The sequence below is a fragment of the Ranitomeya variabilis genome, chromosome 5 (genome assembly GCF_051348905.1).
Source record: "Ranitomeya variabilis isolate aRanVar5 chromosome 5, aRanVar5.hap1, whole genome shotgun sequence".
Classification (NCBI taxonomy): domain Eukaryota; kingdom Metazoa; phylum Chordata; class Amphibia; order Anura; family Dendrobatidae; genus Ranitomeya; species Ranitomeya variabilis.
The window spans coordinates 423,823,758-423,967,936 of record NC_135236.1 but is presented as its reverse complement, the minus strand read 5'-3'; the positions used below and the strand labels follow the sequence as shown (position 1 = coordinate 423,967,936).

The 144,179-nt window shown below is 43.1% G+C and overlaps 1 protein-coding gene across 2 annotated transcripts; it reads right to left on the bottom strand.

Moving 5' to 3' along the window:
- Window positions 1–39,908: 39,908 nt before the first annotated feature.
- CNOT2 (CCR4-NOT transcription complex subunit 2) lies at window positions 39,909–142,630 on the bottom strand. Of its 2 annotated transcripts, XM_077265274.1 has the most exons (16): window positions 142,244–142,481; window positions 103,243–103,378; window positions 79,488–79,610; window positions 77,297–77,369; window positions 70,977–71,124; window positions 70,601–70,783; window positions 67,413–67,492; window positions 66,298–66,423; window positions 63,625–63,749; window positions 62,082–62,202; window positions 58,091–58,247; window positions 54,030–54,091; window positions 53,824–53,873; window positions 48,702–48,802; window positions 47,810–47,954; window positions 39,909–41,160 (listed from the first exon to the last, which is right to left on the bottom strand). In XM_077265274.1, exons 3-16 carry the CDS (start codon window positions 79,596–79,598, stop codon window positions 41,074–41,076), a joined length of 1,569 nt encoding a protein of 522 aa, XP_077121389.1. In that variant the 5' UTR covers window positions 79,599–79,610; window positions 103,243–103,378; window positions 142,244–142,481; the 3' UTR covers window positions 39,909–41,073. The 2 variants fall into 2 exon arrangements, with proteins under 2 accessions (XP_077121389.1, XP_077121388.1); XM_077265273.1 differs by lacking the exon at window positions 103,243–103,378 and having other exon boundaries at window positions 142,244–142,630.
- Window positions 142,631–144,179: the final 1,549 nt, after the last annotated feature.

Genomic DNA, 144,179 nt, shown 5'->3' with positions numbered 1-144,179 from the left:
ATACCCTATACTCTTTGGTCTATCTATCCCAGTGGATGCCTACTCCTGTCTATCTTACAGACATAACACTCCTCCCATATGCTCCTCCCATTCCAAGTCCCCTCCCGCCTCCGAGAAATAACTATACTTCTTTCATAGAAACATACACTACACATGCCCGCAGCCACAATTTCATTTACAATGTGCCCACACATATTAAATATACTTTTTCAGAGGGCAACGCTACAGCGTTGTTACAGTGGAACGCATATCCACCAGGTGAAACGCACGGCCATGCACTTCTGCCCTGTCCCGACGCTAGAACGTCACATCCGGTCTCGGCGCCTAAACACGGCGCATGAGCGGTACTTAAATAGCGCGGACTCCACAGACATTACAGACTAGCGGTGGACACCGCGTCTGAGAGGGTAACAAACACACACGTCCAGGCGGCTTCCCTCCAGGTATGTTCTGACACGCTCAGGCGCTACATGTGTACCTGGCTTTATTGAGACTGATGGATTTTATTACGTTCCCCTTTAGCCCCCACTTCTATGCTGGCAGCTCCCCTCCAGGTATGACCTGACACACTGAAACACAGCATTTGTAAGTAGTTTCATATATATAGATAATCCTCTTTGTTACATTCCTCATAGCGTCTACCTTAGTGCTGGCCCTCCCCATTGAGGCCATTTCCTCTAACAACATATATGACATATATGAGGTAAATAACTTTTAGAAGGGGTGATGACTGAATATAGACCCAATACAATATATTATAAGCCTTCATGAACCTCTCTCCTCCTTTGTTATTTTCAATTCACAGCTCCTATGCATTTTGCATACCATTAATATACACCACGTTATCTAAAGGCAACCATCTACTGTGAGTATTCACTCCATTCTGTTTGGGTTACAACACCTACAGCCCCTGCTATACTATGACACTATTCTGTCCTCTTCTTATGCTACATTAGGCACAATACATGATCTGCATTCTAACTAAAGATATGGTTGACACACACTAAAAGGCACAGCACGGTATGTGTATTCTTTGAGTTAATAAAGTATCGGGCTAGTATGTATATGCGCATACCCACTGCAATACTATATCAATGATGTTTTTTGCATATTTGGCTACTGTTGGATCCTACGAAATTATGTATATACTTTTGTTTCTTTATGTATAATTTTGGTTTACACACTGTATATTTTATTTTATTTTGAATATTGTAGTGACTGATGAAAGCTCAATAAGGGCTGAAACGTTTCCAGTGCTACTCCAATACCATTAAATCTATCAATCTAAAAGATTTAAGTTGAGTGCAAGACTTCTTCATTATTTACTGTATGGTTTGGGAACCTAGTCTCTGCACCGATAATACAGCTGTGCACACGGCGTTTATATATATAAATAGTAAAATCTTGGTCACACAGGGTTAATAGCGGCGGTAACGGAGTGCGTTACCCGCGGCATAACGCGGTCCGTTACCGCCGGCATTAACTCTGTGTGAGCGGTGACCGGAGGGGTGTATGCGGGCGCCAGGCACTGAGGGCGGGGAGTAAGGAGCGGCCATTTTCTTCCGGATTGTGCACGTCGCTGATTGGTCGTGGCAATGGTCGTTTTGCCACGACCAATCAGCGACTTGGATTCCATGACAGACAGAGGCCACGACCAATGAATATCCGTGACAGACAGACAGACAGAAAGACGGAAGTGACCCTTAGACAATTATATAGTAGATCAGTAAGTACATAAGATTCATAAAGAGCATAAAAACAGAGGTGCCTCTAATGGAGTTACAACGGAAAAAAGCCGTCCCATCTCCTAAATTATTTATTGTGCTTCCCAGTCACCATATAATTTCCATATGTGCGCATAGCAATTGCTCCGAAAAAACCCAACTCAGCAATATAATGTTGATACACGTTGTGATTTATAGATTATGTCAGTGTGACCCTAACACCAAGTGTGTGTGCTCCCTTAATAATAATAATAAATAAAAAATATATTTTATTAATTCTGATACATTAGCATTGAAATTAATGTGTCCTTTTGGATGGTCTACAGGATTCTGGTAATTGGAGCTTCTATTGCACAGTTGCATTTGCAGTTTTTGGTGGGGAAGTTGATCATTTCAGTGATTGAGAGGTCCACATGTGAAGTCATCTGGAAGAAACTCCAACAACCTGTGATGCCAAAGCCTACCAACCAACACTGGCAGCAAATTGCAGGGGATTTTGCCAGAAATAGTTTGTTTACCAACTGTATTGGGGCCCTAGATGGCACAAATATTGGTATGAAGAAGCCACCGCAATCAGGGTCTCGATACAATTATAAACAGTACTTTTCTGTAGTGCTTTTGACCTCGGCCGACAGAAACTACAAGTTTATAGTTGTAGATATCGGGGCCTATGGAAGAACTGGAGAGTCAAGAATCTTCAGAAGAAGCCATTCTTCCATAATGGGTCAGTGGCTTCTGAGCAATCAAATGCGGGTGCCACCACTAGAGATCCTGCCTGACTCCAACATGGAACCTGCACCATTTGTCGGGGCAGCACATGAGGCCTTTGGACTTTCCACCAATGTTCTGCAGCCATATCCATGAAGAGGGATAGATAATTGTCAACACATTTTAATTACTGACTACTGGAGTCCTGTAGATTGATAGAATGCACCTTTGGAATTCTGTGTGCTGAATGGAGGATCCTCATGAGTGCCATACAATTGAGTGAAGCAAATGTTAATGCCATGATCAAAACTTGTATGATGCTCCAGAATGAAAAACACAGATATAATACACCTGTGGATGTGGCAAATGATGCACATGAGGTCCCAAATCCAGCCTATGTTCACAATGTGCTGCAAAACTTGCCGCGCCTGTTCGGGACTCCGTGCACGAGTAATTTGCAAACTAATGACGCCTGTCAGACTTACTCCATGGCTACAGAGTTATGAGCACACTTGTGTTTTTTTCCTGTGATTTATAACAATATTTCCATTCAGATATGTATCTTGGGTAAATCATTACATTCAAAACTTGACTATCCAGTAGAATAATTCGACACACATTGGTAATGATTAGAACAAATGTTTTACTTTTTGCTATACAAATCATTAAAACTGTTTATACCGTACACCGGTCAAAAGTTTTTTGGGGTAGAAGAAAAATTTGAGTCAGAATTCCCAACAACACATAAAACAGTCAGAAAATTATCATAAATAAAAATAAAAGAATTACACAATCAAAGCACATTACAAATGATAAAATTAAGTGGGAGATCTAAGAGAAGATGGTACATGGCTGGGGGAATCCTGATATTTGTGACGTTGGCAGAGGTGGCCGCAAATCGCCTGAAGAAGGAAGAAGAAAGAATAGTGTTGTAGGAAAGGTTAGATGGTGGGGCTGGTTGAACAGAATTATATGTATAGCAAAAATGTGAACTAGGATAGGTTTGTTCAGGCTGATATCCACGATAAAATGAATGTCGATTTGCTTGGACATAATAGCTCTGTAAGGCCCATATGGGTCAGAATAGCCATTTAATAAAGGTCAGGAGAAGGTCCAAAGCTGGCTCAACATCTCCTATGTTGGTTTCGGACCTGAAATGGGAGACCAAAAGGGTGTGCAACCAAATATTAAAGGGAACCTGTCACCTGAATTTGGCGGGACCTTTTTTCTGTCCGATGGGCGGTGTTTTCGGGTGTTTTATTCACCCCTTCCTTTCCCGCTGTCCGCACGCTGGCTGCAATATTGCCTTGAAGTTGATTTGCTTTCCTCCGTAGAACACGCCTGCGCAAGGCAATCTTGCCTTGCGCACGCACAGTATGCTTTCCCAACTGCGGGCAAATCCGAAAAGAATTAGTGCGCATGTGCCGGCGCACTATGTCCCGGAACACAGCGAAATACTTCCGAGACATAGTGCGCCGACGTATGCGCACTAATTCTTTTCGGCTTTCCCCGCAGTTGGGAAAGCATACTGTGCGTGCGCAAGGCAAGATTGCCTTGCGCAGGCGTGTTCTAGAGGAAAGCGAATCAACTTCAAGGCAATATTGCAGCCAGCGTGTGGCCAGCGGGAAAGGAAGGGGTGAATAAAACACCCGAAAACACTGCCCATCGGACAGAAAAAAGGTCCCGTCAAATTCAGGTGACAAGTTCCCTTTAACCCCTTCATGACCGTGGGATTTTTCGTTTTTCGGTGTTCGTTTTTCACTCCCCTCCTTCCCAGAGCCATAACTTTTTTATTTTTCCGTCAATTTGGCCATGTGAGGGCTTATTTTTTGCGGGACGAGTTGTACTTTTGAACGACATCATTGGTTTTACCATGTCATGTACTAGAAAACGGGAAAAAAATTCCAAGTGCGGTGAAATTGCAAAAAAAGTGCAATCCCACACTTGTTTTTTGCTTGGCTTTTTTGCTAGGTTCACTAAATGCTAAAACTGACCTGCCATTATGATTCTCCAGGTCATTACGAGTTCATAGACACCTAACATGACTAGGTTATTTTTTACCTAAGTGGTGAAAAAAAATTCCAAACTTTGCTATAAAAAAAAATAAAATAAAAATTGCGCCATTTTCCGATACTCGTAGCGTCTCCATTTTTCATGATCTGGGGTCGGTTGAGGGCTTATTTTTTGCGTGCCTAGCTGGCGTTGTTAATGATTCCAATTCGGTGCAGATACGATCTTTTGATCGCCCGTTATTGCATTTTAATGCAATGTCGCGGCGACCAAAAAAACGTAATTCTGGCGTTTCGATTTTTTTCTCGTTACGCCGTTTAGCAATCAGGATAATGCTTTTTTTTATTGATAGATCGGGCGATTCTGAACGTGGCGATACCAAATATGTGTAGATTTGATTTTTTTTTTTATTGATTTATTTTGATTGGGGCGAAAGGGGGGTGATTTAAACTTTTATATTTTTTTTATTTTTTCACATTTTTTTAACTTTTTTTTTTTTTTTAACTTTTGTTATGCTTCAATAGCGTCCATGGGAGGCTAGAAGCAGGCACCACTCGATCGGCTCTGCTACATAGCAGCGATCATCAGATCGCTGCTATGCTGCAGAAATGCAGGTGTGCTGTGAGCGCCGACCACAGGGTGGCGCTCACAGCTGCCGGAGATCAGTAACCATAGAGGTCTCAAGGACCTCTATGGTTACCATTCTGAAGCATCGCCGACCTCCGATCATGTGACGGGGGTCGGCGATGATGTCATTTCCGGCTGCCCGGCCGGATGCGGTAGTTAAATGCCGCTGTCTGCATTTGACAGCGGCATTTAACTAGTTAATAGCGGCGGGTGAATCGCGATTTCACCTGCCGCTATTGCGGGCACATGTCAGCTGTTCAAAACAGCTGACATGTCCCGGCTTTGATGCGGGCTCACCGCGGAGCCCTGCATCAAAGCAGGGGAGCTGACATCGGACGTACTATTCCGTCCGATGTCAGTAAGGGGTTAAGTTGAGGGTGCCAAGAATTTTGTCCTGACCATTTTTGGCGTTGTGTGAAATCATGTTGTTTCCCTTTTTTCCCTCAATTTTTGTGTTGTTCCAATACACACAAATTAAATAAAAGTGTATAACAAAACGTGTAATTTCATAATTCTCTGGGAGAAATACTGTATATTGCGGATTATAAGATGCACCGGATTATAAGACGCACCCAAATTTTGGAGACTAAAATAGGATTTTTATTTTATTTTTTTAATGGTGGTGTGTCTTATAGTCTGCATGTACAGTAACTTACCTGGGGTCCAGTAGAGCAGGGTCCTAGGAGGCAGGCTCACAGCTGCAGGAAGCTGATGGCGACAGGAGTGGGGCAATGCTGCAGGCCCCAGGCTGGTAGGAAAGGGGTGTTCAGCGGTGCGGGGACTCTGCTGACATTTTGAAAAAGCCTGGAGCCCCCGCACTTTCCATGGCTTTTAATGCAGTGGACTTAGGGGTCAATGCACAGATTAAGATCTCTGCAGACTGAAGTCGCCATCGGTCACAGTTGCTGGGTTCTCACGCTGTCACACAGAGGACAGCATGTGAACTAGTGGCTGTGACTGGCGGTGACAAGGTTACTGCCGGTTAATCATCAGCTGATGACTACTGTGAATGAATGTGGATTACTTTGTGGGATCATTTTATTAATAAATTGGTGAACGAGTGCTAGTGTGGGGGAGTTTTTATTCAAATACTTTTTTTTCTGTGTTCTTTATTTATTGTTACTACTGTGTTAGTATTGGGGGTGTCTAACTGACCTCTCCATTACTAACACCAAAACCAATTATCCTGATTGCCACGGCACCAGAGCAATCGGGAAGAGCTGAGGCCAAGCGTCAGAATATGATGCACCACTTCTGGGGCACTGCAAGCTGATATTTGTAGGTTAGGAATGACCCAAAACCATGGGCATTCTGAGCATATTAATATCAGGCACATAGCTGTCTGCTTTCCCTTAGCTGGCTATTAAAAATAGGGGGGACCCCACATTATTTTTTAGGGTCCCTCAATTTTTAATAACCAAAGGCAAAGAAGACCGCTGGGGGCCGATATTAATAGATTGGGAAGGTCCATGGATATTGGTCTCTTCCCAGCATAACACCTGCTCACAGCTGTCTGTTTTTCCTTCGCTAATTATTAAAAATAGAGGAGACCTCATGTCATTTTTTTTCCATTTATTAGTATTTTCCATGTATTAGTAATAAATAAAATGAAAAAAAAAAAAACAAAAACCTGGCATGGGTCCCCCCCCCCTATTTTTAATAACCAGATAAGGGAAAGCAAACAACTGTTGGCTGATATTAATAGGCTCGGAATGCCCATGCCCAGCTGGGAGCTGATATTAGTAGACTGGGAATGTTCATGTATATCCCCAATCTAAAAATAGCAGCCCAAAGCCGCCCCAGAAATGGCACATTCATTAGATGCACCAATTCTGGTGCTTAGTCATGGCTCTTCCCAATTGCCCTTGTGCGGTGGCAATCGGTGTAATGGTTTTGGGGTGGATTTCAGCTGTGTATTGGCCGCCGACATCAAGCCCAGAGGTTAGTAATTGGGCAGCGTCTATCAGTGAATAGGTAAAAAATACTTTATTTGAATAAAGACTCCTCCACACTCCCTTGTTTACCCATTTATTAAATAAAAATAAACTGAGGAAGTTTAGCAGGAGGCACAGAAATTCTCACGCTCGTGACTGCCACTGACCTCGAATAACTTTTGAGCCTCCTTCTCAGAAAGTTCTCAGAAGGAAGCTTAATAGGGTTACTTGCAACGAGAGAGCCACAAGCTTTGAAAGTAAGTGAGCGATGAAGTCTTGTTCTGAGAACTTCCTCAGAATGAGGCTCCATAGGATTCGATAGATGTGACAGGTATGAAGGAGTGGGTTACATGCATCAAGATGGTGTCCTAATCAAACTGAACAAGTGTATCACTGCCTAGGTTCCAGCATGTGTCTCCCAAGTATACATTATTCATATAGCATAGATGCCCCATGCAGCCCCGATGCATTTTGCTACCACTTTTTCAAATCGAGGTGCTCCGATACGCTTGTTCAGTTTGATTAAGAAACCATCTCCATGCATCTAACTCACCCCTTCATACCTGTCACTAGCATTTACCTCCACACACGCACTTTGTTCATTTAGGTCTACTGAATCATATGTAGAACTGAGCACCTATAGAATTTACATTTACTTGGTGTTGTTATCCCATTATATTACTACTGATCATGGTATGCCCCTCCATTGGTTGTTCATCCTTTCGTTCTTATGACCCAAAAATTTGGTACTTGATATTTTAATGTATATTTCTCAATAAAGCTCGTGTTTACTTCACCCTTGTGGTTTATGGCTACTCCATTTTTCTTCTCTGTCGATAGTAGAGACAAGTTGGCTGTCAGATCCAGTGTTTGAATGCAGAAAAGTTAAGGATCACTTTTATTTTAAATTTCAGATATTTTCCTCAATGTGGCTTCAATTTATGAACACAGCCTAAATAGTGGCACTATCAGAACATAATGCTGCTATAAAAGTTGTGTGGTGTGGGAGATTCAGGATAAGGAGATACATGGCGGTGGCCACGTGCATGGATAACCATGCCCTCAAGTACTGATCTGCTTTATTTTCAGCTTTGAAAGGATATTCCCTTGTTACAGCACTGCCCCATCGTCATATGTAGTCAGGACCCATCTGAATGACGCAGATAAAAAGTGAAAAGGGACCATTAAAATGATTGTTTAAAAAGTTTCTAAAGGCCAACATAAGGTATATTGTAATTTGTAATATGTTCTTGATATAGGCGAGCTACTCTCTTGATCTTTTCAAGAACTTAAAGCAGCTTTCTCATTTTTTGTAATACATTTAAATACGTGGCTCCCTTACCGACCTCGGCTGTCTTTTATATGCCATAATTGTAGCCATCATATCCAACTGATTTCAAGAGATATGAAAAGATGTTTTAAAGTCAATCTCCTTGTAGGCTATTCTTCACGACACAAAGAAGCATTCAAAGTGCTTGTATTCAGAGAGCACTCCTTCACAGAATGCTCCGAACGGATTTTTCTTAACAATAAGAAAAAGACAAAATGAGAACAAAAGGGAAAATCAGCATGTAACATCTTATGTCATTATTGACACTATAAAATATGAGTCATCGTAAGACATAACTGATTGCATTTTGGGTTCTTGTAGACCTGATATTCACTGTATGAGGTATGACTACTGATTGATCATCCACTGGTGTTTCTATAGGATGTATTGCCCGGTAGTAAAAATACACAGTACAATGCAACATTTTGGGGAAAAATTATCAAAAAAAAAAAAAAACTGTAAAATTCTTAGATAGTATATATCTAAAATGTGCCGAATTTATCACAGTTGTTCATGCTGCTTGATAAATCTCTAATTTTAAATGAGGACAAGTCACTAAGTCAAACGTGGCTAGTCTTTGCTCTTATGTTGGCTGCTCATCTAATTATTACATTTATTTTTTTTTCCTTTTAAATCCGCCTTACAGTTACAGCGACATTGATGTTTTCATTTAGTGCTACTTTTTATGTTGTTTTTATTTTTTTTCTCACCAAATGGGCCTTTATCACAGGGTTCTCTGGGGTTCAGTCTTTAGGAATCTCTGCATAACCCTGTGAGCAGTGTTCGCCTGATAAGGACCATAAAAAGTACGGTACCACTAAAAGAAAAAAAAAAAAGGCCCAAGTCTCTGGTACCATATGGTAAATGAAAAACAAAATTAAAAAAAATAAAATAAATAGAATTAGTCATACCGGTAATTCGGTTTTAGGAACCTTCCACGACAGTCACCTTGGAGGATGTCTCCCGCCCTAATGGGGGACAGGAAACACATAGAGGTTAAATAACCCTCCCCTTCCTGCTATCTCCAATGTTTTTTTCTGGACACACTAGCATGTATACACTGTGTTCCAAATTATTATGCACAAAGAGTTTAGGAGTGATAAGGTTAGAATTTTTTTGTTTGTTATTTAAACTCATTGATGGTGATGTGTGTCAGGGCTCTTTATATCACTGAAAGCAATTGCAGATACCTGTGCAAATTAGTTTGGCAGGTGTGTCCAAATAAAGGCAAGACTACTTAAGAAGGCTGTTCCACATTATTAAGCAGCCTACATTTTTTGCCAAAATGGGAAAGAAAAAGGATGTGTCGGCTGCTGAGAAGCAACAAATTGTGTAGTATGTAGGTCAAGGCATGACTACAATCAACATTGCCAAGACACTTCATCGTGATCATCGCACAATCAAGAAGTATGTAGCTGATTCCCAGCACACACGTGTGCGTGCTGATAAGGAAAAATTGAGGACTCTTTCCAACAGGCAATTGCGTAAGGTTAAAAGAGCAGCTGCAAAAATGCCTTGTCATAGCAGCAGACAAGTTATCGAAGCTGCTGGTGCCTCCAACGTCCCCAGAACAACAAGATGCAGGGTCCTTCAGAATTTTGCAGCTGTGCGTAAGCCATCCTGTCGACCACCTCTATCCACTGCTCACATGCAGAAACTGCTCCAGTGGGCCAAACGATACATGAAGACTGACTTCCAAACTGTTTTGTTCACCGATAAGTGCCGTGCAACGCTCGATGGTCCAGATGGATGGAGTGGAAGATGGCTGGTTGATGGACACCCCATGAAAACATGGCTAAGGCGCCAACAAGGAGGAGGTGGAGTAATGTTTTGGGCTGGAATCATGGGGAGAGAGATTGTCGGCCCCTTTATGATCCCTGAAGGGGTAAAGATGAACTCCATAATCTATGTGGAGTTTCTAAAACAACACTTCCTGCCATGGTTCAAGAGGAAGAACCGTGCTTTCCGCAGCAAGATCATTTTCATGCATGATAATGCACCGTCTCATGCTGCAAAAAACACATCTGCATCTCTGGCTTCTATGGGCATAAAAGAGGACAAACTTATGGTGTGGCCACCATCTTCCCCTCACCTCAACCCCATTGAGAACCTCTGGAGCATAATCAAAAGGAGTGTCTATGATGGCGGGAGGCAGTTCACATCTAAGCAACAGCTCTGGGAGGGTATTCTGTCCACATGCAAAACAATTGAAGCAGAAACCATCCAAAAACTGACAAATTCAATGGACGAGAGAGTTCAGAAGCTTCTTTCGAACAAGGGGTCCTATGTGCAAATGTAACCACCTAGAATAAAGTTTTCACTTGAAAACTGTTTGATTTCATTTTGTAATAAGATGATAATGCTTATAACTTCACAATTGACCATTTTTTTTGTTCAAAATAAAAAAAATTTTAAAACTCTGCTGTGCATAATAATTTGGAACATGCATTTTGAGTGTTTATTTTTTTTTAAAAAAGATACTGTTTTCATAGGCAGTTTGTTCCAAAACATTGCAATTATACTAGAATAGTAGATGACTGGAAAATATCAATGACTGCAATTCAGATGGGTAATTTAGAGAAAATATGAGGGAATATTATTTGCATAATATACAGTGTAGTTACCACCAAAGTGCAGGAATCATACAATAGGAATATCAGATAGGGAGGGAAATTAGTGCTGTCGTGGAAGGTTCCTAGAAACCGAATTACCGGTAAGACTAATTTTATTTTCTCTAGTCACCTTTCACGACAGTCACTTTGGAGTTATACCAACGCTGATTTCTTTAGGGAGGGACCACAGCTTGCAGAACTCGTCTTCCGAATGTTAGATCCCTGTCAAAATTTAGTCTATAGTGTCTGGTGATGGTATGTACAGAAGACCAGGTGGCGGCTCTGCATATCTGTTCAGATGAAGCGTTCCCTCTTGCTGCCCATGATGTAGAGACTGACCGAGTGGAGTGAGTCTTTAGCGAGGCCGGAGAGAGATCTTTTACCAAATATGCAAGGCAGATTTGCCTGTTTGATCCAGTTTGCAATTGTGCTTTTAGCGGCTTTCTTTCCTTTATTTTGGCCTGAAAACTTAATAAAAAGATTCTGGTCAATCCTCCAGACCTTGGACTGTTCCAGGTAATGGAGGACCACCCTGCGGACGTCCAGAGTGTGGAAACTGTCTTCCTTCGCATTGGAAGGATTTGGGAAAAATGAGGGCAACACAATGTCCTGGCCCCTATGAAAGTCCGAGACAACTTTTGGCATAGAGGGATCCAAATGCAAAACTATACTATCAGAGTATACTATCAGAGTTCAGAGATAGGTAGGGCTCTTGTACAAATAGGGCCTGCAAATCTCCTAAGCGTCTAGCCATGGTAATTGCCATGAGAAAAACAGTCTTAAGAGTTAGGATTTTTAAAGATAATAAAGACAAGGGTTCAAATGGGACCTGAGTTAGACTATTGAGCACTAAATTTAAATTCCAGGGGGGAATCCGGCTAGGGAGTCTAGGACGTATTCTGCTTGCAGGTCATAAACCGTTTGATCCAGCAGTACCCCACCAGGTCCTGGTCAAAAAAGGAACTAAGGGCCAAAACCTGAACCCTCAGTGTGCTTGGGGTAAGCCTTAGCTCTAATCCCTTCTGGAGGACGTTCAGGACCTGAGCAATGTTGGGGTGGAAGGGATCAGGGACGTTGGGAAGACACCAGGAAGAGAACTTCTTACATACTTTGCCATAGATGGCATTGGTCACTGGTTTTCTGCTTCTTTGGAGAGTCTGGATTACCCTGTCCGAGAGACCCCTGGCTTTTAGGATGCTGGCTTCAGTGGCCAAGCCGCAAGGTTCAATCTGCTGTTTGGGTAAAGTAGGGGACCCTGAAAAAGGTGGTCGGTCCTTTGGGGCAGAAGGGACCTTCCTGAGCCATGTCCATCAAGGCGTTGTACCAGCTTCACCCTGGCCACATTGGAGTAATTAAGTTCGTCGTGACCTGGTCCAACCGAATCTTCTGCAGCGTCTTTGCCAGCATAGGGATTGGTGGGAAGGCATAAGCCAGGCTGAAAATCCATGGATGGGCGAAAGCATCTATCCCCCGAGCTCCGTACGTAGGACTGAGGGAGAAGTATGTTTTTGATTTTGCATTTTGAACATTTGCAAATAAATCGACCTCGAGGACAGGGATAGGAAGACCGCTTGGTTCAGGCACCATTCTCCCGGATGGAAGTCCTTCCTGCTGAGGAAGTCCGCCTGGATATTGTCTGAGCCCTTCAGATGTACTGCTGAGATGTACAACAGCTGTTTCTCTGCCCAGAGAAATATCCTTGCCGCGATTAGTTTTAACCTGGCATATTTTGTGCCTTGGTGCCGGAGGTAGGCCACCGCAGTTTCGTTGTCGGAGTAGATACGAACATGATGGTTTTGAAGGAGTGCTTCCTCCACTGCCTTCAGTTCTCTCAGGTTTGAAGATCTGGATCTTATGTCCGGGTACCATAGTCCTTGAAAATATGCTTCCTCCACCATGGCTCGCCAACCTCTTCGGTTGGCATCTGTACTTTCAGGGGGATACTGCCATCTGAATAATAAAAGCTTACCGGTCTTCGAAGAAATCCCCAAACCTGCCAACGCCCAGCACGGATCGGGGTGAGTGCCCACGCCAAATGGAAACAAGAAGAGAAATGATCCAGCTGAAGGCGGAGGCGGCTCAAACTTTATAAAGCTTTATTGGACAACTAAAAAAATATAACGTTCTTCAAAAAATCTGCATAGCAAACACCTGGCACACCAGTGAGGACGATTAAAGCGTTTCAACTATGGAGTCTTGCTCATGATCTGATCGTCCTCACTGGTGTGCCAGGTGTTTGCTATGCAGATTTTTTGAAGAACGTTATATTTTTTTTAGTTGTCCAATAAAGCTTTATAAAGTTTGAGCTGCCTTCGTCTTCAGGTGGATCATTTCTCCTCTTGTTTCGATACTGCCATCTGACGTACTATTCCGTCAGCTGGCAGAAAGGGGTTAAAGAGAGTATGTCAGTGCAGAATAACTGTTCAAACCAAGTACATGCACTTGTTGCACCCTTGGTGTGGCTAAACAATTAAGTGCACCTTCCCACATACATGTTTTTCATCTAATCTCTGCCTCTATAAAACCATTCATATTAAAGAAGCAGGGAGGGGGGGAGGGATGCTGAGATAAAGGGAAAACCAGCAGATGCACTGAACCGTGTGGACACACCAAAGGTTCACAGAGCGCCTGTACCTGGCTTGAACGATCATTCTGTACTGACAAACTCCCTTTAAGACTGTGTAGTCTAACTTTACACCACCTATTAGTCTAACTAACTTTGTGCCAGAAATGCGAGCTAAAATTTGAACATCACTTTTCAGCAAGACCATGCTCCTTAGGCTACTTTCAAACTAGCGTCGTGCGCTGCACGTCGCTATGCGACGTTGCGGCGCACTGACGCTAGCTGTGGAAGTGCCGCACAACGGGGGCAGCGGATGCTGTTTTTCAACGCATCCGCTGCCCCATTGTGAGGTGCGGGGAGGCGGGGGCGGAGTTCCGGCCGCGCATGCGCGGTCGGAAATGCTGCAGACGACGCACCAAAAAACGTTATACATGTAACGTTTTTTTGTTGCGACGGTCCGACGCAACACGTCGCAACCGTCGCACGATGGTTGCGACGTGTGGCAATGCATCGCACTGCGTCGTTAATAAAAGTCTATGGAGAAAAAAACGCATCCTGCAAGCACTTTTGCAGGGTGCGTTTTTTCTCCAAAACGACGCATAGCGACGTGCAGTGCACGACGCTAGTGTGAAAGTAGCCTTAGTTGGACAAGTCATGGTAAGAGTCTAAAATAAAAACATACATAAATAAATTATGAAAGAGCTATTTTTGTGCAAATTACACCAGAATTATGGAGTAGTATGGCGTCACTAATAGGCTGTAAGCCAGACTCTGCACTACTTGTGTGTGACCAGAGCCCTATACAAGCCTTTGTGTGCAATTTTAATACTAAGCAGTCAACCCCTCCATTAACTGGTAGATTGTTGTCTCGTCAGTATTTTGCACCTGTGTTGCCACCATCTTCATTATATGGGTTTGGGGCATTAGTTCTGTGACCTGGGCTGGTAAATACTGTTGTCCTTTTTGGCGGTGTTAACACTTTTCAGCGAGCGCGAGTGCTTCTTAGTCGGACAAGTCATAGAAGGTGTCAAACACATCATATATAAATACTTTACGAAAGACAGCTGTTTTGTCCAAATTACACCAGAATTCTGGCGCATTTAGCTTGATAAAATATGCCACGTTCTGAATGACATTTGCATGAATTCAGAATTCTTGTTCTAGCTTTAGACATGGATAATTATTGTGATGACAATAACTTTTGTAATGAATGTGGCTCTTAAAGGGGTTGTCCAGAACATTTATAATACTTCCTTATGATTGATATTGGTTACCTAAGTGGTTTGGGTCTGTCACTGCCTTAGATGTCAGCAGATCCTTTGGTGGACAGAGGAAAATAGTCCACATAGCCAGAACACCACAATTCCATATACCATGTATTGGTCGCTCCATTGAAGTTAATTTGGTCTTGAGGAGCTTACCTGGTATTGAGTGAGACGTGGGCATAAACCTCTTTCTACACATTTTCCATTAATTGGGATGATGATGCCTTATTCCTAAGGATCAGTATTGAGCTTCCTATTGTAATGTACCTTAAAAGGATGCACATTCGTGTAATACTTTCAATCGAGTAGAAAAACTATTGGCTTTCTGAAAAATTAATGGGTAACTATATTATTGCCAATGAGATAATCAATTGCAACACAGAGGTGGTCATGTACCTAACTCTTCCCTCCACATGTGCAAATTTATTTTTTTATACAATCAGCATTGGCACACACAAAATTGTCCCACACCGGGTTCTACGGATACAACTATTTAAAACTACTCTGTTCTCTCAGCAACGACAACTTGAAAACTAGAATAATCACAAGAATGATAGGTACTAATTTTCCTTATGAAATCATGTGCAGAAGGAAGAATCTATAAAAGGCTTTGTTCTTTTCTACATGCTCGACACCTGTCAAAATTATCAGGTGAAAACTACCCCTCCAGTAAATATACATTTTCTTACACGGCCATCAATTGTTAACCCTTTCACCAAAAAGTCTACATTACTTTGCTAAATATTCACTGCTTTGCCGAAATGGCAAGGTTTTCCAAAGTTTTCTGTTCTCACTGGTGCAGTACTTGGTAAGTTAGCTATAGTCCTTTTTGTTGGAATTTGACAACTACGTGGAAAGTTTAGAATAAAAAAACTCATGTTCAAGAAACTTATGCAGGTTAGCATATCTTTCATAAGTAGAGAAATTAAACTTTAGATCTTCTTAATTCACGAGTTCTGGAACATTTCACTAGATTTATGCAGACGAGGCTTCTAAATCCATGAAGTGATATTATAGTGTTTTGGCATAACATCTTAGAATAGGTGATACTTTTCCAGATAGTGTGTGCACCACCAAAACAAACTAATGAGGTTAATGAGGAGGTCAGACTCTGAGCTGTTAGACCAGGAAAGGATTTCTAAGTGAAGGTTTGGGAAGGACATCCTGACCTCACAGGGGAGGATGAGATCCAATCATTGGCTCTAAATACACAGATCATGCTCAGAAATACAATGCAGCTGTGCAGTAGCAGCATGACTGAATTAGCCACATTGATGTTTGAGATTTTAGTGTATTACTTGTGCAAAGGGATGTGTGCACTCAAAATGGCTCATAAACAAAAACTCATACAGACAACCTTGCATTGTCACCCAATGCCTATAAGGGAGAATATCTCCATAATACAGCACTGTACAGAGCTGCAAGGACCAAGTGCGCACATTAGATCCCTTATGTTACACACCTGCCCCACCCCAAGTATCCCTGGCTCTGCTTCCTTCATCTTGGTCTGCTGCTCTCAGTTCTGCTCCACGTTTGGTTTTGTAGGTTGCCTGGTGTGGCTCAGTAATTTCATCTCACTAATCCTGTTTAAGGCCATTGGGGTTCACACCTGTGTCATGCTGTGCTTCAACTTGCTCTATAGGAGTTTTGCGCAAGAACTTCCCCTACCCCAATAGCAGAGGCATCCACTTTAAGGAAGAACGATCTGTTTACATCAGGATGGTGCAGTACTGGAGCAATAGAAAAACAAAACTTGAATTCTTTAAAGGAACTTGAATTCTTTAGGCCGGTTTCACATTAGCGTTTGCAGGAGCTGCAGACTTCCTCCGTGAAGCCCCGGCCTCACCTCCGCCTCTAGCTCCGCCTACTTCTGCATGCGGCCGGCGTACCTATCTTTAACATTAGGTCGTGCCGCTGTATGCGGATGCTTCCGCATGCGTCGTTTTGAGAGACCGCTACTTAGCTTTATGTTGTCCATCACGATGCAGGACACCAGCACCAGGTATGTACCTTCCAGATAAAGTGCCACAGGCACATAAAGCTAAGTAGCGGTCTCTGATATTGTTTGAATACACTCCTGATGAACCTCCTTTAGGAGGAGAAACGCGTCGAGTTAGAGTTATGAGACTGGTTATATTTATACCTATCCATTGAAATGTGAGTTTTGAAAATCTGCTAATCAGAGAGATCGGTCTCTTTATGATCAATAGGGGGGGTCCTTGAATCTAGAAGCCTGAGAGACATGTCTGTTTGCTTCATGGCCCCACTGGTTAAAAAGTGTGTGAACCAGGTATTTTTGGGATCTAGTTTTGTGTATTTATGAACATTTGTATGGTGTCTGGGGACTGTCCCATTACCATTGTGGGCATTGTGCAATATACTCTATAGGCTGAGTGCCTTTATTCAGACCGGCATTCTGTGTTTTTTTTTTTTTTTCTCCTGGCTCACTAAGCTCTCACATTTCAGTACCCTAAAACATTAAAAAGACTTTCAAATTTTCAATAGGGCAATTACTTTTGGGACAGCCGTCAAGGAGCGGGGGCGCCATTGCGCAGGTCTAGGGTGCCAACCTCCGCTGGTAGGTAGGGTGAATTTAAGGGACAGCATCCACCTTCGCCCACCTCTTAGGACCACACACATATACTGTTTCTTCCCTTCCCATTTAGGGGATATTAGATCAGAAGGGACAGTCGACGGTGAGCGGGGGCGCCACTGCGCAGGTCTAGGGTGCCAACCTCCACTGGTAGGAAGGGTATTTACAAAGTGATAGGTTAATAGGGATAGGCACCTCCCTAGGTTCTTTTCCTATTTTCAAGTGTCGATTATCTGGTGATGGTTTTGTATACACTAGGTTTTTAAATTAATTGGTTAATAAAGAGATTTTTAAAAATTTTGGGGGGTTTTCTGTCAAACTAGTACGTTATTTACTCCATTAGATATTGTTTTCTCTGTGAGATGTTATAGGCACCACACATGTTTAACTTAGTGAAGATGAAAGCACATTTAATCCTGTTAAATAAATAAGAGATGTGAGTCAATGGATACTAGTCTTTCAGAGGGATTTTAATCTGGGGATTAAGATTTTTTTGAATGAATCCTTTCTGTAGGTTTTTAATATATGCAGACATTGACTTAGGGTACCGTCACACAGTGGCACTTTTGTCGCTACGACGGTACGATCCGTGACGTTCCAGCGATATCCATACGATATCGCTGTGTCTGACACGCAGCAGCGATCAGGGACCCTGCTGAGAATCGTACGTCGTAGCAGATCGTTTGGAACTTTCTTTCGTCGCTTGATCACCCGCTGACATCGCTGGATCGTTGTGTGTGACACCGATCCAGCGATGTGTTCGCTTGTAACCAGGGTAAACATCGGGTAACTAAGCGCAGGGCCGCGCTTAGTAACCCGATGTTTACCCTGGTTACCAGCGTAAACATAAAAAAAAAAAACAGTACATACTCACATTCCGGTGTCTGTCCCCCAGCTTCTCTGCACTGTGAGCGCCTGCCGGCCGGAAAGCGAACACAGCGGTGACGTCACCGCTCTGCTTTCCGGCTATGGTGCTTACACAGTGCAGAGAAGCAGAACGCCGGGGGACAGACACCGGAATGTAAGTATGTACTGTTTGTTTTTTTTACGTTTACGCTGGTAACCAGGGTAAACATCGGGTTACTAAGCGCGGCCCTGCACTGTGTGACGGTACCCTTGGCCTTTGTGTGATATGGAGGATAAACGCTCCCTCCGGGTGGTTTCATACCTGGAAGGGGAAAAGCTCAGTCCTACTGTTATTGAGGAGGCAGTGTCTTGGAGCTTGGAGAGGACATCTGTAAAGCCCTGTTAGGAAGCAGGCATTTTGGAGGCAATGGATGCAGAACGGAATTTGTGGTGGTTGAGGTAGAGCATTGAGGCAATTGTGAAAACAAAATGGACTGCATAAGAAAGTGGCAAAATACAAAAAAAAAAAAAGTCCTCAACAGGTAGTGTACCAATCGAAAGGGTTACATTCTTCCTTGCGGAATTGGATGCGACCACCAGGAATTGCAAAGCTATTTGCAGAAATCCGTTTTAGAGTAGATTGTAAGAAAACAAAAGACATTTCCAGACTTTTGGCCAATTACAAGTCCATTTAATGGTCTACTGCTCCAGAATCAATTAATATTGGTCTTGTGAACATAGAGGAACCAAACAGGCATGGGTTCGAGTAATTTAACCTGGTTATATTGTTTGGGTCTTTTTGGGGAAAAAAAAAAAAGTTTCTGAAGCTGCAGATTATTATTCATTATGAAGATCTGTAAATCGTGCTCAGGCATGTTTGTCTATGGATAGGTGTTATTATGAGTTTTTTTTTTTCTTTACCTTTTTTGTATGAAATTATGATTGTTGCATATGTACTGTCACATACCTGATTTATAATATCAGTGTGGATTATCTACTATATCTACCATTGTTTAATCGATTTTTCCAGTTGCTGCAGGTACGTGTGCTCGATACATTTGCAAGTTACTGTAAATGGATGGGCTTTGAGTGGAGGTCTATTTCGCAGTAGCATATAAGCTCTTATTGTTGATAACTAGTTAGTGGTTGCTGCAATTTTATTATTGATATAGTCCGATTTTACATAACAATGCTTATTTTACCCCTTGAAGGTCATGAGTGTCCATTATTTGGAAGGTTGGATAAAAATGTGCCTAAGGCTGGTTTCACATTTGCGTTTTTTGCCGCTGCGCTTTAGCGCAAAAAAACGCACGCTTTTTTTTCCTATATTTAACATTAAAAACGCATGCGTTTTTTTTTAATGCGTTTTGCCGCGTTTGACGACGCATGCGTCGTTTCTATGCTTGTGTTTGGTTGCAGAAATGCAACATGTACAGTAGTAATTTCTAGAAGCGTTTTTTTGCCGCAAAAAACGTATTGCTGTTTATGTAAACGCATGCGTTTTTAAGCACATGCGTTTGGTTGCGTTTTAAACGCATGCGTTTCAATAGAAAAAAACAATACACACTGAAAAGCCACCCTCCACCATCCAGGTGATAAAGGGATCCAAACCCTAACCCATAAGCCACCCCCCACCATCAAGGTGATAAAGGGATCCAAACCCTAACCCATAAGCCACCCCCCACCATCAAGGTGATAAAGGGATCCAAACCCTAACCCTACGGATCCTAACCCTAACCCTAGGGATCCTAACCCTAACCCTAGGGATCCTACCTGTAAGGCTCGAGGTCATATGAGGACATCCAGCAGAGGGCGCATCACCGCGAATGAAGGTAACTACAGGTCATTGACCTACATTACCTTAATTCCCCGGGGTTTTACAGGCACGAGCACAGCTGCATTATAGCAGAGCTCCTGCCTGTAAAATATTTTAACCCCTTCAGATGGATTTACATCGTGGGACGTTACAGATCTACGGAAGGTATGTATATTGTTGGTTTATTATTTTTAATTTGTTACAGAACGAGGGTCTTCAGCTGGATTAAGAGAATAATAAAATATTACAACAACCTGTGTGTTTATTTCATTAAAATACTTTGCAATATTGTGTTTTTTTTAACAATTTCATACAATTGGATTAATAATGGATAGGTGTCATAATTGACGCCTCTCCATTATTAATCTGGCTTAGTGTCACCTTACAATAGCAAGGTGACATTAACCCTTCATTACCCCATATCCCACCGCTACACGGGAGTGGGAAGAGAGTGGCCAAGTGCCAGAATAGGCGCATCTTCCAGATGTGCCTTTTCTGGGGTGGCTGGGGGCTGATGTTTTTAGCCAGGGGGGGGGGCCAATAACCGTGGACCCTCTCCAGGCTATTAATATCTGCCCTCAGTCACTGGCTTTACCACTCTGGGGGAGAAAATTGCGCGGGAGCCCACGCAAATTTTTTCTGCAATTTAACCCTTAAGTTTAATAGCTACAGCGCCGAAATTTTGCACATACACACTACTAACATTAGTAGTGTGGAATATGCAAAAAAAAGGGGGATATGACATGGTACTGTATGTAAACCATGTCTCATATCATGTCGGGTTTAGGCAGGAGAAATGAAAATATATATATATTTTATATATAAAAATATATATATACATACATACAGGTCCTTCTCAAAAAATTAGCATATAGTGTTAAATTTCATTATTTACCATAATGTAATGATTACAATTAAACTTTCATATATTATAGATTCATTATCCACCAACTGAAATTTGTCAGGTCTTTTATTGTTTTAATACTGATGATTTTGGCATACAACTCCTGATAACCCAAAAAACCTGTCTCAATAAATTAGCATATCAAGAAAAGGTTCTCTAAACGACCTATTACCCTAATCTTCTGAATCAACTAATTAACTCTAAACACATGCAAAAGATACCTGAGGCTTTTAAAAACTCCCTGCCTGGTTCATTACTCAAAACCCCCATCATGGGTAAGACTAGCGACCTGACAGATGTCAAGAAGGCCATCATTGACACCCTCAAGCAAGAGGGTAAGACCCAGAAAGAAATTTCTCAACAAATAGGCTGTTCCCAGAGTGCTGTATCAAGGCACCTCAATGGTAAGTCTGTTGGAAGGAAACAATGTGGCAGAAAACGCTGTACAACGAGAAGAGGTGACAGGACCCTGAGGAAGATTGTGGAGAAGGACCGATTCCAGACCTTGGGGAACCTGAGGAAGCAGTGGACTGAGTCTGGTGTGGAAACATCCAGAGCCACCGTGCACAGGCGTGTGCAGGAAATGGGCTACAGGTGCCGCATTCCCCAGGTAAAGCCACTTTTGAACCATAAACAGCGGCAGAAGCGCCTGACCTGGGCTACAGAGAAGCAGCACTGGACTGTTGCTAAGTGGTCCCAAGTACTTTTTTCTGATGAAAGCAAATTTTGCATGTCATTCGGAAATCAAGGTGCCAGAGTCTGGAGGAAGACTGGGGAGAAGGAAATGCCAAAATGCCTGAAGTCCAGTGTCAAGTACCCACAGTCAGTGATGGTGTGGGGTGCCATGTCAGCTGCTGGTGTTGGTCCACTGTGTTTCATCAAGGGCAGGGTCAATGCAGCTAGCTATCAGGAGATTTTGGAGCACTTCATGCTTCCATCGGCTGAAATGCTTTATGGAGATGAAGATTTCATTTTTGAGCACGACCTGGCACCTGCTCACAGTGCCAAAACCACTGGTAAATGGTTTACTGACCATGGTATTACTGTGCTCAATTGGCCTGCCAACTCTCCTGACCTGAACCCCATAGAGAATCTGTGGGATATTGTGAAGAGAAAGTTGAGAGACGCAAGACCCAACACTCTGGATGAGCTTAAGGCCGCTATTGAAGCATCCTGGGCCTCCATAACATCTCAGCAGTGTCACAGGCTGATTGCCTCCATGCCACGCCGCATTGAAGCAGTCATTTCTGCCAAAGGATTCCCGACCAAGTATTGAGTGCATAACTGAACATTATTATTTGATGGTTTTTTTGTTTGTTATTAAAAAACACTTTTATTTGATTGGACGGGTGAAATATGCTAATTTATTGAGACAGGTTTTTTGGGTTATCAGGAGTTGTATGCCAAAATCATCAGTATTAAAACAATAAAAGACCTGACAAATTTCAGTTGGTGGATAATGAATCTATAATATATGAAAGTTTAATTGTAATCATTACATTATGGTAAATAATGAAATTTAACACTATATGCTAATTTTTTGAGAAGGACCTGTATATATATATATATATATATATATATATATATATATATATATATATATATATATATGTGTCTCAATGGGATTATATATATATATATATATAATAATACAAATAATACAAGTAGTATTCAACCCCCTGCAGATTTACGCATTTGGAATTAACTTGGCATTGTGACATTTGGACTGTAGATCAGCCTGGAAGTGTGAAATGTACTGCAGCAAAAAAGAATGTTATTTCTTTGTTTGTTTGTTTTTTTAAATTGTGAAAAGTTTTTTCAGAGGGTCATTCATTATTCAACCCCTTAACCCCCCAGAATTCTGTTTGGTTCCCCTAAAGTATTAAGAAGTAGTTCAGGCACAAAGAACAATGAGCTTTACATGTTTGGATTAATTATCTCTTTTTCCAGCCTTTTCTGACTATTTAAGACCCTCCCCAAACTTGTGAACAGCACTCAAACATGGTCAACATGGGAAAGACAAAGGAGCATTCCAAGGCCATCAGAGACAAGATCGTGGAGGGTCACAAGGCTGGCAAGGGGTACAAAACCCTTTCCAAGGAGTTGGGCCTACCTGTCTCCACTGTTGGGAGCATCATCCGGAAGTGGAAGGCTTATGGAACTACTGTTAGCCTTCCACGGCCTGGACAGCCTTTGAAAGTTTCCTCCCGTGCCGAGGCCAGGCTTGTCCGAAGAGTCAAGGCTAACCCAAGGACAACAAGGAAGGAGCTCCGGGAAGATCTCATGGCAGTGGGGACATTGGTTTCAGTCAATACCATAAGTAACGTACTCCACCGCAATGGTCTCCGTTCCAGACGAGCCCGTAAGGTACCTTTACTTTCAAAGCGTCATGTCAAGGCTCGTCTACAGTTTGCTCATGATCACTTGGAGGACTCTGAGACTGACTGGTTCAAGGTTCTCTGGTCTGATGAGACCAAGATCGAGATCTCTGGTGCCAACCACACACGTGACGTTTGGAGACTGGATGGCACTGCATATGACCCCAAGAATACCATCCCTACAGTCAAGCATGGTGGTGGCAGCATCATGCTGTGGGGCTGTTTCTCAGCCAAGGGGCCTGGCCATCTGGTCCGCATCCATGGGAAGATGGATAGCACGGCCTACCTGGAGATTTTGGCCAAGAACCTCCACTCCTCCATCAAGGATCTTAACCCCTTCCCGACCTTTGACGCATACGCTGCGTCATGAAAGTCGGTGCCAATCCGACCTGTGACGCAGCGTATGCGTCATGGAATGATCGCGTCCCTGCAGATCGGGTGAAAGGGTTAACTCCAATTTCACCCGATCTGCAGGGACAGGGGGAGTGGTGCTTCAGCCCAGGGGGGGGGTGGCTTCACCCCCTCGTGGCTACGATCGCTCTGATTGGCTGTTGAAAGTGAAACTGCCAATCAGAGCGATTTGTAATATTTCACCCAAAAAAACGGTGAAATATTACAATCCAGCCATGGCCGATGCTGCAATATCATCGGCCATGGCTGGAAAACCTGATCTGCCACCCCCACCGCCACCGATCGCCCCCCCAGTCCTCCGTTATGTGGTCCGGTCCCCTCCGTCCGCCTGCCCGCTCCCTCCTTGCTCGGATCCACCCCCCCTGTGCTCCGATCACCCCCCCTGTGTTCCGATCCACCCCCCCACCACCCCTTCATACTTACCGATCCTCCCGGTGTACGTACATCTCCTCGCTGGGCGCCGCCATCTTCCAGCCGGCAGATTCGTTCCATGTACATTTTGATCACTGTGATAAAATCTCACAGTGATCAAAATAAAAAAAATAGTAAATGACCCCCCCCCTTTATCACCCCCATAGGTAGGGACAATAATAATAAAAAAAAAAGAAAATATATTTTTTTTCTTTTTCCACTAGGGTTAGGGTTAGAACTAGGGTTAGAACTAGGGTTAGGGTATGTGCACACAGTGCGGATTTGGCTGCGGATCCGCAGCGGATTGGCCGCGGATCCGCAGCGGATTGGCTGCTGCGAATTCGTAGCAGTTTTCCATCAGGTTTACAGTACCATATACACCTATGGAAAACCAAATCCGCTGTGCCCATGGTGCGGAAAATTCCGTGTGGAAACGCTGCGTTGTATTTTCCGCAGCATGTCAATTCTTTGTGCGGTTTCCGCAGCGTTTTACACCGGTTCCTCAATAGGAATCCGCAGGTGAAATTCTCACAAAAAAACACTGGAAATCCGCTGTAAATCTGCAGGTAAAACGCAGTGCCTTTTACCTGCAGATTTTTCAAAAATCGTGCGGAAAAATCTCACACGAATCCGCAACGTGGGCACATAGCCTTAGGGTTAGGGTTGGAATTAGAGTTAGGGCTAGGTTTGGAAATAGGGTTAAGATTAGGCTTGTGGTTAGGGTTACGGATAGGGTTAGGAGTGTGTTGGGGTTACAGTTGTGGTTAGGGTTGGGATTAGGGTTAGGATTAGGGTTGGGATTAGGGTTACGGGTGTGTTGGGGTTAGGGTTGTGGTTAGGGGTGTGTTGGGGTTAGGGTTGTGATTAGGGTTATGGCTACAGTTGGGATTAGGGATAGGGGTGTGTTGGGGTTAGTGTTGAAGTTAGAATTGAGGGGTTTCCACTGTTTGGGCACATCAGGGGTCTCCAAACGCAACATGGCACCACCATTGATTCCAGCCAATCTTGCTTTCAAAAAGTCAAATGGTGCTCCCTCCCTTCCAAGCCCCGACGTGCGCCCAAACAGTGGTTTACCCCCACATATGGGGTACCAGCGTACTCAGGACAAACTGGGCAACAACTGTTGCGGTCCAATTTCTCCTATTACCCTTGCAAAAATAAAAAAATTACTTGCCAAAACATAATTTTTGAGGAAAGAACAATTATTTTTTATTTTCACGGCTCTGCGTTATAAACTTCTGAGAAGCACTTGGGGGTTCAAAGTGCTCACCACACATCTAGATAAGTTCGGTCGGGGGTATAGTTTCCAAAATAGGGTCATTTGTGGGGGGGGTGTTTCTACTGTTTAGGCACATCAGGGGCTCTGCAAATACAACGTGACACCCGCAGACCATTCCATCAAAGTCTGCATTTCAAATGTCACTACTTCCCTTCCGAGCTCTGACGTGCGCCCAAACAATGGTTTACCCCCACATATGGGGTACCAGCGTACTCACAACAAACTGGGCAACAAATATTGGGGTCCAATTTCTCCTGCTACCCTTGTGAAAATAAAAAATTGCTTGCTAAAACATCTTTTTTGAGGACAGAAAAATTATTTTTTATTTTCACGGCTCTGCGTTGTAAACTTCTGTGAAGCACTTGGGGGTTGAACATGCTCACCACACTTGGCACCACCATTGATTCCAGCCAATCTTGCTTTCAAAAAGTCAAATGGTGCTCCCTCCCTTCCAAGCCCCGACGTGCGCCCAAACAGTGGCTTACCCCCACATATGGGGTACCAGCGTACTCAGGACAAACTGGGCAACAACTGTTGCGGTCCAATTTCTCCTATTACCCTTGCAAAAATAAAAAAATTACTTGCCAAAACATAATTTTTGAGGAAAGAACAATTATTTTTTATTTTCACGGCTCTGCGTTATAAACTTCTGAGAAGCACTTGGGGGTTCAAAGTGCTCACCACACATCTAGATAAGTTCCGTCGGGGGTATAGTTTCCAAAATAGGGTCATTTGTGGGGGGGGTGTTTCTACTGTTTAGGCACATCAGGGGCTCTGCAAATACAACGTGACACCCGCAGACCATTCCATCAAAGTCTGCATTTCAAATGTCACTACTTCCCTTCCGAGCCCTGACGTGCGCCCAAACAATGGTTTACCCCCACATATGGGGTACCAGCGTACTCACAACAAACTGGGCAACAAATATTGGGGTCCAATTTCTCCTGCTACCCTTGTGAAAATAAAAAATTGCTTGCTAAAACATCTTTTTTGAGGACAGAAAAATTATTTTTTATTTTCACGGCTCTGCGTTGTAAACTTCTGTGAAGCACTTGGGGGTTGAACATGCTCACCACACTTCTAGATAAGTTCCTTGGGGGTCTAGTTTCCAAAATGGGGTCACTTGTGGGGGGTTTCTACTGTTTAGGCACATCAGGGGCTCTGCAAACGTAACATGATGCCAGCAGACCATTCCATCAAAGTCTGCATTCCAAATCGTCACTACTTCCCTTCCGAGCCCCGGCATGTGCCCAAACACTGGTTTACCCCCACATATGGGGTATCAGCGTACTCAGGAGAAACTGGACAACAACTTTTGTGGTCAAATTTCTCCTGTTACCCTTGGGAAAATTAAAAAATTCTGGGCTAAAAAAATATTTTTGAGGAAAGAAAACACATTTATTATTTTCACGGCTCTGCGTTATAAACTTCTGTGAAGCACTTGGGGGTTCAAAGTGCTCACCACACATCTAGATAAGTTCCCTTGGGGGTCTAGTTTCCAAAGTGGGGTCACTTGTTGGGAGTTCCTACTGTTTAGGCACATCAGGGGCTCTGCAAACGCAACGTGACGCCCGCAGAGCATTCCATCAAAGTCTGCATTTCAAAACGTCACTACTTCCCTTCCAAACCCCGACGTGTGCCAAAACAGTGGTTTACCCCCACATATGGGGTATCCGCGTACTCAGGAGAAACTGGACAACAACTTTTGGGGTCCAATTTCTCCTGTTACCCTTGGGAAAATAAAAAATTATTTTTGAGAAAAGAAAAATTATTTTTTATTTTCATGGCTCTGCGTTATAAACTTCTGTGAAGCACTTGGGGGTTCAAAGTGTTCACTATGAATCTAGATTAGTTCCTTGGGAGGTCTAGTTTCCAAAATGGGGTCACTTGTGCGGGAGCTCCAATGTTTAGGCACACAGGGGCTCTCCAAACGCGACATGGTGTCTGCTAATGATTGAAGCTAATTTTCCATTCAAAAAGCCAAATGGCGTGCCTTCCCTTCCGAGCCCTGCCGTGCGCCCAAACAGTGGTTTACCCCCACATATGGGGTATCATCGTACTCAGGACAAACTGGACAACAACATTTGGGGTCCAATTTCTCCTATTACCCTTGGGAAAATAAAAAAATTGTTGCGAAAAATCATTTTTGAGGAAAGAAAAATAATTTTTTATTTTCATGGCTCTGCGTTATAAACTTCTGTGAAGCACCTGGGGGTTTTAAGTGCTCACTATGCATCTAGATAAGTTCCTTGGGGGGTCTAGTTTCCAAAATGGTGTCACTTGTAGGGGAGCTCCAATGTTTACGCACACAGGGGCTCTCCAAACGCGACATGGTGTCCGCTAACGATTGGAGCTAATTTTCCATTCAAAAAGTCAAATGGCGCGCCTTCCCTTCCGAGCCTTGCCGTGCACCCAAACAGTGGTTTACCCCCACATATGAGGTATCGGCGTACTCAGGAGAAATTGCCCAACAAATTTTAGGATCCATTTTATCCTGTTGCCCATGTGAAAATGAAAAAATTGAGGCTAAAATAAATTTTGTGTGAAAAAAAAGTACTTTTTCATTTTTACGGATCAATTTGTAAAGCACCTGAGGGTTTAAAGTGCTCACTATGCTTCTAGATAAGTTCCTTGGGGGGTCTAGTTTCCAAAATGGGGTCACTTGTGGGGGTGCTCCAATGTTTAGGCACACGGGGGCTCTCCAAACGCGACATGATGTCCGCTAAAGATTGGAGCCAATTTTTCATTCAAAAAGTCAAATGACGCTCCTTCCTTTCCGAGCCCTACCGTGCGCCCAAACAATGGTTTACCCCCACATATGAGGTATCAGCTTACTCAGGACAAATTGGACAACAACGTTCGTGGTCCAGTTTCTCCTTTTACCCTGGGAAAATAAAAAAATTGTTGCTAAAAGATCATTTTTGTGACTAAAAAGTTAAATGTTCATTTATTCCTTCCATGTTGCTTCTGCTGCTGTGAAACACCTGAAGGGTTAATAAACTTCTTGAATGTGGTTTTGAGCACCTTGAGGGGTGCAGTTTTTAGAATGGTGTCACTTTTGGGTATTTTCAGCCATATAGAACCCTCAAACTGACTTCAAATGTGAGGTGGCCCCTAAAAAAAATGGTTTTGTAAATTTTGTTGTAAAAATGAAAAATCACTGGTCAAATTTTAACCCTTATAACTTCCTAGCAAAAAAAAAATTTGTTTCCATAATTATGGTGATGTAAAGTAGACATGTGGGAAATGTTATTTATTAACTATTTTGTGTCACATAACTCTCTGGTTTAACAGAATAAAAATTCAAAATGTGAAAATTGCAAAATTTTCAAAAGTTTCGCTAAATTTTCATTTTTTTCACAAATAAACTCAGAAATTATCGACCTAAATTTACCACTAACATGAAGCCCAATATGTCACGAAAAAACAATCTCAGAATCGCTAGGATCCCTTGAAGCGTTCCTGAGTTATTACCTCATAAAGGGACACTGGTCAGAATTGCAAAAAACGGCAAGGTCATTAAGGCCAAAATAGGCTGGGTCATGAAGGGGTTAAGATGGGTCGTCATTTCATCTTCCAACAAGACAACGACCCAAAGCACACAGCCAAGAAAACCAAGGCCTGGTTCAAGAGGCAAAAAATCAAGGTGTTGCAGTGGCCTAGCCAGTCTCCTGACCTTTTCCCAATTGAAAACTTGTGGAAGGAGCTCAAGATTAAAGTCCACATGAGACACCCAAAGAACCTAGATAACTTGGAGAAGATCTGCATGGAGGAGTGGGCCAAGATAACTCCAGAGACCTGTGCCGGCCTGATCCGGTCTTATAAAAGACGATTATTAGCTGTAATTGCAAACAAAGGTTATTCCACAAAATATTAAACCTAGGGGTTGAAGAATAATTGACCCACACTTTTATGTTTAAAATTTATAAAAATTTAACTGAGCAACAAAACTTTTTGGCTTGTAAGATTTATGCATCTGTTAATAAATCCTGCTCTTGTTTGAAGTTTGAAGGCTCTAACTTATTTGCATCTTATTAAACCTGCTAAATCTGCAGGGGGTTGAATACTACTTGTAGGCACTGATATATATATATATATATATATATATAATGAAACCCGACTTTGGAGCGAAGATCGCCGACCGCCGACCCGATCCCACAGTGAGAAACCCGACTTTGCCAAAAATCGGCGACTTTTGAAATTGGCCGATCTGTTTCGCTCAACCCTAATCCTAACCCTAACCCTACCCCTAGGGATCCTAACCCTAACCCTAGCTATTTCTATTTATAGTGGGTTTTCTAGATGATTTTGATTGGCAGCTGTCACACACTTATCAGCATGCGTTTCAAAAACGCACACGCAGGAAAAAACGCATGTAAACGCGTCAAAACGCCGCATTTTTTTACCGCATGAAAACGCATGCGTCTAAAAAACGCAGCGTTTACATGCGTTTTTTTCACCACCTGCGTTTGCGTTTTAAACGCTGCGTTTTTTAACGCAAATGTGAAACTAGCCTAAGACGTCCAAGTGAAGCAGAAATTGAAAAGCTTGGGAAAGCCTCACATTCTGAAGGATATCCAACTGGACAAACTCTCCGAAGTTGAGGACCACCTAAGTGGAGGGGAAAGGGATTACAAGAATTCGGATTCTGATGAGGCCCGATATCCAGACAACTAGTCGGATGAAAGCAATTTAGTCTGAAAACAAAGATGTCATTTGAAAATTGCAGCGTTCTGTCCAGGCAGGAACACTGTCTTCTGCTGACATCAAATAATTCTCCAATAACTAGCTGCTATTAGAGAAGATTGGCATAAATGGAGAGATTCTTCCAAAATGATACAATACTGGTGAAAAGGTCACTGAGGATGGAAAATTTGTGGCATTCTGACGTAGGTGCCTGTTTACACAATATATGAGGAGTAAGGCCGGTTTCACATTTGCGGTTGTCTGCAGCGTTTCTGACGCATACATCTGCATGCGTCTTGATTTAATATCTTTTACATTGTGGACGCAGGTACATGCGTTTGCATGTGTTCGCTTACGCATGTGTCTTTTCACGGTGTGCGGCTGGGTGTGGCTAATGCACTATGTTGCAATTTTTGAGGTGGCAAATTTCCGCCCCCATACGCGTGTGGACACTTGCGGAAGGAGTGCATCAAAACAACGCATTACAGTCTATGGGAACGCATGGGAACGCAAGGGAACGCAAGGACATGCGTTTGCATACGCATGTGTTTTCTGAGTAAGCAAGAAATCCCATGAGACACACCCATTTGGCGTGGCTTGTGTCAAGGAAATTCTCCTGGAAAATCTTTTTCCTATCGAATGCATGTGCATAAAACCCGCAAACGCATGCAAAAACGCATTCAAACGCGTTTTTTTCAGTCTTGCGTAAGCTGATGCGGATAAAAAACACTGCGTTATCATGCGTTTGCGGACAAGACGCTGCGGACTCAACCGCAAATGTGAAACTAGCCTTAGCCAGCAAATTACAGCATCAAGATATGGACACTGTCATATACACTAAACGCTCAGGTATATACAGGAGAAAAACCTGAAAGAATCAGGGTATGCGAGTTTCAGATTTGGCTTATGGACTAAGGACAAAATGTGACAACTTTTTTTAAATCGCACCAACTGGGGCAGCTGTTGCTAAAACGAAAACTTAACATGGTGGGCACTGTCAGAAAAAGCAAGCCTGAATTGCCGCAAGGTATCCTTGGTTAAAGATGTTCAGAGTTCAGTGTTTTACTTTACTGGAGATACAGCAGCGTTTTTTTACATTCCCCAAAAACCAAACCGGTCATTCTGATGAGCACGATGCACTATGACAATGCAGTAAGCAGTCGAGATGACAAAAAGCCGCAGATGAGATTATAATTCTGTCAAAGGGGCAGTTGATACATGAGATCAACTAATAGGTACATACACAAGCAAATACAAAACCCATTGGTGGCCAATGGTATTATTTTAGAAGAACATTGTTGATGTATCTGCCTACAATGCATTTGTTTTATGGCATGAAATAACTCCCGATTGGAACGCCAATAAACTGCATAAATGAAGACTCTTCCTGGGAGAATTGGGAAAGTCACTTGTTATGCCATCTATTTCAGGAAGAAAAGTAAAACCCTGAAGTGAAGGAGCAGCAGCCATAGTAAACCGTACCCAGCAGTATGCTCAACAACGCAGACCCACGGCCTCCACCAACACTGAAAAAAGCTTAAAAGAAAAGAGGCAGCATTTGCCCATCTTCCGGTGATAAACACTTACTACAACTAGAACATGCAATATTTGTTTTATCTAAAGGACATGCGCGTTATTTCTGTGCAGAATGTAAGAATGCCTGAATATTGTAATAAGTGAACCTGCGCAACCCTTTTCTAAAGAAAATAAACTGAATTTTCATTTGTATTTGACCAACCCTGTTCACATACAGATAAATAATGCAACTGATATTCAAATAATACACTTAAGGTACCTTCACACGAAACGACGCTGCAGCGATAGCGACAACGATGCCGATCGCTGCAGCGTCGCTGTTTGATCGCTGGAGAGCTGTCACACAGACCGCTCTCCAGCGACCAACGATGCCGAGGTCCCTGGGTAACCATCGGGTTACTAAGCGCAGGGCCGTGCTTAGTAACCCGATGTTTACCCTGGTTACCAGCGTAAAATGTAAAAAAAACAAACAGCACATACTTACATTCGCGTCCCCCGGCGTCCGCTTCCTGCACTGACTGACTGACTGACTGAGCACCGGCAGTAGCAGGGCACAGCGGTGACGTCACCGCTGTGCTTTCACTTTGCGGCGCTCAGTCAGTGTGGGAAGCAGACGGCGGGGGATGCGAATGTAAGTATGTACTGTTTGTTTTTTTTACATTTTACACTGGTAACCAGGGTAAACATCGGGTTACTAAGCGCGGCCCTGCGCTTAGTAACCCGATGTTTACCCTGGTTACCAGTGTAAAATATCGCTGGTATCGTTGCTTTTGCTGTCTAACACAACGATACACGGCGATCGGACGACCAAATAAAGTTCTGAACTTTATTCAGCGACCAGCGACATCACAGCAGGATCCTGATCGCTGCTGCGTGTCAAACTAAACGATATCGCTAGCCAGGACGCTGCAACGTCACGGATCGCTAGCGATATCGTTACAAAGTCGTTTCGTGTGAAGGTACCTTTAGAGTAGCTAAATGGCCAAATTAACAGACTTTAATAGGTCAGGGCATATTGACCTGGAGTAAACGTGTATAGCCTATACAAACAGAACAGCAGGGCTAACCTTAGTGTAGGAAAGAGTTCCTCTTAGTGCTCGCATCCACTTGCGATGTAATCGGACAAGTGCAGTCTTATATAAAAAAATAAAAAAAAGTCGTATTTCACTCGGTCGAATGTTAACCTATGGGGCAGCTGATTTGGCATGTGAAAGCAACCTCAGCATGCTGCGAATGCATCCATGAAACAGATCGCATCCACCCATGAGTCTAGGGGTGCGTGTGAAACATCAAACTGAACTTGGATATCACCAGAGTACAGTGCAATTCCGGCAATGGAGGCGTTTGAGAAATTACTTTCTGTCTCCTCTACACCTGTGCTGCGATTCTCTCATGCGAGAGGATTGGAGCACAGGGCACTGACACTTGCCTCCCATTCGCAGCAGAGCTGGAGGCGAGTGTCAGTGGCGCATCGCATCGGATGAGATGCGCTAATGTGACTCCGGCCTCAGAAAGATATCCCTCTCCTTGCCTAGGGTCTGATGTTTACTGGCCTTCAACTTGGAACAGTTTGTGAAACAGTGAGCCCCTTCACTACAATATAAACAAGAGTCCACGTGAAAGTCGACAATCTTTCTATTGAACACATTCTTGGAAGTGAAACACGAGAATCTAGAGTTTTTTTCTCTAGATTGTCTTTTAAAATGCAAGACCACACGAGCAGCAAGGGAAATTAAGTGAAGGCAAATCTGTACCCGAAAGTTTTTCTTTGACAGGAGAGCTTAGAAGACTGGCAGGAGAGGATTACTGTTCCATGTTAATTCAACAGATATTGTACGAAAATGGATGATAATGTCCCACTGAGTTAATTCCTTGTCTTAACTGCAGTAAGGAATCAGTAAAGTGAACATTACTTGATTCATCAAAAAAAAAAAAAATATAGGAGGATACAACTCGGTACAATGTTTTACGAAATCCTGGCATGCTTTAGGATTGCCATTGAAATGTGCAAGAGTTGGCAAATGTGGAGAGGTTTCCCAAGTTGAGTGTTGCAGGAGCATATTAGCCTGTGGCAGATGAAGAGAAACTGGTGGTGAGAGACTACAGGAGTCGGAGGCCGTGCATCCATGTGGGCTTTGAGGTTTTACACAGCCTGAACATGGTCACATTGGCCAACAGCAAGCTACATCACCAATCCAGACTGTCCATATCCCACGTCAACAGTGTTGGGCCTGCTGCACCTTTGGGATCCATAGTCTTAGGATTCAGCTCGGTGAGGTAGAGCCTCTGTCTCAGGTCCCACGCGTGTGTGAAGCGAGGCACATTCAGGAATCCCAGTAGAAGGATTGATGAAGCGGACAACAACAGGTACCAAGTTGAAGGAAGCAGAGCCCGGGATACCCAGGACGGGTGTGCAACACCCTAATGTCATCGCAATTCTTTGAAAGTTGCTGCATATCCCAACACAAGAACCATGATTCGACTCCATTGGCACATTCCAACAAAACATTGGGTGAAGAGGTAACAAATGCAACACAAGCGAAAAATGGAACAGATGTCAAATAGCAGACATTTTGCTGCGTTCATTGTCAAGAAGGCTAGACAAAATTAAACCTGGAGTTCAAAGTGTTCCTCAACCCCTCTCTTGCACCAGTTTCACAACAAATTACCTTGGTATAGGGTCAAAAATCTCTTCCAACTACTGCAATTGGGTGACATGCACTTGTGTATTCAATGCTTAATATTATCATTCTAGAAGTAGATAATAGTATTGGCAACATCAATATAGTAGGACTCACCTTGAAAAAGCATGCAACAGCCCTGACCTCTGACTCGGCAAAGTCCCCCATAGACAATAGTCTTCCCCAAACTCAGAGAATGCTTGGACCACACGCGTGCTCATGTGTTATCTATAGGAGAGCCACTGACCTAGTCCCTTGGTGGCAGTTTACCTCCTGGAAAACAAAAGGATCGGCCATCGAAAATCTAATATGCTGATCTTTCTCCCCCTTGACATCATCTGTCCGGGAAGAGATGAGAGGCTCCCATAGACATTAGACGGTTGACCGATTCCACTACTATCAAAAGAAGAATTAGAAATGATAACCTATCAACTGTCCAATAAGAAATATGACAACAAGCTCTAGGTATGGACTTTTCCGAAAAAGCAAACTGGTCAAATGTACATGTATTTAATGACATGATGAACACAGAGAGGTATTTATCCTTATACATTATTTCTAAACTCTCTTTTTCGGTGATTACTTTGTATCTCCGTTCATACTGCACCTACACACACACAAATGATACACCATTTGAAAGGTAAATTTGCCACCTTCAGCAAGAAAATAGCCAAACAAACCACACACCCACGATGTGATCACAAATTACAGGTTAAACCTTAATTTTCATAAACCAGCAGTAAGGAAAAATGACCCGCAGGTGGTGGCACCACACGACTTCACCTAAATAGAGATTTGCTGAACAATGTAGACATACTTTATCCATACTCCCAACACTGCGGGTTTTAACTTCATTGTCTGAAAGTAATAAGCAAGCACAACAGTATGTCTTTGGAAGTGAATGTTAGCACCTCCTTGCACAGATGTCTTGTTGTAGACACAGGAAGTAATCAGGTGGAACTAAATCAATACAGTGCTTTTGCAGTAGTGTTCTACACTGATTCACTATCTGTTGTCTGTGCTTCTGTTGAGCCTGTCTATGGTTTTCAAGTCTTTTTTGCACAGCTTTGTGGTAGTGTGCTTTGGGGTAGTGTGGTGTCCACAAAAAAAATGGTTCCAGCTTCTTGTAAAATGTAAAACTTTAATCCAACATGGTAAAATCAGAGTAACTCCTGGGACAACACCATAGCACTGTATGAGGCAAGCTGTGGTGTCACCTGCAGGTCATTTTTCCTTACTGCTGGTTTATGAAAATTAATGTTTAAACTGTATTTTGTGATCACATAGTGGATGTGTGGTTTGTTTGGCTATTTTCTTGCTGAAGGGGGCAAGTTTAACTTTCAAATCGGGTATCATTTGTGTGTGGATGCAGTATGAACAGAGATACAAAGTAATCACCGAAAAAGTGTGTTTAGAAATAATATATAAGGATTTATATTGTACCAGAAGTCAACCTTTATTGCTTAACTTTCCATGAAAACAAGCTTTGTGGTTCCTATTCAAACTACAGAAGGGATACCCAATATTTGGCCCCCTATTGTGATATGGCAATACCATGATCAGCTGAGCTGTTTAAAGGATAAACAAATACAACCTGATTTAAAACCTACTAATATGCTTGAAATGGTCACTGTGCTTTCAGTCAACTTGATCTCACTCAATGAAGTGCTAAACAGAAAATCTGCAATTCACTTTAAATATTATATAGTCCTAATCTGAAAAATTACTCAACTACACTAATGTGTATGAGAGCCTTACGACTCTTTCCCAACAACTGTCAGTGAGTGAAGGATCCACCACGTTGGATTTCCAAAGGCTGATTGTTTTGTTCTCCAGGAGATAAGTTGCAGCCAGTGGAGTCTGGCAGCTGCTCTCTCATAGCAGACACAATAGCACTCGGACAATCCAAGCATTTCGGTTTATGGGGGACTCTGTAGACAGCGACAGTTGTTCCCACAGTTTTCAGTCAACAGCTACCTAATGTGATTGGGGGGCTTAACTTGCAGGTCACTAACTCATAAAATGTGATCACTCTCTACCTACAGACACACCCATGAAGTTAAAAATACAGTTTTTGTCTCCCAGGTCCTGTTTTTATATATGTCAAAATGCCTAACAGTGAGGTGGCCTTTCAGTTCATTGCAGGCATGTTACTGAACAATGGAAGGAGTAGAAAACTGATGCAAAGGAAGTTCCTTCAACTAGAATACTGTCAGAATGCTAGTGCAGAGGAACCCACTCAATCAAAAAGAGAGTAGATGACAATGCCGGGACTGAGAACATGGACTTATTATATAGACTACTATGTGTACCAAAGGTGGTTTAAACTGGGCAGTAAGATCATGCTTTTTGAGAGATAATGTGAAAAGATAGGTACTGTTTAATAATGATAACTGCCCTGATTCCAGCAATGCCTTTTTCCTCCATTCCTAGTTTGCCTCCAACATAGAAGGCAAGCTTTCCTCTTCTCTTTGCCCACTTGTCAATGGAGATGTGCTTTAAGAGGGCTGAGTGTGTGGCTTGGGCCATTATCTAAACCAGCCCTCTGCTTCATAAAAGGCTAATACAGAGACCAAAGGACTTGCTAACCTAGCAAACTTAGAGACTCTTAAGAACATACCTGGTAGGGAGCCTGGATCTGGAATGGACTGGTGCTGAAATTGGGAGATCAGGGCAGCTTCCATAATGAAGGGATATTAGTAAGTAATTTGCATTACTAACATATTTTTTTTTTCTGCCAAGACCTCTTAAACATGGAAGTCATTGTTCTAGATTTACATGAAAAATAAGATTTGGGAACAAATATAAAGTTAAAAGAGATTGGTCACTTCATTTTAACAAATGTGTTGGGGACATGATTATGTTGCACTTCCTAATAGGTATTAGAGGTTCTCCTATATGAAGTAGCTCCTGGTTATTTGGACACGGTCACACTATCAGTATTTTACATCAGTATGTGTAAGCCAAAACCAGGAGTGGAACGATCAGAGGAAAAGTATAATAGAAACATATCACTACTTCTGTATTCATCACTGACCAAATACTGAATGTGTGAACGTGGCCTTCTCTGCAGACAGCACATCTCTTCTGTTCTCATAATGTCCGCGTATCAAGAAGCATGTGACCACACCTGTCCATCAGACTCCTACAGTTGGAGAACATTGCACACAAAAAAAGCAATTGGAGGAGGCCGATGGACAGTTCTGGCCCAGTGTTCCTCCAGCCTGTGAGGAAGGTGGCACTAACAAGATGGTGCCTTGTCACATAGGAGAAGAACCTGCAATACCTGCATAATAGTAAGGATCACAACCTCATGCCTCAACATCTGTTAAAATTAAGATAAAGAAAACTTACCGTATTTTTCGGACTACAAGACGCACTTTTTCCCCCCCATAAAAGGGGGGAAAATGGGGGGTGCGTCTAATAGTCGCAATGCAGGCTTACCGTGGCGGCAGAGGTGCGGCGGCAGAGGTGTGGAGATGAGGAGGCGCAGTGAGCGGGGTCCCTTTTCCCGGTGAGGTGATGCAGCAGCCCGGTAAGGCAGCAGAGCCGGGTGAATCCTGTTGTTATCGGTGGGCGCGGCCATCTTCCTGAGGCCGCGCGTGCGCAGATAGAGCGCTCTGCTGCCCGGGGCTTCAGGAAAATGGCCGCGGGATGCCGCGCGTGCGCAGATGGGGATCGCGGCGGCCATTTTCCTGAAGCCGAGATGCGAACTCGGCTTCAGGAAAATGGCCGCCGTGATCCCCATCTGCGCACGCGCGGCATCCCGCGGCCATTTTCCTGAAGCCCCGGGCAGCAGAGAGCTCCATCTGCACGCGCGGCCTCAGGAAGATGGCCGCGCCCACCGATATCAACAGGATTCACCCGGCTCTGCTGCATTACCGGGCTGCTGCATCACCTCACCGGGACTTTGGACTCTGTATACTCCATCCTTTTGCTTCCCAGGATGGGTGCAGCAAGGTTCAGGAAGGATCTCGTGGGCACATGGACTGGAGATGATGGAGGTAGTGGTGTACATTGTGAAGCGAGTATTCCACAGGAGCTCAGATGTCTGAGTCCTTGCCGCTTCCCGGCGCTCCTCAGCACCGCATGGCACGGCCGGCTCTCCGCCTCCAGCAGGGCTCGCAGCAGTACAGAGGCGCTTTTCCCGCAGTGTCCGGTCGTGGCGGCTGTGTCTCGGTAGCGGAGCTCCTCACTTATTACCGGCTTCTGAAATAATTATTGCGCTGGGAAGAGGCAAGGACTCAGAGATCTGAGCTCCTGTGGAATACTCGCTTCACAATGTACACCACTACCTCCATCATCTCCAGTCCATGTGCCCACGAGATCCTTCCATCACCTCACCGGGGAAAGGGACCCCTCTCACGCCATACCTCTCACTGTGCCTCCTCATCCCAGCACCTCTGTCGGTAACCACTGCTGCCACCCTCCCATGGACACCAGACCGTGGCGTCGCCCACCTAAGCAGGAAGGGACCCTGATCAGGTGCACGTAGTACCACATCACCCCACCTCTGCCACCACCATGCCTCCTGTGACCCTGCTCTGCCACCACCAGCCCTCAGGTAAGATACTGTAAATTCGGACAATAAGACGGACCCCCATCTTATAAAAAAATCTTTTTTTCTGCAATTTTCACCCCAAATTTGGGGTGCGCCTTATGGTCCGGTGCGTCTTATAGTCCGAAAAATACGGTAAGTATCTAGCGTAGTATAATGACAAAAGTGTCTTCCCAACAACTGTAGAAACTTGAAATGACAGCACTGCTGGCTTGTATTAGAACACTTAACAAGGTTTTATCATAGAGGGCAAAACATGCAATGAATATTAAAAGCAAAGATAGTATAAAAGCTGAACATTGTCTTTAATATAGCGGTGGAGTCTCAAGTAGAAAAAGGCAAACAGCAAGGTACAAAGTATTGCAGTGCTCTTCAAACACTCAACATATACATATCATATTGTTAACTCTTTGCATTGATCAAACAGATGAGGGCATCTTTTCAGTGGTAACATTTGGTGCCTCAATATGAAAGCTGCCTGTGGAGATAACAGCCTAGAACATACATGACATGCGTCAGCAGCTCCCCTTCTTACAGTACCTGAGAGATCATTTCAAGCTTCTCCATTATTTTACCACTTATTATACATCCACTGTATAAAGCGTTACTGCTGTGCATATATATAGCTTATCACAGTCGTTGTTTTAACCCTGACATCCCCACAATCATGATGTACAGTAAGGACAAACTGTTAATGTATTGCTAGTACTGGAAAGCTTAACAGAACAAATGCCGTTAACCTTACAGTGGAAATGTGGGAGGACGTTTCAATCTTAATATATAAATTGGTGTGACATACACAATTCAGGTCATCTACTGCTCTACAGCGTTGTGCCAAGTGGAGAGCTTGTATGGCTACTCAGAGGCCGAGGAGACAGACGGGTGGTCTTTATAACTTACATTCAAGTCCTCAGTGCTGGTCGCCTCTCCTTACAAATACCCTGGAAGTAGAACTCCTCTACGTTTTAGAGGGAATCAATCCATCTTATGATTGCACAAATTACTTCACGATCTCAAATCAAAGTCAACACTGCAGTGAGGAGAGCTTTTCTACTTTATTACAAAGAGAAGAAGCCTTTATGTGGTCAGAAAATACAAGATTGATCTTTTTTATTTTTTTTTCCTATGAAACGCTGCTGTTCAAACAGCCAGAGTGAATTGTCTCAGTTCACTTCTTTAAGTCCCATCACGTTCACTTGGGTATGGATGTCCTTGGCTGCTGAAAATCTGTCCCTTTAGTGCACAGGGCGACAATGGAGTCCCCTGACCAGCAGTTCCAGAATGTCCCATTTTCATATATTGCATCCATGCACACCTCCTAAAAATGAGGTACAGCAGGGCAAACATTTCCAAAATAGGTGTCATATATATAATATATACACATTCGTACATACATACCTTTATTCATGTGATGTCCAAAAATTTAAAAAAAATGTACACATTTATTACAAAATCGTAACAAAGACTGGACAGTGTTTTGCTCATTCTGGAAAGATGAAGCTCAGTAATACACAACTCTGGAAATTGTCCAAAGGTTGCGGCAATATCTTTCTCCTTAAGAGTGAATTACTGGTTTTGTCTGCCCATTCCCTGCCACAGGGGCCTGCAGATCCTTGCACCGCAAGGAGATACATGCTCCTCTGGCCGTGAAGGGGCTGAACACGGCACAAAATTGCCTTTCAGAAACAAGAGGGGAAGTAAAATGAAGGAAGCTGACCTTGCCCATCTTTCCAAATGAAATACGAGAAGGATCTTCACATAAAAATGCACAAACATGTGTTTCTTTTATTACCAAATAGTGCTACAATGAACAATGCAAACTTTGCTGTCTAATTTTGTTTTTGTCTCTCTCTCGCTCACTCTTTTTTGTACATTTTGGAATCCGAGTGGTAGACTGTCAGTATTCTGTTCTTACGTGTGTTTGTGTACAGACCTAGGTCTGTCTGCTGGCATAAAATGATAACAAAACAAAAGAGGAAAAAAAAAATTATCAGACCCTGCTCAAACTAAAGAAAAAAATGACAATTCTAGTTGTTGGGCAGCACATAATTAGTAAGGCAGGACCTCAAGTGATGATCCCTTTGCATGAGACAATTGCCAGATCCTCAAGGAATTAAAACCAGGATGCCTGAGCCACATCAGTTCTGCAGTTATGTTGAGTATTGTGCTGAGACAGCCATACCCCATGAACAGGGAAGTCTTTAGAAGGCTTGCTGAGCAGGATTGTAATTGAACGTGGATGGCAGATGAGGCCGTTCTTCTAACTTGTCATATTCCAAATGGAACTCCTGCCAGGAAAGAAAAGAGAATCAAAATGCAGGATTTAGGAAGGGCATATGGATAACGAACAGAGGTGTTCCATGCGGAGGCCCCCTACTATTACACACACCTCCTTTCTGCATCACAGGGTGGTCTACTGACCTAAGTAAGCATCCCACAGCGACAACACAGGCAAGGAGTCCTATGTGATTAGCACATTGTTCGCTCCTCACACATTACTTACAGATATGATTGTTTGCCCCCTGTGCGGCGCTTTAATTGGACATTCTGAATTTAAGAGTTTCAAGAAAATGAAACTAGCCTGTAAACTATTCGATCGTAGGAAAACATCAAAGTGGATGGGCACTGCCAAAAAACAGAAAACGGGTATGCTGCTAGCGTGTAACTGACCCAATATGCATACACATAAAAACACTAAGGGATTGGAGGATGGTTCACATGGTACCGATATTTTAGAAAGGTAAAAAGGTGGATGCAGGCAACTAACGTCCGGTAAGTCTGACCTCTGTAGTGTGCAAAGGTTTTGAGGGCATCATAAGAGATGACCTGAAGAAATATATTGGGGGGAATAAAATAACTGACAACCAGCATGGACTCATGAAAGATAGAGACCACACGTTAGTTAGACACAACCTATGAGGAGGTGAGTGCAAATCTGGATGTAGGTAATGCAGCTGATGTGATTTATCTGAACTTTGCAAAGGCATTTGATGCTGTACCACATAACAGCCCTATACCGAAGCTACAGAGGCAAGGACTGGGGGAAACTATATGCAGATGGGTAAGTACTGAATATACTTGAGTATGAGCCGAGATTTTCAGCCCCAAAAAATGGCTGAAAGAGCCCCCTCGGCTTATACTCGAGTCATGGAAGGTGGGGGGGTCGACGGGTGAGTGGGAGCGACGCCTGTCAAATACTCACCTGCTCCCGGCGCTCCTGACGCGGTCCCTGCATGTCCCACGGTCTTTGGGCGCGGCAGCTTCTTCCCCTGTTCAGCGGTCACTGGCACCGCTCATTAAAGTAATGAATATGGACTCCACTCCCATAAGGGTGGAGCCGCATATTCAATACTGTAATGAGCGGTGCCACGTGACCGCTCATTACAGGTAGAAGCTGCGGTACCATGGGACAGGCAGGGACAGCGTCAGGAGCGCCGGGAGCAGGTGAGTATTTCATATTCACCTGGCCGCGTTCCATCCGTCCGGGCGCCGCTCCATCTTCCCTTCCTCTTGCAGTGACTGTGCAGGTCAGAGGGCGCGATGACGTATTAGTGTGCGCGCCACCCTCTGCCTGAACAGTCAGTGCGGAGAGACGGGTCGCTGAGGAGCAGCGACGAGCGGTGAGTATGTGATTTTTTTTATTTTTTTTTAAATTGAAGCAGCAGCATTATATGTGGCACAATGCTGTATGGAGCGTCTATGGGGCCATAAAGAACTGCATGGAGCATTATATAGGGCATCTATGGGGCCATAACTGCATGGAGCATTATATGGAGCATCTATGGGGCCATAACTGCATGAAGCATTATATGGGACATCTATGGGGCCATAACTGCATGGAGCATTATATGGGACATCTATGGGGCCATAACTGCATGGAGCATTATATGGAGCATCTATGGGGCCATAACTGCATGGAGCATTATATGGAGCATCTATGGGGCCATAACTGCATGGAGCATTATATGGGGCATCTATGCAGCCATAACTGCATGAAGCATTATATGGGACATCTATGGGGCCATAACTGCATGGAGCATTATATGGAGCATCTATGGGGCCATAACTGCATGGAGCATTATATGGGGCATCTATGGGGCCATAACTGCATGGAGCATTATATGGGGCATCTATCAGTTAATGATGATCGCACAGCCTATTTTACGCCATTCTAATGAAGATGATGACACTTCTACACCTCGGACTATAGACTTATAAACCATTTAATTATTTAGAAGAATATAATGATAATCAAAGTTTTACCATACAGGAAGATATGGCACCGGCCTGGTTTTAGCTGCCCAGGTGATGCTGTACCGATGCATCAAGTAGGGCATACTGTACTAAAAAAACAGGATGAAATCTGGGAATCAAGATGGTGGATTTAAGAGAAACAAAGAGGAAGCTGAACTGCAAGGAAGTCAGTCAATAGTCAGGAACTTTGAAGTATGATATGGGAATTACAGTGGGAAAATAAGTATTTGATACACTGACAATTTTGCAGATTTTTATCGTAGGTACACTTCAACTGTGAGAGATAGAATATAAAAATAAAGTCCAGAAAATCACATTGTATGATTTTTACATAATTAATTTTCATTTTATTACATGAAATAAGTATTTGATACAGTAGAAAAAGAGAACTTAACATTTGGTACAGAAAACTTGGTTTGCAAAATGGTCAGACGTTTCCTGTAGTTCTTGACCTAGTTTGCACACACTGCAGCAGGGACTTTGGCCCACTCCTCCATACAGATCTTCTCCAGATTTTTCATGTTTCGGGGTTGTCGCTGGGCAACATTTGAGTTTCAGCTTCCTCCAAAGATTTTTTATTGGGTTCAGGTCTGGAGACTGACAAGGCCACTCCAGAACCTTGAAATGCTACTTACAGAGCCACTCTTTAGTTGCCCTGGCTGTGTTTTGGGTCATTGTTATGCTGGAAGACCCTGCCACGAACCATTTTCAATGCTGTTACACAGAGGGAACGCGGTTGTTGGCCAAAATCTCAACACATGACCCCATCCATTCTCTCTTCAATATGGTGCAGTTGTCCTGTCCCCTAGGCAGAAAAGCACCCCCAAAGTATGATGTTTCCCCCACCATTCTACACGGTTGGGATGGTGTTCTTTGGGTTACACTCATCTTCCTTCTTCCTCCAAAAAAGGCGAGTGGAGTTGATTACAAAAAAAAAAAATCTATTTTGGTCTCATCTAACCACATGACCTTCTCCCATGCCACCTCAGGATCATCCAGATGGTCATTGGCGACTTCAAATGGGCCTGGACATGTGCTGGGGGAATCTTGAGTGCCCTACAGAATTTTAATCCATGAAGGCATAGTGTGTTACGAACAGTATTGTGTGAGATTGTGGTCCCAGCTCTCATCAGGTCATTGACCAGGTCCTCCCACATAGTTCTGGGCTGACTCCTGATCTTTCTCAGAATCATCCTTACCACACGAGGCGAGATCTTGCATGGAGCACTATACCGAGGAAGATTGACAGACATCTTGTGTTTCTTCAATTTTCGAATAATTGTGCCAACAGTTGTTGCTTTCTCATCCAGCTGCTTGCCTATTATCTGGTAGCCCAACCCAACCTTCTGCGGGTCTATATATTTTGTCCATGGTTTCCTTAGACAGCTCTTTGGTCTTGGCCATGGTGGAGATGGAGTGTGATCGAGTGTGTGGACAGGTGTCTTATATACAGGTAACGAGTTAAATCAGGTGCAATTAATACAGGTAATGAGTGCAGAGTAGGAGGGCGTCTTAAAGAAAAACTAACAGGTCTGTGAGCCAGAATTCTTGCTGGTTGGTAAGTGATCATGCAATAAAATACAATTTAATTACAGTATGTAAAAATCTTATAATGTGATTTTCTGGATTTTATTTTTAGGTTCTGCCTCTCTTGAAGCGCAACTACGAAAAAAATTACAGACTTTTCCAGTGTTTGTAGGTGCCAGTGCAAAATTGGCAGTGTATGTGATGCAATATATTCTTGTGAAATCCAAAAACGAACAAATGTGACATTTCGGTTCACAAACTGAGGTCAGTCTACCTACAGCAATTTTTCTCACTGCATGCCTTGCTGTCTGTTCCTGAATAAAATACATCACCTACTTCGCCCATTGGAGTGCCGAGTTCGAGAATACAGATATAGGAAAGACAGATTTTATACAGGCACCTGTGAACCAGCAGTGCCCAGTGAATACATGAGAGCAAGTACTCCTCTTAGGATAGAGGCGAAGAGTGTGTGTCAGTGGAGGGTGTAGAGATGGACAAGAAATCATCGGATTCTTGAATATAGTTTGTACACTGTGTTTCTTGTCATGCATGTATACCTTTGATTAGAAGGACTTTTTTTTAAAACCACCTATCCTCTGACATTTCACTAATAGACACAAATGTGACTTTGGCATGCAATCTTCTCAGACTTATCCTATAACGGCACAGACCACAATGAATTTACCTAACCATTTAGACATCTTCCTCTACCGCTTGAACAATTTGTTTATGGCATTCATTTCTCAAGACTGTTTCTTCATGCAAAATAAAAGTAAAATGTTTTCCTTATTAAATGATTTATTTCCTATTACACTGAATCAGGCTCCTCTATAATGAGGTTTATTTCATTTGTACAACTAATTGCGGAAGCTGGACCAAGGTAATCTAGAGTTAAAGCATTCGACTATTCATATTCTGAACTCAATTATGTGAACATGTGAACTCGGTATTTTGAAAGGAAGGAAATAAAGAAAAAAAGGCAGAGCTGGAATATCAGAAAATCTTTGCATCACTACATATGGGTGCACAGGTCGTTGATTTAGCAGATTTAAGATAACTCTATACAAGATGCTGTTTAATTTGTTAGATACAGGTCATGTGACTGGATCACTTTACCATTTAAAAGGGAAACAGTCACTTCCCAAAACTATATTAACCTGTAAATATCGGGTTAATTTGCAGGGTCACAGAGATCCAATGCTGAAAGCACAGTTACTGAGAGAAATGATCTTTATTCTTCCTAGGAGCCACCGGCTTTCAGTCATAGAGGAGTGCACGGAGTGGCTGCAATCATTGCTCAGTACACAGTGAGCGATCACTGTAAGTACACCCTGGCACTTGGACAGGTCTCTCTGCAGCGTATCCACTGTCACAATGCTGGGGGGGCGCTAACAGCCGCTGCTCACTGTGTCTTGTGCAATGACTGTCGCTGCTCTGTGCAGTCCTACTACAGAAAGCCAGCAATTTGCAGGTTGAATAAAGTTCCCATTCTTCCGATAGCCATACTCTCTGAATAGCAGCTGGACAGTGCTAGTAGGATTTTCCTGATGTTCTTAGTTAGATTTTATAGCCAACATCATAGTTCATAAACAGCTTCCAACACAGCAAATGGATCTCTGTACTGAAAATTATCAGCCAAGAGAACAGCACGAACATTTTTTACAAGGCATTATATATACACCAAGGAACACTGTGAAGCTAGTCATCAAGATATGCATTAAATTTAGCACAAAAGTGACATTACCTAGAACTGGACGTCCTTCAAAAATTGATAAAAATACAACAAGAAATTTGGTCTGGGTGGCTGCCAAGAGGGTCAACAGCAATATTAAAGGCGCTGCAAGTTCTGGCAAGTACTGGTTGTGTACTTCACGTGACAACAATCTCCCATATTTTCAAGAGTCTATCCTTTGGGGTAGCTTGGCAAGATGGTTTTACTAAAACCTACATCAAGTCTTCCAAAATTATGTGGGGAAAACATGCTGAACTTTTTGGCCATGAATCCAAAAGGTATGTTTGGGGTAAAGACAACACTGTGCATCACCAATAGAACACCATATCAACAGAGAAACATGGTGGCGGCAGCATTATGCTCAGGTTTCAGTGACCTGTGAGAGACAGGCAGGGGTTGGGGAAATGGCACTGAAGCAAATGAGCTATAAGTGCAGGGGCCTGCCACTGCACCTGAAACTTATTAGCATAAAAGTTCAACTATGGATTTCTCTAAAACAGAGAAACCCCTTTCAACAATCAAGGTAAGGTAAAAATATAATCAGCATTAAAGTACCTTTAAATACATGCCCTTTGCTTGGGGTATAAAATCCTGACAAGTTCCCTTTAAAAGACAATCACATGGGAGCTCCCAGTGGTATACCGATGCTTCTCACAAAATTAGAATATCATCAAAAAGTTAATTTATTTCAGGTCTTAAATACAAAAATGGAAACTCCTATATTATATAGAGTCATTACAGAGTGATCTATTCCAAGTGATTATTTCTGCTAATGTTGATGATTTTTGCTTACAGTCAATGAAAACCCAAAAGTGATTTTCTCAGTAAATTAACTGAATTAAATCAATATTAACAGAAATATAATATGATTTTCACTTGTTGTATTGAAGAACTGAAATAAATTAACTTTTTGATGATATTCTAATTTTGTGAGAAGAACCTGTATACAGGAGTGCTTCAAAAAAAGGAGACATGACCGACAGAAAAAAGGAAGAGGGTGTACATCTGTGAAATATTTGCACAAACCCATATGCATATGCTGGTTGACCACATACGGTTTCATATTCTGCCAAATAACTTTGGATGGTTGCAGCCTTCTGTCCACGGTCTGATTAAATACAAGTGCTTTACAAGGTCCTGTTTTGTCCAATTCTTTAAAAGGACAACATCTGTACTGCAAGAATATCTTTTTTGCAAATTTATTTAGAAGAACACACAAAAAAATATAAACTGGCAAGCAAATTTAGGTTTAAGCGTTAAAGCTATACTTTTGGGCATTGTATGGATGAACTTGAGTTGCAAAAGAATCTCACATGGAACCTCTATAAACTTTACAGTTTAGATCTTTAATAAAGCTATATCTTCGCTAAAATCTATTCATTTGGTTTATACTTCAATTCTACCAAATAAATGTATTTGTGTACCTTTGCAACTTTCCTCCAGTTAAGACAGTCAAAGAAATAATATGTTCCCCTTTCGTAGGTGTTGGTTTTCATAGTTGGTTCCATTCCAGGTGCCCTGGTTATCCATACCCGCTCTTCTTTGTGGTATCTCCAGTCTCTGTTGAAACTAGAACGTAAAGGAAAACAATGCCTAGTATGAAGAATGTAACAAGTAAAATATAATAAGGAAATATACTTAAAACGTTTGGTATGGTATTTCCATAGGTTAGATAATGAAATTATACATTCAGTCTTTTAATCAAGCCTATTGACCACTAGAGTGAAAGTTGTGATCTAGGGGACACATCCTTAGTACACAAAACACTGGTTTACTGTTCGTGAGGAGGATGAATTTACTGTGATTTACTGGGGAAACTGAAGAGCAAATGACAAGAACCCCACTCCCCACCTCTCGCAAGCCAATGTGGCTGCCAAGGTAGCATGTCAGACATATTGAGTTTACAAGGAAAAGACTGCATGCATTTACTGCCCTCTAGGGATGGGGAAAACCCAAACAGTAAAGTCTGGGGTCCACACCTCCATTACTGAGCATTGGGCTTGATGTCACTGGACAATACAAAGATCACCGGCAAATATGAACCCCACTTGCCACCGCCACAGTGCAAGTGGGAATAGTAGGACAAAGTGCCAGAATTGGAGCATCTAATAGGCAGTGGCGGTGTTTGCTGCGCTACCATGCACATGACTGCATGGCAAATACTGGATGTTTGGGCCCCCCATTCGTGTGAATGGGAGCCGGGTTTGGGTACTGTTCTGGTACCCGAACCAAACCGAAGTAAACGTTGTGCTAAATCAGGTTATACACACACATCATTGAAAATAAAAACAAGAAGTGAAAGAAGTGTATACATACAGCTCTACTGCCGCTAAAAGCTGTAATACGTCCCCACCATTCATGTAATAAAGATAGAAGAGTAGATCTTCTCCGTATCGGCCAAGTTTTATTGCAGCCAGCTACAAAAGAAAAAAACAACTAAGAATATATACATAAAATACTTAATGAACATACAGCCAAACTGCATTTATTCATCAGTGCTATTAACATTCCTGATATTTTTTTTATGAACACATGATGATATGTATCCAATATTATTCTCTAGTTTTTACTTTGTGGTTTGGTGCTGAAATCAAACTAATGTGAAGATTACTATTACTTCCCGCACCACTGTGATAGGCATCTTTGCCTCATCCTGAACTTACAGTACCAGTTTCCAACAGCAAAGAATTCCACTCATGCCACAAAATATGTACCACTTCATAAACTTAGTGTTCCAAGTTTTATATTTAGGAGGGGACATCACTTTAGAATTGAAATGCTGAACCTAATCTGGTATTTTGCTAGAAGCAAAGGGTGTGTGTGTGTGTGTGTGTGTGTGTGTATGTATGTGTGCGTGTGTGTATATATATATATATGTGTGTGTGTGTATACATACGTGTGTGTGTGTGTGTGTGTGTGTGTGTGTGTGTGTGTGTGTGTGTGTGTGTGTGTGTGTGTGTGTGTGTGTGTGTGTGTGTGTGTGTGTGTTTCTGCCATATCTGTGCATCATGAATCGTGGTACGTGGGCCCACTGAGACTCTTGCCTGGGGCCCACAGAAACCTGGAGCCGGCCCTGGATCACTGGATTTTCTTTCTTTCTTTTTTTTTTTTTTTAATATGTATCCTAAAATCTTGTTTGCTGTTGTGGCTGCTTCTTGACATTGAGTGCGGCTGCTCAGTTTAACCCCTTCACGACATGCACCGTACTATTACTGAGCATGTCGTGTCTCCCGTTTTGATGTGGGCTCCGGCGGTGAGCCCACATCAAAGTCGCGACATGTCAGCTGTTTTGTACAGCTGACATGTGCGCGCAATAGCGGCGGGTGAAATCGCGATTCACCCGCCGCTATTAACCTGTTAAATGCCACTGTCAAACGCAGACAGCGGCATTTAACCTGCTCTTCCGGCCGGGCGGCCAGAAATGACCTCATCGCCGACCCCTGTCACATGATCGGGGATAGGCGATGCATCAGGATGGTAACCATAGAGGTCCTTGAGACCTCTATGGTTACTAATGCAGGCCTGCTGTGAGCGCCACCCTGTGGTCGGCGCTCACAGCACACCTGCATTTCTGCTACATAGTCTCAGCGAACATCAGATCGCTGCTATGTAGCTGAGCCGATCGAGTGGTGCCAGCTTCTAGCCTCCCATGGAGGCTATTGAAGCATGGCAAAAGTAAAAAAAAAATGTTTTTAAAAATATGAAAAAAATAAAAAAAATATGAAAGTTTAAATCACCCCCCTTTCGCCCCATCCAAAATAAAACAATAAAAAAAAAAAAAATCAAATCTACACATATTTGGTATCGCCACGTTCAGAATCGCCCGATCAATAAAAAAAAAAAGCATTAACCCAATTGCTAAACAGCGTAGCGAGAAAAAAATTAGAAATGCCAGAATTACGTTTTTTTGGTCGCCGTGATATTGCATTAAAATGCAATAACGGGTGATCAAAAGAACGTATCTGCACAAATGTGGTATCATTAAAAACACCAGCTCAGCACGCAAAAAATAAGCCCTCACCTGACCCCAGATCACGAAAATTGGAGACGCTACGGGTATCAGAAAATGGCTTTTTTTTTTTTTTTTCTTTTTTTGCAAAGTTTTGAATTTAGTCATGTTAGGTGTCTATGAACTCGTAATGACCTGGAGAATCATATCATCAGGTCAGTTTTAGCATTTAGTGAACCTAGCAAACACACCACACTTGGAATTTTTTTCCCATTTTCTAGTACAAGACATGGTAAAACCAATGATGACTTTCAAAAGTACAACTCGTCCCGCAAAAAACAAGCCCTCACATGGCCATATTGACAGAAAAATAAAAAAAGATATGGCTATGGGAAGGAGGGGAGCGAAAAACGAAAACACAAAAACGAAAAAGGGCCGCGGCATGAAGGGGTTACTCAGAATATCCAAGTCCTTCTCCTGTTCTGTAGTCCGGAGTATACTCCCATTTAATGTATATGCAGCAATAGGATTACTCTACATTTATCTACATTAAATCTCATTTGTTTTCTCAGTGTTTGTCAGATTTTAGTATCCTACATAGTTTGGTGTCGTCAGCAAAGACTGACACTTTATTCTCAATCCCATCCACAAAATCATTAATAGAGGTTAAAAAGAATCTGTCCCAGTACAAATCCATGCAGCACCCCACTGCTGACTATATCCCATTTAGAGAACGTACCATTTATGATGAGTCCTTGTTTCCGGTCATTTAGCTAATTCCTTACCCATCTGCATATAGTTTCCCCCAGTCCTTGCCTCTGTAGCTTCGGTATAGGGCTGTTATGTGGTACAGCATCAAATGCCTTTGCAAATTCCAGATAAAAAACATCAGCTGCATTACCTACATCCAGATTTGCACTTACCTCCTCATAGGTTGTGTCTAACTAACGTGTGGTTTCTATCTTTCATGAATCCATGCTGGTTGTGTGTGTGTGTGTGTGTGTGTGTGTGTGTGTGTGTGTGTGTGTGTGTGTGTGTGTGTGTGTGTGTGTGTGTGTATATATGCAAGGGAACACATATTCATATTTTAGTATAAAGATGCATAACTAATTAGGTATTTAATATGGCTACTCAATAAGCCCCACAACGCTGTAATTACCAGCTATTCTTAAGCAAATCCCAACTATCCACTTATTTCTCATACTATACGAACAGAGAATTATCTACATGCAGTAATTCCTGTCTTGGAAATATATACATATAATATAATGCCGGATGTTTTCTACATATGGTATCTGCCTGTAACGGTACAGACCAGGCGTAGCTTTAATTGCTGCTGTTTAATAGCAATGAGTGAATGTGTTCAGAAAACGGGTTACGCGAGGGTGGTATCCGAGTATCTTTGCCGTGCTCGGATAATATTTCAAGACCCTGCGGCCGCATGTTTTGCGGTGGTAAACAGCCGCAACACATGCAGTGATTGCCTGTTTGTTTGGTAATCTTCACATATGTTGCAGCTGTCTACCACCGCAAAGATTGTGATTTTCACCATACATAGCAGTACTGATACACTGCTATGTATAGTACAAGCGATCAGATGATTGCAGCTTCAAGTCCCTCAATAGACTAACAAATAGTTAAAATGAGAAAGAAAAAAAAGTTTTTACAAATATGAAAAAAAATCAAAAATGCAAAAGTTAAAATCACCCTTTTGCCTCATAAAAAAAAATAAAAATACACATTTGGTATTTCTGCGTTCTTTAAAGCCCGATCTCTAAAAATATAAAATAAAATTTATCCGATCGGTAAACAGCAGCATAATACGAAAAAGAATCAGAAACGCCAGAATTTAGGTTTCTTTGGAGGCTGCAGCATTGCAATAAAATGCAAGAGGAGGCCATTACAAGATGGTATCTACCATCTACAAAATTATATCAATAAATACATCAACTTTGGTCGCAAAAAATAAGCCATGACATATACCTTATCCAGAAAACTGAAGATGTTATGTGAAGAAAAAAAATAAAAGCACAATTGCAGAATTGAACTTTTCTTGCAATTTCAACACTTGGAATTTTTATTTTCCACTTTCCAGTGCATCACACCATAATATGATTAAAAAAAATTGTGTCAGTCAAAAGTACAACTTGGATGGATAAATAAGAAAAAGTTATGGTTCTTGGAAAGGGAGGGGGGAAACAAAACAAAATTCAAGAGAAAGGAGTCATAAAGGAGTTACGGTCATCACCGACAGCGACCCTTAAATGAGGTACCATCATTTTCACTATATACTGTAAAGCTGTGGCATTGCAGTATGTAGAATTAGCAATCAAACGCAGGTACATGACTAAAAATATATTGTAACGAATTAACAAAAGAAATATAGTATAACAATTCAATCACCCTTTTTTATCAATACAAAAACAAACCAAAAACAAAACCTTAGGTATGCTCGAATTCTCATAAGTTTGATCTATTAAAATTTTAGTAGTAAAGAAAAAAAAAAATAGTAACACCAGGAATGACTTTTTCAAAACATTGTACATACCTATAAATGGTAAAAATATAAAACTACAGCTCACCTCACCAAAAAAACTGAAAAACAGCTCCAACAAGCGGGAAAAATAGGCGGCTGAAAACAATTTTTCTTTGTTTCATTTTTATTACAAATTTCCTCAGCCACCTAAAAACATAATTTAGACAGACCCCTGTCTGGGCCATAGACTGTAAAGAAAAGAATGGAATTCACATGAAGCTTTTTTTCAGAACGTGTGAACTTGTTCCTATGGCACAAAGAAAAAGAAAAACGTTTCTGTGCCAGTCTGAACTAACCGACACGTTCAGAGGAGAAAAAACAAACATTCACTTGAATTCAGCTTGTGTCACTGCAGTCTTTGGCTCTGTCAGGGGTCCGTCTGCTTCCCGTTTAGGCTACGTTCACATTTGCGTTTGGCGCTGCAGCGTCGCCGCATGCGTCATGCACCCCTATATTTAACATGGGGGCGCATGGACATGCGTTGCATTTGCGTTTTGTGACGCATGCGTCGCTGTGGTGCATGCGTCAGGGCGCATAGGACGCAGCAAGTTGCAGTTTTTTCTGAACCAAAACCATGCAAAAGTGGACGAATGCGTCACAAAATGCTGCGTTGTGCATGCGTTCACATTTGCGTTGTGCGTTGCGTCGCCGACGCTGCGGCGCACAACGCAAATGTGAACGTAGCCTTACAGGGGGATTCAAACGTAGCTTCTGAATGCACTGCAGAAATGCAGTGTGAACACGATCTTATTCAAAAGAACAAAAAAAGTCTTTAACATGGTTATGTCAATGAACATATAAAAAAGTTCAGCCTCTTGGGGTAAAAGATGGATGCACAAAAATGAATATTGATCAAATAATACACATACCAGGTAAAGTCTTAGATATTTGACACTACTATAGAAAAAAAAACACAAATGATAAAAAAAAAAAACATTGACCCAAGCATTCACCTTATCCCGAATGTGAATGTTCGTTAAGTATTCAGAAGGAACATGGAAATCTAAAAAAGAAAAATCATGAAAAATTAAAAGACAATAGTTACCGCATTTATTTTTGACAATTTTTAACTTAAGTAACCCCAATATTTGCATAAAATACAGTATAAAAATTAGATAGATGTCCTATAGTAGGTGGAAAAAGTTATAAAATTGCATACCAATATCTTGTGGTCGACATGGTGAGGATGCCCACGGCGATGCAAATTTCGGATAAAGATTTCTGGGGTTAAAAGTGAAAAATACATACATATCATTACTGAATCCACTCAGAGCAAAAATGTTCTTACAAATTTAAGGGCTGCTGTGTTTTCAAAGTACATTTTCTATTTAAACATTTTAAAAAGAAAAGAATGTTCTTCAGTCATTCCAGCATTGGTGTTCATTTGATGGCAGATATGCAGAACGCAGCACGTGTATCATAGTGACACCACAGTTCTTAAAAAGGTGGTCAAGTGTGTTATTTGTTCCACGGCACCAAACATTAAAGGGGTTATCCAAGACTACTTTGTTTTCTTCTCATGGGGCTAAGAATTGACAGGCAGGTAGTTGCCAGCTAACTGCCTATTCTGCCCAGCGCCAGCTTAAAGTAATTACTGACTGCCAGTGAATTCGGTTTGTCCATGTCAATGGAGCAGCTCTTAGGCTTCTGAGCTGCTCTGTCGACGCCAGTCTGTTTGACAGCCGGCTCATCGCAGAGACGGCTGCCAATCAGCATGACATCGACAATCACGTCCCGTCAATAGAGCAGAGTGGAAGAGAAATAGCAGCTCTGTCGACATGACATCACTGGAAGACGCATAAATCGCCCCATGACCACTCTGAGCTGGCAGGAATCGGCCCCAAGCACAACTACCTGCTTGTAAATTCTTAGGCCCATAAGAAAAAAAAAAGAAAATAGTCCCAGATAATCTGTTTAACAGCTTTTAAAAAACCCTAGATAGACAGAAAGTAATGAATATCTTATTGCCAAGGTTGTGTATGCAATTTGATTACAAATAATGCAGTATCTCCTTTTTAAGTTAAAAAGTAAAAATATAAAACTAAAGGCTCTTCCACGCATACCGCCCCCCCTTGTGCTGCTGGCACACCTGCCCCCCCGTGCTGCTGGCACACCTGCCCCCCCCATCACTATAAGCCCTCCTGCTGGCACACACATGGCCCCCCCTCTATATTTGCCCCGCTGCTGGCACACACATGGCCCCCACAGTCACTACATGCCCCCCTGCAGGCATGCACATGATAAAATAACAAACACTTAACTCACCTTCTGATGATGGCTCCGTGCTCCCAGTTCTCCCGTGGCTCTTTCTGTGTCTGTGCCGACATTTGATCATGTGATCGTCGCAGCACAGTGATGTCATCACTGTGTGCCCAGGTCACATGATCTGATGCCTGGGAAACAGGAAGCGCAACCGAGGAGCTGGGAGCACGGAGCCATCATCAGAAGGTGAGTTAAGTGTTTGTTATTTTATCATGTGCGTGCCTGCAGGGGGGCATGTAGTGACTGTGGGGGCCATGTGTGTGCCAGCAGGGGGGCATATAGAGAGAGGGGGGGGCCATGTGTGTGCCAGCAGGGGGGGCATAAATAGAGAGGGGGGCCATGTGTGTGCCTGCAGAGGGGCATGTAGTGACTGTGGGGGCCATGTGTGTGCCAGCAGGGGGGCATATAGAGTGACTGGGGGGGGGGAGGGGAGGGCATATTCATGATGGGAGGAGGGGGGAGTGCAGGCACATGCTATATGCACTGTTCCCGTCAAGCAACTCGGCGCGGCTTCAGCACCAAGGTGATGGACGGTGGGTGCAGTGAATATTACATGAGGCTAATGAGCGGGAGCACAGGACCTCCTGCTGTCTCTGCAGCCGGCAGCCAGCCCACTCCAGCCCCGGCACCACTCCAGAGCTGCCCCCCCCCCCCTCCTCTACAGCACAGCAAACAGATTCGCATTATAAGACGCACCCCCACTTTCCCCCAAATTTTGGGGGAACAAAAGTGCGTCTTATAATCCAAAAAATATGGTAGCTGTGTAGAAAGGCAAAAAGATAAACTGTAAGTACACAGTGCTATATACTTTGATGGCTGCAATATATTAAGAGGATAAAATCTTTGATGGGAGGAGGAGTGCTTCCTTAATGTCGATATTAAAAACTCTTATATTCATGTGCTGTTCCTATTTTACTGTTTAAGAGCTCTTTCAGACGTCTGTGTGTCGGGTACGTGTTGGAGGAGACAATTGGTCTGTGCAAAAGTAAGTGTGTTTCATCTGACAGTGTGCAAAATACACAGGCATGTTTGCTTTTTTTTTTTTCTTTTTATTTAACTGCAGCACGGGCCACAAAACGCAGATTTTTCAAGGTGATCTGCGGTGAACTCACTGAGCTGAACTACAGTGAACCCAGTGACTTTTTCTCACGGTGCTGAGGCTATCGCAGTTCAGCCGGCTGGTAACGCAGCCTCAGTGACTCGCGATAACATCGATAAGATCATCGTTAGTCACGGATGCTGTGTTCGCAGCAGCTCATTCCTCAGTGGTAAACCGCCTGGACGGTTGCATCTTGGCACCGTCCAGGTTGAAAACTATTTATCCCCAGACAATGATTACGCCGTGGGACAGAACAGCAAACAGGTGAGCGATATTGTTTTTAATTTTTGTCTTATTACAGGAGACGTTGGCTTTAATGGAGTGGGCGTTAGGCGAATATAAGGCTGCTTTCACACTAGCGTCGGCACGACGTGCGTTGTGAAAGTGATGCCCGACGTGGGCAGCGGAAGCAGTCTTACTACGCTTCCGCTGCCCCATTGTAAGGTCCGGTGAGGAGGGGGCGGAGTTTCGGCTGCGCATGTGTGGTCGAAAATGGCGGACAGGACGCGCAAAAAAAGTTACATGTAACTTTTTTGTGCCGACGGTCCGCCAAAACACGACGCAACCGACGGTTGCGACGTGTGGCGATACGTCGCAATGCGTCGGTAATGTAAGTCTATGGGGAAAACAACGCATCCTGGAGACAACTTTGCAGGATGCGTTTTTTCTCCTAAACGACGCATTGCGACGTGTTGCAAACGACGCTAGTGTGAAAGTAGCCTAACGGTGTTTGCTATTTTTAAATAAAAATGGAAAAGGTGTGTTTTGTTTTTATTTCCAATACTTGCTGAGTCTCTGTTTACCATACAACTATAAGATTTGCAATGGAGAGGCATCTGTAAGATGCCTCTCCATTACTAATTCATGGGTTTGATGTCACCAGACAATACAAAAGAGGACATGAACCATACAAATATTACTCCACTTGCCACCGCTACAGGGCAAGTGGGAAGAGACTGGCAAAAAAAGCACCAAAATTGGCGCATCTAACAGATGTGCCTTTTCTGGGCGGCCGTAGGCTGCTATTTTTAGGCTGGGGGGGGGGGGGGGGGGTAAGTGTTCATAGCCCCTTGTGAGCCTGAGAATTAACAGCCTCCAGTTGTCTGCTTTGCCAAGTTTGGTTGTCAAAAATGGGGGGACCGCACGCCGTTTTAAAGTTATTTATTTAATTACAGTACAGGCGGAGGGTGTTGAATACTCCAATCAGCCGCAGCCTGCTCTCCCTGGTATTAGCGGCGGCAGTAGGTGTAGGCTGATGGGAGAAATAGTCCCACCAGCCGCCGCCTGCTCTGTTATCAGTTGAATATAACTCTCAACATTCTCTCCTGTTCGCGCTGATCGTCGGCAGAGAAGAGGAGAATGAAGAGAGCCGCCTTCAGCACCCAGCACCAGCAAAACAGTGCTAACTGTATTGATGATTCCCAGGCGCCAGTATGTGTGGTACTGATGCAGAACATGGGTGGCACACAGTTGCCACAAATATGCCACAAGTATTACAAACACGGATACTGATATCTCTGCTACCGGAAATATCAGGACGTATGAAATTGGCCTAAAAGGGTAGGAGAAGCTAAGACTCACAAGACTTGTCTTAGCCAGAACACACTTTAAAATATAAAAGTTACTTCTACCTTTGTTGAAATTTCATACAATGATATCCAGTGGCTAAAAGCAAGTTTTCATTTCTCATATAGAGCATGTACATAAAATAAGACTAACCTGCTACAAGGGAATACTTTACAGCCAGGAATGTCTCTTGAATTCTTAAAAGCAGTTCTACTTAAAAAGAAATGCTTGAAAGTGCTCCAAGCTTTTCCCCCCGTATTTTAGAAAACAATACCACAGAAAAAAATACTCACTCTGGAGAGTTGAGATTGAGGCCTAGTGTTGTCAAGTCACTTCCTAATGCAAGATGTACCATCCCTGGATCTGTCTCAGCTGCCCTGATGAATGTTAACAAACCAATCATGCCAAACTGGTCTGTCACCATGCCTTGAGGAATGTTGGTAACTCGGCCTGGTGGAAAGACAGAAGCAAAAACAATCAAAGTTAAATCATATGCAAACTATATCTTCAGAGCATGAAGATGTGGGAGCTTCAGTAAAGCACCATGATAAAGTGTGAAAATATATGTATGTTTAGAAATGTAGAGACCTCTGAGCGAACCCATAAGAAAAATGGATTAAAAAGAGCCAAAAAATCCAGTTATGAAATCAAAATAGCAATTGGAAACATCAAAACAAAAAGAGGACAACTGGATTTCTAAGAGATTATAAAGAGTATAAGAAATTAAAACATTATTTAAAAAAAAAAAAAAAGTTATCACTAGTGATGAGCGAGTGTCCTCGTTACTCGAATTTTCCGAGCATGCTCGAGTGATCTCTGAGTATTCTGGGCGTGCTCGTAGATTATGTTTGAGTCCCCGCAGCTGCATGATTTGCGGCTGTTAGACAACTTGAATACATGTGGAGATTCCCTAACAAACAGCTATTTCCTGCATGTGTTCAGCTTGTCTAGCAGCCGCAAATCATGCAGCTGCGGGGAGAGGGAGGAGACTCAAACATAATCTACGAGCATACCCAAGATACTCGGAGAACACCCGAGCATGCTCGGAAAACTCGAGTAATGAGCTAGTTATCACCTATCTATTGGATAGTTAATACCATTATGATAGATAGGGGTCTGACAGCTGGAATCCCAGTGATTTTGAAAATAAGTCTCTGGATCCAGAGAATGGAGGAGAAGTGAGAATGCTTGACCTCTGCTTTATCCTTTGTCTATAAAGACTGCTGGAAATAGCCAAGCGCTGTAGCTTTCTCCAAGAGTCCCATATATGATGAATGGAGAACAGGTCGAGAATTTAGTAGAGGTCAACTTTAGATTCTGAAAAGGACTCTTTAACCCCTTTCCAACATGTGATGTACAGATACTGGATCATCGCTACGCCCATGATGTGACTGCAGGGTGCTAATGGATTGCCAAGACTGCCAGGGGTATTCCTGTGAAAACCAGCCTGTGGTTGGCATTCCTATGAGACTGTGATTTTTGTGACTTACAAGCGATCAGCTTTAAGTCCCCTAAAGGGACTAACAAAAACAGTGCAAAAAAATGTTTTTAAAAATATGAATAGATGTTCATGTTAAAAGAAAATGTATCAATCTGCTTTGTATTTTGGTATCTGTCTGAAGTTTCTGTCAGACTGTATTACATTTTTGATATATGCCTTAATAAAAAGTACTTGATTAAAAAAAAAAAAAAATGAATAGAAAAAAAAAAGATTTTAGAAAAGTTCAAATCACCTCCCTTTTCCACCCATTAAAAAAAAATAAATAAAAATACACATATTTGGTATCGCTGTGCTTGTTAGCCACTTCATAACATATAATGTAAAATTACATCAAATGCCGGCTCCCTGACTTTGATGCAGGTTCACATGTCGAGCCCGCATCTTTCACTGCACATGACAGCTACACTAATCAGCCATCATGTGCTGAAGACCTCTGTGCCCGTGGCTGGTGTTCACAGGAGATTGTGATTTTAGCTGTACATAGCTGTGCTATTTAAAATAAAAATTTTAATAAAACAAAATAAATACACATATTTGGTATCGTTGCGTTCACAAAAGTTTGATCTATCAAAATATTAAATAAAATAAGCAATTGGTCAAATTGACAGGATTACATTTTTTGGGGTTTTTTTGGCAGCAGCAACGTTGCAATAAAAGGCGATAAAAACATAGTATCTACCCCAAAAAAGTATCAGTAAAAAGATCAGCTGAAAATAAGCCATGACCCAGCCCTATATCCCCAAAAATTAAACCGCTAAAGGTCTTTTTTTAAAATTTTTTAACAACTCCAAATTTATTTTCAACACTTAGAAAAAATAAACCATACATGTTCGGTATCTGCAGAATCGTCCTGCAAAAAACAAGCCTTTATAAGGCTATAACATGGAAAAATAATAATTGTAATAATAATTGTAATAACAATAACAGTAATCTGATTGGTAAAATGGCATAACAAAAAGAATCAAAAAGGCCAGAACTGCAGTTTTTCTGCGGAAAAAAAAAAAAAAAAGAATACTGGCGATGAAAACATTGTATCTAGCCGAATGTGATATCAATAAAAACATCTACTTGGATTGCAAAAAAACAAGCTCTCACACAGGTCCATATCCTGAAAACTGAAAACATTATGGTGACAAGCAGAAATTTTATTAGTTTATTTTTATTTATTTTTTTTTTACAAAATTCTGATTTTATTTTTTACCATTCCAATAAAATAAAAACCATACCGCCAGTTCGCTTTATATGTAAAATTAATGAAGTAAATAAAACCCCCAAAAAGACAAATGTGGCTTTTCATTTTTTTCGCTGCACTTGGAAATTTTTTCCAATTTGCTGCTCATCACATGATATAATGGAAGGGGTCATTCAGAAGTACAACTCGTCCCACAAAAAACAAGCCCTCACATGGCTAGATCAACAGAAGAAAAAAAAAAAAAAAAAAAAAAAAAAGTTATGGCTCTTATAATAAGACAAGGAAAAAAACAAAAGCGGAAAAAAAAAAAAAATCACCTGGTCGGTGCGACGTCATCACAGGTCCTACGCTCAATGCATCCTTAGGAACGGAGGCCGACGCTTGCACCGCTGAGAGCCGGGGGCCGTCGGAGGGTGAGTATATCCATATTTTTTATTTTTATTCTTTTTTTTTTTTACATGAATATGGATCCCAGGGCCTGAAGGAGAGTCTCCTCTCCTCCAGACCCTGGGAACCATCCAGGACAGCTCCCTGCACACGCGTTACCCGGGGTATAAGACGACCCCCGACTTTTGAGACGATTTTCAGGGATTAAAAAGTCGTCTTATATGACGGAAAATACGGTATTTCATTTTTCCCATCTGCATAGCTGTAAGAGGGCTTGTTTTTTGCAGAACAAGTTGTAGTATGGAATTGTATAGTTTTACCATACATTGCACTGGGAAACAAGAAGAAAAATTCTAATAGCAGTGAAATTGCAAAAAGAACGCAAATTCTGGTCATTTTTGGGAGGTGATTGTGGTTGGTTTCATGACGTTCATGGTATGGTAAAAAGGACATGGCAACATGGCTCTTCATGGCAGTACGATTACTGCCATGCCGCTAACACCAAACTTTTTCCAGTTGTGAAAAGAAAAAGAAAAAAAAAAAAAAAAATCAGAAATTTGTAAAAAAAAAAAAAAAAAAAAAAAAAAAAAAAAAATTGGTTTGTAATGCCAATTTCTGAGACCCACGACACTTATGTTTCTGTAAAATAAGCCTCGTTAAGGCTTGTTTTTTTGACTGTTGTGGCAAGCAGACTTTTACGGATACCATTTCAGGGCAACATGGGTCATTTTGAATTTTTTCAAAAAACAGCAATTCTGGAAATTCATTTTTTTTTTTTTTTTTTAATTGTTGCTTCTTTAGTTACCATAGGGGACTAGCACCTGTGATCACTTGATCCCTTACTCTTGTACTGCAATTCAATGGCATGGCTGAGTTTCACAGGGCTACCAACGTACTGGGCTCCTAACTGACATGGCAACACAACATCCTGCAATCGTGTAGAAGGAGCAGGTTGGGGGTGATTAGCTCATGTAATTGATTCTATGGGTGCACAAGTGCCTTAACTGAAAATGGCAGTGATTGACAGCAGCATTTAAAAGGATCAATCAAATGAACAAAGCCGGCATCTGTTCGGTATGTTGTGGACTCCCATCCTGAGCCCGCTCCATGCTACCATACAATACATGTAATGTATATTGCACAAGAGGTGGTGAGAAAAGGCTAAGTTTGCATCTGAAGTCATGCAATGTATAAAGGAACTCACCGTCAGGTAAGACCTGGATCCCCTTTTTCTGCTGGTTATTATTTTGTGTTGTGGAACTTTTGTCTCCTGGAAATTTGGGTCCATCTGTACTTGAGACAGTCTTTCCGGGTGTATTTAAATTCTGAGAATGAAAAACATAAAGGAAGATATTAATACATCAACTATTACTTAAAGGGAACCTGTCAGCAGGATTGTGCACAGTAACCTACACAGTGTCAGGTCGGCGCCGTTATACTGATTACAATGATACCTGGGTGATGAAATCCGTCTTGTGCTTGTTTAATCTTTATTTTCAGTTAATGAGATTTTCGTATTTCAGGGCGGAGTGTGGGGGGTCTTTATGTGGTGCTCTGATTACATATTCATCTGTATGGGCTTATGACAGGTCACTGACCCCTCAGTCACCTGCCTCCTATTTTACATACTGCGCTTGCACAATTAAAATTGTGGTCTTTAAAAAAAAAAAAAAAAAGAAAAAAACTTTGTCTCCAGCAAAATAGCGGCGGTGGTGGTGCATGCGCAGCAGGGTGGATAAAAATCAATGTTTTTTTAAAAAAATCAAAAAAATCGGATTTTTTTGATTTAAATCGGATTTTTTTGATTTAAATCGGATTTTTTTGATTTAAATCGGATTTTTTTCAATAAACTGCTTTTTGAGGAAAATATTTTACCATCCAAAGGTTCTTCCATCATGAGATAAAGCTGAGTTGTTTAACTCAGTAGAATAAAGGCTGTATATGTGTAACATTCACAATGCCATGCTCTTCCAGAGGTTTCTGTAGGATGCTGACTATCCAACAAGTTTGGGCATGTCAACTGAATGGAAAAAGAAACTAAACCAAAAGTGAAACCAAGCTAGAAGTGTGGAATTAAAGGGGCAGTATGAACAAAATGTGGAGGCTATTAATAGTTTATACAATTAAGACATGCTGCTTTTAAACACCCACCTATTGCCATATAGTAAAACAAAAAAGATTTTTACTTACTTTGGGGTCCCCCCCTCACCCTGGCGTTAGATCGTTGCCCCTAGTTTCGTCCGTGTAACTATGGGCGCACATGCGCACTGCTCTCACTTCTCATTTTAATCGTGATTTATATTAAAAAAAACCTTTTGATTTAAATTAGTGATTTAAATCATGATTAAAATCATGATTTAAATCGATCCGATTTAAATAGAAAAAAATCTTTTGATTTAAATCGTGATTTAAATCATGATTTAAATCGGCGTGATTTAAATCAATCCACCCTGATGCGCAGGAGCATCGATCGCTTGCCCTATAGATGCTACTTCACATGCGCCGCCATTTTGCTGGAGACCTTTTAATAGCATCTATTGGCAAGATAGGAATGGCTAGCTGTAGTAAAGGCCAGCTCAAAAGAACATTTTATTAATAGGTATCTCTGACATTTTATGGATTTCAGATTTTTAGCAAAGTAGAATAAGCTTTCATCAATTGCCTCTAAGTGAAATGGCATTTTTCTTCAACTATGAAAAGGAACTAGAGGTGCACCAGGGCTAATACAAAAACTCATTGCTACGTACAGATTTATTGTCATCATTGCTCGATGTTGGATCCTTATAGCTGGAGCCTGGTAACGCAGGGAAGTCCTCGTTGTGTATTGAGAAGTCCTGAGACTGCTCACTTGCTGGCTTTGTCACCATACCGACTGCAAGAGCAAGAACTCTTATTAGTACACATATCCAAAGATTTCACAAGTCATAAAAGCCGCCGTACATACACAGTATTACACAGGTCTACTGCGATCTTCAGAGTTCTCACTACAAGGAAAATGGTGGGAGTGTATACAGCTCAGATTGGTTTAGTTCCAAAAGATGATGCAGACTTGCAACAAATCTGCATCAGAAATCTGAGGCTGACCCTCGTATCTCTGCAGCGGAACTGGGAGTTTAACTTGCTGCAATATATGGCGTCATATCAGGGTTAGGTTGTCATTTGATGGGTTTCCAAGGAAATTCTGCTTTGGTGATAAACAATCTTTAACTTCTCAATCTGGGGCTGACCTTTTTCATCTATTCACAAAAGTGCTCAGCAGTAACCCTACCATCCCCTGAAGTGGAGATCCCTCCCGCACGGCAAGAGTTAACAGCCTATCACAGGCCGGCAGCTGATGACAGCGTGCACGATGCCAATGTATGGCGTCACTGTCATACGCCGGAACAACGGTGCGCGCCTCGGCTGAATCGTAGTGGAGGACATCGCTGGACCTCGGCCAGGTAAGGAGAAACTTTATTTTTTTTTGTAAAGTAGCGGTATAGGGCTGCATTATACTATACAATGTTTTCAGTGTGGGGGAGGAGAGGTCCTATTGCTGTGCAGGGCGACATGGTTGCTTTTTTTCTTCATCTGGCATTGTGTAGAGGTTGGGGAAAAACTGGAAGAAGATGAAGGATGAAGGACTAGAGAAGTCACCGGTGAGTCATTGTGTTGCCTGTACACTGACACTACACGCTGTATACTATATACAAAGTCCCTGTGTATAATGTCACTGGTGATCACTGTATTATCTGTGCAGTGACAGAGTTCCTGTGTATAATGGCACTCAAGGTATTTTATTTTTTTTTAAATTAACGATCAGTATTGTAGTATTCGGTCACTATGTGATGGTAATATGTGATCTGGTCATGGTGTGGTCATATTTGTCCCTGTATGCGGTATTATAGGTCACTATGTGATGGTAATATGTGGTCCAGCCACGGTGTGACTGTATTTGTCCCTTGTATGTGGTATCATTGTTCATTTAAAAAATTGTATGCGACACATTCCCTTAAAGAAACAAATAAAAATATACCTAAAAAGAGTATAGGATATTTTAACAAATATTTAATAGGTTAGAGTAGAGTAGGGCCTGGTCAAAATAGTCTACCTAGTCGTGGTGGCGGCTTAAAAAAAATTAGTTAGATGGGAACTGATAATGTGTGACTGGTGAGGATGTAGATGTGGAGTTTTTCTATGAGTGGGCGGTGAGACTGTGGAAAGTTTGAGGGTTGGAGGCAGAGCAGGGGTGGAGCATGTGCGGAGTCTCAAGGGGGCTCGAAATTCCTAGTGGCAGCCCTGGTAGCGGGACTGCACATTCCTCTACAGCGCCTCTTAAAGTGAAAGTGCATGTTCTTTTGGGGGTTACTAGGGTTACTTCGGAGCACTTCTCTTAATAGGTGATGTTTAGAAAAATCGCCAAATTGAGGCTGCCAGTCTTTCATTAAATAAAAATAGCATCTCCAGATCAGTGATATGTACCCCCCCCCCCCCAATGCCACAATTCTCACTTCATGCCAATCTTCAGATGCCCACTCACAACAAAAAAATTCAATTTGTTAGGGTTTCTATTTCACTCCAATTTTGCTAGAATATACCTACAGAAAGGGTGTGAAAATTATGCTACATAAACAATATTTTAGCGTTTGGATCTAATGAAGGAGGATATCTCGTCACAATATAACCACTGTGAGGCAACTTTGCCAATAGCCTTTTACACCGTGTGTGAACCAAGCTTTAAGTTGATAATTGAATTAATCAATTGGAGAATTTTAGAAAAATCTCCCATCATCCTTTGCAGGCCTTGTAATGGTGGTCTGTATTCTAACAAATATCACCAAACACCATTAGCTATACGACAATCTGATGTCCCCTGTAGTGATGAGCGAGTGTACTCGTTGCTCGGGTTTTCCCCAGCACACTCGGGTGACTGAGTATTTAGGACTGCTCGGAGATTTAGTTTTCATCCCAGCAGCTGAATGACTAAACAGCTACTAGCCTGCGTGATTACATGTGGGGATTCTCTAGCAACCAGGCAACCCCCACATGTACTCAGGCAGGCTAGTAGCTGTAAATCATTCAGCTGCCACAATGAAAACTAAATCTCCGAACAGTCAAATACTCGGAGGTCACCCGAGAATGCTCTGGAAAACCTGAGCAACGAGTACACTCGCTCATCACTAGTCCCCAGGCATTATAAAAGCTTAGAGAAGCTGACGGGGCTTCTGTTATCAATGCTGCAAAGCCAAATTTTGAGACTTCTGTTCAGGACCAGAAGGTAAAGTAATATATCTACAAAGTTGTCAAATGGAAACTATTGTTCAGTGGAAAAATTATAAGTGGTCATAAACCTTGCAAAGGAGGAAAAAAAATTATAAAAAAACATGAATTTCAGCGGAACAACATCCACGCACGCTTTCAGCAATTAGACGTTGCCTTACCATAGGGAGCCCTTCCAGCCAAAGGGTTTATTAATGGTGTAGGGTTGCCACTTCCTTCCCTTCGATTTCGATCAGCTAGTGCAGGGAAATCTGAAAGGTCCAAACCGGTCACATTTTCACTTCCGTCTGGAAAATAAAAGCATAGCAAATGCGATGAGCAAGCATAGCCTAGAATTGTGAATAATGACAACATTTAGCACTTGGCTCATTATCCCATTTTTTCCTACCTAATAAAAGCAACAAATATGCATTGCAGCGTGATAAATGCAGAAGTATCCTGATAATTGAAGGATGAAGGCCAGAAAATAGTCCACTGTCATTCTAGATTATTTAATTGTAATAGATGGAAGTTCTGGGGTCCAGACATTACATACATCATAACAAATTCACCTGTGCCACTTCATGGCTCCATATACAGCTTGTAAGCTCTGACATGCAGGGTCCTTTACACTCACTAAGTATGGCTACCTAGATTAGCTTATGTTGTACGTCTTTTAGACCAGGTTCACACATCAGTGTCTCACTGCTCAAGTAAGGACAGAGAAACGTGTGTGATGCCAGCCTTATTATATACATCAATTCTTATTGTAGAACACTAACTGTATAATATACAGCCCAGCTGTAGGTCTCCATTCTAACATCTTAGTATTACATGCATCTTGACGGTATATGAAAGCCAGACAATCACCCACTGACATGGAACATTCAATACTCATGCCAATAGAAAAGGGCACATCCCACTTAGATGGGTTGTCCATGGACTTTTAAAAGACATCCCAGCTGCTAGGAGTCACATCTATAGCATTATTTGTCAGACATGCAAATGTATTGTTGTTTATGTAAAGCACAGGGAGGCAAGTGTACTCTATGACAGAGGTTTGCCCAAACACACAGGGATAATCATCCACAACCGCATCCAATATAATGGAAAGACGTGTTTAAGAACTCGGCATCCTTCACCATAAGAATATTACAACTTTGTTAAATGTGGACTTCTAATGATACAACTTATCATTGTGATTAAATATCAAAATATGTTATAAATAATACACGGGAGGTGACATCTATTGTAATAATGGCCTCAGTAAAATACAAAAAAAAAAAAAGGTACTCACCTGTCCCATTAAAAATATTACTTGATAACGAATTGTTCAAACCAAACGCCTGATTTCTGTTCATACCAAACCCAGACATGCTGTATGATCAAAGGGGACAATATTAGTTTTGAAAAATATCATACAAAACGAGAATACAGAATGGGATGTAAAAAAAATAAATAAAAATTATATATATATATATATATATATATATATATATATATATATATATATATATATATATATATATATATATATATATATATATATATATATATACACACACACACACATATATATACACACATATATATACATATATATACACTGTATTTTCTGGCGTATAAGACTACTTTTTAACCCCTGAAAATCTTCTTAAAAGTCGGGGGTCGTCTTATACGCCGGGTGCCGTCTTGTACGCCGAGTGCAGACACCAATGTGTATATGGTGGGTGGGGAGGAGTGGTCCCGATGACGAAGAGGGGGCGTCTCACAGGAAAGTGTGAGTGGAGTATCCCCCATTACCTCATTGTAGCTGCAGCATGGGGTCTCTGTGCTGGGGAGAGGCGGCAGCTGCTGCTCCTCTTTGTGCCGCATGGGTGCTGTGCTGTGGGGCGGTGGCCGCCGCCGCTCCCCAGCACCCCACACTGCAGCTACAATGAGGTAATGGGGGATACTCCACTCACACTTTCCTGTGAGATGCCCCCTCTTTGTCATCAGGACCACTCACACCCCAAAAGGCACATTAGTCACCGGCCCTATAAGACGACATACGGCGTATAAGAAGACCTCCGACTTTTAAGAAGATTTTATATTTTAACTGGAAAAGCTGGGGGGGTCGTCTTATACGCCCAGTCGTCTTATATGCCGGAAAATACGGTATATATATATACATATACACACACATACATACATACATACACACACACACACACAAGGGGAGACATACATCACTGCATAAATGCGATAGGCAAGAAGGTGCTCTGTGACTTTTAGTGTGGGGAGAACTATAAGAACTAGTGCAATGGAGAGGTGGAGTAGATGCTATTGGCAGATGATTACACTTGTTGGGAGGACACTGGGGGGGCAAATTAAAGGGTTAATCTTTATAAATGGGTATTATCACACAATGCTTGTAAATACAACCACTTTTGCAATTTACTGTTTAATAAAATGTTAAGTTCTTCTGACTGACACTTTACTTTTGTTTACAGCTTGTTGAAACCGACCACCACTGCTAGACAGCAAATTATGCACAGCACTTACAAGATCTTTTCTACTGAGCTTGTAAGCACTGTTTTGAAGCAGTTATCTTCAAATCCTGGGCAGCTTCAGCTGGACAGAAGTGGTGGTTTGTCTCCTAGGTATCAAGCGCTAAACATAAGTGTACATATATCAAAACAGCTGCAAATTTTAATAAGGCATAAAGGGCAAAAGTGCTTGTATTTACAAACAATATCTGACAAAACACACCTATAAAGTTGAGAATACTACTTTTAACCCCTTAACCCCCAAGGGTGGTTTGCATGTTAATGACCGGGCCAATTTTTACACTGTCACTTTATGAGGTTATAACTCTGGAACGCTTCCATGGATCCCGGTAATTCTGACATTGTTTTCTCGTGACATATTGTACTTCATTACAGTGGTAAAATTTCTCTGATATGATTTGCGTTTATTTGCGAAAAAACTGATATTTAGCGAAAATTTTTCAATTTTCCAACTTTGAATTTTCATGCCCTTAAGTCACAGAGATATGTCACACAAAATACTTAATAAGTAACATTTCTCACATGTCTACTTTATATCAGCACAATTTTGGAACCAAATTTTTTTTTTTGATAGGGAGTTATAAGGGTTAAAAGTTGATTAGCGATTACTCATTTTTACACCACCATTTTTTTTTTTTTAGGGACCACATCACATATGAAGTCACTTTGAGGGGTCTATATGATAGAAAATACCCAAAAGTGACACCATTCTAAAAACTGCACCCCTCAAGGTGCTCAAAACCATATTCAAGAAGTTTATTAACCCTTCAGGTGTTTCACAGTTATTTTTTAGAATGTTTAAAAAAAAAAAAACAACATTTAACTTTTTTTCACAAAAAATTTACTTCAGATCTAATTTGTTTTATTTTACCAATGGTAACAGGAGAAATTGGACCCCAAAAGTTGTTGTACAATTTGTCCTGAGTACGCTGATCCCCCATATGTGGGGGTAACCCACTGTTTGGGCGCATGGCAGAACTCAGAAGGGAAGGAGAACCATTTAACTTTTCAATGGAAAAATGGTTGGAATTGAGATTGGACGCCATGTTGCGTTTGCAGAGCCCCTGATGTGCCTAAACAGTGGAAACCCCCCCAATTCTAACTCCAACCCTAACCCGAACACACCCCTAACCCTTATCCTAACCATAACCCTAACCACACCCCTTACCCGAACACGCCCCTAACCCTAATCCCAACCACAACCCTAGCCCCAACACACCCCTAACCCCAACACACCCTTAATCTTAATCTCAACCCTAACCCGAACACGCCCCTAACCCCAATCCCAACCACACCCCTTACCCCAACACACCCCTAATCTTAATCTCAACCCTAACCCGAACACGCCCCTAACCCTAATCCCAACACACCCTAACCCTAATCCCAATGTTCAATGAACACATGCAGAATCACCGTGCGTACAAAAGGGGGCAGCATTTGGACGGAGCTGCTTCCAAAGCGCTGCCAATACTGACTGTGGAAACATACCCTAATACTGTCCACTACTCTGCTTCCTCAGGCTAGCTTTACACTAAGCCTGTAGGCCAGTCTTTAAAGGGAGTTTGTGAGCATATAATTACTGCTCAAGCCAAGTACAAGAGTTCGGTGCACCCCTAACGTGGCCATACAGTTCGATGCCCCTTCCCACCTACTTGGAAAACAAGCAGGTGGAGAAGTACAGGTAAACTTTTTACCACGCCAAGGGTACATGGAGCACCTGGACTTGGTTTGAACAGTCATTCTGTGCTGACAGACTCCCTTTTGGTGTCCCGAGGACTACAATCTAGAGCGGTAAACCACAGTAAGAATAGAATAAATACTACAGATAAATAAATACACAGATTATGCCATAATGTATGAAAGGTGCCCCATGTTGGAAGATTTATCTGTGCCATTGATATCAAAGCCCTAAAGACAGTAAGAAAAAGCGGCTTACCTGTTCACAGTAAAAGGTTGCCGGGATGATGGTTGCTTTGGCATACATATTATGCTGGGCGAGCTTCTGTTTGGACTTCCTAAACCTGAACTGCTCATGTTATTTGTCCTGCTGGGAATTCCAATGCCCTGACCAACCTGGGAGTGGTTCATCATGTTCCTGGGATTCATCGGCAAGATACCCCTGAAACACATCATTAAGGGGATCAGCAGGAAGAGAGGCATGCAATGTAAACTTGTACTGAATGACAAAACGAATATTTGGACTGAAAGACGTATACACAGACTTATTATCATTTATGTGCTACTGATAAACAATTTCAAGTCAAGGCAATAAAAGAAGGTTAATAAATAAAAACAGCATATTTTGCAAATACCTGCTCGGCGATGGTGGCGTATGAAGTGACATTGTTGGTACCCCTGTTGTCGGCGTTACATGGTTTGGTAATTGAGTGCCTTGTGATAAGCTGCGGTTTAACTGAGGAGTATTGTTGCTCATCCCCCTCATTGGAAGGCCTAGTGCACCTATAGAAAGCAACACTACACATAAGTACAAGGAAGCAGGTGTGCAAAAGATAACAACATACCTCATACAGTTTCATTTGGATATATAAATGTGTGTGTATATATATATATATACACACACACACACACACACACACACACACACACACACACACACACATACTCTGTATATATACTGTATATATATATTTTTTTTCTTTAGATTCCTCTATGCACAGTTATTGCTGTTATATAATTGATATGGCCTAAAACTGTTCACCTACGGGGTCTGTCAAATATACCCACTAGTTCATGTCACTCTTGCAATGGAGTGGCAGACTAATTCTTGTAATTAGAAGTTGAGCAAAAAGATTCACATGACCTGGCTGATACCACGTTTGTGACCACCAGACCAGAGGCCAGCCAACCGGCATTCCTGGCAACACTTCTGATCAGAAGGCCCGGCACAACAGCATGAAGCGTTCTGGTTAAACAATTGTAACTGAAACTTGTTATGTTTTATGGGATCTAAAATAATAAAAGCAAAGAACCAGCCCAGCATTTTTTTATTTGTTTGTATAGTTATTACCACTAGTACTTCGCGTGTCATCTCTTCGCATGGATTCTTCTGTTACCTTCAGCCACGATAGTGTTCCGAGAGGAAAGCTGCTGCCTCACTGACTGCCGCCAGCTACTTTGCTGCCCAAATTGGGAGTTACTGCTTGGCATCGACTGAGCTACAATCTGACGCCATTACTACAGTCAGTCAGCCGCACTGCCTCCTACTAAACCCCCGCTCTGCTGTCTGATGTATAATGAGTTTAATCCTACCCGAGCTGCTATACCTCCCCACTCCCATCAATTATATAATTATGCACCCTAGAAAAATAGTGGCCAGCTTTGTCAACCACACAGTTCCACCCACCATTGCCATCTCACTGTATTCAGTGACTTCCCTCTTAGTCTCATTATTAGCACAAGACTGACAGAGATATGCTTTACTCTCTATTCTAAAGTCTCAATCTGGCACTTCCTTCTCAGCAAATTCATTCATTAACTCTGCTGCTGTGAATACCAATCCTGAAGGGGTTGTCCAGGTTAGACATGAACGTCTTAAGTAACTCTATATGCCTTGAGCTGGGGCCGTGAAGGTCTCGTTGGAATGTGGCTTTGGGAGTATGCATATTGCATACTTGAGGTCACATGATGACCTGACCTTGATGGTGGAGAATCCTGATGGCGCGAGCTGCGAGGATTCACAAGTCTGCAGATTTCCATGCCAATCCTGCTAGATTTATATGCATCTAATACATACAGAGGCACACGCCACTTAATAAATTTGGCACATCTAACAACCGGCATCCACCACCTCCAGAAATGATACTCCAGCTTGAGTTTGGAATACATTTCTGAGAAAATTTTCACTACTAAATTGACAAATTTCACAAGGTGGCTTAGTCACTTCCCATCCCACCAATGCTCCACAAATTTTGGCGGGGCTGGCTGGGGTAAAAATGCGACGAGTCACTACATTTTTGCACAACTACACGTCGCGCAACTAAAATGGTGACATTTGAAGAGGTTTGACCCCAAGATACTGTCTAAAAAGTAAAAAAATAGGTTTTAAAGGAGTTAAGTATTAACTCTCTCACATTAGCTAATGTTAATATTCAAGTGTCTATCATCAGGTGGACACTGAACAACAATGGTGTCCATGGCATGATTACAAGGAGAAAGCCGCTGCTCCCAAAAATAAACATTGTCGTCCATCTGCAGTTTGCGAAACATCACCTGGACAAGCCAAAAGGTTATTGGAAGACATTTTTGTAGATCCTGGAGACCAAAATAAGTTTTTGGTATTAAAAAGACACTGCATTCTTGGAGCTTGGTTCATTATACCTGGCTAGGAAGGCATGCAATCATTGATGTAACAATGAATTATTAATTTTATCAGCAAATTCCAAAAGGAAAATGTCAGGACATCTGTCAATGAACTTAGTACCAAGAGACAATGGGTCATCATTAACAATATTACACAGGTCATTCTAGAAAAGAGGAGGAAAAGTACAAAGCAAAAATTTTGAAAATGCCAAGTCCTGATCTTATTTCTACAGAAAAATTGTAAAGGACTTAAAGCAAGCATCTCTTGGGAGAAAACCTACCAACATAACAGTTTAAGCTGTTTTGTTGGGAGCAATGGGCCTAAATTCATCCAAGCTGATGTGCAGGGCTAATCGACAGTTACTGGAAACGTTAAGATGCAGTTATTACTGTACAAAGAGGGCACACTGAATACTGAAAGGAAAGACTCACATACTTTTTCAGATCATACACAAGTGAAATAGGAGGCAATATTTTTGTAATCAATTGTTACTTTTTTTTTTTTTTAACTTCCAGGACTTGTTCAAAAATCTAATCTAGTTTAAGGTCAAATTTATGCAAAAATATAGAAAACAGAGAGATTTACAAACTTTCAAACACCACTGTATATAGACTAAGGCCCCATTCACATATCCGTGTACTTGAAAAAAATGGTACCGATGTCATCAGTGTTTTGCATCAATGTATGGTTCGGGGGTTCATTTTTACCATCAGTATGTCTCGAGTGTTTTTCACAAACAGATAAATAAAGCATCCCTATACTTTGCAATGTAAAAAATGTTGTTCACTACTTGGGCAACCATTTCTCATACTTCATGTTTGGCCTCGTTAAAATAAAAACACATACTTACCAGTGCTGTGGAGTCAGTGTCCATTTTGGTGGAGTAGGTATAAAATGGACCGACTCCTAAAATCTATAATAAATTGGGTATAGTAGTTCAATGCAGTATATGCGGAATATTTTTTCTGAAGAATTTGGGAAAGTTATGAAATGTCCTATAAATGTCTGTTGTGTTCCTGATCTATCAATCTAGGCTTTTAGTGGAAACGAATCTGTGCTGCACTTTATGTACATGCTCAGTAGTGAGGCTCCTTCTCTACAGATCAGAGAGAAAAGGCACTGGGAAGGAATGACTGCACTCATCTCAGAACTGCTAGAGTGAACAGGAAATGGCTTGATTATTGTATCATAATGGTGATGAAAAGCCTGATATTACCATTCTACTACAATAAACGTATCACTTAAACATGAGTCATGTATGAAGGGGTCTCAGTCGGGAGTCGATGTCAGGGAAATTGAGATGGAGTTGGAGGTTTGGCTTACCGACTCCACAGCCCTGGTACTCACCCACGGTGCTGGCGCTGATCCAGCTTTGACAACACCCGTGTTCCCGTGGTTCACGCTAGCAGGGCCGGCGTCAACACCCGGCCTAGCCGGGCAATTGCCGGGGCCCTGACGAGACAGGGGGGCCCACTCACACAGTCATAGAGCCATCTGGCTGCTTTAACCCTTTCTACCCTTTCAATTTGCGCTGGCACAAGCATCTTCTCACTGTCAGTGCAGGGCCAGGCACACATAGGGGTTAATTAAGGACACAGCCAGCGTGACATTGTGGGCGGAGAGTTCTCCTGCTCTGAATCTACTGACTGTGTGCACTCCTGAACTTATCAAGGAGACCGAGCTCCTACCAGCACCTGAGTGAGTGCAATGCTATATCGCTGTATGTTCTGACAGTCTGGGACTGGGTGACCTGGGGCGGCCATGGGCTGGGCGGCTGCAGCTGATATATATATACTACAGCAGCCTCCCAGCCCAGGCCCCCAGCACAGCCTGTATAGATACAGTGTATATAATATATATACAGGACAGGTGCTGGGGGCCTGGGCTGGGCGGCTGTTGAAGTATATACACTGCACAGTACCACTCCCCTGTATATATACACTGTACAGTACCACTCCTGTCCTGTATATATACACTGCATAGCACCACTCCTCCTGTATATACACTGCACAGTACCACTCCTCCTGTCCTGTATATATACACTGCACAGTACCACTCCTCCTGTCCTGTATATATACACTGCACATTACCATATCTCCTGTCCTGTATATATACACTGCACAGTACCACTCCTCCTGTCCTGTATATATACACTGCACATTACCACTCCTCCTGTCCTGTATATATACACTGCACATTACCATATCTCCTGTCCTGTATATATACACTGCATAGCACCACTCCTCCTGTATATATACACTGTACAGTACCACTCCTCCTGTATATATACACTGCACAGTACCACTCCTCCTGTATATATACACTGCACAGTACCACTCCTCCTGTATATATACACTGCATAGCACCACTCCTCCTGTATATATACACTGCACAGTACCACTCCCCTGTATATATACACTGCACAGTACCACTCCTCCTGTATATATACACCGCACAGTACCACTCCTCCTGTCCTGTATATAGACACTGCACAGTACCACTCCTCCTGTATATATACACCGCACAGTACCACTCCTCCTGTATATATACACTGCACAGTACCACTCCTCCTGTATATATACACTGCACAGTACCACTCCCCTCTATATATACACCGCACAGTACCTCTCCTCCTGTATATATACACTGCACAGTACCGCTCCTCCTGTATATATACACTGCACAGTACCTCTCCCCTGTATATATACACTGCACAGTACCTCTCCTCCTGTATATATACACTGTACAGTACCTCTCCCCTGTATATATACACTGCACAGTACCGCTCCTCCTGTATATATACACTGCACAGTACCGCTCCTCCTGTATATATACACTGCACAGTACCTCTCCTCCTGTATATATACACTGCACAGTACCTCTCCTCCTGTATATATACACTGCACAGTACCTCTCCTCCTGTATATATACACTGCACAGTACCTCTCCTCCTGTATATATACACTGCACAGTACCACTCCTCCTGTATATATACACTGCACAGTACCTCTCCCCTGTATATATACACTGCAGAATTTACAATAGCTATCACTCATGTAAGAAGTGAAATCTGGCATTGTACTATACCTATATTTCTCCGCTGTATCTGGGCATCATGAATCGTGATATATTTTAAAGGGGGGGGGGCCCACTGAGACTCTTTCGCCCGGGGCCCTCAAAAACCTGGAGCCGGCCCTGCACGCTAGGGTGTTATATTATGTAAGTCCTGCGATGGCTTCACTCTCCACGCTTTTAGACATTTTGATCATCAACAGGAAGTAAGGACTGCAACTCCTCTCTGACTTCCTGATGTTCAATTTATCCAAAAGGCAGGAAAAATGTGACGCCAGTGCTGACTGGGTGCGGGGCTCACAAGACGCAACAACCTCAAGTGAGCCCCGGGAATGCAAGTGCCAACATTGCTGAAACAGCACTGGCACCGGGGGGTGAGTATAAGTGTCTTTATTTTAATGCAGACACACATGAGGAATGAGAAGGGGTGTCCTAGTAGTGGATAACCACTTTAAATACGGACAGCACGCGGATGCCATCCGTGTGCTGTACGTGTTTTTCACTGACCCACAGATTTGTATTGGCACTTTTTATCCATGCTGCCAGAAGAAAATGGACTTACTCCATGTGTTTAGCGTGGATGAAAAAAACCCAGATACAAGTATAGTGAACATTAAGGTGTGGATAAGGCCTAACTTTGCAGAGTCAAGTTAAGGGGGATTTATTGACATCTGTGTTATAATGAAACTGAATCCCAATAGTATGGAGGAGATTAGAGAGTCGTGCTCGGAAACCTAGTATCAGCCACTGCCAGAGAAAGCACACTTTACTGCTTCTGTAGTGATTAGGAAGGATGAAGAAACATCCAAGATAGATGGAACTGATCATTAGGTAAAGGACTGAGAACTACCAGAAGGGGGGAGAATTCTGGCCCTTATTTGAAAAAGGCATTAGTGTGCATGCTAGATGGCCACCCCACTTATTTTTTATTAGACTGTCGGAGATTGCCAAGTGCAGTACATGGATTTATTTGGCAGACCCATAAAAAAGTGAATGACGCTGCGGTTGAACATGCGCACTGGAGCTCCATTCAAACAGCGGACACAAGTCTCCAGGTCTGGTGATCAGTGACTGTCTCAGTGTTGGGACAGGCACTGATCTAGAAGTCATCAACTGTCCTGTGATTAGTAATGATCATAATGTGAAAAGCAATAACATACAAACAAACAAAAAAAGAAAACAACCAACCAGAGTTTATCTTAAAATATTTAGGATAGCCCCTTTGAGTAATTAACTTACTTTGTTGCCCGTATAAACTAGCCCCAAATTGGGACAGCTGACCCGATGCAGATGGTGATGGAGATGCCAGCATCTAGAAATAAATAAAAAAATTGAATTAGTAGCAATCAGATTCGTTTTAAGGTGAATTAAGGCACAAATTTCTGTCAGAATAATCCAGCTGCATCCTCCTCTACTTGAAAGGCAGCTCCCTGGTCCCGCTGCGGTCCGGGTCGGATGGGCGTTGCGGTCCAGGGCCTCCCTTCTTCATAGGATGACGTCCTCTTTTCTTCCTGCCGCGGCTCCGGCATACTCTGTCTGCCCTATTGAGAGCAGAGCAAAGTACTGCAGTGCGCAGAGCCTCTCTGACCTTTCCCCGGTGTCTGCGCACTGCAGTACTTTGCTCTGCCCTCAACAGGGCAGACAGAGTATGCCGGAGCCGCGGCAGGAAGAAAAGAGGACGTCATCGTATGAAGATGGGAGGAGCCGGACCCGAACCGCAACGCCCATCGGCCCGGACCACACCGGGACCCCCCTGGGTGAGTATAATATAACCTGTTTTTCGTACCTTTCAGGTTACATCAGGGGCTTATCTACAGCATTACAGAATGCTGTAGATAAGCCCCTGATGCCGGTGGCCTTAGCTCATATACGATTTTAGGGGTGACAGATTCCCTTTAAGCCTTCAGCATCAGTTTCATCTTTTAGATGATCATTTTTCTTAATACACTTTTCACTAGTCGGACATTAGAATAGACTATAATAATATAGATGTCATCTCCTAAAAGCATCACTTAATGGCAAAACGCCCTTCCAGCTCAAATAACAAAGCCTAGAGGTAGAACAAGTTCGTAACCAAGTCTACTTTTCAGGGTGTGCTTAACAAGGTATTCCCATCTCCAAGATCCTATTCCAATACGTAGTACGTGTAATAATGCTAATATTAGAAAATACCTCCTAGTAGAAATATGGTATAGTTCTTCTCTTTCCTAATGTGCAGGCATTGCAGGACCTTAGATATCCATGGTTACAACTACTGATCTAGAGACAGTTAGCTAGTAGCTGGTGGTCGTTACCATGGATACCTAAGGTCCTGCAATGCCTGCACATGAGGAGAGAGACATAGTGAATCAGAAAAACTATACATTTCTAATTGGTGGTACCGTATATACTAGAGTATAAGATGAGTTTTTCAGCACTTTTTTTCTTTTTTTGTGCTCAAAACGCCCTCCACGGCTTATACTCGAGTCATTGTACCAGAAGATGGAGGGGGAACAGCAGCCGCGGAGCAGCGGGTCACAGGAGGCAGGAGCCGGCGGCTGCGGGTAACTACTGTGCCCAGTGTTAAAGAGAAATTAATATTCACTGCGCTGGCAGTGAATATTAATTTCTCTGTAATAGCGCGAACAGTGCAAGCCGCAGACTCTCTGCCGCGGCTGGGCGATCACCTGTTCCCGCTACTTAAGGAGAAATGAATATTCACTTCTCTCCACTCCCATAGGCATGGAGCGCAGTGACTATTCATTACCTTAAGTAGCGGGGACACGTGATCGGCCGACCACTGCTTTTGCTGCACTGGAACTGTGAGGGGATGCAGGGACAGTAAGTAGGATGGTTTATTTTGATTATGTTTTTCTGATAGGAGTCATACATACAAGGATAGAGATGAGGAGCCATGCATACCAGGATAGGGATGAGGAACCATGCAAACCAGTATGGGAATGAGGAAGTATGCATACCAGGATAGGGATGAGGCGGTCGTGCATACCAGGATAGGGATGAGGAACCATGCAAACCAGGATGGAAATGAGGAACCATGCAAACCAGGATAAGGATGAGGCGGCCGTGCATACCAGGATAAGGATGAGGCGGCCGTGCATACCAGGATAAGGATGAGGCGGCCGTGCATACCAGGATAAGGATGAGGCGGCCGTGCATACCAGGATAAGGATGAGGCGGCCGTGCATACCAGGATAGGGATGAGGGGGCAATACATACCTGGGGTTAATAAGTTTTCCCAGTTTATTATGGCAAAATTAGGTGCCTCGGCTTATACTCGGGTCAGCTTATACTTGAGTATACATGGTATTTGCTGTTATTATTATACCTACAACATATTGGGATAGGATTTTGGAGATGGGAATACCCCTTTAATGAATACTTTAAATTGTGATCAGAATGGACAAAAAAAAAAAAAATGCATCCAACTTACGTCTTTCTCCGACCGATGTGGAAACATCGAGGACTGGCCATAATACATATTCTCATCATGGTAGTCACTTTCGACCCCTTCTACAAACTTCTTTCTTGAAGCACCAAACATGCTGTATGTCACCTGAAAAATAATATGGAAAATACAATAAATGAATATTGTATGACTGCCATGTAAAAGAAAGAGGGAACAAAATCTAAAGCAATTCTGATGTGTGATATCTTCATGACTATTGCTCCCTTTTTATCTGCCCTTTTATTCTGGAGAGAGATTGACTAGTGTGTACAGATCAGAAAACTAGAGAAATCCTTACCACCAACACTTCAACGGATTCACGCTGCTCAAGCCATGGACAGCATTAATCAGAGTCTGGCTGTGTTATTGCACCCGGGTACATTTTACATACTTTGAGAAGCCGGGCAGGAGACCGTGCAAGGACTTGTCAAAGAGAGCAACCAACGGCAGCATCTACTATAGGCAGACTTGTCATCTCCTAAACACACATATAGGAGAGACCTGTCAGTCTAAGGGAGCAGGGTGGGGGGAAACCTCCAGGAACCTGCCTCACACTAGTCCGCCAAGACACCCAATCCCTGGATAGCTACTTCAAGGATTTTCTCTCTCAAACTCTACACCGTTTCAGAGTAAAACATGCATGGCACAGCCGTGGTGCTATTCATGCTGCCCGTAGTTTGGGCTGCATGAATCAGTTGACAGATTGCCTTTAATTGTAGCTTTTTTTTTTTTTTTTTTCATAAGCTTTACTCGGGAAAGCTTTCCAACTTGGCTTTAGAAATCCTTTAATAAACCAACGTGCAGAATTTGTAAATCCTGGAATAGAAATGGGCGACAACGAGGTCAATCTCATTACTCTCAAATGCTTCAAAGCAAAAGAAGAATGGAATAGTAAAACAAATGACAAACACAAATTTAGTATATAAAGAGGGTCATTCATAACATCAGATAGCAGATCATAAATCCCATGTGTGGCCCTCTGGTCAAGGCAGCAGCTTCTAAATGGCCGTTATAAAGATTTGTTAGGGCTACGCCAAAATAATGTGCTCTGCAGACAAAGGTAAACCCAGTCCTAAAAGCCTACTAAAAGAGAAGATTACAAGTCAGACTGGCAAACATTCCAAGTTCTAAAAGTGGATTTAGGGGACTAAACCATGAAATCTTCAGAAGCTATGGCCCTCCTTACGAATGAGTGGCTGTGATCTGTGCTGCACCTACAGAAAAGACTCTGTGCCATCAGTGTTTTAGATTCAGAAAAGTCAAATACTTAGAAAAACAAACTACCAAATACCTTGTAGTTTTTATACATACACAACATCCACTTCTACCTCTTCATTTCACAATCACTGACTCCCAGATTTGTCAGAAACTGGGCCTATGACAGGGAATGAGCATTCAGCCGCGGAAACAGGACGTTGATCAGATAGATGATGAATGAGTTGGCTGAATGGATCGTTTATACAATCTGTCAGTAGGTTTTTGCTATGTAATATGAGAACAGCATGAGGTAAGGGTTAAACACTGAATTCAACGATGTGGCACATGTCCGGCTGTGTGCAGTTTACTTCTAATAAAGGTCTTCTCACCTGGTGATCATTACTGCAGTGACTATCAGACAAGGTAACAAAAACCTGCTGACAGATTTCCTTTAAATTATCTGTTATTGGAGATTTGTGTGCTCAGAAAAATTTGACCAAGGTTTGAGACCTTAATTAGCCTGTAAAGTATGTGCCCATGATCAGGAATTGCAGCGTTCTGGACGCAGCTCACCTGCGCAGAGTTCTACAATACAAGCACAGTGGGTAGGATTGATAGAAATCCCATGCCACTGTGCCTCTAGTTACCGCAATGTAAACATCAGCCATGGGTTCTTCTAAAGCTGATGTCTAGCAGTCTGAAAATGAAAATGGTGGAAGCCCATAAAACAGGAGAAGGCTATCAGAAGATAGCAAAGTGTTTTCAAGTTGCCCTTTCCTCAGTTCAAAATGTTAATTAAAACGTGGCAGCTTACTGAAAAAAAAACAGTGGGGGTCAAGATAAGGTCTGGAAGACCAAGCAAAATTAAAGTGAGAGCTGCTCATAGGAGAGGCAAATCAGACCCCCACTTGACTGCAAAAGACCTTCAGAAAGATTTAGCAGACTCTGGAGTTGTGGTACATTGTTCAGTGAGTGCGGCGGAGGGCGGGACTTCACGGAGGAAGTCACAGCCCTCCGCAGCTCCTCAAAACGCTAGTGTGAAACTAGCCTAAACAAGACTGATGCATTTTGGAAACAAGTCCTGTGGACAGATGATGATAAAATATAATTCTTTGGCCACAATGATCAAGTAGAACAGAATTTCAGGAAAAGAACATCTCATCAACCATTAAGCATGGGGGTGGATCAATCATGCATTGGGGTGGTGTTGCAACCAATGGCACAGGGAACATTTCACGGGTAGTTGAAGTATGGCTTCAATGAAATTTCAACAAATTCTTGAAGCAAACATAACATCTGTAAGCAAACATAACATCTGTAAAAAAAAAGCTGCAGTTGAAAAGAGGATGGCTTCTACAAATGATAATGATCCCAAACAAGTCAAGATAGAAAGATATTTTCTTGCTTAAAATACAAAAGGAAATGTGTCATCTTTAACGTTGGCTTTTTAGAGATCATTACATCTTCAACTTCCTTAACTGTTCACAATAACAGTAATTTTGACCAGGGGTGCCCAAACCTTTACATGCCACTGCATTAAGTTTGTATCAGTCCATGTGAACAGTTGATTGTCTCAAGTTTCCCCATATTCCCATGATTTCCGGTTTATGTTTATTACTCAATGTAAAACCGTTTTTTGGTTCTCAAAACTGTAGAAAAAAAATCCTTCCATGTAAAGAAAACAGCCCTAGAAATAAATCCATTTTTAATACAATAGCCACTCTTGCAAGCATTAATAATACTATTCCTCAATATTGTTTACTTGCAATGTTATTTTTTTCCTCAAAGTTGTATACTTTATGAGAATGTCTTCATAAGAAAACCCCTTTAACACTTTAAACCTGAAGCGTGGGTGCCTGCTGTGTTAGATAGCTGGCAGCCAAAAGTGGTGATGCACTAGGAGCTGATTTCCATCACATCAATGCAACCTCTTAAATGCCACTCTCTAGTGCGACAGACTTGAAGGTGGCAATTGTCAGTTCTGACTCATCAGCCCCCCAATGGCTGCCCTTCATAAGGAGAAATCTTCAGTTTCCCAATACACTGCAATACTTAAATAGGTTTTCCACTACTAATTTAGCCCGCTTCATTTGTTTTAACTCTTCCTAACTCTTTTCTAATACACTTTTAGTACCTGCCATGCTCCTGTAAGCTCATTGTTGTGTGGGTCATATCCTTCGGTTTTGATTCTGGCTCCCAATCTGGGGACAGGACTCAGCAGGGCACGTCACTGGTGAGGGCGAGGCTACATCTTGGCAAGTGACAGCAGTCTGAGCATGCATGCTCAGATTTCACTCTCCTCTCTTCTTGGATGCTGCTTTGAAGTGCAGTCCATTCAGAGGACAAGCTCTGCGATATGCTGATCACTAGAAAGTATATCAAAGGGCTTATCAGCTGAAGGCAAGGCACTATAGAGGCAGGATCATATTCAGTGCCCTTTAATATAAGATCCAAACCACCAGTTGGCTCCAGATACATCATGACAACATGATTGAAGGATGAAGGCCAGAAGGTATTTTCCCATAACGGAGGTTTAATGATCTCATTGTCAGACATTGCAATATATGCCCGTGGAGTTGGGGACAAAAAAATGCATTAGTGGGTGGCGAGGTGTGTGTCTATGCTGAGGCACAACGATGGTGTCTTTGCAGCTCAGCCATCGTTAGGTTATTTGCAATTACAAATACTAATGTATAAAGCAGCTTGTAAAATAAAATACTTGAACAGTAAACACTTCTGAAGTCATGTACAGATGTGGTTATTAGTGATGAGCAAGTGTGCTGGTCACTACTTGTCACTCGCTTGAGCATCAGTGTGTTTGTCATGCTCTTTACTCAGCAAGTATTTTGTGAATGCTCCAGCAGGAGCTCAAGTCCCGCCCCATGTTTGGTGTTTTTTAGACATCCAATACGGGGATTGCCTGCCAGTCACTGTAATGCCGGGTTGTGGCATTTCTGTGACTGGCTGGCTGCATACCATCATTGGGTCTATACAGTGCCTTGCAAACTTTTCAACCTTTTCCCACATATCATGCTTCAAACATAAAGATACCAAATGTAAACTTTTGGTGAAGAATCAACAACAAGTGGAAAACAATTGTGAAGTTGAACGAAATTTATTGGTTATTTTAAATTTTTGTGGAAATTCAAAAACTGAAAAGTGGGGCGTGCAATATTATTCGGCCCCTTTACTTTCAGTGCAGCAAACTCATTCCAGAAGTTCATTGTGGATCTCTGAATGATCCAATGTTGTCCTAAATGCCTAATGATGATAACTATAATCCACTTGTGTGTAATCAAGTCTCCGTATAAATGCACCTGCTCTGTGATAGTCTCAGGGTTCTGTTTGAAGCACAGAGAGCATCATGAAGACCAAGGAACACAACAGGCAGGTCCGTGATACTGTTGTGGAGAAGTTTAAAGCCGGATTTGGATACAAAATGATTTCCAAAACTTTAAACATCCCAAGGAGCACTGTGCAAGCGATCATACTGAAATGGAAGGAGTATCATACCACTGCAAATCTACCAAGACCCGGCCGTCCCTCTAAACTTTCATCTCAAACAAGGAGAAGGCTGATCAGAGATGCAGCCAAGGGGTCCATGATCACTCTGGATGAACTGCAGAGATCTACAGCTGAGGTGGGACGGTCTGTCCATAGGACAACAATCAGTCGTACACTGCACAAATCTGGCCTTTATGGAAGAGTGGCAAGAAGAAAGCCATTTCTCAAAGATATCCATAAAAAGTGTTGTTTAAAGTTTGTAACAAGCCACCTAGGAGACACACCAAACATGTTTAAGAAGGTGCTCTGGTCAGATGAAACCAAAAATCGAACTTTTTGGCAACAATGCCAAACGATATATTTGGTGTAAAGGCAACACAGCTCATCACCTTGAACACACCTCATCACCTTGAACACACCTCATCACCTTGAACACACCATCCCCACTGTCAAACATGGTGGTGGCAGCATCATGGTTTGGGCATGCTATTCTTCAGCAGGGACAGGGAAGATGGTTAAAATTGTTGGGAAGATGGATGGAGCCAAATACAGGACCATTCTAGAAGAAAACCTGTTGGAGTCTGCAAAAGTCCTGAGACTGGGACGGAGATTTGTCTTCCAACAAGACAATGATCCCAAACATAAAGCAAAATCTACAATAGAATGGTTCACAAATAACAAATCCAGATGTTAGAATGGCCAAGTCAAAGTCCAGACCTCAATCCAATCGAGAATCTGTGGAAAGAGCTGAAAACTGCTGTTCATAAACCATCTCCATCAAACCTCACTGAGCTCGAGCTGTTTGCCAAGGTAGAATGGGCAAGAATTTCAGTCTTTCGATGTACAAAACTGAGAGACATACCCCAAGTATCACAGCAAAAGGTGGCTCAACAAAGTATTAAGTTAAAGGGAACCTGTCACCACGTTTTTGGAAGATGGGATAAAAATAGCGTTAAATAGGGGCAGAGGTGGGCGTTACATTAGTGTGTGTGTTATGCGTTTATTACCCACCTAAGTTGCCGAAATAACTTTGCAAAGTCTCCGTTTTCGCCTGTCAATCAGGCTGGTCAGGTCGCATGGGCGTTGTCTTCCCCCAGATTTGGCGTAGTTTTCCGTTGGTGGCGTAGTGGTGTGCGCATGCCCAAAGTCCGGAATCCTCTTCCAGGGGATTTAAAATAGCGCGGTGTTCGTTATTGCATTGGTGATCGGTGGGCGCGGCCATCTTCCTTTGGCCGCGCGTGCGCAGAAGCGGCGCTCTGCTGGCCGCGGCTTCAGGAAAATGGCCGCCGCGATATCCATCTGCGCACGCGCGGCATCCCGCGGCCATTTTCCTGAAGCCGCGGCCAGCAGAGCGCCGCTTCTGCGCACGCGCGGCCAAAGGAAGATGGCCGCGCCCACCGATCACCAATGCAATAACGAACACCGCGCTATTTTAAATCCCCTGGAAGAGGATTCCGGACTTTGGGCATGCGCACACCACTACGCCACCAACGGAAAACTACGCCAAATCTGGGTGAAGACACCACGCCCATGTGACCTGACCAGCCTGATTGACAGGCGAAAACGGAGACTTTGCAAAGTTATTTCGGCAACTTAGGTGGGTAATAAACGCATAACACACACACTAATGTAACGCCCACCTCTGCCCCTATTTAACGCTATTTTTATCCCATCTTCCAAAAACGTGGTGACAGGTTCCCTTTAAAAGGGGCCGAATAATATTGCACGCCCCACTTTTCAGTTTTTGAATTTCCACAAAAATTTAAAATAACCAATAAATTTGGTTCAACTTCACAATTGTGTTCCACTTGTTGTTGATTCTTCACCAAAAATTTACATTTGGCATCTTTATGTTTGAAGTATGATATGTGGGAAAAGGTTGAAAAGTTCCAGGGGGCCAAATACTTTCGCAAGGCACTGTAAGACCTGTGACACTATGCTTGGCACACTGTAACCCAGAAACAGGCAGAGCAGAGTGAGATGCTGCTGAAAGAGGGACAGAATTGTAGCAGAGTATAGGCAGGGATTCAACCACATTTAGATTTATTTCAATTACAAAAACAGCCCTTCTTAGGGCTAATGATAATTAATAGTATACTGCTGTTTGCAGCACTTAGGGAGAGACTGTGGGGAAGGGATAGTGTAGGACAAGACATGGCTAATTGCACTTCCTTCTTTTCTGCCGCAACTCATACCAGAAGCCCTTCTCAAAGCTAATATTTTTGCTCTTAATCCTGCAATTTGTTTTGAGGAGGGAAATGTTATAACACCATTTTTACTGCGGCAGTTTGCATCACAAGCATACAGCCAGACTTGGTTGGATCTCAATAGCATTGTTATATTGATACTGCAGTGTAACAAGTTCATGTGAGGTGGGCAAATTTATATATTCTAGTATTCTTGACCATTTTTTTCATCAGACAAATATTATACGCCATTTATACTGCACCAGTTGTGCATCAAAACAAAAAAGACAGACTTGTTCGGTTAGAAACAGCATTGCTATATTGATAACACAGTGCAAGAAGTCCATCTGATGTGGGCCAATCTTCCTGTCCTGTGAGCAAGGTTTTCTCAACAGGGATATATCATGCGTAATCTCAAATGGGCAAGGTAAGGGAAGGGGAAGTGGGCGTGATGCTGAAGGTGAAATTGTGCCTGCTGTAGAAGTACAATACACATGTCGATCTAGCTTGCTGCCCCACTTTGCAGGGGGGGGGGGGGGGGGGCACAGAACAACTCTTGAAGCCAGACCACCGTGAAAAGGTTGTTCGATGGATAGCAGGTAATGCTTCTATTCCCGTTGCCAGCACCACCCTTTCCACTACACGTCCAGTCTCAGTAGCCGTGTTTCTGGACCACATAATACTCATCCTGATTCTGCTTCCTCTCACCATGCAGATTGCCCGGAGACGAGTGATCCCACACTTGGACACTGTGAAGTGCTGTTCACGTTTCCATTAATAGATTTCGGCCTCTCACCCTACCCGTTTCAAGTCAGACATGAGGAGATCGCATGTAGAGAAGACCAAATATTTTAGCAGTCACGCTCACAAGAAGGCAATGGTGGAAAAATGAAATTACTGTCACAAGATGTGGATGATGATGAGACAATTGCCAACAAATGATGTTGTTACTTCAGCAAGTCAGGAGGAGGAAAAGGGTGCGCAAGTGAAAGACGATGTGGTGGACGATGAAGTCACTGACCCAACCTGGGATGGTGACATGCAGAGCGAGGACAGCAGCGAACAGGGGGAGGGATCTGCAGAACCACAACAACCAGGAAGAGGCAGTGGTGTGGCCAGAGACACAAGGTGGGTAATTGTTCCCCAGAGCACTAACACGGGTGAAGCTGCCAAGCCAAGGGTTGGGTGTTCCAGAGTTTGGTGCTTTTTTTAAAGACAGTCCAATTAACCCAAAAAAAGTTATTTGACACATGCCAACATCAGCAGGGGCAGCACAACTACCAGCCTGACCACCACCAGAATGCTCAGGAACATGCAATCAAAGCACCCAACCTACTTGGGAAGAACGCCGGAGCCCAGAAACAGTGTGTGCGGGTGACACCACTGCCTCTTCTGCTGCTCCATGTGCAGGCCAATCCCATCCATGATGTAGGCGAAAATGCCTACAGCTGATGGTGGGTGCCTCTACTTGCACCCATCAGCATCCACATCCATGTCCCAGCACAGCGTTCAGTTGTCCCTACCCCAGTCCTTGAAACACAAGCATAAATACGCAGCCACCCACCCACCTCATGGCTGTGGACATCCCTCGGTACTCGTTCCCAAACCACCACTGTTTCTCCCAGTGTGCCGACCCCGCCTTACACGAGTCTCATAACATCAACCGTGCCCTGACCAACACCGTTACTGGGAAGGTCCTCAACTACAGACACCTGGACAAGTGCTTGTGGCCAGGGACACTATATTTCCCTGGCGGCACACTTGGTGAACATTGTGGAAGCCGGGACCCAGTTGGACCTTGGGATGGAACATGTGCTACCAACACAGAGTATTGCAGGCCACGACTCAATCATTGTTTCCCCCACCTTCTACAGCAGATCATGCACCTACTCCTCCTCACCCTCCAACTCCAAAACGTCTACATCAGTCGCAAGCTGGAAGCACTGCAGCACTGCCTCAGCCAAGCGGCAACAGGTTCTGCTGAAACTAATCTGCTTAGGTGACAAACCGCACACCGCCGCGGAGTTGTTGATAGTACTAACAGACCAGACTGATCTGTGGCACTCGCCCCTGAAACCACAACCAGGCATGGTCGTGTGTGACAATCCCCATATCCTGGTGGCAGCTCTGAAGTTTGGCAACCTCGCTCACGTACCATGCCTGGCCCACGCGCTCAACTTGGTGATTCAGCGTTTTTTCAAAACCTACCCAGGTCTGCCCGAACTACTTGTGAAAGTACGCCGCATTTGTGCACATTTCCGCAAGTTAGCTCCAGCTGCCACTGCCCTGGCAGTGCTGCAGCAGAGTTTGCAACTTCCAGCTCCCCAACTGGTGTGCGATGTAACCACGCATTGTAATTCAATGTTACATATGTTGGCAAGGCTTTGTGAGCAGCAGATGGCAGTAGTTGAATACCAGCTACACTATGCCCGTCGGCGTTCCGGTCAGCTTCAGCACATAAGAGCTGATGAGTGGACATGGATGTCTGACATCTGTGCGGTTCTGCAAAATTTTGAGGACTCGACCAAGATGATGAGCGGCGATGATGCCATAATCAGCATCACTGTCTTGCTTCTCTGTCTACTGAAACGCTCAGTGCTCACAATTGAAGAGGAGGCTTTGTAAGTGGAGCAAGTGGAGATGGAGCAACAAACTACTGGGTGATGCTACACAGCCCAGCCTCATATCTTCTCAAAGCGGATTGGGTGATGAGGAGGAACAGGAGTGGGTTGCCTGCGCTACAGATGGTACTACCCACACAACGTTCATCTTGTCTGTTCAGTGTGGAAGGCCTGAAGACGAGGAGAACATGGACAGTCGTCCTCCTGGCAGGGACAGGGAAGTCTTGGCTGTTCGCAGTATGGCACACATGGCTGAGTTTATGTTCCACTGCCTTTCTCGTGACCCTCATATTGTATTGTATGCATTTTGGCCAACACTAATTACTGGTTGTCATTCTTCTAGACCCTTGCTACAAGGAGAACTTTACATCTCTCCTTTCCGCGGCAGAGAGGTCTAATAAAATGTTGCAGTACCAGAAGACCCTAGTATAACAATTTTTTTTTATTTTAAAATTCCCATAAGACAAAGCTGGCAGCAGAGGTCAAAGTTCCTTGGACAATCAAGTAAGGGAGATAAGCGAGACACACACTTCAGATGCATCAGAGGCAGTTGAACTATCTCAAAAGTTCTGGGACAGTTTTCTCAGGCCCTGCCAGCGCCAAAGCCCTGATTCACGGGATACTCTGACAATGAGGGAAAGTTTTGGAAGGTGCAAGAGTACCTTATAGAACCGTACCAGCGTCCTCCGTGATTCTTCTGTGCCTTACAACTACTGGGTGTCCAAGCTAGACACATGGCATAAACTCTCAATCTGAGGCTGGCTATACACACAATGTATAAAAAATCTGTCCGATTATGTCTGCTGAGATTCGCACAAATTTTCTCTGTATGGTTATCCATATGTCATCCGTATGCAATGCCAGGAAGCATTTTTTTCTCAAAAAAGTATCCGTATGTCATCCATATGGTGAGATTTTCTCACACACTTGCAAAATGAGCAAATAATGGCTGAGCCAATTTCCTGTCACCTGCCCAATGCCTGAGAATTTCTCGCAAGTCACATGCATGGTCCGTGTGCTGTGCGATTTTTTCGCGCACCCATAGACTTGCATTGGCGTTTCTCAGCTAAGATACACGGACAATCGCAGCATGCTGCGAATTCACTCGCAAGTATAATACGGACGAGAAAAAAAAGGGATGATGGGAGCTGCCCCATAGATTAACATTGGTCCGAGTGCTATGCAATTTTTTAGCGCTTAGCACTCGTCCGTATTACGCTGTAGTGTGACTCTGGCCTAAGCCTTAGAGGTCCTGGCCTGCCGCTAGAGTTTTGTCAGAGCGGATTTTTAGTGTTGCTGGGGATATTATAACTGATAGAGCATCAGTCCTGTCAACTGAAAATGCTGACAAGCTGACTCTTATCAAAACGAACAAGGGTTGGATTGGGCCAGACTTCTCTACACCACCGGATGACAGCAGCGGAACAAACTAAAATCCAGTATGATTTTTTTTTTTGGTCTATTTCCATGCACCTCTTTACAACCAAACATGGGTAATTGCTTCAGGAATTCATCTTTGTGCCATCTTTCTCCTCCTCCTCTACCACCATATCAACAGGGTGAGCATGCTACCTCGCTATAATTTTTTTTAAGGGTGTTTATGATGCCCACATTAACAATTTTTAGAGGCCTAACGCAAACATTTTGCAAATATGTATGTCCCGCAGGAGTAAAGTTTTTCAGCCCATGCTAGGTGCATAGGCATTACCAGTCTAGGATACCCACTCCTTAATAATGGTAAAAAAATGTTTTGAGGCCCGACAGTATCTTTTCAAAGGGGTATTGGAGTGCCTCCTAATTTTTGGCATCCCTTGCACTTCATGCATACGCTTTACCAGTGAAAGAGACCAACTCCTTTGTAATGGGGAAAAATGCTTTTCTGAGGCTCTACCTTCCAGTTGAGGGAACATTTTTGGAAACCAAAAGAGCCGGTGGGTTCTATTAGTATATGATCCAGTGTCTTATAGTGGGCTGAGACAGGAGACTATGTACAGCAAGTACAGAAGATCCTGGTCTCCTTCAGATCAGGTGGAGTAGATGCGAAACACTCCACTATATTCCCCAGCAGGGTTGATGAAATAACAGTCCTTGATGCTGCTAATGCTACGTTATACGAATCCTTTTTTTTCACGGCTAATTCAAATACGGTAGATTCTATTCTGTTATAATAATACTGCTCTTATCTGGAATTCGTCTACAATGAGGTGTGGTAGTAGGGATAGTGTATTACAGCCATCTACTTAGGGATTATTGCCTTATAAATTATCGTTGTACCAGCTTTTTTGCATGCACTCTGACAGATTCATGTTTTGACGGTGATCTGTGCTCTGAAATTCATCAAAGCTGGCAGTGGTGCGTTCCTACAGATTTTGTTGCTGCCACGTACAAGAAAAAAATCTTTTCAGGGCTGGTTCAGAGCCCTTCTATATTCTGCAATAATACCACTCTTATCTGCAATTTCTCTACTGTTAGGTGTAGCAGTTGGTATAGCGTATGACATGCATTTAGTCAGGGATTATTGCCTTATGAACGCCAAGCCATGTTGCTGCTTTTCTCCATGCACTCATTGACTGATTCATTTTTTATTTTTTTTTACAGTGGTCTGTACTCAAAAATTCATCAAAGTAGGTAAGATAACTGATATAATATGTCCATTCACAGTTTCTCTGCAGCATCTGTATGTAAAAGGTAATGGTGGGAGACTTTACGCTACTGGAGCTGGAATTACCACTTCTCAGCTCTCTAGTGCTTTGTTTTCATCTACCGTATATACTCGAGTATAAGCCGAGATTTTCAGCCCAAATTTTTGGGCTGAAAGTGCCCCTCTCGGCTTATACTCAAGTCACGGTCTGTGGCAGGGTCGGCGGGTGAGGGGGAGAGGGCGCTGAGGCATACTTACCTAGTCCCGGCGATCCTGACGCTCCCCCTGCCCGTCACACTGTCTCCGGGTGCCGCAGCTCTTCCCCTGTACAGCGGTCACGTGGGACCGCTCATTAAACTTATGAATATGTACTCCACTCCCATAGGGGTGGAGCCCCATATTCATTTCTCTAATCAGCGGTGCCGGTGACCGCTGATAGAGGAAGAGGCTGCGGCACCCGGAGACCAGCTGTCCGGGGGAAGGAGCGGGACGCCGGGAGCAGGTAAGTATCGCATATTTACCTGTCCTCGTTCCACATGCCGGGCGCCGCTCTGTTTTCCCGGCGTCTCTCCGCTCTGACTGTTCAGGTCAGAGGGCGCGATGACGCATATAGTGTGCGCGCCGCCCTCTGCCTGATCAGTCAGTGCGGAGAGACGCCGGGACGGGACGCTGAGGAGCTGCAAGCAAGAAAGGTGAGTATGTGTTTTTTTTTTATTGCAGCAGCAGCACCAGCGTTATATATGGCACAGATTTATGTGGAGCATCTATGGGGCCAAACTGAACGCTGCAGAGCATTCCATATGGGGCAACTTTATAATGAGCATCTATGGGGACAAACTGAACGGTGCAGAGCATATAGGGCACAGCTATATAAGGAGCATCTATGGGGCCAAACTGAACGGTGCAGAGCATATAGGGCACAGCTTTATAAGGAGCATCTATGGGGCCAAACTGAACAGTGCAGAGCATATATGGCACAGCTTTATAAGGAGCATCTATAGGGCCATAATGAACGGTGCAGAGCATATATGGCACAGCTTTATAAGGAGCATCTATGGGGCCATAATGAACGGTGCAGAGCATATATGGCACAGCTTTATAAGGAGCATCTATGGGGCCATAATGAACGGTGCAGAGCATATATGGCACAGCTTTATGTGGAGCATCTATAGGGCCATAATGAACGGTGCAGAGCATATATGGCACAGGTTTATATGGAGCATCTATAGGGACATAATGAATGGTGCAGAGCATTGTATATGTGGCACAGCTTTATATGGAGCATCTATGGGGCCATAATGAACAGTGCAGAGCATTCTATATGGCACAGCTTTATATGGAGCATCTATGGGGCCATAATGAACGGTGCAGAGCATTCTATATGGCACAGCTATATATGGATAATATATGGGGCAATAATCAATGGTATGGAGCATTATATATGGCACAGCTTTATATGGAGCATCTATGGGGCAATAATGAATGGTATGGAGCATCTATTTTTATTTTTGAAATTCACCGGTAGCTGCTGCATTTTCCACCCTAGGCTAATACTCGAGTCAATAAGTTTTCCCAGTTTTTTGTGGCAAAATTAGGGGGGGTCGGCTTATACTCGGGTCGGCTTATACTCGAGTATATACGGTATTTCTACTTCATTCTTAAAGTATATTTGTGGTCATTGTCCTGCTGGAAGACCCTTGACCTAGGATGCAAACACAGCTTTCTGACCCCGAGCACTACACTGCGACACAAAATCCTTTGGGGATCTTCACATTTCATGTCTTGCACACAGTTAAGGCACCCAGGGTCAGAGGCAGCAAACCAACCCCAAAATATCTTTTAACCTCCACCATATGTGATAGTAAATACTGTGCTCTTTTATTTGTACTGTAAATGGAATGAGGCCTAAATAGTAGAATGATGTGCTTTACCAAAATACTAGCTTGGTCTTATCTGTCCACAAAAAGCCTGCTGGCCCTCTAAAAATAGTGCGGGCTGCCTACTGGCCCTACAAGTTTCAAACTTTACAGTATTAATACAAAAAAGAAAATGTGCCCACCTCAGATGGATAAATTATATTGCAGTAGCAATATACAGCTATGCAATGCATTGCTGGCTGGTGGGCATCCAAAAAAAGCTTAGTGAGGGCTGACTGCTGGCCCTCTACAAATCGTGATAGCCCTGAAAAAAACCCCCAAAAAACGAGTCCCTTCTTTATAAATAAAATAAGGTGTGTCTGATCAAGTCTCACACACCACATGGCCAGATAAGGTATTAAAATGATAAAATTACATTTACTGTTGAATGTTTTTTTCACCATTGAAAGCAATGCAAATGTGCAATGACACTGTGTGTGAACATAGCTCAAGGTGCGCAGGAGCATTTTTTTTCTTATTTATTTTGACTCCTATACCTTATATCATTATCCTGGAAAGACTTTATTTACATTTTTCCAGGACTAATCCATGTACCAGACTGATTAAAAGGTCAGAGATCACCAAGACAGAAATTTTTTTCAAAGATTATATTGTTTTATTTATATTTAAATTGACAAAAACAACATATAATTGATGTGTGCATGTATCAAGGTAAAAAAATTTTTTTTCAAAGGGTAAAAAATAATGAATATATAAAAATGAATATATAAAAGACCAATTTGCATTCAGCGGATACGGTATGTCATAAATCCACAAATTAAAAAACTCCAGAGAAAAATTATTTTTTTGAAAAAAGAAAATAATTTCTAACATGTGTTAGTACAGCACCAGCGATATGTGCAAATTGTGTAACAAATTAAAACAATACTAGTGTAAAGATAAATACAATAAATATAAATTGCTATATCAATAATACATAAAATGCAAGTGCAAATGTGCCGCAAATTAAAAACTATACTAGTGTGAAAAAAATCAATTTGCACCATACTATGCCAGTAGATATGATAAACATACCACCCTGGCCCTTTAAACCCTAAACGGGAATGGGCCACACTTCCTCATAATGTTCAAACATACAGACCCCTCAAAGGATCAAGAAGTGTTACCAACACAATTTTAGAAAACATATAGCAATTTATTTATTTACATACAAATAACAAAACATTAAAATCAGATGGTGCCTCATACCAAGCAAACAAACCAGGAGGCCAGGCATACAAGTGGGACTCTGATGAAACCAGATTTTATAATCCAGATAATTTCTTAAAAATTTGTTGTAGAGGAATATATTTATAAATCTGAAGACTGACACATTGAAATCTTCTTTTCCAAAAACAGTAAAATTACTTATACAAGCCTTTGTTCACATAAACCTTGGATGAAGGAAAAATTCCGGACAGAAAAAATCTCCACAGTACATCATAAGGGCATAATTAACCCATATGCAAGACATCCATAGTCACTCATAAGTACCACAAGAGTCCTCCAATCTCTAAGTGCACAAAGTCAGGACGGAACCAATCTCCACAGTATGCCATGGGAGTATAATTAACCCGTATCACAAGTGCTATGAGAGTCCTACAACACCACACAATCACTAAAGTGCACAAAGTCAGGTTTTCCACATATTACCTCAACGTGAGGCCGGTTTCACACGTCAGTGGCTCCGGTACGTGAGGTGACAGTTTCCTCACGTACCGGAGCCACCGACACACGTAGACACATTGAAATCAATGCATCTGTGCAGATGTCATTGATTTTTTGAGGACCGTGTCTCCGTGTGCCAAACACGGAGACATGTCAGTGTTCGTGGGAGCGCACGTATTACACGGACCCATTAAAGTCAATGGGTCCGTGTAAAACACGTAACGCACACGGATGTTTTCCGTGTGCAGTCCGGGTGCCGTGCTGGAGACAGCGCTTACAGTAAGCGCTGTCCCCCCAGCATGGTGCTGAAGCCGCCATTCATCCATTCTCTCCAGCGCTCGCTGGGGAGAAGGGATGAAAAATTTTTTTTTTTGTTGTTTTTATGTGTTTAAAATAAACTTTAGGGCATCCTCCCCCCTCCCACCCCCTGTGCGCCCGGCCGCCGGCATTAAAATACTCACCCGCCTCCCTCGACGCTTGCTCTCCGCCCCGAGGCTTCTCCTGTATGAGCGTCACGTGGTGCCGCCCATTACAGTGATGAATATGCAGCTCCACCCCTATGGGAGGTGGAGCCGCATATTCATCAACTGTAATGGGAGGCACCATGTGACCGCTCAGTGCAGGAGAAGCTGCTGGGTGGAGAGCAAGCGTCGAGGGAGGCGGGTGAGTATTTTAATGCCGGCGGCCGGGCGCACAGGGGGTGGGAGGGGGGAGGATGCCCTAAAGTTTATTTTAAACATAAAAACAAACAAAAAAAAAAAAAAAAAAAGATTTTTCATCCCTTCTCCCCAGCGAGCGCTGGAGAGAACGGATGTGAATGGCGGCTTCAGCACCATGCTGGGGGGACAGCGCTTACTGTAGCGCTGTCTCTCCTGCACGGTCCGTGTGGTACCCAGGCGGCACACGGCTGCCGCACGTGTGCCACACGGATGGCCTACGTGAGCTCATGGACACGGATAACTCCGGTACCGATTTTTTCCGGTACCGGAATTATCTGGACGTGTGGGACAGGCCTAAGTCCCACCACAGATTCAAACGCCAAGTGACAGACCGAGCCTCCGGACCCCTACGTTCGTTTCGCTGTTGCTTCTTCCTGGTTCCTGGTCCCTGACGAAGGAATTTCCATTCCGAAACGCGCGTCGGGGTGCGTGTTATCAAGGCCAGCGGCACTTAAAGGTATAGTCACCACTTTCAAATTACTCTTAGGAGCATTTATATCTCCCTACTATCCAGCATCAGCACTTTGTGCAATTTTGTAATTGCAAGCACATTTCACTATTTTATATATGAATTGGTTTGCACTATATATATATATATATATATATATATATATATATATATATATATATATATACATACATACATACATACATACATATAGTGGTGTTCAAAAGTCCTGCATAGGATAAATTGATTTTTCAAGTTTTAAACGTTTTCTGTCGAATATCTTCGATGCTAATATGACATATTATATATGGTTTTGTTCAGAATACAATTTTGCATTCTCTCCCTGTAATATTTTTAGCTTTTGAAGCAGTTTTGCCTGAAATTATTGCAAAAATATGGGAATTGAAAGCACAACTAAATATTGTACAGCTTCAGATGCAAAATTAGCCAATCACAGATGAGGTTCTTGTGACCAATCATAACCTGGATATGGCAGCCAATCACATTGCATTACATTGCATCATATCTGCTGCTTTGTTTGTTTTAGCTGTTGGTGTATCTAGTGAATCATACTGTAGAGTTTTATGATGGGAGCCTTCAGATTTTTGTCAGTGGAGGATCGTGGGCATTGAAATATTTAAAATGGAGGAAGGAGTGTGGGAAAAAGTGCTATTTAGTGATGAAAGCACTTTTTGCATTTTAGGAAATGATGGCAAGTCTTATGCGAGAAGGTTCCCACATGAAGAGTACAAGCCAGAGTGTTTGAGCTTCTCTGTGAAACATCCTATGAAAGTAATGGTCTGGGGCTGTATGGCAGCCATTGGTGTTGGAAGGCTTCATATTGTGGAGGGTATGGTTAATGCAAAAAAAATGCATAGACATCCTTAATAAGAAAATGCTGCCTTCTGCTCAACACCTGTTTTCAGGGGATTATATCTTCCAGGATGATAATGCTCCTTGTCACAGAGCTAAGACAGTAACGGAATGGAAAAAAAAGAACAAGGTGGCTACTGTTGCCTGGCCAGCTCAGTCCCCGGACCTCAATCCAATAAAAAATTTGTGGCACAAGGTATCATTAGAGATATCTAGAAAACAGCCAAGGACCAAGAGTGAGTTGATTGAGGCTCTGATACAGGCCTGGAACCACATCATCACTCGTGAACATCTGCAGAAGCTTTTTCACTCAATGCCACAGAGATGCAAGCTGGTGCTCAAGAGCAGAAGCTGGCCAATAAAGTATTAGAAGCTAAAGATGCACTAAAAAAGCCCTTTTCAGGACTCTGAATTAAATAAAAAATAATAAATCTGAAAAAGAAAAATTTAAGTCTGTGTGAACTTGCATTGGAAGTTAATGAACTTAGAAACCTGTTCACCATTCTACACACTGTACTGGTGTAGGTATGGTTATGCTGTAAAAAAAATTATCAAAAATGCGCATACCATAACAATTTATACACTTGGGACATTCAAAAATGAGTACGGCAAACAATGAGGGATTACAAAAACATATATGTTCCACCAGTTTCACTGTAGAGATGCAGACGTATAAAACATATAGTTTTCTTCACGCCTATGCAGGACTTTTGAACACCATTGTGTGTGTATGTATATATGTGTGTATATATATATATATATATATATATATATATATATATATATATATATATATATATACACACACACACACACACACACACACACACACACACACACACACACACACACATACATACATACATACATATATCTACTGGCATAGTATGGTGCAAATTGATTGATTTTTTTCACACTAGTATAGTTTTTAATTTGCTACACATTGGGCACATCTGCACTTGCATTTTATGTATTATTGATATAGCAATTTATATTTATTTTATTTATCTTTACACTAGTATTGTTTTAATTTGTTACACAATTTGCACATATCGCTGGTGCTGTACTAACACGTTAGGCTACTTTCACACTAGCGTTAACTGCAATACGTCGCAATGCGTCGTTTTGCCGAAAAAAACGCATCCTGCAAAAGTGCTTGCAGGATGCGTTTTTTCTGCATTGACTAACATTAGCGACGCATTTGCGACGCATTGACACGTCGCAACCGACGTGCGACGGTTGCGCCGTGTTGTGGCGGACCGTCGGGAGGAAAAAACGTTACATGTAACATTTTTTGCTCCCGACGGTCCGCTTTTTCCGCCCCCACCTCCCTGCACTTCCTCGCACCTCACAATGGGGCACAGATGCGCTGGAAAAATGCATCCGCTGCCCCCGTTGTGCGGCGCAGAGAACGCTAGCGTCGGTAACCTCGGCCCGACGCACTGCGACGGGCCGAGACCGACGCTAGTGTGAAAGTAGCCTTAGAAATTATTTTCTTTTTTCAAAAAAATAATTTCTCTCTGGAGTTTAATTTGTGGATTTATGACATACCGTATCCGCTGAATGCAAATTGGTCTTTTATATATTCATTTTTATATATTCATTATTTTTTTACCCTTTTCAAAAAATGTTTTACCTTGATACATGCACATCAGTTATATGTTGTTTTTGTCAATTTAAATATAAATAAAACGATATAATCTTTGGAAAAAAAATTCTGCCTTGGTGATCTCTGACCTTTTAATCAGTCTGGTACATGGATTAGTCCTTTATCTTGAGTGGGTCCCACTTGTCCTTCTTTGCACATTGGTATTTCCATGGTATTTATTGATATTTAGAAACTGGTTTTAATCATCTTTTATTATTTTTATCTTGGATAATATCCTTTGTGTTACTTACTTTACATTTTTCCAGTAAAATCCATTTTAACTTCGATTTTGTATGTTTTATTGTCAGTCTGTTAAAGTGGTGTAAGACTGACACCATTGTTCCCAGTGACCTGCGATTTGGAGATGCTTCCAGTGGCCTTCCCCATGCCATTTCATAGCGGTTTCCATCGATTTAAGCAATTTTTAGACGCTCTCCAGACGTCCGGAAAATGCTTGAATTTCCCATTGACTTCCATTAGACTTGTTACTTGGGTCGAGCTCCTGAGTATTACGATTTGCTGGACTCGAGTAACGAGCACCGGAGCATTTTAGCGCTGGCTCATCTCTAGTGGTTACAGCACTGATCCAGGACCGATGATTGTAGATTAGATCCTGTAAGTCATATCTTTAGCTTATATTTAGGGAGTATGCCAGGAAACCTTCTGTTGGACACACTAAACTTCCCCACAGAACTCCATTACTCAGACAGAAACCAAGTGTCCTGTTGGGATTCTGAGGTAGTCGGAAATACTCCTTCAATCTTATGACAAGCTCATGAGGCTCTTCATTTTTTTAGACTGCATACTGTATTTAAAGAGTAACGGTCACTAGATAGCACAATGCAATCTGCATACATTAGTAAATCTATTAGACCTGATAACGTTGGTGTACTTACTTTGAAAACAGATGTCATAACGACATTATTATCCACTTATTAAAATGAACATGTTATTACGGTAGGTGGTAAAAAAAACTTTCAAAAAGATAACAGTCATTCTGACATGGATTCTCTAGGTAAGCACACAAGGCTCATCAAGTCATACAGATCTATTTATTTGTCAAGCAACTTTTCTGAATCAGCTGTCCTGTATGTAAGTGTGGAGGAACACAATTTCTGGCTGTTCTAAGACTTGTATCTTGCATTTCCCTAGTTCCCCTCTGTATGCTCCATGTCTAATTTGCAATCCACCCTGAGCTGGTGAGAGACCAGATACTAGGCTATGGGTTCTTCCTTAGGGTACCGTCTCACAGTGGCATTTTTATCGCTACGACGGCACGATTCGTGACGTTGTAGCGATATAGTTACGATCTCGCAGTGTCTGACACGCTACTGCGATCAGGCACCCAGCTGAGAATCGTACGTCGTAGCAGATCGTTTGAAACTTTCTTTCGTCGCTGGATCTCCCGCTGTCATCGCTGGATCGTTGTGTGTGACAGCGATCCAGCGATGCGTTCGCTGGTAACCAGGGTAAACATCGGGTTACTAAGCGAAGGGCCGCGCTTAGTAACCCGATGTTTACCGTGGTTACCAGCGTAAAAGTAAAAAAAAAAAACGTACATACTCACCATCTGATGTCCGTCAGGTCCCTTTGCCGTCTCCTTCCTGCTCTGACTGAGATCCGGCCGTACAGTGAGAGCAGAGCGCAGCGGCGACGTCACCGCTGTGATCTGCTCTCACTTTCCGGCCGGCAGACAGTCAGAGCGGAAAGCAGACGGCAAGGGACCTGATGGACATCAGATGGTGAGTATGTACTGTTTGTTGTTTTTTACTTTTACGCTGGTAACCACGGTAAACATCGGGTTACTAAGCGCGGCCCTGCGCTTAGTAACCCGATGTTTACCCTGGTTACCTGGGGACTTCGGCATCACTCCAGTGCCGTGATTGCAACGTGTGACCGCAGTCTACGACGCTGGAGCGATAATCATACGACGCTGCGACGTCACGAATCGTGCCGTCGTAGCGATGTAAATGGTACTGTGTGACGGTACCCTTACACAAAACAGCACAGAGAGGAATTCCCGCTCTTTCCTTTTTTCTATTTAGCTCACAGGAACAAGCAGAAAAAGCATGGAGGGATGGTGGGCTTTGTAGAAGTGGATGAAGCTCTGGGATGAGGGAAGATCTGTCATGAAGCTTAGCAGGATCATTCGGTGTCTCCATCTTCCCCATTCCTCACTTCTTAATAGAGTATAATAAAGTGTGTAACCTGACACCTCACTGTGCTGACTGTCCACCTCATCTTGTGTTGAGCAATAAGGATTTATCCTGGGTTTTGTTTTGTTTTTTAAGTGGATGACATAATGAGGCGGTGATGATGAGGAGTGTCTGATAAGTGGAGGAGGCAGTAGATTTCTCCGATGACATATTATAACGCTTCCTATATTTGTATGCACTATTGACTTAAGCTAACTTTGTTGAAAATACAGTTCAGGTTTTAATAATGTATGCAGTTTGTATTGTGATAGGTGCTGACATTTGTCCTTTAAAGCACCATTTGGATGTTTGTTTTATTTCACCCCCGAAGTGGTATCACTGTCTGTTCCTTGCCTGTAGTAACACTCCCAGCTGCCGTCTTCTGCTCTACCCGTGAAGCTGCTGCTGCCCTGATCCGACATCTTGGTACCACAGCTCCTGACTGGAAGTCACAGTTAACAGTCACAAGCTCTCACTGTATATCTATGAGAGCCTCGCTTGGGCTCTCAGACTTACAATAAGTGACTTCCGGCCCACCCAGCAAACACTCGTGTGACCAAAAGAGGGCCGGAGCATAAGACGACAACCATATGTGATACCACTCTAGGGTTAAAAAAAAACACCACAGGAGTGGTACTACAGCCAAGCACAGCAGAAATTCATCAGTAAATCCACAGATTATACGCATTGCAAAAAAATGGAGGAGAGTTAAGGTAATAGCCAGGAGATCTGCAGTAACCATTATGGAATGGGAAGGTTTACATGTAGACTGGTTATTGTGACAATGTTTCATGGATCGTGGTTTATCACCAAGCAGAGCAGTTACAAGATTTTATAAACTACATACATTGCTAAATAAACCTCTTAAGATGGGTGTACTTACAGTGAAACTCCATGTCAGAACGGCCATATAACCATTTTGAAAGTGTAAGCTTTATCTCCACCCATCTAGCCTGAGAGCTCCTCAGTGTTCGTCCTCCCTGCTGCTTCTGCAGAGATCTCACACTGCTCAGTGCAAGCTGCAGCTGTCAGTCAGGGCAGGTAGAGACATTGATTCATGAATTATTTGATTCAATAGCTGGACTCATAAAACGCTCATTCTAAAGTCAGAATTATACAGACACCGACATGACATCAGTTCCTCGTTTGGTCTAAAATCTATTTGATCGGGTACGCCCGTTTGTATTCTGAAAGTTGGTCATAAATCCACCCTAATGGTAGGGGCGCAGCAGATTGACAAAAATCCACTCGGTAAGACAAAATGATTATATGCAAGTAACTGGGATTGTCTACAAAAAGGTTTTCATCAGCTCAGGGCATTAATTGCTCTGCCCTTCACAATTAGGCCACATTGCATTCAATAAGGTAAAGAAATAAAATGGTAATACCTGTCTCATTTATGACTGAAGGGCACCTGACAATGTAGAGGTCAAGAGACAGGTTACATCAGAAGAAACCGACTACAAGCAATAATCATGAGGACTTATACACCAATAGAACTGCAGGTTTACCAAAGTGGTAAACTGGAGTTCATGAACCACAGGGGATGGTTACCAATACATGCCAGCCACGGAAATAAACAGCTGACTGTATATACAATCGGTGAGCTAGATCCGACATAGAGGAAAAATGCTCCTGGTGGCCCTCTGCTTACTACTAAAAGGGGCTCAGTCACACAGCACCCCCACAAGGATGTCCACATGCCCTAATAGAGCACATAAGTAGGCTTCAAAAGACACCACCTAGAATAGTGCTTCTCATCTCCAGTCCTCAGCACCCACCAACAGGTCATGTTTTCAGGATTTCCTTAGTATTGCCCAGGTGATGGAATTAATGCTTGAGCAGGAGATGAAAGGATCACCTGTGCAATAGGAAGGATATCCGGAAAACATGACCTGTTGGTGGGTCTTGAGGACTGAAGTTGGGAAACATTGACCTAGAAGCATCATTAACAGGTAACATCTCAGGTTCATTTGCTACTTGGCATCACTTGTCAGACGCAGAGTAATGCTACTTTTGTAGAAAGTCAGCAGCGGTGGATTGTTATAAGTTTTACTGATATTTTATTTTTATCTAATGCAAACAAAACGATTATTTTTTACTATAAACTGTATTCCCACTCACGTTTAGGTTATGTTCACAATTGGCAAATTTGTTGCAGGAATTTCGGTAACTCCCATCATCTGAGGTGGTTTCTCATGCAAGCACATCAATTTCTTTCATGGATCATTCGCATGAATGGGACCAGTCCGAGAAATTTCTGCCGTTCAAAAAATACACTTAATAAAGACAGAGGAGATCCTTCAAGTTCAAATGACAATCTTGGCCGGCTGACAGCAGGTTTCTTATATACGGTATGTGATCACATACTATGCCAACACTTTATTGACTTTCATTAAAGCCAATGTCTAGACCACATTGTCTGGTGAAATATTGACAATGATACCGATTTCGGATCTTCCAGTGTACATCTTAAAGCAACTGTCCAGGCTTAGTAAATGGTAGTTATAGATAGAGGATAACTCAAAACTTATGGCACAGTGATGTTTGGTACCCATTTGGGAGATGTGGAAATCAGGCACAAAATGTTTACAAAGTAGAGGGGTTCAGATGGAATTACAATTACGTTGTGATATAATCATGTGGCTGCAATAATGAACGACTCAAGTCCGTGCGTGAACGGCTACTGTACCTTTCATTACTCAAAATGGAGCATCAAAAGTTTTATTGGTGACTTCCTTAGAATATGTATGTAGTCTTCTCCGGTTCCAAAGACTGCGGAACATCTGAGCCACATAACCGCAAGTCAACCCAGGCAGCTTCCACCAGGATTTGGTTTATTGTGGACTGGAACTTGTTTTCTCAATGTAAGTCTATGGAGCATCCATGGCAGTTTTACAGACTTACAATGGAAAGCAACTACTGTTCCACAGGGTAGGGACGCCATGTGAGCTGCCAAAGCTGAAACACGGTCACACAAGCTCAGAAGAGCAAAGGGCCAATGCTGGGAGCCAGTGCTTTTCCTAGCCACTTTTCAACCATGTGACCCCTATAAAGCTTTGCTGGCTCACACAGCATCTCGTGTGGCGCAGGAACTGCTCCCCACCATACATCTGAGGTGTTCAGAATGGATCAGCCAATAAATAGTTCATTAGGAGCTACTTTAAAGTAACATTCCAGTTTGTTCTTTTTCCCAATTCATTCTTTCACTAGGCCCCCAATATATATATATATAGAATTTACGATAGCTGCTATTACCTTATTCAGTTGTTCCTTTCTATCTGAACGTTCATGGTTTGTGTAGCCACAAGTCATATGATCACATTGTGACTAGCACAATAAAATGACATGCCATTAAATGGGATCATCAGATCAATCACCAGAACTTCTTGTATGATGAGATTGCATGGACAGTGCCACTGAAATGTCCGATATAACAGTTTTAGACTCCTTAAATGCATATTTAAAATACATTAATTTTATGAGAATATAGAAAGACTGATAATCAGTGTTTCACAAACAGACAAACTGTATTGGTTCTAGTTTGTCATGTGATGCTGTACCGATTCACTGTAGGATTTATACAAGAACACAAAGCAATAGAATGTATGATGAGAGCTATGAATCACTATGGTGTCTGTAGGGAGGAAAGCAGGATGCTGAACTACAGGGAAATAAATATAACATATGGGAAAGTGCAGAGTGTGATGTACAATGTGAGTGTGTGTGTGTGTGTGTGTGTGTCACACTAGTGCTTCTTTAAATTCTAAAGCTTCTGACAATAAATATTAGAACCACATAGCTTCACTGCTCTAAGCAGATCAAGTAAAAACTCTTTCTTGTTAAATAAACGGCTGCGGACATTATAGAAAATCATTACTGCATGAGAGTGGACTCCAGCACTGCAGCAAAGGATTCAGGAGTAAGTTACACAGATGACCATAGAACAGCACCACAAGTGATCATAAGCATACCATGGCGCTAGTAGGTACCGTAAAAGCATAATGAAAAAAAGGACATTTTTTTTAGGCTACACCATGCAGGAGTTCAGCCTTATAGGCTCTGCTAATTCAAGGATGTCAGTGAGCTGGCAAATACTACAAAGGAAACTACTGGCGAGTACACAAGTCTGTCATACATACAGAACACACATCCAAGCAGACTTCAGCTGACAACCAGAATTACGTTCACAAGTGCTCAATTCAAAAGTGCTGGTCTTCAAAGAGTTAACTAATACTCAGAAGTTCTTCTTAGGGTGTGTTTCCACGTTCAGGAAACGCTGCGTGTTTGACGCTCTACAGCGTCAAACACGCAGCGTCCAGATGTTACAGCATAGTGGAGGGGATTTCATGAAATCCAGTCTCCACTATGCATTAACCCCTTTATGACCTTGGGATTTTCCGTTTTTCAGTGTTTGTTTTTCGCTCCTCTCCTTCCCAGAGCCATAACTTTTTTATTTTTCCATCAATTTGGCCATGTGAGGGATTATTTTTTGCGGGACGAGTTGTACTTTTGAACGACATCATTGGTTTTACTATGTCATGTGCTAGAAAACGGGAACAAAATTCCAAGTGCGGTGAAATTGCAAAAAAAGTGCAGTCCCACACTTGTTTTTTGTTTGGCTTTTTTTGCTAGGTTCACTAAATGCTAAAACTGACCTGCCATTATGTTTCTCCAGGTCATTACGAGTTCAAAGACACCAAATATGACTAGGTTATTTTTGATCTAAGTAGTGAAAAAAAATTCCAAACTTTGCTGGAAAAAAAAAAAAAATTGCACCATTTTCCGATACTTGTAGCATCTCCATTTTTCATGATCTGGGGTCTGTTCAGGGCTTATTTTTTGCGTGCCGAGCTGGCGTTTTTAATGATACCATTTCGGTGCAGATACGTTCTTTTGATCGCCCGTTATTGCATTTTAATGCAATGTCGTGGCGACATTGCATTTTAATGCAATGTCGCGGCGACCAAAAAAACGTAATTCTGGCGTTTCAAATTTTTTTCTCGTTACGCCGTTTAGCAATCAGGTTAATGCTTTTTTTTTATTGATAGATCAGGCGATTCTGAACGCGGCGATACCAAATATGTGTAGGTTTGATTTTTATTTTATTGATTTATTTTGATTGGGGCGAAAGGGGGGTGATTTAAACTTTTATATTTTTTTCACATTTTTTTTTAATTTTTTTTTTTTTTACTTTTGCCATGCTTCAATAGCCTCCATGGGAGGCTAGAAGCTGGTGCAACTGGATCGACTCTGCTACATAGCAGCGATCATCAGATCGCAGCTATGCAGCAGAAATGCAGGTGTGCTGTGAGCGCCGACCACAGGGTGGCGCTCACAGCTGCCGGCGATCAGTAACCATAGAGGTCTCAAGGACCTCTATGGTTACAATGCAGAAGCATCGCTGACCCCGATCATGTGACGGGGGTCAGCGATGCGCTCATTTCCGGCCGGAAGCGCCGGTTAAATGCCGCTGTCTGCGTTTGACAGCGGCATTTAACTATTTAATAGCGGCGGGTGAATCGCGATTTCACCCGCCGCTATTGCGGGCACATGTCAGCTGTTCAAAACAGCTGACATGTCCCTGCTTTGATGCGGGCTCACCGCCAGAGCCCTGCATCAAAGCGCGGTATCTGACCTCGGACATACTATCCCGTCCGAGGTCAGAAAGAGGTTAAAAGATGCATGCGGCATACCCGTGGAAACGGACATGCGGCGCGTCTTTTCAGAACGCAGCATGTCCTTACAATGCTCAAACAACTCAAGAACAACGCAGGTGACCTGCCAGTGACCTCAGGTGCAGATTTGACCTGCGTAAAATCCTGATGCAATCCTGAACGTGGATACATATGCAGCGCCCCAGAGTCCTGGTCGTTGCAGTAATGTCGCTCTTCCACCAGGGGGAGTGATATTACGTCTGATGGTACTAAAGGAGTTCACCTTGCCAGGTATCACAGTCACACACCACACTTCACACTCCAGTCCACCAGGGGGAGCCTTGCTTCTATCTAGTAGGGCACTCCTCACACACGGGTAAAACTGGTGGGTTGGATAGGAAGTTAGGCAGAAGTTACCTGGGTTAGACCCAGAGAGGACCTGTCAGGCAGACAGGGGGAGAAGGAGGAACATCTGAGCTGCAGACAGAGGGTCCCTGTCAGGGGTGGGATCCTGGCAGAGGCCTAGCACGAGATAGAACGTTACGGAGCTGCGCCTGCCCCTACGTGCGGCAGCATCCTGAGAAAGGACACGAAGCGAAGTATACTGTGGAGAGTGAGAAACTATGTCACAGCACAAGGAGATAATACCGGGAGGAGTTCAGCCCCAAGATCGGCAGCCTCCTTCTGAGGCACGTAGCCAGAACACCGAGGGAGTAATTGGCTTACTTCAGAGACCGGCAGGACAGCCAATTCCAAGTTGGCTGCCCGACCTTAATACCCAAGAAGACACGGTGGCAAATTGTGGGGGTCGGGGCGTCTCTAGGGTCCCTATAAACAAGCCCCAGGCTAACCCAGTCATACGGATTGTCCTATCCATATCATCTGGGGGACAGAGAGAGAGAACATCAGAAACATCCACGAAAGTTGTGAGGACTATCCCGTGGTGCTCAGCAGGGAGGTACTACAACACACAGGCGCTAGTAGGAAGGCTATTGATTTCCACCTAGTTAAGAGAACTCTGGATTTGCCTTCGGACCGGCCAGACTCAGCCTGCCCTGTGAACGGTACTCTGGACTGTGGACTCTGAAGTCTTCAGTAAAAGGTAAAGAGACTGCAACCTTTGTGTCCTCGTTATTCATTGCGCCTTACAACGTTCACCATCATCACCTACACATCCCCTGGGGACATACTTCACCTGTGGGAAGGTACACCATCTAGCTGCCATTCCATCACCCCAGCAGACCCCTAAGCCGCGTCGGTCACCCTGACCGAATACAACAGGTGGCGTCACGATCACCAGACAAACTTCACCTTTAATTGGACTCCCCTCAGAAGGGCCACGGACCGGGTCGGGCGACCGTGACATCCCCAGAACTGTAAGAGATAGACCCGGTGCCGAGTACCCCATTGCCCTTAACGTGGGGGCGCTCCACATACCCTTAAAGGGAACCTGTGACCCCCAAAATCGATGGTGAGGTAAGCTCACCGTCATCAGGGGCTTATCTACAGCATTCTGTAATGCTGTAGATAAGCCCCCGATGTAACCTGAAAGAGGAGAAAAACAGGTCATATTATACTCACCCAGGGGCGGTCCCGCTGCGGTCCGGTCAAATGGGTGTCTCAGGTCCGCTCCGGCGCCTATCTTCATTCCATGATGTCCTCTTCTTGTCTTCACGCCGCGGCTCCGGCGCAAGTGTACTTTGTCTGCCCTGCAGAGCAAAGTACTGCAGTGCGCAGGCGCCGGACCTCTCTGACCTTTCTGGCGCCTGCACACTGCAGTACTTTGCTGACAGGGCAGACAAAGTACGCCTGTTCCGGAGCCGCAGTGTGAAGACAAGAAGAGGACGTCATGGAATGAAGATGGGAGGCCCCGGACCTGAGACGCCCACTGGAGCGGGACCGCCCCTGGGTGAGTACGTCTTACCTCACCATTGATTTTGGGGGTGACAGGTTCCCTTTAAGGCTATGTACACACGTTGCGGATTGGTGTGCGGATTTTTCCGCACTGTTTTTGCAATATCCGCGGATTACCCGCGGATTTACCCTTGTTTTTGTGTGGATTCCACCTGCGGTTTCCTATTGACGGGCAGGTGTAAAATGCTGCGGATTCCACACAAAGAATTGACATGCTGCAGAAAATACAACGCAGTGTTTCCGCCCAGTATTTTCCGCAGCATGGGCACTGTGGATTTTGTTTTCCATACGTTTACATGGTACTGTACAACACATGGAAAACAGCTGCAGGTCCGCATTGTCAAATCCACAACATGTGCACATACCCTAATACACTTCCTACAAAACAAATCATGCATTCAAGAGAAGATGCATTTGCAGGGTATGTTTGGCATATGCAACAGGAAGGCAGGGAGTTTATATACTGAAAATGCGCCCCAAGAGCTGTTCATAGGACTGTATTTTGGGTCTGAGTGCTGTCCGTGGAAAATACTGGCAGCACTCAGACCAATGTTAGTCAATGGGGCAGTGCAGTTGAACAATTTTTTCACTTACTGAATCTATTATGGATACAATTCTGAAACATTGAAATCTGTAAGGGTATGTGCACACGTAGGAAAAGAGGTGCAGAATTTTCTGCACAAAATCCGCATCTCCTGGCAGAATCCGCAGCTGCGGATTTTGTGCGGTTTTTATGCGGATTATCTGCGGTTTTTGCCACTGCGGAATTTTACACGGAGGGGTGCAGAAACGCTGCAGATCCGCACAAAAGAAGTGACATGCACTTCTTTGAAATCCGCAGCAATTCCGCACTGATTTTTCTGCACAGCTTTTTTTTTTCCATTGAATAACATTATACTGTACATCACAGTGCAGATCTACAGCGTTTCTGCGCGGAAAAATCCGCTGCGGATCCGCAGCAAATCCGCATTGTGTGAACATAGCCTAAGGGTATGTGCACACGTTGCAAAATACTTGCAGAATTGATGCGGATTTCTTGCGGATTGTCATACGTTTTTGATGTGCGGATTTGCCTTACTCAATGTGAAGTTAATGGGTGCAGAAACACTGTTTCTGCACAAAGAATTGACATGCTGCGGGGAAAAAAATGAAGCGAATCCGCGCAATTCTTCCGCACCATGTGCACAGCAATTCTCAAATTCCCATTGACTATCATTGTTACTGTACTACACTGCGGATTTGATGCAATTCCGTGCGTCCAAAAACGCTGTGGAAACGCATCAAAATCTGCAACGTGTGCACATAGCCTAGGGGTATTGGCCCACGATCAGGAGCTGCTGTGGGTCTGACGCTGTGTATTTATGCAGCATCAAACCTGCGGTGGACAACTGACACATAGTGGATGCGATTTCTAGAAATCCCATATCCACTATGTGTCCAGAGACGCCTGCGGACCACCTTCGGACATGCGGCACTTTTTCCCAGACCGCAGCATGTCTATTTATCTTGCGGAGACGCGAGTATCTGCAAGATAAATTACATCAATTGACTGTATTGAGCGCGGTGAATCAGCATGATTCAGTGATCACATGTGGATTCACCTGCGTTCAATAGACGGCAGCGCTTTGGACGGAGCGAACAGACGCTGAACCCAAAGGGCTGCAAGTTCCGGATCGTGGGGACCTGGCCTTCATGGTCTTGAAAATAATAAAAAACATGGATTATATATGGACAGCACACAAATAAGTGAGAAAAAAAAATCATCTGGATGAAACTCTGAACGATTATTTACCGTATATGCGAAAGTGAACCTACTCTAACCTAAATGCACAAGTTCTTGTAGCAAGTATTTGCAATAGGGATGAGCGAATAGCTTTGGGTAACTCCTTATCCCAATAGCTATAGTGCTACCGAATAGCTGCCTCGTGAACCCGGATACCTGGAGCGGTCCCGATAATCAGGTGTCCGGCTCCACAGCTGTATGACAAACGCACAGGCTATCCATGCATGTCTTGTGACTGTCACATAGCCCCGACACAAGCAGCCTCTGCGCCGAACAGCTGATTATCGGGAGCGCTACAGGTGTCCGGGTTCCGATGCAGCTATTCGGTAAACGCTATAGCTATTCGGATAAGGAGTTATCCAAAGCTATTCGCTCATCCCTAATTAGCACACTAATCCAAACTTATCCATAGACTGTCAACTGGCTTGACTGAGGCCAAAAGGGTAGCATTTGGGCCAATTAGGGTTGATAAACCTCAATATCCTTTGTATGACATAATCTCCTAATGGTGACATCTACACCAGTATGCTTATACAGTGACGTAGATGTATCCGACAAACTATCAGAACTATGGGCCTGATAAATTTACCTTTAGACCTTGTTCAGACGACTTTTTTCAGCCGGTGTACAAATAAGACTGCCACAGATCAACAGAAGGCTATGTGATAGTGCTTATTAGTGAAATCACAGCATGCACTATACTGGTCTGTACGAAACTAGTGCATGTATTGGCAGATACAAGTGCTTCTCACAAAATTAGAATGTCATCAAAAAGTTAATTTTGTTTAGTTCTTCAATACAAAAAGTGAAACTCATTATATAAAGTCATTACAAACAGAGTGATCCATTTCAAGTGTTTATTTCTGTTAATGTTGAGGATTATGGTGTTCAGCCAATGAAAACCCAAAAGTCATTATTTCAGTAAATTAGAATAATTAACAAAAAAACACCTGCACAAGGCTTCCTAAGAGTTTAAAAAGGTCCCTTAGTGTGTTTAACTAGGCTCCAAAATCATGGGGAAGACTGCTGACTTGACAGATGTCCAGAAGGCAGTCATTGACACACTACACAAGGGGGGTAAGCCACAAAAGGTCATTGCTAAAGAAGATGACTGTTCAAAGGCTGTATCCATGCATATTAATGGAAAGATGAGTAGAAGGAAAAAGTGTGATAGAAAAAGGTGCACAAGAAACCAGGATAAAAGCAACCTTGAAAGGATTAAGAAAAGGCCATTCAAAAATTTGAGGGAGATTCACAAGGAGTGGACTGCTGCTGGAGTCATTACTTCAAGAGCCACCACACACCAAGGTATCCAGGACATGGACTACAAGTATCTCATTCCTTGTGTCAAGCCACTAATGACCAATAAACAACACCAGAATGTCTTACCTGGGCCAAAGAGAAAAAGAACTGGACTGTTGCTCAGTGGTCCAAGGTGTTTTCAGACGAAAGTAAATTTTGCATTTCATTTGGAAATCAAAGTCCCAGAGTCTGGAGGAAGAGTGGAGAGGCACACAATCCAAGCTGCTTGAGGTCTAGTGTGAAGTTTCCACAATCAGTGATGGTTTGTGGAGCCATGTCATCTGCTGGTCCACTGTGTTTTATCAAGACCAAAGTCAGCGCAGCCATCTACCAGGAAATTTAAGCACTTCAAGCTTCCCTCGGCGACAAGCTTTTTGGAGATGGAAATTTCAATCTCCAGCAAGACTTGGCACCTGTCCACACTGCCAAAAGTACTAATAACTGGTTTAAAAACAACAGTATCACTGTGCTTGATTGGCCAGCAAACTCTCCTGACCTTAACCCCGTAGAGAATCTATGGGGTACTGTCAAGAGGAAGATGAGAGACACCAGACCCAACAATGCAGATGAGCTGAAGGCTGCTATCAAAGCAACCTGGCTTTCCATAACACCTCAGCAGTGCTAGAGGCTGATCGCCTCCATGCCACGCCGCATTGATGCAAAAGGAGCCCTGACCAAGTATTGAGTGCATTTACTGAACATACATTTCAGTAGGCCAACAATTCCGATTTTCATTGGCTGTAAGCCATAATCATCAACGTTTTTTGTATTTATTTATAGTTATACTGGAATAATGTGTCTTAAAGTATTTCATATGGCGATAGTGATAGATTTCTCCAGGGGTAATTTTCCGGTTGTAGTGGATTTGTCTTGGCTGGGTTTGGTTGCGGCTTATGTGAGCCGTTGCGTCCTTAGGGTGGCTGCCTAGATATTGCTGCGGAGAGGATTTGAGCATTGAGGACCGGCGCGTGCGTAGTTATTCACTGGCAACAGCCGGGAATCTGAGCGCTGTGACAGAGGTATTTCATGTACGGCGCATGCGCGAGACTATTAGGTTGATTGCGTATTTGGAACGAGTAGTAAGTAGGGCGCTCTGCGCAACTGCAGCCAGCGACACAACAGTCAAGATAGGTCGGATCAAGGGGGGCCGTGCCAAAGGGTGGAGTCAGCTCTCAGGGAGGACTAGTAGTGTGACTGACAGAGTGATGTAGATCAGCGCATGCGCCTTGACTACTTCCGACAAAAACCAGGAATAACTTGGAGACGTTTGATGGTGCTAGGTAAACTCTGGTATTAAAATCCATTTATTTCCCAAAAGTTAGAGTGTGCTCATGGTGATACAAATAGGCAATTCCACAGCTTATGATGTGCCGGACACATGAGCCAGCAATCATAGGCTTACAAGTAAGTGCACTTACTACCATATATACTAGACATGATCAGAGGCTTTTCATGTCCCCTGACGAAGCTACCAAGAGTAGCGATACGCGTTGGGAGCCAGGGGGCTCAGCTATTTCTAGTGAGTATGACCATTTACTTGATTTGAAATGTTATATGTGTAAATAAGCACTGGTATGCATGACCCGGATAGGGGGCACTCTCCGCAGCGGATCTCAGTAGCAATTATTTACTTATTATCATTTTCAGTACAGCTTCATTTTAGGTATTCACCAAAACATGATAAATATTTATTGTAATTGTAGCATGGTATAACTACTGAATAGCTGGAGAGAGCCACACCTGAGTCGTGCAAACAGTGGCACAAATATATTAAAGTACAGATATTATAAGCTAATCATCGCAACTCACTGGAATTGTTTATGGGATCATTGTACCCTTTGTCTTTGAGCCTGCTCTTGTCTATGTCCTCATATACAGAGGATTTTGATCATGCATGTATGGGTGTTTTCTCCACATGTTTTTAAATGTTTTTAATTATGTTTTTGCACTATTGTTAGTCTCAATAAAGCATTATTTATATACATTATATGGATTTTGAGTGCACCCTTTTTGCGTCGCTTTCTTCTTTCTATGTATAGGCACTTTTTTGGCGCATTGGTGGCACCGATCCTTTACTTGAGATTATATAGCAGTGGTGCCCGCTCAATCTATGAGGTTCCATAATCATCAACATTAACAGAAATAAACACTTGAAATAGATCACTAATGATTCTATATAACATGCGAGTTTCACTTTTTGTATTTAAGAACTTAAATAAATTAACCTTTTAATGATATTCTAATTTTGTGAGAAGCACTTGTAGTTCCAGCACTCATCCCAATGATTCCAAAGCCAACTGAATCCAGACTTAAAGGTGTTGGTTTACTACTAGGACAACCTCTTCTTAAGAAAACTGTTAGGCCCTGATAAAAATAAATAAAATAAAAAAACCTATACTCCCCTCCTGTGCTAGCTCTGTTCCAGCTCTGTTCAATAAACACTTGAAATGGATCACTCTGTTTGTAATGACTCAGCACTCGTGGTCCTGTACCTCAGGTGAGGTGGAATGACACGTGGTTCCATTCCACGTGTCCAATCAGCGCTGGCATCACTGTCCCCACCTTCATACGAATTGAACATGAAGAGAAAGTCAGATCAGCTGCAGCCCGATCTTCCTCATCATGTTCAAAATGTACGTAGGTGGGGACAGTGACGCCAGCGCTGATTAGGCGCCAGGCATCACGAGTCCTTCGACTGCACCAGAGCTTCGAGACCGCGATTGCTAACACCGCTGGTACAGAGCAAGCACTGTAGGCAAGTATAGGCTTTATTATGTTACCAGGGCCAAACATTTAGTTCAGTAAGGGGTTGTCCTAGTAGTGGACAACCTTCTTATTCCCAATGTTTCTCCCAGATGAAATTAGAACACTTATACTCACACCTCATGTGCTCGCACCATTTCAGTTGTGTTGACACTCGTGTTCCCAGGGCTCACGTGCGGTTGTTATGGCACATGAGCCCAGCACCCAATCTACTCTGGCGTCACTATCTCCTCCTTCGTACGTGTAAGTAACCAGGAGGAAGTGAAAGCAGCAGCTTCCTTGCCCTTTATTTTAATATGTCCAAAGGTGCGGACAGTGATGCCAGCACTGATCGGGTGCAAGGCTCACCACATGTGAGCCTCGGGAAGGCGAGTGGCGACATCTGGAACGGCGCCGGCACGTGAGGTGTTTTTATTTAATAGGGGCCAAACATGTGGAATGAGAACAGGTTGTCCTAGAAGTCCTTTAAAAGGGAATCTTTCAGTACAAAATAACTGTTCAAACCCAGTATTGGAACTCTGTTCACCCCTGGCATGGTCAAACAGTTCAGTGCATCATCTCCCCTGCAAGTACCCATGTACTGTTAGCCTATAAATAAGGGTGTGTATACATCTGAAACACGTCAGGTACGAGGCCTCTCCTTTTAATGTTATAACTACTGTATATACTCGAGTATAAGCCGAGATTTTCAACAAACAAAAATGGGCTGAAAGTGCCCCTCTTGGCTTATACTCGAGTCATGGAAGGTGGGGGGGTCGGCGGGTGAGGGGGAGCGATGCCTGTCAAATACTCACCTGCTCCCAGCGCGGTCCCCGCATGTCCCACGGTCTTCGGGAGCGTCAGCTTCTTCCCCTGTTCAGCAGTCACTGTCACTGCTCATTAAAGTTATGAATATGGACTCCACTCCCATAGGGGTGGAGCCGCATATTCATTACTGTAATGAGCGGTGCCACGTGACAGCTCACTACAGGTAGAAGCTGCCGCTCCCGGAGACGTGGGACATGCAGGGACCGAGCCGGGAGCAGGTGACTATGTCATATTCACCTTCCCTCGTTCCACCGCCGCCTCGTCTTCCGTGTCCTCTGCAGTGACTGTTCAGGTCAGAGGGCGCGATGACGTATTAGTGTGCGTGCCGCCCTCTGCCTGAACAGTCAGTGCGGAGACGGGACGCTGAGGAGCAGCGACGAGAGGTATGTCATTTTTAGCAGCATTACATGTGGCACAATGCTATATGGAGCGCTCCGTCTATAGGGCCATAATGAACTGCACGGAGCATTATATGGAACATCTATGGAGCCATAAAGAACTGCATGGAGCATTATATGGAGCATCTATGTGGCCATAACTGCATGGAGCATTATATGGAGCATTATATGGGGCCATAATGAACTGCATGGAGCATTATATGGAGCATCTATGTGGCCATAACTGCATGGAGCATTATATGGAGCATTATATGGGGCCATAAAGAACTGCATGGAGCATTATATGGAGCATCTATGTGGCCATAACTGCATGGAGCATTATATGGGGCCATAATGAACTGCATGGAGCATTATATGGAGCATCTATGTGGCCATAACTGCATGGAGCATTATATGGAGCATTATATGGGGCCATAAAGAACTGCATGGAGCATTATATGGAGCATCTATGTGGCCATAACTGCATGGAGCATTATATGGGGCCATAATGAACTGCATGGAGCATTATATGGAGCATCTATGTGGCCATAACTGCATGGAGCATTATATGGAGCATTATATGGGGCCATAATGAACTGCATGGAGCATTATATGGAGCATCTATGTGGCCATAACTGCATGGAGCATTATATGGAGCATTATATGGGGCCATAAAGAACTGCATGGAGCATTATATGGAGCATCTATGTGGCCATAACTGCATGGAGCATTATATGGGGCCATAAAGAACTGCATGGAGCATTATATGGGGCATCTATGTGGCCATAACTGCATGGAGCATTATATGGAGCATTATATGGGGCCATAATGAACTGCATGGAGCATTATATGGAGCATCTATGTGGCCATAACTGCATGGAGCATTATATGGAGCATTATATGGGGCCATAATGAACTGCATGGAGCATTATATGGAGCATCTATGTGGCCATAACTGCATGGAGCATTATATGGAGCATTATATGGGGCCATAAAGAACTGCATGGAGCATTATATGGAGCATCTATGTGGCCATAACTGCATGGAGCATTATATGGAGCATTATATGGGGCCATAATGAACTGCGTGGAGCATTATATGGGGCATTATATGGGGCCATAATGAACTGCGTGGAGCATTATATGGAGCATTATATGGGGCCATAATGAACTGCATGGAGCATTATATGGAGCATTATATGGGGCCATAATGAACTGCGTGGAGCATTATATGGAGCATTATATGGGGCCATAATGAACTGCATGGAGCATTATATGGGGCATCTATGGGGCCATAAAGAACTGCATGGAGCATTATATGGAGTATCTATGGGGCCATAAAGAACTGCATGGAGCATTATATGGAGCATCTATGGGGACATAACTGCACGGAGCATTATATGGGACATCTATGGGACCATAACTGCATGGAGCATTATATGGAGCATCTATGGGGACATAATGAACTGCATGGAGCATTATATGGGGCATTTATGGGGCCATAAAGAACTGCATGGAGCATTATAAAGAGCATATTTGTATATGGAGCATCTTATGGGGCCATAATGAACTGTATGGAGCATTATTTGGGGCTCCTGATTCAAAATAGATATTCAAAAACACTTAACCTACTGATGTCTCAATTAATTTTACTTTTATTGGTATCTATTTTTATTTTTGACATTTAGTGGTAGCTGCTGCATTTTCCACCCTAGGCTTATAGTCGAGTCAATAAGTTTTCCCAGTTTTTTGTTGCAAAATTAGGGGGGTCGGCTTATACTCGGGTCGGCTTATACTCGAGTATATACGGTACATTTGAATACAAAATCTATTTTATCCTTGGTTGGTTGTGCCGGAATCTTTCCCCATTTTTTTGTTTCCCTTTCTGTGATCACCAGTGCATCTCTACATGTACCAATTGTAGTCTGTGGGGTTGTTCACATGTCTGTTTTTCTTGAAAAAAACTTCTGGAGCAGTCTGAAATGGAGGGCAATAATGCCTCAGTTTATCATTGTTAAGGCAGCTACTTAAACCTCTACGGCGTACGGCGAGGCGGGATGGGCATTCAAGCCACCATACATAGTGTGATGATTGGCTGGGCTCACTCCGAACACCGGAACGATCAAAAGCGGGTGTCAGAGTTACACGAGAGCCGCCACCCTGCAGCAAAGCCCATGATTAGCCCTAGCGCTGTCTGTGGGCGTATAAACCCCTCTGATGCCGCTGTCACTAGTGATAAGGATCGGCATGGCAGGAGGGGCGGTCCGTCTCTGCTCCAATCAGCACAACACGACTGCATTGTTCCAATGCTATCCATTGTGACCATGGCCCGAAAGACAGCTACAGGGTCACCCAGGTACGGTGGCCTGTAGGCTCCTGCTCAGAGCAGGAACTGACACACCTTCACCCTGTCTGCGATGCACTGAGCTAATGCCCTGCAAGTATTAAATCAGCAATCAGGGCAGGGCAAGTTGATGTCCCATAAAAGGAACAAGGTATATAAGTTTAAAAAGAAAAACGTTTTAAAAGTTGTAAAAATCACAAAAAAAGAAAAATATCAATACAATAAATACATTATCTAAAAACAAAGCACGGTACATATATTTGATATCGCAGTGTCCAGAACAACCTGACCTATAAAATAGTTTGACTAGTTAAGCCCTTTACCGTAAAAAATAAATAACGTGGCAAAAAAACTATGCTTTTTCATCACATTGCTGAACAAATACTGGAATATAATATGATCAAAAATTCGAAAGCAAATAAAAATGATACAGCTGAAAATGTCATCTTGTGCCGCAAAAAAAACAAGCTGCCATACAGCTCAGTCAGCAAAGAAATAAAAAGGCTATAGCTCTCAGAATATAGTGATGCAGAAACAATTTTTCTATAAAAAATATTTTTATTGTGAAAAATCGACAAAACACAAAAAAATGATATAAACGTGGAAACACTGTAATCGTACTGACCTGAAGAATAAAGCAACCTTACCACTTTTACCACACTGAACAGCATAAAGATAAACCCCCAGAAAACAAATTCCTGATTTGATGGGTTTTGTTCCTTCTGTCTCCCAAAAGTCAGAATACAAAGCGATTAAAAAAAAACAAAAAAAAGTTGTGTAACCCAACTCGTCCATCAAAAAAACAAGCCCTCACATGACTGTCAGCAGAAAAACAGAAAAATTCGTTCTCAACATATGGCGATGCAAAGACTGTGTGACAGCAGCCAAAACATTAAAAAAAATATGAATATTATATATCGCTGTATTCGCACAGACTAATCACCTATACTGCAAGACGAACAGCATAAAATTGAAACCAATTCTTCACCTACTGTTGATTTGCTCATTCTGCCGCCCAAAGATCGCAGTAAGGCTTGGCTCACATTTCTCCTGAACTCACACGAGGATTTCCATGTAAATCTCTGAAATACGTGATTCAGACGGACCCCCTGGCGGAATATTCCCTGTGAGTCAGTTGGAGGCACTGTGTACACTGTCTGGCCTATGATCTGGGGCTGTCCATCTTTTTAGGCATGCACAAAAGCGCAGTTGAACACAGGGCTGTGGAGTCAGAGTCCATTTTGGTGGAGTCGGTGTCATGAAAATTGAGGAGTCGGAGGTTTGGCTTACCGACTCCACAGCCCTGGTTTTGTGCAACTCTGAAAAGAAGGACACTGTTGAACAGAGGCCAGATGGAGTCCAGAGTAACTCTGCTGCCTTATTATTGTGAATGGATCCCTCATAGTTTCTTTTAAATCACATCACTCAAGAGATTTAGATGGAAACTGACGTAAATGCTCAGCGTAGAATGCAGGACACACGTGATCCCAAATGTTATGTAAAATGTTCCCAATAAAAGCTTCAACTAAATCCACAAAAAAAAAAAAGTCCCCACTCAGGTCCATCACGTATCACTGGAAATATAGAGGGCTTATGCGTTACTGATAGCACAAAGGCTCTGAAAAAATGCTATGGCTCCTCGGCCCCCCCCTCCCAAAGGAAACCCAGCTACCAAATGCAAATGCCCCCCTTCCTTCTGAGCCCTACAGTGTGCCTAAACCACAGTTAGCATCAACGTTTGGCATTTACTGTAGTGATGAGAGCCCGCTTAATTTACGAGGTCCATGTCTCCAGAAGAATGAGCTGAGCTCAAAGAGTGGGCACTACAATGGTAGATTTGCAGTTTTCACTTGGCAATATTCACTGCTGGTTGTTTCTGACAAAACACCCATGAAGTCAAAATTGTTACTGCACCTGTAGATAAATTCTCCATGGACTCAGCTCAATATTATACAATTCTATGAATCACTTTAAAGTAGACATGTGGGAAATGTTATTTATAAATTATTTTGTGCAGCACGGCTGTTGTAGATATAAACATTTTCAACATTTTTGCCAAATTTCCAATATTTTCACAAATAAACGCAAATAATTTCGACCTAAATTTAGCACTGACATAAAGCACGATGAGCCACAAAAAAACAGCCTCAGAATCACTGGGATCCATTGAAGAGTTCCACAGTCATTACCTCAAAGTGACACTACTGGTCATGATTGTACAATTTGGCCAGGTCATGAAGGTGAAAACAGGCTCGTGGTTAAGAGAATAGATCATTGTCTTGCACAATCAAGAAAAAGGATATGAAAAGACAGCAAGGCATTGAATGTCCCTAGAGATATGTTTGAAAGCATGTTTAAAGTTGAAGAAACACTGGCAACACTACCTGGATGTAGAAAGAGGAAGTTGTCACCATCTGCCATCAGACTCCTGAAGAGACAGGTGGTCAAAAACCCGTGAGTGACTGCAAAAGATCTGCAGCAAGATTTGGTGGCAGCAGGCACTGAGGTTTCAGTTTCCATAGTATGGTGAATACTAGACAGTGACATCTCCATAGGTGGCCTGAAAGACCTCTACTGACCCAATAGCACTGGAAAAGTAGACTCCAATGTACTAAAAAAAAAAGCTACAGTTTGGGAATTCTGTTCTATGGCACAGTGATAAAAAACTGCAACTTTTCATCCCTAAAGATCAGAGGTATGTCTATAGGAGGCAGAATAAAGCATACGCTGAAGTGCATACACTGCCTACAGTGAAGCATGGTGGTGGTTCGGTGTTGCTATCTGGCTGCTTTGCTTCGTCTGGGACTGAAAACCTGCAGCATGTTGAGGACAAGATGGATACAATTAAGCATCGAGAAATACTAGGAGAAACAGTCATGTCTACTATGAGCAAGCTAAAGCATAAACATCACTGGACTTTCCAACCTCCAATTTTTCTTGTTCAATTAGTTTATAGCAAACAGCAGAAAAGGTGTTTTGTGCTGCCTTACTCCATTGAGGAGAGATTCACATTTATTGGTTTTGGGGAAAAGTATGTGAAATTTCTGCTTGAAGACAAAATGAGGGTTACTTCAGAGTCTTCTCAGGGACTGCAATCACCACTCCCTCCCACACTTTAGCTGTCCAGCTGTGATTCGCAATCTACTAGTTGAGCAGTGATCGGCAACATCTGGAAATTAAGGATAAAAGTCAACAATCACACACCCCGCCGAGAAGACTGAAGAAATCCCCAATTGGACTGCAAGCATAGATTTTACATACTACATGTCAAGAGCAACAAAGTTAGATTGGACCGATGCAGATCAAAATGGAAGAGAGCGGCAGAATCAGGAGAGCTCAGGTGATTTTTTTATCAATGTATTTCACTACATTTTTTGGTGCAAGTGACAAGTCCAATTCAAAAGCAATTAAAAAAAGAGCCCCCAAACATGTCAAAATTAGGGTAATTTAGAAACACCCATGCTTAAATTTAACCCCTTCCAAACAAACGAAGTGTGTGTGTGTGTGTGTGTGTGTGTGTGTGTGTGTGTGTGTGTGTGTGTGTGTGTGTGTGTGTGTGTGTGTGTATATATATATATATTACAGACCAAAAGTTTGGACACACCTTCTCATTTAAAGATTTTTCTGTATTTTCATGACTATGAGAATTGTAAATTCACACTGAAGGCATCAAAACTATGAATTAACACATGTTGAATTATATACTTAACAAAAAAGTGTGAAACAACTGAAAATGTGTCTTATATTCTAGGTTCTTCAAAGTAGCCACCTTTTGCTTTGATGACTGCTTTGCACACTCTTGGCATTCTCTTGTTGAGCTTCAAGAGGTAGTCACCGGGAATGGTTTTCGTTTTTTGTTCCCCTACTTCCCAGAGCCATAACTTGTTTATTTTTCCATCAATATGGCCATATGAGGGCTTATTTTTTGCGGGACGATCTGTACTTTTGAATGATACCATTGGTTTTACCATGTCGTGTACTAGAAAACAGGAAAAAAAAATTCCAAGTGCAGTGAAATTGCAAAAAAAAATGCAATCTCACTTGTTTTTTGTTTGGCTTTTTTGCTAGGTTCACTAAATGCTAAAACTAACCTGCCACTATGATTCTCCAGGTCATTACAAGTTCATAGACACCAAACATGTCTAGGTTCTTTTTTATCTAAGCGATAAAAAAAAATTCCAAACTAGGCTGGAAAAAAATTGCGCAATTTTCCGATACCCCTAGAGTCTCCATTTTTCACGATCTGGGGTTGGGTATGACTTATTTTTTGCATGCTGAGCTGACGCTTTTAAGGATACCGTTTTGGTACTACCGCTACATTGATGACATTTTAATCATCTGGACGGAGTCTGAGCCACAGCTAAAGACTTTCCATGAACAGTTTAATCAATTTCATCCCACCATCAACTTGACACTCAACTACTCCTGCACTGAAATTAACTTTCTGGACACCATCATTAAGCTGCAGAACAATAAAATAGAGACATCACTGTATCAGAAGCCAATCGACCGTCCAACATACCTTAAATGGGACAGTTTCCATCCAAAACACATAAAAAACTCCATTGTCTACAGCCAAGCCATCAGATACAATCGTATATGTTCCAACCCAATGGATAGAGATGAACACCTTGGTCGCCTCAGAAAGACCTTTTTGAATCAGGGCTACCATCCAAGAACAATTGAAAATCAGATCACAAGAGCCACCAGAATATCAAGGAATCACCTGCTACATTACAAAGCTAAAGAAGAAAATAACCGGGTACCTCTAGTAGTCACCTACAATCCAAATCTGGAGGTGCTAAGGGGAGCTGCACGGAAATTACAACCTTTACTGCAAAAAGATGCCCGACTACAAGCAATTTTTCCAGACCCCCCACTACTGTGTTTTAGGCAGCCCCCAAATCTAAGAAGCATCATTGTCAAGAGCTCCCTGTCCTCTCCAACAGCTGCAGGTACCTTTCCTTGCAACCAGAAAAAATGTAAAACCTGTCCACTTATAATGACCACGGACAAGATAAAGATCCCCAATTCACATCAGGACTACAAGATACCAGGTACATTCAGCTGCGTCACATCTAATGTGGTGTACTTAATTATTTGTACTAAATGTCCAACTGGGGGTCTGTATGTGGGGGAGACAGGGCAAAAACTGAGAACAAGGATGAACTCTCATCGCCATACAATAAGAGAAAAAAGAATGGATATACCTGTGGCAATACATTTCTGTCTCCCAAATCATAACATTATGGACATGAAATTACTTGTATTAAAGGGTAACTTCAAATCGCAGAAAGACAGGAGAGTCTGGGAATATAAACTGATGACGACCTTTGACACTTTAAATGTAGGAATGAATGTGTCACACGGATTTATGTATTTTTACATCAACTAATGAACTTGCCCATCAGACCATGTGGGGTCATCACAACAGAACCAGACCCTAATCACAGGACAATAAAACAATCCTTATCTAAGAATTGGCCCAATATTTATGGACGTAACTGTTTATCACCCATGGTAATTCTGCTTCATGTCACCTGGCTTATCCATGGTTTTTTTCCCCTCTCCCTTTTTTTTTTTTTTCTATACTATGTTGTGCATAAATATGTGATTCTTCAGAATTTGTTTTAGTCTTTGCCTGATGAAGAGACGTATGTAGTCTCGAAAGCTTGCAATTTGTTACCATCTTTTCAGTTAGCCATTAAAAGGTATCAACCACTGAGGACTCTCAATTCTAAATATTTGAACTTTTATAATTTTTTTTTCATATTTTAAAAACTTTTTTTTTTTTTTTACTTTTGCCATGCTTCAATAGCCTCCTTGGGAGTCTAGAAGCTGGCATAGCCTGATCGGCTCTGCTACATAGCTCAGATCGCCTCTATGTAGCTACATTACAGCATTGCTATGAGCGCTGACCACAGGATGGCGCTCATATCAATCCGGCATCAACAACCATAGAGGTCTGCAGGAGACCTCTGGTTGTTATGCCAACACACCAATGACCCCCAATCATGTGACGGGGGTCACCATTGCGCACATTTTCAGCCCGATGGCCGGAAGCGCTGGTTAAAAGCCGCTGTCATAGTTTGAGAGCGGCATTTCACTAGTTAATAGGTGCGAGTGGATAGCGATTACCTATTGCGGGCACATGTCGGCTGTTCAAAACAGCTGACATATCCCGGCTTTGATGCGGGCTCACTGAAGGAGCCCGCATCAAAGCGGGGGTTCTGCCATCGGACGTAATATTCCGTCCTATGGCAGAAAGGTGTTAAAAAAAAAGTAGATCATAATCAGAAAATAATGATAAAAAAATTAAAATATATGGTACCCATAATTTTTTTTTCCCCTATGGAAATAAGTACACATATTTGGTATTGCCACGTCCAGAAGAACCCAACCTATAAAGCTGTCCCACTAATTAACCCCTATAGTGAATACCGTAAAACAAAATAAAAAAGGCAAAAAAACAATGCTTTATCATCCATAAAAGTGGAATAAAATGCAATCAAAAACACGAATGTAAAGAAATATGGTTTCTCTGATAAAGATGCCTGGGACTCTGTTGGCTAAAATATGGCAAAATTATAGCTGTAAAAATATGGCGATTCCAAAACTAGCATTTTTTTAGGGTGTGACAGCAGCTAAATGTAAAAACCCAATATAATCTGGAAAAGACCCGAAGAATAAAGTCATCTAATCACTTATATCACATAAGAAGCGGCATAAAAAATAAAGCCAATTCTTCACATGCTGTTGATTTGTTCATTCTGTCTCCCGAATATCGCAGTAATGCTCGGTGCATTTATCCTGCACCCTGCACTGAGCACTTACACAGAGATTTCCATGTAAAACTCTGAGATAAGTGATTCAGACAGAACCCGTGGTTGAAGAATTCCTAAAATGAGGCAGATGGAGTCCAGAGTAAAGGCCCCGTCACACATAGCGAAATCGCTAGCGAGATCGCTGCTGAGTCACAAGTTTTGTGACGCAACAGCGACCTCAGTAGCGATCTCGCTATGTGTGACACGTACCAGCGACCCGGCCCCTGCTGCGAGATCGCTGGTCGTGTCGGAATGGCCTGGACCTTTTTTTGGTCGTTGAGGTCCCGCTGACATCGCTGAATCGGTGTGTGTGACACCGATCCAGCGATGTCTTCACTGGTAACCAGGGTAAACATCGGGTTACTAAGCGCAGGGCCGCGCTTAGTAACCCGATGTTTACCCTGGTTACCAGCGTAAATGTAAAAAAAAACAAACGGTACATACTCACCATCTGTTGCCCGTCAGGTCCCTTGCCGTCTGCTTCCTGCTCTGACTGAGTGCCGCCGTACAGTGAGAGCACAGCACAGCAGTGACGTCACCGCTGCGCTCTGCTCGCACTGTACGGCAGCACTCAGTCAGAGCAGGAAGCAGACGGCAAGGGACCTGACGGGCAACAGATGGTGAGTATGTACTGTTTGTTTTTTTTGGTAACCAGGGTAAACATCGGGTTACTAAGCGCGGCCCTGCGCTAAGTAACCCGATGTTTACCCTGGTTACCCGGGTGCTGCAGGGGGACTTCGGCATCATTGAAGACAGTTTCAACGATGCCAAAGTCGTTCCCCTGATCGTTGGTCGCTGGAGAGAGCTGTCTGTGTGACAGCTCCCCAGCAACCACACAGCGACTTACCAACGATCACGGCCAGGTCGTATCGCTGCTCGTGATCGTTGGTAAATCGCTATGTGTGACGGGGCCTTAACTCTGCTGCCTCATTATAGTGAATAGCTCCTTCAGGGGTTTCATCTGAATAACATCATTAGGAGATTTAGATGTAAACACCGATGTAAGCAGGGCTGTGGAGTCGGTAAGCCAAACCTCCGACTCAATTTCCATGACACCATCTCCACGACTACCTCATACCAGGGCTGTGGAGTCGGTAAGCCAAACCTCCGACTCCTTAATTTCCTTGACACCGACTCTGACTCCACAGCACTGGATGTAAGAGCTTAGTGTAGCGTGCAGGATAAATATGATTCCAAACGTTATGTAAAATCTTCCCAATAAAAGTTTGAACTCAATCCACAATAAAAGCAAGTCCTCACTCAGAAATATAGAAAGAAATATAGGAGTTTTCCACGTTACTGGTAGTACAAAGGCTCTGGAAAAGCTAAATGGCTCCTCAACCCTCAAACCAAATTCAGCAAATTCTGTGCACCCAAATCCAAATACCCCCTCCCTTCTGAGCCCAAGTGTGCCTAATCCACATGATTGGCATTTCAGTAGCTATGAGAGCCCGCCTAATTTACGGGTGCAAGAGCTGGGCATAACTTACTTGTCACTAAAACTTACTGGTCACTGCAACAGCAGTTTGCAATATTCACTCAGCAACATCCACTGCTGCCTATTTCTGGAAAACACCCATGGAGTCAAAATGGTCACTACTCCTGTAGATAAATCCTCATAGGGGTCCAATTTCCAAAATGGGATCACTCGGGGGGGGGGGGGTGGAATCTGCTCTTTTTAGCAGTAAAGGAGAGAGAGAGAAAAAACAGAGAGAGAGAGAGAGAGAGAGAAAAACAGAGAGAGAGAGAAAAACAGAGAGAGAGAGAAAAACAGAGAGAGAGAGAAAAACAGAGAGAGAGAGAGAAACAGAGCGAGAGAGAGAAACAGAGCGAGAGAGAAAAACAGAGAGCGAGAGAGAAAAACAGAGAGCGAGAGAAAAACAGAGAGCGAGAGAAAAACAGAGCGAGAGAAAAACAGAGAGCGAGAGAAAAACAGAGAGCGAGAGAAAAACAGAGAGCGAGAAAAACAGAGAGCGAGAAAAACAGAGAGCGAGAAAAACAGAGAGCGAGAAAAACAGAGAGCGAGAAAAACAGAGAGCGAGAAAAACAGAGAGCGAGAAAAACAGAGAGCGAGAAAAACAGAGAGCGAGAAAAACAGAGAGCGAGAAAAACAGAGAGCGAGAAAAACAGAGAGCGAGAAAAACAGAGAGCGAGAAAAACAGAGAGCGAGAAAAACAGAGAGCGAGAAAAACAGAGAGCGAGAAAAACAGAGAGCGAGAAAAACAGAGAGCGAGAAAAACAGAGAGCGAGAAAAACAGAGAGCGAGAAAAACAGAGAGCGAGAAAAACAGAGAGCGAGAAAAACAGAGAGCGAGAAAAACAGAGAGCGAGAAAAACAGAGAGCGAGAAAAACAGAGAGCGAGAAAAACAGAGAGCGAGAAAAACAGAGAGCGAGAAAAACAGAGAGCGAGAAAAACAGAGAGCGAGAAAAACAGAGAGCGAGAAAAACAGAGAGCGAGAAAAACAGAGAGCGAGAAAAACAGAGAGCGAGAAAAACAGAGAGCGAGAAAAACAGAGAGCGAGAAAAACAGAGAGCGAGAAAAACAGAGAGCGAGAAAAACAGAGAGCGAGAAAAACAGAGAGCGAGAAAAACAGAGAGCGAGAAAAACAGAGAGCGAGAAAAACAGAGAGCGAGAAAAACAGAGAGCGAGAAAAACAGAGAGCGAGAAAAACAGAGAGCGAGAAAAACAGAGAGCGAGAAAAACAGAGAGCGAGAAAAACAGAGAGCGAGAAAAACAGAGAGCGAGAAAAACAGAGAGCGAGAAAAACAGAGAGCGAGAAAAACAGAGAGCGAGAAAAACAGAGAGCGAGAAAAACAGAGAGCGAGAAAAACAGAGAGCGAGAAAAACAGAGAGCGAGAAAAACAGAGAGCGAGAAAAACAGAGAGCGAGAAAAACAGAGAGCGAGAAAAACAGAGAGCGAGAAAAACAGAGAGCGAGAAAAACAGAGAGCGAGAAAAACAGAGAGCGAGAAAAACAGAGAGCGAGAAAAACAGAGAGCGAGAAAAACAGAGAGCGAGAAAAACAGAGAGCGAGAAAAACAGAGAGCGAGAAAAACAGAGAGCGAGAAAAACAGAGAGCGAGAAAAACAGAGAGCGAGAAAAACAGAGAGCGAGAAAAACAGAGAGCGAGAAAAACAGAGAGCGAGAAAAACAGAGAGCGAGAAAAACAGAGAGCGAGAAAAACAGAGAGCGAGAAAAACAGAGAGCGAGAAAAACAGAGAGCGAGAAAAACAGAGAGCGAGAAAAACAGAGAGCGAGAAAAACAGAGAGCGAGAAAAACAGAGAGCGAGAAAAACAGAGAGCGAGAAAAACAGAGAGCGAGAAAAACAGAGAGCGAGAAAAACAGAGAGCGAGAAAAACAGAGAGCGAGAAAAACAGAGAGCGAGAAAAACAGAGAGCGAGAAAAACAGAGAGCGAGAAAAACAGAGAGCGAGAAAAACAGAGAGCGAGAAAAACAGAGAGCGAGAAAAACAGAGAGCGAGAAAAACAGAGAGCGAGAAAAACAGAGAGCGAGAAAAACAGAGAGCGAGAAAAACAGAGAGCGAGAAAAACAGAGCGAGAAAAACAGAGAGCGAGAAAAACAGAGAGCGAGAAAAACAGAGAGCGAGAAAAACAGAGAGCGAGAAAAACAGAGAGCGAGAAAAACAGAGAGCGAGAAAAACAGAGAGAGAAAAACAGAGAGCGAGAAAAACAGAGAGAGAGAAAAACAGAGAGAGAGAAAAACAGAGAGCGAGAAAAACAGAGAGCGAGAAAAACAGAGAGAGAAAAACAGAGAGCGAGAAAAACAGAGAGAGAGAAAAACAGAGAGAGAGAAAAACAGAGAGAGAGAAAAACAGAGAGAGAGAAAAACAGAGAGAGAGAAAAACAGAGAGAGAGAAAAACAGAGAGAGAGAAAAACAGAGAGAGAGAAAAACAGAGAGAGAGAAAAACAGAGAGAGAGAAAAACAGAGAGAGAGAAAAACAGAGAGAGAAAAACAGAGAGAAAAACAGAGAGAGAAAAACAGAGAGAGAAAAACAGAGAGAGAGAAAAACAGAGAAAAAGAGAGAAAGAAAGAAAGAGAAAAAGAAAGAAAGAGAGAGAGAAAAAGAAAGAAAGAAAGAAAGAAAGAAAGAAAGAAAGAAAGAAAGAAAGAAAGAAAGAAAGACAGACAGACAGACCCCAGAATGGAAGACGCATGCTTAGTTTAAAAAAAAACGGAATCCGTCGCCGCATTCCATCATTTGACAGATCCTGTGCCCACAGGCTTCCATTATAGCTCAGGAGAACTTGCACAACCAAATTTGAAGTTACCGTAATTTCTCCTATCCTTGTGAAAATGAAAAAATTTAGGACTAAAATAAAAATGTTTGCGGGAAAAATATATATATTTTTTTCACTTTCACAGATCAACATTGTAAAATTGTGTGAAGCACCTATGGGTTCAAGGTGCTCACCCCAAATTTAGATAGATTCCTTGAGGGGGTCTAGTTTTCAAAATGGGGTCACTTGTGGTGGTTTTCCACTGTTCAACAGGGGCTCTGCAAACGCGACGTGGCATCTGCTATTTCAGCAAATTATTTATTCAAAAAGTCAAAATGGCTCTCCTTCAAAGCCCTGCTGTGTGCCCAAACAGTAGTTTTACTCCACATATTGGGTATTGGTGTACTCCAGAGGAATTGCACAACATATTATATGGTGCAAGCTCTCCTGTTAACCTTGTAAAAATGAAAAATTTGGGGCTACAAAAAACTGAGCAGTATGTTTAGGGTTATTGTCCTGCTGGAAGGTGAATATTTGCACTCAAATCTCAAGTCTTTAGCAGCCTCTAACAGGTTTTCCCCCAGGATTGCCCTGTATTTAGTTCTATCCATCTTCTCATCAACTCTGACCAACTTCCCTGTCCGTGATGAAGAAAAAAAACTCTCCAAACGAGACATGGCTCCTTCCCTTCTGAGCCCCGTCAAGTGCCAAAACAGTGTTCCCCCACACACACACACCCCCACCCCACATAAGGGGCATCAGAACACTAAGGAGAAATTGCACAACACATTTTGGGGTCCATTTTCTCCTGCTACATTTGTGAAAATAAAACATTTGGGTCTAAAGTAAAATTGTTATGCAAAAATGTTCATTATTTTCCTTGCACAATTAATTACCGCATATACTCGAGTATAAGCCGACACGAGTATAAGCCGACCCCCCTAATTTTGCCACAAAAAAACTGGGAAAACTTATTGACTCGAGTATAAGCCTAGGGTAGGAAATGCAGCAGCTACCGGTGAATTTCAAAAGTAAAAATAGATGCTCCATACCGTTCATTATTGATGCTCCATATAAAGCTGTGCCACATATAATCTAATATATAAAGCTGAATGTGTATATGTGTGTATGTGTGTATGTCCGGGATTGGCATCTGCACCGTCGCAGCTACAGCCACAAAATTTTGCACAGTCACACGTCCGGACCCCGAGAGCGTCATAGGCTATGTTGTGAGGTGAAATTTTAACCCCACGCGTTCCAATTCACCAAACAATTTTGCCCCTATCTACATAATGGGGAAAAAGTGAAAGGAAAAGTGTTGGAGGCAAATTGACAGCTGCCGGATGTGAACAATGAGGACTTAAAGAATGAGAGCGATGGCGCCAAAGAGTATATACCGTACAGTTGCTAAGGTGGGGCCCCGACATGGGATAATCAGCACACACAGGGATATGAACACACACACAAAATGCGCCACACACTACCACGTGCTTGAACACATATACCACCCTCAGCACACATTTCACCACACATACACCAACCTCGCCACATAAGTCGAAACACAAAACTCACCGCTCAAAACTCGCCACGCGCAAAATTCGCCACATGCAAAACTAGGCTCACGCAAAACTCACCACACGTGCAAAACTCACCTCATGGAAAACTCGCCACACGCAAAACTTGCACACGCGGAAAAATTGCAACATGCACAAAAGTTGCACCACATGCAAAAGTTGCCTCACACAAAACTTGCACATACTCAAAACGCACCACACATAAAACTCGCCACGAGCAAAACTCGCCATGCGCAAAACTTGCTGCACACAACTTGCTACACTAACCTGTCACATGCAACTCAACACACAAAAAGCTGCATGTCGCCACACAAAACTCATCTCACAAAAGTCGCTGCATGCATGTCACCACACGCAACTCAGCACACACAACTTGACACATGAAGCTCGCCCTAAAACACACACAAGTCTGGTATTATCCTTCAAAAATAAAAATCTGATTAATAAGCAGACAAACTACAAGAGCAACAACTGTACCATATAGGAAATATGGCAGCTGTCAGTCACATGACCTGTCTATTATGTGTATGTGTGAGCTAACATATACTGCCAGGGGGGAGGGCTTCCTGTTGGCTGGGGATTTATCAGGCTGCCAATAGCAACCAATCACAGCTCAGCTTTTATTTTGCTGCAGTTAATTAATCTGAGCTCTGATTGGTTAACAAAGGCAACAAAGGACATTCTCAGTATAACAAAGCTAATATATGTTGTGAAATGCTTCTATTATCTTAGTTTTTGCCTTTTAATAATTACATTTCTATCTATTTGTTTTGTGGTTTTTGTGTGCAGAATAAATTTTTGTTAACATTCTATTTTGCTAACAGCAGTTATTAACCCGGGCGAAGCCGGGTAGTACAGCTAGTGCTCCATACATCTCATTATTGCCCCATAAGATGCTCCATATAAAACTGTGCCACATATAATGCTCCATACATTTCATTATGGCCCCATAGATGCTCCATATAAAACTGTGCCATATAGAATGCTCCATACATTTCATTATGGCCCCATAGAGGCTCTATATAAAACTGTGCCACATATAATGCTCCATACATTTCATTATTGCCCCATAGATGCTCCACATAACTGTGCCACATATAATGCTCCATACTGTTCATTATTGCCCCATAAGATGCTCCATATAAAGCTGTGCCATATATAATGCTCTGCACTGTTCATTATGGCCCCATAGATGCTCCATATAAAGCTGTGCCATATATAATGCTCCATACCGTTGATTATTGCCCCATAGATGATCCATATATAGCTGTGCCATATAGAATGCTCTGCACCGTTCATTATGGCCCCATAGATGCTCCATATAAAATTGTGCCATATAGAATGCTCTGCACCGTTCATTATGGCCCCATAGATGCTCCATATAAAGCTGTGCCATATAAAATGCTCTGCACCGCTATGGCCCCATAGATGCTCCATATAAAACTCTGCCATATAGAATGCTCTGCACCGTTCATTATTGCCCCATAGATGCTCGATATAAAGCTGTGCAATATATAATGCTGCTGCTGCTGCTGCAATAAAAAAAATGACATACTCACCTCTCTTGCTGCCCGCAGCTCCTCAGCTTCCTGTCTCGGCGTCTCTCTGCACTGACTGTTCAGGCAGAGGGCGGCGCGCAGATTAGTACGTCATCGCGCCCTCTGACCTGAACAGTCAGAGCAAGAGGACGGGAAGACAGAGCGGTGCCCGGCGTGTGGAACGTGGACAGGTAAATATGTAATACTCACCTGCTCCCGGCGTCCCTGGCTCCTTATCCCGGACAGATGGTCTCCGGGTGCCGCAGCCTCTTCCTCTGTCAGCGGTCACCGTTACCGCTCAGTAGAGGAATGAATATGCGGCTCCACCCCTATGGGAGTGGAGTCCATATTCATATCTTTAATGAGCGGTCCCACGTGACCGCTGAACAGGGGAAGAGCTGCGGCACCCAAAGACCATGGGACAGGCAGGGGGAGCGCCAGGAGCCCCGGAAGCAGGTGAGTATATGACAGACCTCTCCCCCCCCTCACCCGCCGACCGTGACTCGAGTATAAGCCGAGAGGGGCACTTTCATCCCAAAAATTTGGGCTGAAAATCTCAGCTTATACTCGAGTATATACGGTGATTGCAGTGAAGCACCTGAAGGGTTAAACTTCTTGAATGTTGTTTTGAGCACCTTGAGGGGTGCAGTTTTTAGTACTATGTCATTTTAGGGTATTTTCTGTCATATAGACCCCTCAAAGTCACTTCAAATCTAATGTGGTCCCTAGAAAAAGTAGTTTTGCAAAGCGTTGGAAAAATTAGAAAATCGCTCGTCAACTTTTAACCCTTCTAACTTACTTAAAATAAATGTTTCACAAATTGTGCTGATGTAAAGTAGACATGTGAGAAATGTTATTTATGAACTATTTTGTGTTCCATAACTTTCTGAATTATGGTCATAAAAATATAAGGTTTGAAACTTGCAAACTTTTCCAAAAGTTTTTGCCAAATTTCCATAATTTTTTTTACAAATAAATGCAAGTCTTAACGATAACGTTTTAACACTATCATGAAATACAATAGGTCATGAAAAAAAAAAATAATCTCAGAATCAGTGGGATCCGTTGAAGCATTCCAGAGTTATTACCTCAAAGTGACAATGGTCAGAATTGTAAGGGTATGTGTCCACGGGCCGTATTACATCCGGAATAGCTGCGGATTGAACGCTGCGTGGAGCCGCAGCGTTCAATCTGCAGCGTCCAGATGTTACAGCATAGTGGAGGGGATTTTATGAAATCCCGTCTCCACTATGAGTGGTAACACGCATCCGGCGGCCCTGCGATTCCGGACATGCGGCGCGTCTTTTTAGATCGCAGCATGTCCATTTACTTTGCGGAGCAGCAAGGTAAAACACAGGGCCCTATGTGTGGGGTGTGATGATTCCGGATGTGTGCAATGAACATCATCGCGTCTACAGAAAGGGGCGGGGCTTTGGGCGGAGCCAGTTTTCCATTCCGTCCTAAGCACCGGCCATCCTGAACGTGGACACATACCCTAAGGCTATGTGCACACGCTGCAAATTTTGCTGCGGATCCGCAGCGGATTTGCCGCTGCAAATTCGCAGCAGTTTTCCATGCATTTACAGTACCATGTAAACCTATGGAAAACAAAATCCGCAGTGCCCATGCTGCGGAAAAAAAAGCGCGGAAACGCTGCGTTGTTTATTCTGCAGCATATCAATTCTTTGTGCAGATTCCGCAGCGGTTTACACCTGCTCCATAATAGGAATCCGCAGGTGAAAGCCGCACAAAAAAAACACTGAAAAACCGCGGTAAATCCGCAGTGCGGTTTACCTGCCGATTTACCAAAATCAGTCCGGAAAAATCTGCAGAGTAATCCGCAGTGTGTGCACATAGCCTAAAATTTGGCCTGGTCATGAAGGTAAAAAAATTCTTGAGGGTGAAGGGGTTAAAAAGAAAAAAAAAAGAAAAAATGTGGTGATTAATTCTGCTACATGCAGTGTGGGAAAGTGCTCTAAGAAGGACTCCACCATCACTAGAATACTATAAATTTAGTAAAGATGAAAAAAGTTTGTGCAATTTTCATTAGGCTTGTTTATTTCACAGTATGACAAACTTTACTTCAAAAACTATTGGAACAGATAAAAAGTTCTATAGAATGTATTCAGATTGTGGCCGTATGTCCTGCTTGCATAACTGCATGCTTGGTACTAATACACTTAAAAAAAAATCTGAGCACATAAACAGCCAAGTATATTCAATACAACTGTAATTACTCTGTCATATCAATTATTAATTCATTCATTCATTTTAATCTCAGATGGGTAAAATAATTAAGCTCATAAATTGCAGATACACAAGAATCGTTCTATTCATGTAAGCACAAAACACAGCGGCTAGCAATAACTAAGCTCACGACTCACACGAGTAAGGGGCAGAATATAATAAGCAGTGATGATGATGATGGTAGTGACTAGATAAGAATGCTCAACCCTGTATATTATGTACAAATAGGGCAACCAAAAAGATGCCAGCAGGGCTCGATACACATCACAATTATGGCCTCTGTCTGATGTATGACCTGGAAAGGAATCGAAGACCTCCAGAAGATACCTTACAGTTGTGTCTGCTGTCCAGAGTCCCACTTTAAAAAGAAAACAAACCCATGTGTTGCATAAAATAGCACAGCCAATAAGCTACACCAATCCCACTTTCTTGGCAGCCATCCCGGCTAATACAATTCTCTGGACACATTTAGGCTATGTGCACACGTTGCGGAATGGGGTGCAGAATTTTCTGCACAAAATCCGCATCTCCTGGCACAATCCGCAGGTGCAGATTTGCCGCGGATTTTGTGCGGTTTTTATGCGGAATTGATGCGGATTTTCTGCTGTTTTTACCACTGCGGATTTCTATAATGGAAGGGTACAGAAACGCTGCAGATCCGCACAAAAGTAGTGACACGCCCTTCTTTTAAATCCGCAGCGTTTCCGCACGGATTTTTCCACAGTATCTGCACAGCTTTTTATTTTTCACATTGATTTACATTGTACTGTAAGGCCGGAGACACACTGGTGCGAGAGACGGCCGAGTCTCGCTGGTTAAAAGCAAGCTGTGGCACCTGCATTCCGGAGCTGAGCGTGCAGCTCCATGTATTGCTATGGAGCCGCACGCTCCGCTCCGGAGTGCAGGTGCCACAGCTTGCTTTTAACCAGCGGGACTCGGCCGTCTCTCGCACCAGTGTGTCTCCGGCCTAAATCACAATGCGGATCTGCAGCGTTTCTGCGTGGAAGAATCCACTGCGGATCCGCACTAAATCCACATCGTGTGCACACAGCCTTAGTGCATAGTACGGGAGCACTCCTGGAATACGTGCTAAATGTCCATACTAAAGGTACCTTCACACGAAACGACATCGCTAGCGATCCGTGACGTTGTAGCGTCCTCGCTAGCGATATTGTTTCGTTTGACACGCAGCAGCGATCAGGATCCTGCTGTGATGTTGCTGGTCGCTGAATAAAGTCCAGAACTTTATTTGGTCGTCCGATCGCTGTGTATCGTTGTGTTTGAAAGCAAAAGCAACGATACCAGCGATGTTTTACACTGGTAACCAGGGTAAACATCGGGTTACCAAGCGCAGGGCCGCGCTTAGTAACCCGATGTTTACCCTGGTTACCAGCGTAAAAGTAAAAAAAACAAACAGTACATGCTCACCTGCGCGTCCCCCAGCGTCTGCTTCCTGACACTTACTGAGCTCCGGCCCTAACAGCACAGCGGTGACGTCACCGCTGTGATCTGCTCTCACTGTACGGCAGTCAGTCAGAGCAGGAAGCAGACGGCAAGGGACCTGACGGACATCGAAAGGCGAGTATGTACTGTTTGTTTTTTTGGTAACCAGGGTAAACATCGGGTTACTAAGCGCGGCCCTGCGCTTAGTAACCCGATGTTTACCCTCGTTACCCGGGTGCTGCAGGGGGACTTCGGCATCGTTGAGGACAGTTTCAACGATGCCGAAGTCGTTCCCCTGATCGTTGGTCGCTGGAGAGAGCTGTCTGTGTGACAGCTCCCCAGCGACCACACAACGACTTACCAACGATCATGGCCAGGTCGTATCGCTGGTCGTGATCGTTGGTAAATCGCTATGTGAGACGGGGCCTTTACAATGTAATAGCACGCTTATTATTTGACTATAGTAAATAGAATGTACATATACTAAAGGAATCTGAGCAAAAATCTGAAGCCAACACGTATTTCTGCTGCAGATTTGCCATGTTGATCTGTCTAAGACCGGGGTCACACTTACGAGTGTAATGCGAGAAATACGGCTGAGTCTCGCGGATTAATACCCGGCACTGCCACTGGCACTCAGGACCGGAGTGGGCAGCTGAATATATTTCTATGCAGCTGAACGCTCCGATCCCAAGTGCCGGGTATTGATGTGTGAGTTTCACGCATTACACCTGCAAGTGTGACCCCGGCTAAGGCCGGGATCACATATGCGAGAAATATGGCCGAGTCTTGCATATTTATACCTGGCACTGCCACCGTCACTCAGGAGCGGAGCATGAGGCTGCAAGTATTGCTATGCGGCCGCAGCTACGGTCCCGAGTGCCGTCGGCAATGCCAGGTATTAACATGCGAGACTCGTATGTGTGATCCCGGCCTAAAGCTTAGTCCTGCATAAGGATATATACACACGGCATCGTTAAGACACAGGCACACCTGCCAAGAATATGGCGGTCTTTTTTCTGAAGCAGCTTCGCTAGCAGTCTTGAGGTCGTTTTAGCAGGAACTCCGCTGGTGGCGGCTTTTTTCAATGATTTAAACCAGTGTTTCCCAAACTCCAGTCCTCACGGGTCATGTTTTCAGGATTTCTTTAGTATTGCGCAAGTAGTGGAAGTATCATCAAGGCATCAGGAATTGTCTCATCTGTGCAACACTATGGAAATCCTGAAAACATGACCTGTGGGGTCCGTGAGGACTGGAGTTTGGGAAACACTGATTTAAATGATAACTAGTGAACGCCATCCCAAAGAATGAACATACCTTTCTTTTAATCGCTTCATGGTTTCCAAGCCAAAATTCTCTATGGGGGGTTTGCAGTGGTTTTTTTTTTTTTTTTTTTAAGAAGAATCTGCTTGAAAAAGATCATTGCATGCATATAACCTAATGTAAGCTATGATAATGTAATAACAACCTAAATAAGGCTAACCCACGTGCCATTTAATTTTTGGCTTTTACATTTAGCATTTGCAGAAGGTTTTTTTTTCCTGCAAATGGAGACGAAAAATGACAATTTTTCCATGTGCATATGAATAGATGCTGCAGGAAATTTCATCTCTCAGGAAGGGCTTGTTCACACAACCGCATTTTCAGTCCGAGTGCTGTTCGTGAAAAAAACGGACAGCACTTGGACTAATGTTAGTCAATGGAGCAGTGCAGATGAGATATGGACTGAATCAGTGTGTGGGAAAATAAATAAAAAAATTGCAGCATGTACTAGTTTCCTTTGTAAATTGGATGAGACTCACCCATTCACGTCTATGGATGTACAAGAAAAAAAATTGTAGCCATACGGAGCCACAGTATAACATCAGATTTTTAAGAATACGTTGCAATTCTGTAATATAGGAAAATGTAAATGATTAGTAGCTGCCGAGTAGAAAAACGGATTGTATACGGATGCAGTGAGAAAAAATATCATCCCACTGTTCTCGATATAATGCTAAATGATTTTTTTTGTTCATTTGCTTGTGTGAAAGTGCTTAGACCTCATTTATTCATTCACTTTTCTTGTCATACATGGGGGGAACAAAACTGACTTATCAGTGTGCTGTATCATGTAGTCATCTATTTTTCGTCCTCAGGTCCATTTTCATCATCATCATTATGACAAATTTTTTACTCGATTACAAAAAAAAAAGGTTAATTGTTTTTCTTTACAGACCTATCGATCTGAATTGACAAGTTTGCACTGTCACTAGGATCAACAAGAGACAGGAGTCAGTTTTGTCTTTTTTATGGTCATTGTCAGCAAAAAAAAAAAAATGTATACAGCCCACCAACAGACTGGCCTGGGCTGCACTGTGACTTTTTGTAGCACTAATGATCAATTTTGACTATTAAGTGGCAGCTGCAGTCTACCTAATTGCACATATCTTAATGTATTGCTTTGGACTTCAGCAGTAGCTAAATAGTTAAAAGGAATCATTAAATAGGATTTCACCCCAAACTATTTATATGGACGTTAAGCTCTTTCAAAGAAACGTCCAGCAATACCTTTACATGGGCAGTCCGTTCTTCATTACTCAAGCAACAGTCAAATTAAATGTGCAAATGAGCATGAAGAGCTATTTGTAGATCTGAAGCCTCTGTCACTCCAACTCTATTCCCTCCTCCTTTTGCCTGAAGTCACAACATAGAGGCTTTCAGTCAAGCAGGAAGCAACAATAGAGGAGATGGAGGGGAAGGGTGTGAATAGAGCTGGAGTGACAGAGGGTCCAGATTTACAGCCTCATTCGCATATGAATCTAAAGATATTGCTGGACTTGTCTGTAAAAGAGCTACAGTTATTGGGCTGAAATCTGTAAAAAAGAATGATAGCACTTGTACATGGGAAACACAGGAGAGGTAGCTGAGTCCTTACTTTGAGAACCTGGCAGCAGAATAGCAGAATGATGCAGTCACATCCCTGCTCTAAGACAGATGGCACCTGCCTGTGGATTTTCATCAGTAAGGAAATGCAAAAATCCTACAGTACTGAACCTTGATAGCACTGAACACCTGCCATTCATATTCAGCAATTTATTACACCATAAAACTATTTGGCAAAATCAAGAAAACACTCTTCAAAGTCAGTGCGTGTTTGTGTTGTCGGTCCGTAACATTCCAAAATTGTGATCGGGCCTCACTCCAAGAGACAGGAAAAACATTACTAAATTTTCCCTTAGCAATGTTTCTTTTCTCCTCCATCCCAGATGCTATGAACACATGTCAAAGACCGAGGAAAATGTAGTCGGGAATTTCCAGGAGGAATGACAAAGGAGCAACAAATGTAAAGTTCTCAGAAAGGATATCAAGTCATACAAAGATTTACTAAATCAGACATGTCAGGAGAGCAACAGTCCTGCTCCCCAAAGCCTGCCCAAAAACTGAAAACAAAGGACTGGAGCAGAAAACGGATGTGCGCTCATCATTTGTTCTTTACTACTAATACTTGTGAAAAATGCTGATTTGGCATGTAATTCAAGAATAGGTGCTACATACTATACAATACCAAAACTCAGGTACACAATTTAAGTTTCACCTACTTCAAATTACTTCTTTCTCCTGTAAAAGTCAAGCAACCAAAAATGACAGAATTGTGCAATAAAACATGTGCAACATTTGCCCATGTGGCATATGCGAGAGCATCTTTAGCCTGCAGTGTGGCTCACACAGTTACTATGTTTCTGTGATCTCCGCACCCCCATCACTACCTGTAGATGACATTGTGGCTTCTTCTTACCTACAAAACTGTTGGCAAATCAGAAGAATACTTGTCTAAAAGGGAGGAGGGGGTTACAGGATATATGTGTACACAAAGAGCTGCAGCTGTTGAAAATTATAGCCAATCCATGAGCTCAGTGGATTGAGCTGCCTACATCAGCAATGTCGCAAAACCCAATGATTGGCTGCAGTGGTCACATGCACTGTATCCAGGAAGCCACCGCTGCAGCCTGTCAAGACCTGGACATTGAGGACAGATGGAGATGAGTTATTTTCAATAGCTGCGACCCTATAGAAAAAAAAATCCTATCCAAACAGTTAGGCCTGGGTCACACTTGTGAGTGCAGTGCGAGAAACTCTCCTCAATACCTGGCACTTAGGACTGGAGTGTGCGGCTGCATGTATTTCTATGGAGCTGAACGCCCTGGTCTGAACAGCTGGTGTGACCCCGGCCTTAAAGAAATAATCTCATGTATATGACAATGCCTAAGAACAAACTCTACATTAGGGAGCAGGTTGTGACATGTCAATCCAATCTAGGGAATATAAGGCGCAAAGAGGAAGTTGGGGCCTGGATTTTAGGAATGGACAGATGCATGAACAAGTAATAAAAAACAAAAAAAAACACACCATCAGATCAGATTCAGAAGAATAACAACATTTAGCCCAAGTAAAAAACATGAGATGTTCTGGTGTCAGGATCTCAAACATTTATTTGTAAATTGACATCTGCCATCTCTACCGTTGGGTTTTTGTGGGGGGAAATTTGAGTAACAATTCCAGAAAGCTATCTGATGCGGTCACTAAGGCTATGTGCACACGTTGTGGATCTGCAGCGGATTCACAGCAGTTTTCCATGCGTTGTACAGTACCATGTAAACCTATGGAAAACCAAATCCGCAGTGCACATACTGCAGAAAATACCGCGCGGAAGCGCTGCGCTGTATTTTTGGCAGCATGTCAATTCTTTGTGTGGATTCGGCAGCGTTTTACACCTGTTCCTCAAAAACGGTGAGGAAAAAAATCGGCACACGAAACCGCAACGTGGGCACATAGCCTAAAGCTTTCCTCCATCAGCTGAGCCTGGCTAGCACAGACCTGCCTTCCGAGCATCAGGTAGATTATGTTACAGGCCCAGCTCTCAGGCCTGGGCACCGAGGAGCCACACATTAGCACACCGGGCACAGCAAGATGAAACTGTCAGAAATTCATTTAGTGAAACAGCAGCCCACATTACAGAGGAGGACGTCACTGCCCCCAATAACCCAACACTCTGACGTTACAGTCATCACACACTCCACCGCTCCCTTAACATTCCCTCAGGACCACAGTAAGGCCTCACAAAGCCGTGATAAAAGACCACAGTCCGGTTGCTAAGGGCAACCAGGACAATGCACTCCGGCACATCCCTTCTTTAGAGCCAAATATCTATTTTTCTGGCAAATCAAAGGAGATGAAAGTTTGCACATCACAGGGGTCCCGAACAAGAGCCTAATAAAGTTACAGTAGGGCTATGTTCACATTGCGTTAATGGCAATGCGCCGACGGCATCCGTTACATAGCGGCACTAACGCTATGTAACGGATGTGTTAGCGCACCCATTAACTGCCATTATGTAGCGCATCGCTAACGCATGTCATAATCGGCATGCGATAGCGATGTGCCGTCATTCTGTGACGGACCCTCGGACGCGGTCTGCAGCGTTTTCGGGTCCGTCACCGCTAGCACAGATGGAGCATCTGCGCTAGTGCGATGCATAACGTGATCTTTAAAAGGCACTTGTGTTGCGCAGTCCGTTTATCGCATGCATTTAACGGACTGCACTAACGCCATGTGAACCCAGCCTGAGAAACAAGTCCTGGCAACATGTTGGTGAGCGTCATCTGCCACCAGATGCTATTTGCCAGGAGTGTGTGGTTGTTACCATGACGAGAGCCGGTGGATCTGCATAAATCCAGGCGCCCATCACCGACATCTACTCTCCATAGGCAACTGGCGGACGCCAGGATAAAGACAAGACAGGAGACGTTGCCCATAGCAACCAGCTGTCACTGCTCTGGTTGCTCCTGACAACTATGTAGGAGGCTGAGAACAGGAGATGCTCTGCCCTATAGCCTGGACAGGAGGGCACACGGTGGGCTGCAGCGCCCCTCACCGGCCTAGCCAGGAAGTGACAGCTGGACGTGTCATGTAGGGTCTGCCGAGCCTGCACAGCACGGGGGGCCTAACCGTCCGGCAGGAGCCCCCTCAGCTAGGCCTGGACGCAGCCTGCGCCTCTAGTACTGCGGCCCCGGCATCTCCCTGCAGGCCGCAGCCCCCCGGAGCCCCACACACTCCCCCGCAGCCCTGAGCTGCCTCCTCCTCCAGCCAGCAGCTCCTTCTCCGGCCACATCCAGACAAAAGCCGCCGCGGCCGCCCGGGCCTCACTCCCGCGCCCGGCCCCCGGCAGCCCGGCCTCCGGCTCTTCCTCACAGCCGTCCCTGACGGAGCTCCGAGCCCGGCCGGGGAGGGAGGACGGCCGCCAGTGACGGCGCAGGCGAATAAAAACACTCACCGCATGAATTTTCTTGTCTCGCAGAACCAAGATGGCTGTGTTTCCAACCCGGAGGATGCTGGGTGGCTGACCTTTCCCCTTTGACCCACCGCCGTGACCCGCTCTCCTTCTCCCTCCTCCCTGACAACGGCAGCTGGTAACCAGGAAGCGGCCCGGGCCTAGCTGGGGGATCGGCCTGCTCGTTGGGGTCCTGCGCCCTCCTCTCCGGTGCTCTGGGATCCCCCTCCTTCCGGTGCACGGCGGGCGGGGGGAGGGAGGAGGAGGAAGCGGTGGTTTTGGCGGCTTCATTCACATCCCAGGCCGGGAGCGGAAGCTGTGCTGGAGCCTGCTGTGTGGTACCTCAGGCTGTGCCCGGCGCCGGCCGCCCCGGCCACCGCACAGCCCATACCTTTATTCACACCGCACATTTCCTGATACTCGTGTCCTCTGGTAGTAAAGGGTGCACCCGACAATGCCTTCCCGACAGCCCGGCACCACGTACACCGAGGCAGGGCTCCATAGTGGCGGGGTGGTGGCATGTCTGCGTGACTGTCCACTCGTGTCAGTGTCAGGACAGGCAGAGTCATGTGTGTTAGATGTTGGGGGTCTCTGGGCTCCCGGTATGGGGTCCTCACTTCTGTGTGACTCCGCTCCTGTCAGTGTCAGGACAGGCAGAGTCATGCGTGTTAGATGCTGGGGGTCTCTGGGCTCCCGGTAAGGGGTCCTCACATCTGTGTGACTGGCCACTCGTGTCAGGACAGGCAGAGTCGTGTGTGTGTGATGTTGGGGGTCTCTGGGCTCCCGGTAAGGGGTCCTCACATCTGTGTGTATAAAGTTGCTCAGCTGTGAGTTGGCGCATGTCATGTGTGCGTTTTTTCTCTCTTAGTATCTGTATGACTTGCTTTTTTAACATCTTTTACACGAAATATTTTTATAGTATGTTGTCATAAATAACGCAATCTTATATAAACAGAGGTATCTAGATATTAAATAAATAGAATATATAATGTTCTGTAGACATATACTGTCACCAGCCCCCTACACTTGCACCCTTCAGAGCCTTTTGTGTAGCACTAATGGGTACGTAGTAGTGATGAGCGAGCATGCTCGGGTGCTGAGGGTGTTCGGCGTGCTCTAATGCTATGTTCGAGCCCCCGTGGCTCTATGTCTCGGTGCTGTTAGCCACAACACGTGGGGATTTTCTGTTAGGCAATCTCTGCATTCGTTAGGGCTGTTGAACAGCCCGGATACATGCAGGTGCAGGGACTCGAGCATAGTATTCGAGCACTCTAAAGTCGCTCAGCACCCGAGCATGCTCAGATAACACCTTATCTGAGAACGTTCGCTCATCACTAGTATCTAGCCTTATTTAATCTATTAAATAAATGACGTGGCGTTCCCCTATTTGACAGTTCTGGCTGTGAACTTCCTGTACTTGGCTGATGACATTCCTTTAAGATATGTGTGTAATAAATCGGGCGGCATGCGCATAGTCTGTGAGCCGTCCATTTTTTTTTTCTCAAATCCATAGACTTGCATTGGTGAGTCTCGGCCGTTTTAGGCGGGCATACGTTGCATGCTACGGTTTTTTCCTCACCCCAATTCCTGCTGATTAGAACTCGCAGATAGAAGAACACTGCCTCTGTGAATACCATTGGTGCAAGTGCAATGTGGTTTTTTTTTTCACATTGTATTTGGCATATTTAGCCTCAGATGTGAACAAACCCTAGTTCACCTGTGCAAATCCAGAATATTTTTCCACCCGTGCGGACCATTAAGTGCTATATATGTGAGACTGCATTCAGATGGGTGTAAGCAAAATCAGCCATTCATCCATTAAAGACAGACTATTTTTCATCCATATGCAGTCAGTTTGGCCATTTCTTTACATCTGGATATCCGTTTTTTACATCCACGTGTCCGTTTTATTCATCCTTATGCCATCCAGTTTTTACAT

Bases quoted from the DNA above. Each gene is read 5' to 3' on its own strand.
- CNOT2 (XM_077265273.1), bottom strand. From the start codon at position 142,531: ATGAAGCCGCCAAAACCACCGCTTCCTCCTCCTCCCTCCCCCCGCCCG. The intron at 66,424-67,412 runs GTGAGTACCTTT...TTTATTTTCCAG, and splicing joins TAATATTTTTAATGGGACAG to ACGGAAGTGAAAATGTGACC. The intron at 63,750-66,297 runs GTAAGGCAACGT...TTGCTCTTGCAG, and splicing joins GGCTGGAAGGGCTCCCTATG to TCGGTATGGTGACAAAGCCA.